A 127,918-nucleotide genomic window follows, 5' to 3' on the forward strand; every position below is an offset into this window, starting at 1 on the left:
GGGCCTCTCACCTGTGAGAGCTGAGGGTGGGCGCGCATCCCGAGGCCGCCCCCCGCCCAGCCCCGGCCTCCAGTCGGCCGCAGACGGGCGGCGGCCGCGGCCCCACTGCGCGGGCAAGCAGACCGAGGCCCGGCCCGGCCCCGCCGCCTTCCCCGCCCCCGGCGCGCCCCTCCCCGGCCGCCGCGTCTGCGGCTCGGCCGCACAGCGCCCGGCTCGGGGTTCCGGCGGCAGCACCTGGGCCGCGGCTGGCGTCCGGCGGGGGCACGCTGCCCGCCCCCCTCCGCGATGAGCTCGGCGGGCGCAGCGGACTCCCTGCCCGCGGGGTAAGTGCGCGGCGGGGGCGGCCCCGGGGGGGGGGTGGGCGCGGGGCCAGGCCTCCCCCGCGCCTCCGGCCCGCACTGCGGCTCCCAGCCCTGCCCCCCGGGCCCGGGCCCGGCGCCCCGCCCGGCCTCCGGGAGTCGCCGCCGCCGCCGGGGAGTGGGGAGGGGGCTGCGGACGCTCGCGTGAGGGGAGTAGAGGCTCCGGGGATCCTGGGGCGGTCACTCCCCTCTGGGTCCCAACTTTATCACGGAGCTGTAGTAACGGCCACGTCAGAGCCGCCTTCCTCCCCTCGTGGCGTTTACACCTGTGGTGGGCTCTGTTATTTCACCTCCGTTACAGTTGAGGAAACTGAGGCATAGCTCTTAAGGGACTTGCCTTCCGTTACCCAGAAGGTGAGCGGTGGGCCTGGGATTTGAACCCAGCTCTCTCTGATGCCAGAGCCCCCACCTGGGTGCCATACTGCCTAATCTTCGGGGATATCTGAAGGAGTTAAAAGGCTGAGATATGAATCAGCTGTGCCCATTGGGCGCAGCAGGAACTGGGGTAGTAAAGGTGGGTGTTGTCGCTTCCAATATGGCTCTTCTGCTCTTCCCCGCCCCACCGAGGAACCCTGTAGAGTCCCTACACTGCCCCTGTAGCAGTGACAGCTGCTAGCTGCTGGGACACCTGGAGCAGCTGGCCCTTTCCTGGGCGCATGTGAGTGGGGGGCGACTCCTGAGGGCCCTGCTGGGAAGTTGCTGGGTGGAGATCTGGCTCAGGTGAGCTGGGAGGTGTGTCCGCCCTACCTGGAGCCTCACCACCAGGGACAATATTTGCCAAGGGCCTCAGGGCTAACATGTGAACACGGAGGCGAGGGGGGCTGGTGCCAGCCTCAGCTGGAGGCCTCCACAGCACGTGTGTGTGCATCCTGGGTGAAGGCTTAGAAGTTGGGTCACTGAGGGACACTCTGGCCTGGGGGACGGTTGCCTGATGAGTTTTGCCCTGACCATGTTTGTTGTATGATTTGGGCCACATCCTTTATCCTCCCCAGACTTCTGGTCCCTCCTTTGGAAAATACAGGGAGGCCAGGCCTGGCTGCTCCCTTCCTGCTCTGAGTTGAAGTATGTAAATCCGGAGTCTGGTTAGGTCCCTTCTGCCCAGCCCTGACTAAGCACCACCCTAGTGTGCCCAGAAAAGAAGCTTCCACGAGAGAAGGCAGGCATGGAACCGGGCACTATCAAAGAATCCTGAACTGCCCAGGCTAGAAGCCACATCCATCCCTCTTCCTTGCACGCTCATATCCCTGCCCGAGTCCACTCTACAACCGCAGGCTCCTCTGGCGCCTCCATGGGCCTCTAGGGCAGCAAGCTCTGTCTTCTAGCACTGGTGGATCTTCCTCATACTGAACCATACCTGCCCCCACTGCATGCCCTCCAGGTCGCCCTTTTCTTTGAGGCCACACAGGTCCATCTGCCCCCATCCCTGGTCAGTGCCATCCTGGTGGGGTCTGAGCAGAGCAGAGGCAATCCAGTTCCACCTTCACCAAAGATACTCAGTCACTCAGCAAACCCTCCCAAGGCCTGCTTTGAGCCCAGCCCAGTATATGAGGGTCAGTGGTAAACAAACCAAACTTTAAATTTCCACCACTTTGGAAATTATGAAATATTTTAAGCCTTCAGGAAAAATATAGCAAATAATAAAATGAACTCCATGCCCTTGCCACCTAGCTTTTTCAGATGTTAACATTGTGCCCACTTATTTCATATTCTTCTTGTTAAGAAAAAATTATAGCAGAGAAGCCTCTGTGGACCCTCCCCTCTTCCCCCTCCAGAGATAATTGCTGTCCTGAATTTTGGTTTTGTCATTTGCACTTTAATTTTTTAAAATTTGAGTATAGCTGACACACAACGTTACATTAGTTTCAGGTGTATAGCGTAGTGATTCAACTTCTCCGTATTATGCTGTGCATACCACACTGTAGTTACCATCTGTCATCCTACAACACTGTTACAGTATCACTGGTTTTGTCATTCGCTGTTTTTATTCCTTCACTGAGTGTAAGTCTAAGAAAACGTAGCTTGTTCTGACTTTAAAATTTTTATATAAATGGAGTTATCCAGCATGAGTCATTCTGTGGCTTGCTTTTTCTCACTGAGCTTCAGGTTTCTGAGATGTAGTCTTCTTGATCCTTGCAGCTCTGGTCCCCACTTTCCCTGATGTGTGATATTCCACCCAACGTAGAGTCCCCCATTTCTTTGTTTATCAGCCTTCTTGATGGACTTTGAGGTGGTTCCCAGGGTCTTGCTATTCAAACAGTAAATATTCTCATAAGGTCGTCTTTTGCGCATATGTGAGTTCTCTTCTCGGTTGCCCCACAGGAGTGGAATTGCTGGGTCAGAGGATAGGTACACTCAATGTTTTAAAGTTATTTAGTTTTCTTATAAAAGTGGTGTTGCTGCAGACATGATGGAAACACATTCTCATAGAAGAACAAGTAACAATGGCTAACATTTCCCAAGTACTTTTACTGTCTCAGTCATTCTTCTCAACAACCCTAGGAGGTGGGAGCAGCCATTCTCATTTTATTAATGAGGACACTGAGGCTCATAGAGGTTAAAGAACCTTCCCAAGTTTTTCTGATGAACAATTGCCGAGCTGCAGTTTGAGACCAGGGTTTTCTGCTTTAAAAACCCTTGAAGGTGCCACTGCATGAGGCCATGTCACATTGCTCCATGTCACATAATATTCACTTTATTCACAGCTAAGGGGGGTGCTCTGGAAGGAGATACAACCACATGTGCAATTTAGAGAGGTTACTTTGGGATAAGTCCCCATGGACAGATCCCCTCCCCGCCCCACACCGCTGACAGAGTTCCTCTTGAATGGTGAAGCAGGGAGGAAAAGCCAGCTCTGGCTCCAGTCTGCTCCCTGAGTGACTTCCTTGCATTGCCTCTACTGCCCTAGTGGGGACAGAGAGGTCCCCCTGCTCCACCCAGCTGTGTGCACCAGGTGTCAGGGTAGCAGCTTCCAGGTGGACTGAAGCGGGGAAGGGCGGGGGGGAAGGTGAGGGTGCGGTGACTCCAGGCCGCCTGACAGCTCCCTTCTCACTCCAGCCTCAAGCCTCTCTCCCCTACGATGCTACAGCTCGTGGCATTGGTCACCAGCCCTACTCCATGCTGCATCCAGCTCAGTGGCAGCCCAGTGTCTCGGGTTCTCCTTTCCACAGTGGAAAGTCCACCTTCAACCCCTCAGGAGCTCAGTAATGTATTAACCTGGGCTGGCAAGGTGGCCTGGAGCAGAAAGGTGAAGACGCAGGACGGCCTGCGGGGAAGTGGGGACCTGAGTCACAGCCAGCGGAGGAGAAAGGTTTGGCAAGGTTGCTTTTTTTTGGGAAAGTATTTCTATCTTTTCCCTAGGTTCCTATCTTTATTGCCTTTATCTCCTTATCGGTCAAATGCAGATAAGCAGGCCTGCCCCTGGACTGGTGGGAGGATTGAGTGAAGTAAGGCAGGCATCAGTTTAGAACTTGAAGTGATATTCTCATGGTGGTGAAGGGGTGGTTATGAATGCCGTCATAAGTCAAATGGGGCCAATGTCTCCCACCTTCCTGAGCTCCCTAGACAGCCAGGACATCCCCGCCGTACCCCTCCACTTAGCAGGCCTTCCAGAGCCTATCTTGGCACCTCGCCCCTACAGCTTGTGCCTCTTTGTCACTATGGTATCATGACTCTAGCTCCTTGCTCGCCTTTTTTCCCTCTTGGACTTCTTTCTCCATCTTGTCCTCAGTTCAGTGCCATCTTTTCCGGAAATCTTCCTCAAGTGCCCCCATCTCCACCTGTGGGCCCCCTTAGCCTTCAGTGATCCCCATGATTGCAGCCTTGATGGTTCTGGCTGTCCCTGCTTCTGCCTGCATCTGTCACTTCTGTAGACTGTGAACTCTTCAAGGGCAGGGCCGGGTCTGGGCCAGAACCAGAGATTAGTGTGTATTGTGGGAAGAAAGAAGGAGGAAATCAGCCCCAGGGCCACCCCAAAGCAGCTCCCAGTCTGGAGAGGTCACCTCAGACCCACCTTACTACAGTTAAGCAGAAGAGGTTCTGGGGCTGTCAAGGGAGGTAATGCACCTCTGTGCTATGTATCATCTGTCTTTCTCTCCACATAGAGCAAGGAGGCAGAACGTCTTTCCTGATGGGAGGCAGAGGTGGTGGTGGGGTGTATGCAGAAATGGGAGGTAGGCTCTTGGCTCTGGAGTTGTTTAGAGATGGTCATAAGCCAGGACAATGGGCTTGACTTCCTGGGGCTGAGCTGGTGGGTAGGCACTGGCTCAGGCAGAAACTTGATTAGAACCCGTGCTTGGGCATGTGATCTTGGCCTGGTCACCTCTCCTCTGTGCCTCATCTATAGTGGGGATAATAATCCTACTTCACAGGCTTCGTGAGGGCTCAAGGAGAGAAGGCCAGTTAAACACCCAGGGCTGTAGGTGCTCACTGCCTCTTCACTGATTCATCTAACAGAATGGGCAGACTGAACACCAGTCACTAGGCTAAGCCCTGGGCACAAAGGAAGACACTGTCTCATGAAGAGAGGGACAGAGGCTGCTTTTGGTGGGGCCTTTTCGGTCATAGAAAGAAACTTCGTCTTTATCCTAAGAGTAATAGGAAGCCAGTGAAGGATTTCAAATTCAGAAGTGACATGGTCCAACAGATAACTTTGGCTATTGTGAGAAGGATGGGTTAGAGGGAATAATGCTTCGAACATTCTCCCTTATAAAAACTACCTAAAGGCTGCATGGGTTACTCCAAACATCCTTTAAAATACATTCCTGAGCTCCCACAGAAGTAACAGAAATCCTCTCAAGCCAAGAATAAAAAGGAAGCTGAGATCAAGCTGAGATGAAGCCTCAGCAGTGTGAGGGTGTTGACAAATTCCAGAAATCCAGGACCTTGAGTTTTAATGACCACTCCAGGGATGATAAGTAAGGACCTGGGCCTACCCAGTGACAGTGTGAGGAGTTGAAACCTAGCCTCCCTACCACCACCACATGAATCTGGGACCTTCAAAGGGCTACCCCCTCAGCAAATAGAGTCGTTGACCAGAAAGAAATATCCACTCTCCCACAAAAAGGGAGATGACAGGTCTGGTGGAGGAAATTATAAATATGAATCTGCTCTCACACAAATTTTGGGCTTGAAGACACACTCCCTTTGTGGTCCTGGAAATACTAACCCAAAAAAGTAACTTAAATATCATCGGATGGTTGCACCCCAGGGAATCTGGCCAAAGTCAGTGAAAATCCTCTCTGGAGGAATAGATCTTTCTCCTAAGATCCCTTTGGGATCAGATGAATAGGAGCTCATGGTAAAATTACAAAACACACAAGGAAACAAGTCATTGTGAGCAGTAGACACTCAAATCAAGAAACAACAGAATTTGTTTCCCTGAGAGTCTAAGATGCTGGAATTATGAGATCTAGAATGTAAATATTTTAAAAACATGTAAAGAAATCAAAGATGGACTTGAAACAGTAAGCAGGGAACAAAATACCGCCCAAAACGACCAAGCAGATTTGAAAAGAAAGCAAGTGGAATTTCTGGAAACGTGAAAGATAATCATTGAAATTAAAAACTCAGGAAAAGTAGATCAGACACACCTCAAGAGAATTAGTAAAATGGAAGATCTGAAGAAATTACTCAGAATCTCACAGAGTCAAAGAGACTGGCAAGGAAGAGCTTTAAGAGACTTGAAATCCTGAGCAAAATGGTCTGAGAGAGAGAGAGAGAAAGAGAGAGAGAGGAGGGGTAGGAGGGGCAAGAGTGGAAGGGGCAGTCTTCCGTCAGACCTGGGTGGAGTGCACCAGGGCTGGATTCAGGAGGCAGAAGTGGCAGAGCTCAGGGAGGGGGTAGATGGCGGAGGCTCAGGAGAGGTATGTATCAGGGCTGACTATCAGATTTCTGGCTTGAGAAATTGGATAGAAGGGTATCATTTATGAAGATGGCAAAGACTGGGGGAAAACAGCTTTGGGAGAAGGAAGAAGAGTTCACTTTTGAACAGGACACGTTTCGATTTGCCGGGACAATCTGCTGCTGCACCAAGGAGGAGAAATTAGAGCTGGGTCCGAAGGTACGTGTAGACATTTACCTGGTGGAAAGGGACTCTCTCTCAACTAACCTGTGGGGGAAAGGATCTCCTTTCAGTGAGGTCATCAAGGCTCCTTGTGGAACCTTCTCTCAAAAGAGACTCCTTGAGAAGAGACATCCTCAAGACCATCCTCAAGATAGGACTTTTGGGATCTCCTAGTTCAATCTCTCATTTTTCAGATGAGGAAGCTGAGACCCGGGAAGGTCAAGGATTTGTTCTCCTAATCTGAGACTCCTTGTTCAATCATTTTTTTTTTCATTCATTTAACAGATACTTATCAAAAGCCCACTTTGTAACAGATACTAGATGCTGGGATACAGCAGTGAAAAAAACAAGGATTCCTGCCCTCGGGAAGCTTACTTTTAGTGGAGGAAGACAGACAATAAGCACAAAATAAGTAAAAATAAAATAAACAAATAAAAGTGTATGTGTGAGGGTGATAAAAGCTATAGAGGAGTGTGAAGACTAGAAGACTAGAAGAGAGTCCGGCCCACTGAAATGCCGTTGGGAAGGTGACCCTTGAGGATAAAGGGCCCTGGACAGGGCTTACAGGTCTGCCGCACACTATAGCCCATTGTGACAGTGTTTTTGGGGTTCTAGAGTGCAGGCCTGAGGAAGGCAGGAGAAGTCCTGGAGAAGGAGGAGGAGGAAAAGGACTGAAGTGGGATTTAGTGGGTGGGCTGTGCCCCCCTGGGGGGCAGAAAAGCCCAATGGGTCAGAAGGGCCATAAAGACTCCCTTTACCCTTATGAGGGGTAAGATAAATTTGTTCCCGAGGCTTCCTTGCCTTCCATCCTCTGTTCCTCCCCAACCCCCTCCACCAGATCTCAGATGACACCCCCATTCTGCTCTTCTCCCACTTTTAGGAACACTTAGAGGTGGGTCCAAATTGTCTTTGTCCCAGTACAGAGCGCGCAGCCTGGAAGAGCTTGTGACAGGCACCCAAGACCCACAGGGAGGTCACATGGGCCCCGTGGGGCTTGGTTCCAGCCCAAAGGGGGGTTGAGGTCTCCTGGTCACTTTTGTGTCTCTCCCAACAGGACTTCTGTGAGCAGCCTCCATGAGGCCCTGGACCAGTGCATGATTGCCCTGGACCTCTTCCTCACCAACCAGTTCTCAGAAGCACTCAGCTACCTCAAGCCCAGGTGAGGCTTAAGCCTAGGTTGGGGGTGGGGGCCCGGGGTGTGTGTGTGTGTGTGTGTGCCCGCGCACATGTACGTGCACGCACACATCCGTGCCCAGGCATGAACACACTCAAGAGCCCATGTGTAGTATAGGGATGGGGGTGTCTGGTCATGGAGAACCAGAGGTCTTATGTAAGAGGAATCCTGTGTAACTGACTGCCTTCAGCCTTCTGGGTCACCATGACCCCCCGAGAGTCCCATAAAAATAGGGGCTCAGGCTCCCCATTGTACAGCCCTGAGCAGTCAGGCCCTCCCCAAGGTCATTGTGACTTTCTTCCTTTTAGGTTCTTGTGGCCTCTTCCGCTTTGATTTCTTGTTCCCGCTGAATCCACTGGGGGTTTCTCCCCTGTCAGCTCTAACACAGCTGCTTTTCCTCATTTTTCCCCAGAGCACTAAAGATTTGAGTTGCCTTTACTCAAGTCCTTTAGGGTAATGTTGGTTAATCATTTAGCCATTTGTTCCAGTATTTACTGCCTTCTTTCTAAATAATATGCTTATACTGCTCTTCCTTTGTCAGTTTTTTCAGTTTTTTTTTTTTAAGTTTTTATTTGTTAGAGCGAGCACGCGCACAAGCAGGGGTAGTGGCAGGCAGAGGGAGAAGCAGGCTCCCCACTGAGCAAGGAGCCCGACGCTGGACTTGATCCCAGGACCCTGGGATCAGGACCTAAGCCAAAGGCAGACACTTAACCCACTGAGCCACCCAAGCGTCCCTTTTTTCAGTTTTTTAAAGACAAATTAAGATAGAATTAATAGACCATAATATTCTTTTTTTTTTAACCTTTTACTTTTCAACATCTATTGGTAGACAAGAATTTAGCTTTCTTTTTTTTTTTTTTTAAGATTTTATTTATTTATTCGACAGAGAGACAGCCAGCGAGAGAGGGAATACAAGCAGGGGGAGTGGGAGAGGAAGAAGCAGGCTCATAGCAGAGGAGCCTGATGTGGGGCTCGATCCCGGAACGCCGGGATCACGCCCTGAGCCGAAGGCAGACGCTTAACCGCTGTGCCACCCAGGCGCCCCAAGAATTTAGCTTTCTTATACCCCTGCCTTACCTCCCTTCCCTCATCCTCCTCTCATCATTGTATCACATTATCTGGCTAAATCAGTAATGTTTACATTATTATAATTAGGTAACTGATGCTCATTGTAGACACAAGCCATACATTGTAAGATTACATTTCCTTTCTGGAGTTAATAATTGTCTTGTCTTTTCATTTGCCTAATTTGCCATACGTTTATCCTGAACTCTTTATAAGCTTTTCCCTGGAAACCTGTCTGCTGGAAGACAGATGTGTCTACTGGCCACGTCCCAGCTGTCTCCTGGAACTCCCTTTGCTTCTCTCTGGTTTCCTTGACCTGGCTTTTTCTCTGGTATCCTCCCCCATTTTACCACAGCGTGTCCTCCAGAAACTTTCCTAGGAAGGAGTTGCATGAATATAATCCGCGCCCCCCCCCCTCAGAATTTTGAAGGCATTGCATCCCTGTTTTCTAGCATCTGCTGTAGCCACAGGAACCCTTATTTCTTCTAGCTTTGCGTGTGATCATTTTTTCTTCTCCAGAAATGTTTAGAATCTTCTCTTTTGTTCTTGCAAATCTGAAATTTCACGACGATGTGCTGAAACGTACGTCTTTTTATTTGGTATTTTTTATTTGGAGACTGCCTTTCAGTTCTGGGACCTTCTCTAGCATGACGGCTCCATGTTCAGTCTCCCTTCCTCAGGCTTTCTGTAAGTCAAACACTGGACCTCCTGGACCAGTCCTCTTCTAAGCCTCCTGTCTACCCTCCAATTTTGCATTTCTTTCCCCCCCCCCTCTTATTTGGGGGAGATTTCCTCAACCTTATCATTAAATCCTTCTATTGAGTTAGAAGAGATCCTTCTATTTTCTTTTTTTCTGTGATCATATAATTAATATCCTTGTAGTTATTGTTCTCTGAATGTTCTTTTTTTCCCTAAAACATCTTATCCTTGGTTTATGGATGTACTCTGTTCTTTATATCTAAATTTGAAATATGAGAGTCCTTAGGATATGGCCTGGCATATAGTAAGCACTCTAGTAAATATTTGTTGTTATCACAGAATATTGTCTCTCTCTTAAACACTTTTTTTCCCCTATGTAATCTTGGCTTTCTCCAAGCTCTCTTTTTCTGTGTAATGGGGGAATCTCCTGGTGCGGGCTTTTCTCAAGTGCCTCCTGGCCCCTGGTTGTCTGGTCATATTTAAGAGCTAGTTCTTGGCCTTGTAATTGGTGGGATTGGTTTTTGGATGTGGGGGGAGATGGGCAAGGAAGATGGCGGGGAGGAGCCTGCTTAGGGACAGGTAATGACCAGAAGGGAAGCATCTGGCTGCTTGGCCTTGTAATTGGTGAGATTGGTTTTTGGATGACTCGGCCCCCGATGTCAGCTTCTCCAGAGAAGAATCCTCTGTTCCTCAGCATGGTCAGAGAACCTCTGGCTGCCTGAATTCTGGGATTGGGCTAGGGGTGAGGGGCCAGGAGGCTAATCATGTCTGGTGCCTACTTGCCTAAACCCTTCTTTTTAGCTCTAGGTTGTGGTTGTCCTCTGCCTCATCTGGTTCCCTCAAGTTCCCCAGGAAAGCAAATGCTGAGGCAGGGGGACTGCTTTCCCCAAGTTCCCAAGCCTGACCTGTTCAGTTTCTCCTGTCGGGGCCGGTGGCCCAGCTTCTGGAGGATGGCGTGGATTTCAGCATGTGATGGTCATGAGTCTTATAATGATCCCTCCGCAGCAGTCCCCACACCTCCTCCCCCATCTGAGGGCGTCTGGGCTTGAGGTGGGGCAGAGGCAGGTCTGCGCAAGAGGGTAGCCGCTATGTGAGGTAGGCCAAGCTCCATCCTGATGCATCCCTGCACATGTAGGTGCCCCTCCCAGTAGTTTTGGAAGACTCCCCAGTTCCACTTCCCTTCTGGTCATTACCTGTCCCTACGCAGGCTCCTCCCTGCCACCTCCCCCCACACCTTTCACACCCTCTCCCCATAGCCCCCTTGTGTGGGGGGGCTGCCTCACCCTCCCTCACCTCAAGAGGGCACTCTCTCAGAAGTCCCACAACTCAGGCCCCACAACTCTGGCCCCAGGGAGGAAATGCTTGCCCTGAGCCAAGGAGGCACTATGGGGAGAGACCAGTCTCTTCATGAGGCTAGCTTTTAATATCATACTTAAGGAAGTGAAGCTGCCCCTTATCTTAGCCCCTGCCCCATTCAAAGAGTCTTTCCTTTCTTTTTCAGTTTAAGAGAGTTCTGTCCAAACAGTAGATGTCATTAGCACACTCCCACCCACATCCCCATTTTGACAACCAAAAAATGTTTTAAGAAATTGCCAGATGCTGGGGGACAACTGGGGGGGGGGTGTGGGACAGGAAAATTATCTCCCCATCTTTATTAAGAACCACTGTTCTAGGGGAAATAATTCCTGCTTAAAAATGGCCTCCCCTCCCCATTTACAGCCATCGAAGCTTCAAAAGATGTTGGGGTCCAGTTTCATTCACTGTTCCTCATTGTGCATGCAGTGTCTCATTTAATTGTTCTGCATACTTTGCCCTCAGGGAATAACGAGCTCATCAAGCTCTGCGCCTCATCCCCTAGCCTGGGCATTTGTTTTCTGTGTTTGTCACTTCTTTGAGTAGCTTCTAGTTTAGTTTGCTTAGCTGTTGGTAGAGGAGGGAAGGGCTGGAGGCCACTAGGCTTAGCTGACCTCCACATGACTGGAGTCCCAGGTCCCAACACCCTGCTCTTCTGATGGCTCTTCCGGTGCCCTCCCCAACTTGACAGCTGGTCTGGGCCTAGAAGGTAGGACCCCAGTGGGCATGATGTCCCAGAGCTGGGTTTTACTCAGAGGTGAGGGGACTCTTACTCTCAGGGGTCAAGAGTCTATAAGCAAACAAGAACTTGCGTATTGTGAACTAAACTTGGGGTGTCCAGGTTTGGGGAGTTGCCCTCCCTCTGTGCAGGCATACCACACTGCACTCCACAGATACTGCATTTGTTACAAATCGAAGGTTTGTGGCAACCTGCATCAAGCAAGCCTGTCGGCACCATTTTTCCAATAGCATTTACTCAGTTTGTGTCTCTGCGTCACATTTTGGTAATCTTTGCTGCATTTCAGACTTTCCCGTTATGATTATATTTGTTATGGGTCTCTGTGATCAGTGATTTTGATGTTACTGTTGTAATTGTTTTGGGCCACCACCACGTAAGACAGTGAACTTCATTGATAAATGTTGTGTGCATTCTGACTGGTCCACTCACCAGCCATTCCCCCCTCTCTCTCCTCCTTGGGCCTCGCTATTCCCTGAAAGACAACAATATTGAAATTAGGGCAGTTAATAACCCTACTGTGGCCCCTGAGTGTTCAAGTAAGAGGAAGAGCTGCACATCTCTCCCTTTAAATCAAAAGCTAGGAATGACTAAGCTCAGTGAGGAAGGCATGTCGAAAGCCAAGATAGACTGAAAGCTAGGACTCTTATACCAAACAGCCAAGTTGTGACTGCAAAGGAAAAGTTCTGGAAGGAAATTAAGAGTACTACTCCAGTGAAGACATGAATGATCAGAAAGTAAAACAGCCTTACTGCTGACATGGAAATAGTTTGAGTGGTCTGGGTGGAAGATCAGGTCAGCCACAACATTCCCTTAAACTAAAAACTATCCAGAACAAGGCCCTAGCTCTCCTCCATTCTGTGAAGGCGGAGACAGGTGAGGAGGCCGCAGAAGGAAAGTTGGAAGCAGCAGAGGTGGGTTGGTGAGGTTTAGGGAAAGAAGCCATCTCCATAACACAGAAGCAGAAGGCGAAGCGGCCAGTGCTGGTGTAGACGCTGCAGCAGGTGATCTAGAAGCTCTGACTCAGATCATTTGTGAGGGTGGCTACGCTCAACAACGGATTTCCAGTGTAGACAGAACAGCCTTCTACTGGAAGAAGATGCTGTCTAGGACTTCCGTAGCTACAGAGGAGAAGTCAGTGCCCGGCTTCAAAGCCTCAAAGGTAGGCTGACTCTTGTTAGGAGCTAATGCAAGCTGCTGACTTCCAGTTGAAGTCGGTGCTCCTTTAGCATTCTGAAAATCCTGGGGCTCTTAAGAATTACGCTAAATTGGGGCATCTGGGTGGCTCAGATGGTTAAGTGTCTGCCTTCGGCTCAGGTCATGCTCTCCAGGTCCTGGGATCGAGTCCTGTTTCAGGCTCCCAGCTCAGGGGGGAATCTGCTTCTCTCTCTTCCTCTGCCTCTCCCCCTGCTGTGCTCTCCCTCTCTTTGTCAAATAAATAAATAAAATCTAAAAAAAAAAAAATTACACTAAATCTATTCTTCCTGTGTTAAGTTGAACAACAAAACATGTCTGTTTACAACATGGCTCACTGAATATTTTAAGCCCACTGTTGAGACCTCAGAAAAAAATTTCCTTTCAAAATACTGCTCACTGACAATGCACTTGGTCACCCAGGAGCTCTGATGGAGATGGACAACGAGATGAATGTTGTTTTCATGCCTGCTAACACGGCATCCATACCGTGCCGCATGGTTCAAGGAGTCATTTCAAATTCCAACTCCTATCACTTAAGAATCTATTTCATAAGGGCTATAGCTGCCATCGAGAGTGATTCCTCTGATGGATCCGGGCAAAGTAAATTGAAAAACTCTAAAAAGTATTCACCATGCTAGACACCAGTAAGAACTCTGTGATTCATGGGAAGAAGTCAAAGTATCAACATGAGCAGGAGTTTGGAAGAAATTGATTCCAACCCTCATGGATGACTTTGAGGGGTTCAAGACTTCGGGGAGGAAGGGACTGCAGATGGGGGTGGAAGGAGCAAGAGAACTAGAAGTGGAGTCTGCAGGTGGGACTGCATGGCCGTCATCTCAGGATAAAACTTGAGCGGGTAGGAGTTGTATCTAATGGGTGAGCAAGGAAGGTGGTTCCTTTTCTTTTTTTAAAGATTTCATTAATTTATTTGAGAGAGAGCACATGAGAGGGAGAGCATGTGAGAGAGAGAGCATGAGCAGGGAGGAGCGGCAGAGGGAGAGGGAGAAGCAGACCCCCGCTTGAGCAGGGAGCCCAACAATGGGCTCAGTCCCAGGACCCCAGGATTCTGACCTGAGCTGAAGGCAGATGCTTAACTGACTGAGCCACCCAGGCACCCAAAGAAGATGGTTTCTTGAGATGGAATCCACTCCGGGTGAAGATGTTGTGAAGATTGTTGAAACGACAACGAAGAGTTTGCAATATTTCATGAACTTAGTTGATGAGGCAGCGGCAGAATTTGAGAAGTTTGACTCCAATTTTGGAAGAAGTTCTGTCAAACAGCATCACGTGCTACAGAGAAATCGTTTGTGAGAGCAAGAGTCCATCCGTGCAGCAAACTTCATTGTTGTCTTGTGTCAAGAAATTGCCACAGCTAACCCATCCTCCTGCAACCGCCACCCTGATCAGTCAGAAGCCATGGACATCGAGGCAAGATCCTTCACCAGCAAAAATATTACAGCTCACTGAAATGTCACATGACGGTTAGCATTTTGTAGCAATAAAGTATTTTTTAATTAAGGTATGTATTTTTTTAGACATAATGCTGTTACTCTGGACATAATGCTATTGCAGACTTAATTAAACTTCTGTGTGCATAGGGAAGCCAAAAATTCATTTGACCTGCTTCATTGCAATATGGACTTTATTGCAGTGTTCTGGAACCAAACCTGCAATATCTCCCATGTATGCCTGTACCACAAGTCTCAGTCCAGAACACAGTCGAGGGGCTCCCAGTGGTGGGCTGGGGAGAGCCAGGATTCCCAGCCGCAGGTGCACGTTCTGGCATTGGGCCTCAAACTAGAAATTCCACTTTGCCTGCCAGCTGCCCAGGCAGGGCTGTCCCTCCTGGGCCCAGCACCAGACTGGGTGGGTGGGGCTGAGTCTCCAGCCTCACGGGTGTGCGGAGAGGGTAGAGGGGGAGGGGCTTGATAACTGGAGAAGACTGGAGTGGGAGGGGATTATCTGGGGGGCAGGGAGTAGGTCTGAGTACTGCCAGGGAAACATCTCCTGAAGGAGAGAGTTTCTATCCAGTGACCCTTGACCCTGGCAGACACAGAAGGACTCACATTTATTGAGCATCGGCGATGTGGCCCTGGCCCGGGTGTGCTCTTTAAGCCTCCCGGAGTCCTAGGTGAGAAGGATTATTGTATCCATGTTACAGAGGAGAACCTTGAGGTTCAGAGAGCTTTAAGATTCACCAGGATCACACAGCTGGTCACTGGCAAAGCCAAGATTTCAACCTGTGTTTCAGGGACTCTGTAGCCTGAGTTCTGTCCCCACTTCAGGCTGTGGCCTCCTTTCCACAAGCCACTGCCCTCAGATTAAGCATTTCTAGCGAAGACCTGCGAGGTATCCTGACAGCTGCAGGGGCTGGTGAGGGGTGGATCACCCTTAGATTTCCTTTAAAAACCGCTGACTGACTCCCCAGGATAATATCACGGGGGGGGGGGGGTGTCACCAGGAAGTTAAAAAGCACTTAATTTACAAAGCGTTTTTGATTTTACAGAGAGTTTTATGAATGAGAAAGGCATGAAAATGGGTAAAGTCACATGATTTTACAATAGAACAGTCTATAAACCTTAGTCATCTCTTTCCCCTGAAGTTCCCAGCAGAAGCCCGGCACTGATAATGAAGGGATGTAGCGAAGGGAGTGAAAATTGCCGTAGCACCTACTGTGTGCAAGCAAGAGTAATCCCCCGCCAGTCCCACAGGAACCTGGACGGGCCAGCGTTATTGTCCCCATTTTGCAGAAGTGTAAATCAAGGCCCAGACATATTGCGACTTCCCTAAGTGCATAGGGGGACCTACATTTTTCTTGTCCCTCCTTGCCTGCTTCTCTTTGCGTTTGTTAGACTAAATGCCATTCCCCCACCCCCCACCATATACTTTTCAGTTGAGAGGTCTGGGCCGTGGAGAAGCAGGATGGAAGGAGCAAAAGTTCCTGAGACTGGCTCACTAGGCCCTGTCGCACTGGTGCTGAGGACAGAGATGCGTTCCACACAAGCTCTGTCCTTGAGGTGCCCACAGTTAAGTCTGAGGAGAGAGCTAAGCCTCTGCTGATACAAATTCAGTATGACCTATGCCTTGTTATAGACACATGCTCCTGAGGAGGGAGACCCGATGCCCATGGCCTTGGAGGCAGTTGAGGCCCTTGACAGATGAATCGGGGTGTGGGGGTGGGGAAAGGGCATTTCAGGTTGAGCGAACAGCATGTGCAAATGCCAAGAGGAGGGAAAGTGTAGGAATTTCTTGAGAGCACTCGTGTCTCAATGTGGCAAGGGGTATGGTCTTGAATGTGACCAGATCTTGGGGCAGAAGGGCCAGAGGGCTGGGCTGGAGAGGCGGGCAGGACCTGTGTTGTGTGGAGCCTTGGGCGCAAGCGTTATCCCATAGGACTTGAAAGCCACGGGAGGACTTCAGCAGATAGGGGCGTGGTCAGATGATGGGATAGGGAGAGGCAGGAGGGTATGCGGCCAGTGAGGCCCAGGGAACAAGGATGGGGCAAACCCCAGGGATAGGGCGGGGAAGGGGAGCTTGAGGGGAGAAGGGATTTGGGCTGTGCTCTGGGAGGTGGGGCAGAAGGCGAGAGGCAGGCCCTGGGCACTAGGGGCATGGCCTCAGGCCAACCTGTTGCTAAAGCCCTTCTTGAGTCCTCCCCACAGCCTTGCTGCTGCCATCCCTGCAGAATGGATGAGAAACTGAGGCTCAGAGTTGGAAAATCACTTGGTGCCACGCAGCAGGAAGGAGAGGAGCTGGGGTCTGAGGCCTTTTGTGCAGCAATGGAACGGTCAGACCTTGGAAGAGTCTCTTGCCCTCCCTGGATCCATTTCCCCACCATGCTGGCTCGGAGAGGTCATGGTGGTGATCAGCACAGGCCGGCTACCTCTGCAGTTCCGGGAGTTGGTGCTCTCATGTCCCTTCTCTCTGGCAGAACCAAGGAGAGCATGTACCACTCGCTGACGTATGCCACCATCCTGGAGATGCAGGCCATGATGACTTTTGACCCTCAGGACATCCTGCTGGCTGGCAACATGATGAAGGAGGCACAGACGCTGTGTCAGAGGTCAGGGCCTTGGGGCGGGCAGGGATGAGGGGTGTTGAGGGCCATCCTTCTGCTACCTTGGCCTATCCCAATGCCTAAAATGCCACTATTAATGATGCTCCTTTTGGCTAAGAAGATGTGTCCCCAAGCCCTGTCAGCTCTGCTCAGGAGCTTTGTTGTCTGAGCCAGTCTCTAAGCAACTTCAGGGGCCAGGCCTAATTTCATGGAGACGAATTCTGGCTCTGTCACGTAATAACTCTTTGATCTTGGGCAAGTCTCTCTCTGGACTCAACTTTCTTCATATGGAAAATAGGTATAAAGATAGGGTCGTTGTGGGAACTGAATGAAGTTACTGGTCACAGGACTTGGGGCGTAATTTGTATTTGGTACACATACACTGCTTGAATGGATGAATGAATGAATGAAACCTCAGTGTTTGTACACAGGTAGTATTGTCTTTCACTGGGCACACACTCATGCTTGCCCTAGGCCAGCTGCTGTGCTGGGCACGGGTCACCCAGGGAACGTCAGACCTGGCCCCCCGACACCCGAACTGGCTGGTCTGGGAGAAGCGCGGATGGTGACCTCCCAGCGTGCTGCAGGGAAGCTCCAGGGGCTGTGGGGGTCTTGCCAAAGGAGTAGGAAAGGTTTCCTGGAGGAGGTGATGCTGGAGCTGGGTCCTGAAGGGTGACGAGGAACCGGCTGGGGCTGAAGAAGGAGGGGAGGAGCTCCAAGTAGGGGTTACAACAGAAGCAAGGGTGTGAGGAAGCCTGGACTCAAGAGAGTTGCCAGTTCGGTGTGGGTGGAGTCCCATGGGAAGGGTGGCAGATGCGTCTGAGCCCACCCGGGCCCCTTGCTCACCCTCACTGAATGACTTGAGGTCCCTCTTTCCTCTTCAGGCACCGGAAGAAGTCCTCTGTGACAGATTCCTTTAGTAGCCTGGTGCACCGCCCCACGATGGACCAGTTCACGGAAGGTGTGGCATCTGAATGTTCGTCCTCTCAACCCTGCTGACCCCAGGCCACCCTGTTCCAGGCCCAGGGAGGGGTGGGAAGGGGCACTTAACCTCCCAGTTTCACCAAAGGGGCTGGGCCCTGGCCTAGGTGCTGGGGCACAGATGGGTCAGACCTGGGGCCTTTGGAGAAGTTGCTCTCAGGTTGGGGGGTGGGATTGGGGAGGGGGCTCACTTACCTGATGGCATGACCTGCTGTGGACCCAGAAGTTGGGGAAAGAAAACGCTATCACGAGGTCCATGCACTTTGCTCCTCGGGCCAGGATGGGCTTAGAACTGTGTGTGCAATTGGGTTTTCTGGCCTGATGACCACAGTGATATCCTGTGTCCCAGAGGGGAATGTGGTTTTGGAGGCTGGCCCACTAGGATGAGACAGCCGAAAGCGGGGGAAGGGATGGTCTGGGCTGCCAGGGCCTGTGTGCCGTGACCACCTGTGGCAGGTCTGGCGGTAGCAGGGGCCAGCTGTGAGCAGTGGGGGGCTCTTCTATGCAGGAGCAAATGGCCTTCCCCACCCTCAAGAGCCCTTGAAGTTTCCAGCACAAAAGAATGAATATGACAATGCCACTCCCTCCTCCATGGCTCCAGAGCTCCCTGATGCCCACAGGGCCAAGTCTGCAGTCCTCCAGCAGCGTTCAAGGCCCTTTGCAACCAGACCGCTGCCCCTCATCTTCACCTGTCCCCTAAGTCTCTCCCTACCTCACCCCATTTCAACCTTCTGTGCTTGGCGGTCCCCAGAGTTTTTGGTTCTCCCAGGCCTCTGCCTTGGAAGCTCTTCCTGCCTCATCCTTCCATTTCCTTTCAACTCAGGTGGCCAGACTCGAATGTCCTTTCTTCTGAAGTCTCCCCTGACTCCCTGGGCTTCTCCTTCCCTTATTCCTACAGCCTGTGGGCTTCCCTGGATCAGGATCTTCTTTGTCCACTCAGCCCAGCACTTTCTCCTGGCCGGGCACTGCAGGGGGTTGGCGCACAGCACCTGCCCTGCTGCTTGGAGAACAAGAGAAGGGCCTGCTGACACTCTGGCTGGTGGGCTGGGGGAACCAGGTGGAAGGCAGGTGCGGGGAATGTGAGCTAATTCTGGACCATGGTGAAAGCTGTGAAGGAGCCGGACCCCTGCCTCCATGGGGGGAGGAGAAAGGTGCTGACTCGGGCTCCCTTTGCCTTCTGGGAAGTAGGGTGGGGAGGATTTGGCCCATGCTACCTGCCAAGAGTTCCAGAAGGCCTCAGGGCTTTCGTTTTCTCCCTACAGAGGAAATCCATGCTGAGGTCTGCTATGCAGAGTGTCTGCTGCAGAGAGCAGCTCTGACCTTCCTGCAGGTAGGAACCCTCTCCTTGTGCAAACGGCCTGGGGATTTCGGATCAGTCACCATCTCCAAGCCAGAAGTGGCTATAGCAGCCACAGCCAGCCTCCCTGTGGTTCAGGAGAGGACTGAGGCTCGGTGACCCCAGCACTCCCAGCCCCAGCCAGGCTCACTGGCTGCGGTGATGGGCTTTCCCCCTCTCCACACCGAGCACACGTGTTCCCACCCACTACTAGGATGTGCTTCCACCTCATGACTGCTGTTTTCCTCCTAAGGGCCGTGTGGGGAGACAGGCATTCGCACAAAGCCTGCTTTACGCTTGATTCATTCAACAACCAAGTTTGAATGGATTAAACTTGATTCTATGACATACCAGGCTTTGTATGAACATTAGAGCTATGTGGTTTTATAGATCTTACACCCAAAGCATGGTTGTTTTTATATAAATTTACATATACTATTAAATCTTCACCTCACAGGCCTGCAAAGGGGAGGATTAGAGGGGAGGAGCCGCTTTCACAGGGTCATCTGATTAGCAACTGGCAGAGCTGGGATTTGAACACAGGTCTCGTCAGCTTGGAGCCTGTGCTCCTCACCACACAGTGGTAATTATGAGAGCCATCACCTCATGACTTCACCAGAAAGCCTGGGTTATAACATATAATCATCATGCGAATGTGGGGATTGGGGTAGAGAGGCACATATGAATTTTATTATTGGGGTACTATTTATTTTTGTTAGCTATTGTTCTTTTTGTACCTCAGGTAATTAGAATGAGATTAATCCTAATTCCTCATTTAGATGACTGTTAATAATTTCATTGTGAGTGGCCTTTTATTTATTTGTGTATTCTGTTACACATGATAGATAAACGCCCATGAGCTCCCCCACCCAACCAGAGAACAGAACACAGCAAGTCTCCTGGCCCTCTGGGCTCCTCCCCACGGTGTCCCCTGCCTCCCCTCATGGGGAAACCACTGCCTAGTGTTTTGTGTATCATCTCCCACCTTATTTTTTAAAAATAGTTTTCTCAGCTTCCTATTCGTGTCTGAGCAGCATATTGTTCTGTTTTAGTTGGCTTCACGCTTCTTAAGCCCGCAAGCTGGGGGGGACTTGCTTCCTTTACCCAGCCTTATGTGGCTGTATAATATTCCCTTCTATGCATATAGCTGTCTGTTTGTCCATTCTGCTGCTGAAAGGCATTTGGGTTGTTTCTGGTTCCTGGCTGCTATAAACACCGGTGCTGTGAATATTCTTGAAGGTGACTTGCGCAGCCCCGCAGCCCACGTTCGTCCATTTCTCTTGGGCATACCCCCGGGAATGGAACTACAGGTGGGCCGTAGGTACTGGTGCTTTAAATTACAAATGTGGTAAATAGCTACTTGTTGCGAAAGACAGAAAAATGCAAAAAAAAAAAAAAAAAGCATCCGTCTGGCTCTTCCTCCACCTGGAGGAGGCACTATCAAGCATGGGGAGTGCCTTCTCCAGGCCCTTCTGCAGGCACTTAGCATATGTAACTGTGAGGCTGTGGTTGAGCCCTGGGCATTTTGGAGGTCTTGTTTGGCAAGGAAATTCTCAAGTCCCAGGGTTAGGGAGGCCTGATTTGGCTAAGCTCTGACCCCATTCCCTAGGACTCCTTATAGAGCTGGGCCCAAGGCCGGGCAGGTTGGGCCCAGAGACTTGTGTGATCCCTCTCAAGCCTGCGGCCCCCCACCTAGGCCTGGCTCTTAGCATCTCTCCCTCCTGCAGGATGAGAACATGGTGAGCTTCATCAAGGGCGGCATCAAAGTTCGAAACAGCTACCAGACCTACAAGTGAGTGGGGCTGGGGGCGCCTGGGTCCACAGCGTCTATGACCCTGTGCCCCTCAGGCTGCTTTGTGGGAGGCAGAGAGCACTTGCTGGAGGCAGGAAGCCTAGAATGCCATGTGACCTCAGGCAGATGTCTGTACCCTCAGGACCTCAGATTTCCAGGATATTATTCCCCTGGTTTTTTGGGGCATATCTATTCCCCGAGTCTATGCCTCACCCGGAGCAGGGGAAAATCAGACAGGATCTGGACACACAGCTTGGTGTGGTAGGGGCTCGGAGGCAGACACAGGGACTTTCATTTTGAGAACAACAGCAGAACCCCTACACATCTGTTAAGGCCCAATCCAAATGCCACTTTCTGCACGGAGACTTCGTTGGACCCTCCGGTACACACTCACACCCTCCTGAGGGCCAGATCATTTCCATGCCATCTCAGCACTGGGCCAGCCATTGGCCTTGTTTAATGGATGAAAGAAATAAGACTCAGTCCAAACACTTCTACTCAACATGGCACCACAGTTCTTAAATACAATTCTAAAATCAAAAAAGCTTTGAAAGCCCAGTTTCTTCCCTTGAGTTTGGCATTAAAACTCATTTTCCATTAAAAGTTGACTTGAATTGACTTGAGACCATCTAACGTGACTGTTTTTTTTAACAATAATATTTTTTTGTTAGTCACCATACAGTACATCCCTAGTTTTTGATATAAAGTTCCATGATTCATTACTTGCGTATAACGTGACTGCTTCCCCACAGAGACAGTGCGAGTTCGATTTCAAGGTACTGCTGGGATATAATACACATACGGGCACTGCATGACTTTGTCGGTCCATGCTGGAATTGTGTTCTGCCCCCTCCCGTCTCTTCACCAGCTGCCAGAGTGGTGTTTCCAAAGCACAAACCTTACCAGGTCACCCTCTACCAATTCCTGATGCTCCTCTTTCTCTTAGAATAAAGTCCCAGGTCATGCTGAGTCATTCCTGGGAGCTCTTCCTGCCATGCGAACAGTATCTTCCACCTCACTCTGCCTCAGACATTTGGGCCTTCCCTCAGTTCTTCAAACATGCCAAGCTCAGGCCTACTTCGGGACTTTTGGACATGGTGTCTCTCTGCTGGGAACACCCTCTTTCTGTGCCAGGCCAACCCTCCCCATCCCTAGGGTTTCAGCTCAAATGTCAGCTTCTCAGAGAGACCTTCCCTGAACCCCAGACTCGATCAGGCCCCGGGAGTCTTCTCCTTTGAGGCCCTCCTTACCCTCACAGTGACTTGATGGGGGTCTGTTCCCTAGAGTGGGAGAACTGTGAGGGCAGCCACTTGGTGGCTTTGCTTCTAGCTGTCCTCCAGTGCCTGGCACAGAGAGGCCTCAGTCAGTGTTTGCTGATTGAAAGCCTTCAAGGTGCTCATGGCCTGGGAAGGAGGTGGGCACATCTTTAAAGCCTCTGTCCTGCCCCAGGTGGGCTGGGATATGGACTCTGTTTGATTGATGACCAGGAAAAAGAAGGTTGGATTTCAACCAAGAGGCCCCACGTAGACTTCCTGAAGGAGGAGGGGGTGTTGGAGTTAGCCCAGTGGCTCTTCACTGGGACATTTGGCAATATTTGGAGACATTTTGGTTGTGACAACCTTGGGGGATGCTGCTAAACATCTTATAATACAGACAGCCCCCCACCTCCACTTGAATGGAGAATGTATCCAGCCTAAAATGTCAGTAGTGCTAAGGTTGAGAAACTGTTCTAGAGAGAATGCAGAGGATATGCAAATGCCTAGACACTGGACAAGGCAGGTGTGCTGAGGCTGACAAGGCTGACATTCTGGGGCAAGGAGTATGTTATTATGGAGATGGGGTTAGAAGTTCCTCAAATATCAGCTCTCTGGATTGCCAGAACTGTTATCAATCTACCACCAGGGAGTTCTGAGAACAGCTGGGAGTGGGGGGCAACCTTAGTCCCAGCTGGAATGGGACCTCGCGCCCACTATGTGCCTGAAACAAGACTTTGTCTCTCTCTACAGGGAGCTGGACAGCCTTGTGCAGTCGTCACAATACTGCAAGGGAGAGAACCACAGGCACTTTGAAGGAGGTGTGAAGCTCGGTGTGGGAGCCTTCAACCTGGTGAGTGGGAGTGCCCTACACCTGCTCTCTGCTGGCCTGTGGTGCTGGGCCCCATGCTGGCCCGGGGACCTAGCAATAAAGCAGACTTGTTGCCAGCCTAGGATGCTCAGAGCTGGGCTGGGGTGGGGGTGGGTGCTGGCACTGGCTTCAGAGTCCCTCTGTGCATTTCTTCCCAAGTCAGGTTGAAAGCTTGAAATGCACCATGACGGCAGTAGTTATAGCACCAGAAAAAGACAAACACAATAAATCAGGGCCTTTTCTACCTTGGAGAGCTGATGGTTAAATATTGACCAGTAGCAGGGAGGGAGAAAGGCCTGGAAGCAGTGGGCAACGCACAGGAACAGAAAGCCAAGACCCCTGGGGGTGGCTGGGGAAGGTTTCATAGAGTGGGGAATATTTAAGCTGAATCTTGAAGGATCTGTAGGTGGGAAGGGTATTCAAGGCAGAAGGAACAGTGGAGCTAGGTGGGGTGGCCCTAAAGCCTATTCTTGGGAGGAGGGGCTGCTCATCAACAAATTAGACTCCCGGCCCTGGGTGTCCAGAGACCTATCCAATAGTGCATGTGTGGCAGGGTGTGGCTCTCTCCCCTCTAAGCAAAGCCTGTTCCAAGAGCAGGCCTTGGGGCGGGGGTCCCTGCCCCACCCTGGGTTCCAGTTTCCTTGTGAGTAAAATGGGAACAGTGATCCGGGCCCATGTGCTAAGAAGTTCAAATGGCAGAGTTCATCAGATGGTTTGGCAGGTTATAGCCAGGCTGTCCTGGGTTTGAGAACTGGCTCCCCCTCTGATGAGCTGTGGGGCCATAGACATGTCCTGTCATCTGTGCCTCGGTTTTTCCATCTGTCAAAAGGGGCAGTGATCTTTTTTGGCAGGTGTGTTCTGAGGATGAAATGCAATGACAGAGCTGCTGGTGCGGAGCAGGGATTCAGTGTGACAGCAGCAGCTGTCGTGCGCAGGCCCTGTTATGTGCTTTACATGTGTTAGTTGGGTCCATCTTCACAGTACCCCAGGAGGTAGGGGCTATTACTGTTCCCAGATGAGGAAACTGAGGCATAGAGAGGCTGACCCAGTGGGCACGGCGAGATCGGATTTAGACACAGTTTGCTCCTAGTTGTCTCACTGAAGTGCTTCTCTATCTGGGGAAGTTGGCTTTCTGAGAAACCTTGGGCCTCCTTGTGGGCATTCTGGAGCTAGGTCCTGCTCCCCAGGATTACCCGCAGGACTCTGGGGGTGTGGGGAATAGGAGGGACAGCTCCCAGCCCTCCACTGACCACCTGCCTCTGTTCCTGCAGACGCTGTCCATGCTTCCTACCAGGATCCTGCGGCTGCTGGAGTTTGTGGGGTTTTCAGGAAACAAGGTAACCACCTGCCTCCTGGGACTCCTGACTGGCTCAGCCAGACAGGGTGGGGCTGAGGGGCTGCAGGCCCTGTGTGCCAGTCCTGGCACAGCCCCCCTCAGTGTGTGGCCCTGGACAAGGCCCAAGCCTCCCTGAGCCTCAGTCTGCTCTCCAGTCAAATGGGGCCAGTGATCCCTGCCCAGCCCCACACAAGATGAAGAGGCTATAGGGTAAGGACAGGTGTGAAGGGCAGCTTCATGCAGTGGCCTGGAGTCATGTTCTCTGAGCCTTGCAAGTGTCCGGAACCTGGTCCTCCTCCCTTTGGCAGACCTTGAGCAAGTTCTTTCCCTCAGGACCATTTTCTTGTCTGGGAGATGCCTAAGAGATGCACTACCGTGCGTCAGGCCTTGAGGGCAGAAACCAGAGGACACAAACACCCAGAGACTTTGCTAAAGGCAGGAATCTGAGTACTAGGTAGCAAATTGGGGAGAGCTCCCTGGTGGAGGAGGCCCCTCATGATAAAAGGAACAGTGGCCTAGGAGTCAGGAATCCTGGGGCAGTTCAGCCTCATCTCCTCCTCCTCTGGGCCTTTTTGGGTAAAACAAGGGGCTTTTTGTTTTAGACTGATCAGTATTTCTCAAGCTTGAACTTTCTCTGGCCTTTCCTGATACTTGCCACGTTTGCAGACCTCTATATTATTATTTATGTATTATTTTTCCCAAAAGTGGCTCATATTTTTTTACTTAAGTTTATCTAAAGGAAACACTACTACCTAGAAAACCCATGTTATTTGGCGCGATAACGTCATCGTAACCGTAGATACCACGAGCAGCAAGCGACCTTGCGAAAGCAGGCTGTTTGACGCACCGAGGCTGTTTTCCTGTGGCAAGAGGTGTTCAGCGTGACAGTGGTGTTGAACACACACCAGCACAGGACTGAGGCTTTCTCCTGGACACCATCAGGGCAGACAGAGGACTGAGAAGGGAAGACCCTCACTTGTGCCTCATGTCTGTCTGGAGACCTGTCCGTGGCCCGGGTCCGGGGAAACACCAGCTAGAGGCTCCGAAAGTCCCCTTTAGTTTTGTTTTCTTAAGAAGGCCCTTGAGTCCTGAGAAGGATTTCAGGACGATAACAGGAGGGAAGAACATGAGAAAGGCCAGGAGGTGGGATGGTGTGGCCTGCCTGGCTAGGAGGAGAGGGTGGCAAAGTCAAAGAGGGAGAGCCCTCAGACACCAGCTCTGGCCTTGTCTTTATCCTGAAGGCAAGGAAGCTCTGGAGTGTTTGAGGCAGAGGTGAGGTAGGTCAGATTTGTAGATTAGAAAGAACAAGAATACCCTGGAGGACAGACAGGGGCAGAGACTGCAGGCAGGGATACAAGTGGAGTCTGGCCTCTCCTCCTCCCCAGCCAAGCTCTAGAGCCTTCTCCTCCAGGAAGCCTTCCCAGACTGCAGTCCTCGTGGTCCCATCTGTGCTCTGAGCCTGTGGTTAGGATTATCTGCCTCAAGTGGAGTCTGGCCTCTCCTCCTCTCCGACCAGACTCGGGGCTGCTCAGGGCCTCAGTGCTCACCATGGGGGCCAGCAGGTGAATAAAGGCAGGAATGGGGACAGGGCTGTGGAGGAAGTGGTGGACACCAGGACCCAAGCCTCGACCCTGGCCTTGGCAGCAGTGTCGTCTGCCCCCAGGAAGGTGGCTGAGGCACCAAGAGGGGCGGCCTGGCTCAGGGTGGCCCAGCCAGGGAGCCGCTGACCTGGCCGGCAGGGTTCCAGACGTGGCGTCCAGAGCTCTCCTGGCCCTGCTCCAGCAGCACAGCCCTCACAGCTGTCCCCCCACCCCCCGGGTCTGGCCTCAGCCTATTGGTCTCTTTCTCCCAGGACTACGGGCTGCTGCAGCTGGAGGAGGGCGCATCGGGGCACAGCTTCCGCGCTGTGCTCTGTGTCATGCTGCTGCTCTGCTACCACACCTTCCTCACCTTTGTGCTCGGTAGGAGCGCCCTCTGGGCGACAGCTGGGGCATCTGGGGTTTGGCTCTAAGGGCAGGGGGCTAGAGGGCAAGGAGCTGCGACCCTGCTTGCCCACAGGACCGGGGGGTGGGCGCTGAAACTGGAATCAGCAGAGCTGCGCCAGCTGTCTTGGGGCCTGGCCTGCTGACCACTCACCTCCTCAGAGTGTGACCTGGCTCCAGCCTCAGTTTTCTCATATGTGAAATGGGGATGGTCATGCCTACCCAGTAGAGGGTGTGAGGACACTGTAGGCAGGCCCTTGGGGGTCTGGGTACCACCCTGGTGGGCAGGGCTCTTGGTTACTGAGCCTTGTGGTGCGCCGGGCTGATATCAGCACCATCTTATTTAACCCTCACATCACTCTGGAGGTAGAAGAATTATTATTATCCCCATTTCACAGAGAGGGAAGAAGAGGCCCCAAGAAGCCCCTGGTAGATTGCTGGGGGGATTCCAAGAGCCAGTGGTGGTGATACGTGTTGTCGCCTCACCTCCTTCAGGTACCGGGAATGTCAACATCGAGGAAGCAGAGAAACTCTTGAAGCCCTACCTGAAGCGATATCCTAAGGTGAGCCCCCCTTCCTGATGGAACACCCCCAGCCCATGTGCCCTGTGCGCCCACACAGACCCACATGCGTGTCATTGCAGGGTGCCATCTTCCTGTTCTTCGCAGGGCGGATTGAAGCCATTAAGGGCAATGTTGACACAGTGAGTAATGGGGGTCCGAGCCAGTGCTGGTGACCCCTTGCAGTCCCCAGACCGGTGGGCAGACTGGGAGGAGGGCTCCAAGAGAGAACCAACAAGAGACCAGGGGCAGGGAGAAGCCATTCGGAATGGAGCAGTCTGGGAAGATGAGGGAGGAGGTGGCGTTTGCGGTGAGTAAGATCTGACAGGAAGGTGCAGGACTGCCGTATTCCTGCACAGGGACGTCCCTCAGACACAGGGTTGGGGGGGCGGTTTGTAAGCCCCACTTGTTCAGGGCATGGTGACAGGCACTGTGAATGGAGCAGCGGTGCCAGGCTGTGACGTGGGCACCTTGATGACCTGGTGAAGGAGTCTGAACTCCATAGATGGGAGGGAGCCATCGAAGGGGTTCGAGAGGGGAGGTTACACGGGTCTGGCAGAATCCCCAGGAGGGACTGTACAATATAGAGTTCTGGGGTCTCCAGCTGGCCTTGGCTGTGATTCCTCAAGCAGCAAGACAGATGCCCTGGGTCCAGGTCCTTTCATGGGAGCTACTGGAAACTTTGGAGTTTGCTCTGAGGCAAAGACATTGTATCACTTTCATATTAATACTTTCCATTGCCTCCTATCCTTTCATTATAGCTCGATCCCATCCTTTCATTTTGTGCCGAAAGACTAGAGTCCCAGGGAGGGGCAGTCACTGGGCCCAAGGTCGTCCTATAATATGTAAGTGAGGCTTAGTGGGTAGAACCAGGCCTGGAGCCCAGAACTCCCATCTCCCCAGCGCTGCTGCCTGCCCTCCCTCCCTGAGCCTGGCAGAGGGCTGGCCCACTGTGCGCTGGAGGAAGCTGGGCCTGCTATGGAGTGGGGCAGGGTGGTGGGGCCATGAGGCTGACAGCAGGTGCCCGCCGCAGGCCATCCAGCGGTTCGAGGAGTGCTGTGAGGCCCAGCAGCACTGGAAGCAGTTCCACCACATGTGCTACTGGGAGCTGATGTGGTGCTTCACCTACAAGGGCCAGTGGAAGATGGCCTACTTCTATGCCGACCTGCTCAGCAAGGAGAACTCCTGGTCCAAGGTGGGCTGACACTAGGTGCTGGGGCCAATGGGGGACCAGGCCAACCCAGCCTGGCTGTGAACCCCCAGACCCAGGGCCAAACCCTTAACTGAAAACAGATGTCTCAGCTGGCATTTAAATAGAACCATAAGTTCTAAGAGTACTCAGGGTTGGTGGGAACTAAAGACCGTGAGGAGCAGATAAAGTTTAGAACTACAGTGGCAGTCAAGATTTTTAGTCACAAAGGACAGAAGCACGGCTCAACTGTCCCGGTGAATGCTGTCTGAGAGAACATTCTGTTATGGTGGAGGTAGCCCCCAGCTACAGCAGCTCATTGAGCACCTGCACTGTGTTAGTGCAACTGGGAAACTGGGTGCTTTCAAATTTTATTTAATTTTAATTCAAATTTAAAAAGTCACATGGGGTTAGTGGCCACTGTATATGGACTATGCAGGTGGAAAACACAAAAGACTCTTTGGTTCATAGAACTGAAAATTCTAGGCACAACTGATTTCAGGTAGGGCTGGATCCAGGAATTCAAATCATGTCATCTGGGCTTGGCATTTTTCCATCTGTGGCTGTGCTCTGCTCTATGACATCTTTGCTGTGCGGGCGGGTTTTCTCCATGTGACAGGGTGGCCATGGATTGCCTGCCCCTAACTCACATCTTCCCTTTGGTTTCAACCACAGTCTCATAGTTGAGGCTCACTGGTCTGGCGTAGATCACGTCAGTGCTTGGAAACAGGGGTGGGAAGATTCCTCATGGATCAAGAGTAGGAGAGGGGTGTTCTCCAGAAAAAAAAATGAGGTGATGTCCCCAGAAGAAGTGTTGGTTGGTGGGGGGAGGCATTAAAGAGATGCCATGAAAGCAAAATAAAGCACAGCAGAAGCCCACAATAGGTGAAAATTTATAACATTATGGTAAGTGGTAAAATAAGTATTAGCCATTATCAGGGAACCTTGATCTAAAGTGACCCAGAAGCCTTCCTGTGGAGGGAGGCAGGCAGCCGTGTTCACAAACACAGGGAACAAGAGGCCTGGGGTGGCTGCGCAGCTGCTGGGAGGAGCAGAGGGAGGGCCAGGCCTCCTAGGTGTCAGGAAGTCTGGCTGTGAGTCAGCGCCATCTCCAGCTCACTGTGTGACTTTGAGGTGGTCAGCGCCCCCCCCCACCCCCCGCAATGCTTTCCTCAGAAGTTTCCTGTGAAAGTGGGGGTTGTAGCACCTCGAATTCTGAGGCCTCATTCATTGCTGATCTGCAGCACTTGGCCACCAGAATCCCCCAACTTCCAGCTCTAGGGACTTCGCGTGTGGCCATTACTGTAGGCGTCAGCCCCTCCGCTCAGCATCCCTCTCTGCCTGGACTGTGCCAAGTCGTGCGCGTGGAGCCCTCACATTTCCCCCGGTGCTTGCAGCTGAGATGGCCACACACAAAGTGGTGACAGCGGTGTGCTGAGCGCCGTAGCGGGGGGAATCTAAGGGGAGCTCAGAGGCAGCCCTGAGCAGCCCAGCCAGGAGGACAGAGGAGGAGTATTTGGGGGCAGAGTGGGGGAAGCGGAAGGGTACTCCAGGCGAGGAGAACAGCTAGGACAGAGGCTCAGGAGCTGGCGTGCTGCCGAAAAGTTGTGTGTCAGCAGGTCAAGGGCCTTGTGGGTGGGAGTGCAAGGGTACTGCGGAGGGGTCTTCCCCCTAAGTTCCTCGCTGTAAGCTTCTTGAAGACACGGACTGTCTGCACAGAGCCTGGTAGAGTAATCCAGCAAAATAAATGTGTGGAATCATTGGACAATCAGATAAGCCTGAGGAGACAGGACTCCCACCCAGGGAGGTGGCTCTTTTCCATCAGTGTGGCCCCACAGCATTGCCTGACAACTTGGATGTCTATGGGTCTCAGAACCCTAGGTCACTGCATCCATCCTAACTTCTGGGGACTCAATGAGGGGAAGTTGTTTGGGGCAGTGGAGGGGTAGGAGAAGGCTCTTAGGGAGGCCAGCGGATAAGCCTGGTGAGGAGGGACAGTAGCATCCCAGGCAGAGGGGATGGCACAAGTGAAGGCCTGGGAGTTTAAGGACTGATGGGGGAGAAATGGCAAAAGAGGAGTCAGAAAAGTAGGTCACAAAGCGCCTTGAGTGGCTGTTTGGGCTTTAGTTTGACAGTGGGGGAGCCCCTGATGTTTGCGGCTTAGATCTGTGCTCTAAGAAATCCCTCCTGCAGTTGCTGGGCATGCCATGGGCCAGGTCCTGAGGACATCCAACAGTGAACAAACCAAAGACCTCCCATCTCGAGGCTTATATTCTAGTGGGAAGAGGGATAAGAAACACACGAATAGGGGTACCGTGTAATATAATGTCAGGCTGGTATATGCAGTAGAGAAAAATCAGGCAAGGCCCATCTGAGAAGACACCAGAAGGAAGTGTGGGAGCAAGCCATATGGATATCTTAATGAAGACTGTTCCAGGCAAAGGGCACTGAAGATGCGAGAGTGGGGGAGGGGGACGCTGAGTGCATCTGATGTATTCTGGGAACAGCCCAGAGGCCAGTGTGGCTAGAGTGATATGAGAGAGGGGGAAACACCAGAGGCGAAGTTGGAGAGGAAACTGGGGGAGGAAGCAGGGTAGGGGGTTATAGTACATTACAGGGAGTCTGGATTTTATCCCAAGCATGATGGGATATCAAGATTTCAAAGAGGAACTGATATGACCTGACTTAAAAAGATCAGAGTGTGGGTGCCTGGGTGGCTCAGTGTGTTAAACATCCGACTCTTGATTTCAGCTCAGGATCATGATCTCAGGGTCATGGGATTGAGCCCCACATCAGGGTCCGCACTCAGCACGGAGTCTTTTGTCCTCCTCCCTCTGCCCCTTCCCCACTCGCGCTCACTCTCTGTTAAATAAAATCATTAAATAAATTTAAAAAACAGATAGGTAGTGGTGTAGAAATGGCTTGCAGGCACAGGGATGGGAGCAAGGAGATGGGTTAGGAGACCATATTGACAAGGGTAGTAGAAAGACATCCTGGAGGGGACACGAGATGGAGGCTGGTGCAGTGAGTGAGAGCAAGACCAGTGGGATTCCAGAGCTATATGGGAGGTAAGATCATGAGGACTTGCTGACTCAGTGCCAGGCAGAGAGGGAGAAAGTAAGGATGACACCAGGAGGTTAAAGACAGAATGAGGAACAGGTTTCAGAGGGGGGAGATTCCTCCCACTACCCCTGTGAAGACCAGCTTTTCCTCATTTTGTGAAGGGTAGACAGAGTGTGGAGGGCAGAGTGGACCTGGGAGTAGCCCTGAGCTTCAGCCTGAGAGGGGCTCCCAGGTGGAGGCTGCTTTCTGCCTTCTCCTGAGATTTGACTCCACGTGTCCCGCTCCCTTTCCTTCTCCACCCCCTGTACTTCCTTGTGAGCCTCTGGCAGGTACTTCCTCCACAGCCCCTGGTGGCAGGAGCTGAGGTTCAAGGCTCGGCCACTGGAGGGCAGGACAGAGCCAGCTTTCTCGAGCGTTGGACTCCTGGGGAAGGGGAGCAGCTATGAGGGATGTACCTTGGGGTGGGGCCGGGGGTCTCTGCACCGTCACTGTCAGGGTTGGCTGTAGACCCAGTGGGCAAGGCCCTGGAAGCACACAAACCTGGGGTCACTTCCAGCTCTGCCCCCAGAAGCTCTGCAGTCCCTGGAAGCAGAGGCAAAGTACAGATTCCTTTCTGGCATTATCTTTGGGATCAAGTGAAGTGAGGTAGGTACGGTGCCCGGCGCACAAGAAGGCAGTTATACGCAGGGACCCTGACTCACTCTTCTGCCCTCACACCTGTTTTTATGCATTCCATACTTTATGCTACCTATTTGTCGCCTCCTTACCACACATCTCAGCCCCTCCCTGGCTTTGCTCAGGCTGTTCCCCTTGTCTGGAAGGGTCCTTTCTCAGGTCTCTGAATCTTCCCATTGGCTCTCAAGGATTCAGTCTGAAGGAATTGCTTTCCGGGAGCCCTTACTGCCCTCTGTGTGTCCATCCTCACCTCCGCACTGCCCTGCACAAACACCTGCTGTTTGAGTCCTTCCCTTCGCTGCCTCAGAGGAGGGAGGGCAGCAGCTTTGATGTGGGCCTCTCCTGGACTTAGCTCCCAGCTCAAGTCCTCAAGGGGCTTCGGCTTCCTCCCTCAGTATCTCCCCTGGGGCTTGGCTACGGGGCTGGCCCTGCGAGGTCTGAATGAGGGACCTGGAGGACAGGCTGCTTACCTCTGACTCTTGCTCTGCCTTGCACAGGCCACCTACATCTACATGAAGGCCGCCTACCTCAGCATGTTTGGAAAGGAGGATTACAAGCCGTTCGGGGATGATGAAGTGGAGTTGTTTAGGTGGGTCCGGGGCCTCAGCCACATCTGCCCACAGCCACCCTGTGAGCTGTGGGCAGCAGGGAGGGAGGTGGCCGGCTTAACTCCTCTGGCTCTGAGCTCCCTGTCCCTCCCCCAGGATCACCCCATGTGCCTCATTCCCTTGCATCACCACCACCTCCTGCTGCTGCTTGTTCCAGCCCTTTGAATCTGTTCAGAGGGCTTTTTTTTTTTCCCCTCAAGAAAGTGGTTTTGTCAACATCCTTTCCACTGAGCCTCTTCTGGTCAGTGGGATAGATGTGGACACTGAGGTTCATAGAGGTCCTTTCTGCTGAGTTAGACTGCTATCCTCAGAGAAGCACAGTAAAGAACCAAAATGTGGCAATCAAACAGGATCAAATCCAGCCTCTGCTGTTTCTTAGCTATGTCACTGTGAACTATTTCAGCAGCTATAAAATGGGAATAACCACTTCTGCCTTGTAGGGTTGTTTTTGAATCAAATAGAGACCATATTGAAGAGCCTGGGGTAGGGCCTGGAGCCACTAAATCACGGCTGTTTTTATTATGATCTGTGCTGCTGTTTGTCTTCTGCCAAGGGTCTAGAGCAGGGCTCAGCCTCAGCGGGCTAAGGATGGAGCCTCAGGCCTTCTTCAGGTTATGGGTGAGGGCTGACCCCAATTTGCAGACCTGGGAGTTGTGGTACCCTGAGCTTCCCGCTAACTGCTGTCACAATAGTAGGGTGTTTATCCTTTACCAAGTGCCTCCACTTCTCCATCTCATAGCTCTTCCAGAAAGCCTGGGAGGGTAAGTATCTATGGGGGAGGAAGGATCATTTTCCCTCTGCAGTTTTAAGTTCTCGGCTAGAGACGGGCTAAGATACTCACCCCGCCCCCATAATAAAAGATTAACAGGAGAAAAATAAACTGGAGTTTAATAACATGTATACCTCCTGTATACATGGGAGAGACCCAGGAAAACTGAGTAACTGAAATGGCCCAAGCCAGCACTTTAAATACCATCCCAAGCTAAAGATAAAAGATGTCCGGGGGTGGGGAGCCAGTTTTGGGGGGTTTTCAGGCAAAGCACAGTACAGGAGGGTAAGGTGGCTCTGCAGATTTAAGTCTCTGCTTTCTCCTTTAAGAGTTTCCAGGGCTTGTCATCCTCTTCCAGGTACAGAGAAGCAGCCCTTAAAAATGGGAGATCTCGCTTATAAATATAATTATCTCTTACAAAAGAGCAGCTGCTACTAGGTTTTCAGAGCTTTTCCGGTATCTGCTGCTTCTTCATCGGCCTAAAATAATCCTTATGCCAAAGAGACATATTTTGGGGTGACAAATTCTGCTCCCCTTCATATCACTATGTCCAATTCAGAGATGAGAAAACTGGGGCCCAGAGAGGTTCCACAGTGAATAAACAAGGGAGGTGTTTGGCAGGGAACCTCACAACTAGACCCAGCTGGATGGCTCAGGCCTGAGGGTCACAGCCACGCCCAGTGACTGTGGCAGAAATCGGAGGGTGGGATGGAGCTGGGTGGGTGAGGCCCCAGATGTGGAGGCTTGCCTGCTGCACACATGTCACTTTGCCCTTGGAAACAGCTAAGGAGGCCACAGCGCGCGTGGCCAGTTAATGAAAGGTTTGAGCCGTGTGGTTGTGGGCAGGTTCTTCCCTTTCTCTGGGTGTTAATCTCCCCTGTGAAACTGGGGTCAGACTTCTGCTAGGCCTTCTGGAAATGAGGCCTAAGAGTGGAAGCAAGACAAGTAGCAAAGCAGGCCTGGGGCCTTTGCTGACATTCTCATCTCTGCCAGCTGGTGTGGAGGAGGCCTCTTACCTAGCCTCAGGAAGTGGTTGGGTTTGAGGGCAGCGCCTGTGATAAGACCACAGCCACAGGCTTTGAGTCCAACACAGTCCCTCATATACGCTGGGGGAACTGAGGCCCAGAGAGGAGCCAAGCAGAGGCTGCGGGGGGGGGGGGGGAGGGCTGGAGATCTCAGTCCTCTCTAGCTTTTTCTTCCCATCATCTCTTTCACAGAGCGGTACCTGGTCTGAAGCTCAAGATTGCTGGGAAATCTCTACCTACAGAGAAGTTTGCCATCCGGAAGTCCAGACGCTACCTCTCTCCCAAACCAATCTCGTTGCCAATCCCTGCTCTGGTGGGTAGGAGGGTCTAGACTGTCCCTGTACTTGTTTGGGATTGTGGGGATTAGCTGAAAGCCAGAGATACTGCTCTGGCCAGAAGGAAGTGGATGGGGGACAAAGATCTTCATGCCTCAGGGCCCTGGAAAGGATTTCACAGTTTACCTGGGACTGTGAGGGCAGCACACAAATGGCCTGAGCCAGCCCCTGCCTGAGAAAGTACTGGTCTGATGGGGGCAGGGAGACAAGTGAGCAGGCTTCAGATGCCTTGTGGTGAAAGAGCAAGCCCACACCTCTGTGCCGAGGCAAGGGCATCACTCAGCTGTTTGTGTTCCCACCCATTTGTTTCAGTCTTGTCACATGATTATAATTGTTCACACTGTTCCCCTCATTGGACCAAGCTTTTCTGAAGCCTAGGACCATGTAATATTCAACTCTGTAGTAACAATAGCTGACAATGCTTTTGGGCACTGGCTGTGTTCTTTACACCCATTGACTCATTTGATCCTCACAACAACCCTGAGTAGATGGTGGTGGTATGCCCATTATACAGATGAGGATAATAAGGCCTAGTAGTTAAGTAGAAAGATAAAATATCTAATAAATAGGTAAGATATAAGTAGAAAGGTAAAATAACTTGTCCAGGTCACACGCTAGTGAGTTGAAGTTAGAATTTAAACCTAGAATGGATCCAGAACCTAGATTCTGAACCACTGTTATGATGCTAATTCCACTCCTGATTTGAGCAGGCATCAGAGAAGTTTCCAGTTTGTTAAGTGTCTTTGTTATTCAAATACTAAGGCAGCCAGAAAAGTGGAAAGGGAACTGCTTTTTTCTGGTCCTGGCTCCACCATTCACTAACAATGTGACCTTGGATAGGGCTCCCCTTCCCTTAAAAGTAAAATTAGGAATGATATACACCTTGCCCATTTCATACAACAGTAATGAGAACTACCTGGTAAACTGTGTTATGAGTCAAAAACTGAATATCAATATAGAACTTACTATGTATCCTAGATTATTTCTAAACACATTTAGAAGCTGTTTATAGTTTATTTTTTTTAAAGATTTTATTTATTCGACAGAGATAGAGACAGCCAGCGAGAGAGGGAACACAAGCAGGGGGAGTGGGAGAGGAAGAAGCAGGCTCCTAGCGGAGGAGCCTGATGTGGGGCTCGATCCCATAACGCTGGGATCACGCCCTGAGCCGAAGGCAGACGCTTAACCGCTGAGCCACCCAGGCGCCCCTAGAAGCTGTTTATAGTTTAAAACGTAGAATAAAACTGTTATATGGGGGGTAATGGACAGGAAGGGCAAGAAGTGACTGTACCAGAAATTTAGGAGAGAATTTCCCAAACTATAATCTGCAAAATGCTATTTATGCCTAAAATAGTTTGTTATTAAATATATTTGGGAAAGACTGGCCTAAACAAAGTTTATACACTGTGGACCTTTTGAAGCCTTTATATAATAATATGTATGGTAAGTCTCCAAGAATAAGCTTGAAGATGATTTTTCCCCCTAACTTATCTGGCCCATACCTCTTTTTTTAAAGAAACATTTGCTAACTTGGGACCATATAAACCATTTGAGGAATACTGGTTCTAAACTTAAATTCCCTCCTTAGCCCATAATAGTAAGAACCAAAACAATAAGATCTTTTTAGAACTTTTTGTATACAAATCAGTTTCACATCTATTACCTGGTTTCCTAGTATAGGAAATGCTAATAGAATTACTATAAATGAACATTTATTTCAGTATTCTGAGATTCCTGGCAGTCAAAGGAAAGAAAGGAATCAGGATGTGTTGCATAGTTTTCATGACGGAAACTCAAGCCAAGTGCCTTGGGAGAAGAGAGACAGGGTGACAATCTTAAGAGCTATTGGAAATCCTGAAGTGCTTAAGTAAATACAGTTCCTCCAATATGGGAGATCCTGCCCGACAGAGCAGGGAGGAGGACTTCCTGGAGAATGTGGTCACAGCCTGGTCCTCAAAGTATGGGGGAAGAGTTTGGACACAGAAAGGTTGGGAGAGAAGAGCATGATAACACCCAGGGAAGCCATGAGCAGAAGAGTAGTTAAAAACTATGTGCAGCTGTGAGTAGAACAGCTAGGATATGGCTTAAATCCACATTGGTGTGAGGTGAAATCCCAATTATCAGTGATGAGACTCCCTGCCATGACCCCTGCAAGCCCACAGCTTCATAGGCTGGGCTGAGATTTGTCATAAAAGATTACAGCTAGAAGGCCCTGTAGTGATCCTCTTGATCTGAGCTGCCCATTTCACAGCTGGGGAAACTGAGGCTCCCTGGGGAGGAGACCCTTGGATTGACTTGCTCCCCTGCCCTCAGGAAATGATGTACATTTGGAATGGCTACGCTGTGATTGGGAAGCAGCCGGAACTCACGGACGGGATACTTGGGATTATCACCAAGGCTGAAGAGATGCTGGAAAAGGGCCCAGGTGACTAACCCCGGCCCTTGAACCTGCCAGGCTGAGTCAGATCCCAGGTCTTCACAGTTAAAGGTTTCCTCTACTAAAAATGTCCCTCCTTACATCTCTGGTTAACAGTTCTTTCCCTTTCTAAGACTGAACTTCAATGGCAGCTTCTCCAAGCTGTCCCTTGTTCCCCAGTTGGGTCAAGGCCTCCTCTGTGCTCCCACAGCCCCTGGGGCTTCCTTCAGTCAATCCTGATCTCACTACATTGTCGCTGTCTCAGTATCTGTCTTTCCTTCCCAGATGTGAGCTTCCTGAGGACAGTGACTGTGTGGGTCACCTTTGTCCCCAGGGCCCAGCAGACTAGGGTCTCCATGAGTAACTGTTGCAGAAATAAACAAGCCTGTCTTTTTCCCTCACTCCCCTATTCTTAGAGAATGAGTACTCAGTGGATGATGAGTGCTTGGTGAAGTTGCTGAAAGGCCTCTGTCTGAAATACCTGGGCCGTGTCCAGGAAGCTGAGGAGAATTTTAGGAGCATCTCTTTCAAGTAAGTGCCTCTGTGGCTGCTCCCACTCCAGGTGGCCTACTGCTGGGCCCGTCTCCTGGGTAGAATTGGCAGAGGGGTCTCCTTCCTCACATGCACTCCAGTGCTTGACCCTAGCCTACCTCCCAATTCACTACACTTGTACTAGTGTCTGTTCTATGCCAGGATCCTTGCTGGGCACAGATCATTCAGACCTCATTCCCCGGGGCCACCGGATTGCCCAACTACAGGAGTCCACCCACACTGAAGTTTCAGGTGAATGGTGCCTGCTAGAGTTTGTAATTCAACTCTGCCCTTGAGGAGCACAAATGTTACAGACAGACAGCTACAGGCACCTCAATCTGGTATGATCAGGGCTGTGTTAGAAGAAAGCAGAGAGGAGAGCAGGTGCCCTGAGGAGGGACCTAAACGTAATGCAAGAAAAGCTTTCCAGGGATGCCGTTTTAACTGGGAAGTTTATCAGGCAGAGAAAAGCAAGCAGGAGTTCTACGTGGAGTAGGTAGGTATAGCGTGTGCAAATGCCTGGACACAGGAAAAACACCTAAGATTGGGGTGACAGTGATTAGGTCCTTCCCTACCTGGGTGAAGTTATAGAGGGAAAGGCTTATAGATGAGATAAGGGAGACTAGATTGAGAAGGGCCTGGATGTTTTGCTTATAATGCTGAACTCTATCCTGTAGACAGAAAAGATCAGGAAGGATACTGAGCAGGGCAGATTGGCATTTTTAAAAGAGTATCGCTGGGGCAGCATGGACGGTGGGTCAGAAGGGCCAGCCTGGAGACAGATTTCCTAATTTAGTAAACCACTTAACCTGGACAAAGGGGGTTGGGGACAGAGGTGGGCATGGTCTAAGGACACGGCCTGAGCCATAAGTTGTCAGGGAATTGGGGCCCTAGGTGTAGAGGACTGGAAGACTATCTACTGTGGATCATAAGCCTTTCTACGGTTATGTAGTAGGAACCTTCCCCAACTAGGATTCATTATCAGGAAACCCCATGTGAGGGCATGGATTAGATCCTCCCACTTGGGGAAGGCTCAGGAAGAGTCTGAAGGATATCTCAAGGGCAGAGCCTGTAAGCCATGTCCTCCTCTGTCCCACAGTGAAAAGAAGATTAAATATGACCACTACTTGATCCCAAACGCCCTGCTGGAGCTGGCCCTACTGTTTATGGAGCAAGGCAGAAATGAAGAGGCTGTCAAACTCTTGGAAACTGCCAAGTAAGGCGTGGTTAAGCATTGGTCTGTCCTTTGTTTCCTGAGCTCAGGAGCTTCACCTGGCTGGGGCAGAGGAGCACAGGTATCAGGGAGGGAGGGTGCTGGTAAGGGCATTATAGCAGTCCAGAGGCTGGACCTGTGTCCCTGGGAACTCAGTTCTCACCTGCTATGGGGACGCTTCTTCAATTTGCCTGTGAGGATTGGAGTCCCAGAAGTAGGGAGTGAACTACCCAGGGTCACAACACAAGCCAACTGCTGGGCTGGTAGGTCTCCTGCCTTCCAGCCCCATGTAGTTCTTAAAATCATTCCCTCAAGCTTGGGGACTCAAGAGGAGTTAAGAGTGGTTCCAGAGGGTACAATACCAGGGTGAGGGGCTACTCATCCTTTCTGTTATTCTCTACTGGAGAAGGCCCAACTCTTTCATTGGACAGAGACAGGGATGTAAGCTCTGAAAACCTTCCTTGGCCTGGTAGTCTCCTACAGTTCAGATCGAAGGAAAAGCACTTCCTAGAGCAGCCCTGTATGTCTGATTCTCTGGTCTTTTCCAGGCAAAACTACAAGAATTACTCCATGGAGTCAAGGACACATTTTAGAATCCAGGCAGCCATACTCCAAGCCAGGTCTTCCCTAGAGAATGGCAACAGATCCATGGTCTCATCTGTATCCTTGTAATTTCATGCAGCACTCCCAGACTGGAAGACAGAGACAGCTGGACAGAGCTACTGGAAACATTTCAAAAAGTTCCCCTCCCCCTGCCCTGCCTTTGGGGTCCACTGGTACTCCAGTGGGATGGTTATGACATAGGTATCCATGCAGAAGGGAAGCCGGCATTTTCACCAGTGTGGCCAAGGGCCTTTACCAAGGACAGAGCAGGTGGAGCTCTCTGCCTGCCTTATCATACATACGGGTACTTGTTTTTCACTGTGATGTTTAAAGAGAATGTATGAACAGTTTACATTTTCCTTAGAAATATATTAATGGGATCACAGTTGGCTTTAAAAAAAAAAAAAAGACCACCTGTACATCTTTGTTTTAACCCATACTGATCTGGAGGTAAATCTATATACGATGCTTTCAAAATTCAGCAATGTCTCAGCTTCCAGGGCCAGAAGGACCATAAAAGCTTCTGAGGGCATAGAGGTTGCACACTGACACCCACTACATTACTACTTACACTTCATTTTCACTCCCTTAGTAACTTTCCAATTTAAAACAAAATCAAATGAAAATTATTTCACTAAAAAGACATGTGAGTCTATCTGTAGAAAAAAAAAAAAAATCAATCTTCACCAGTAAGGAATGGGAGTTGCTGAGAGAAGGGGAGCTGTGTGGCCCTTTCTGTGCCAAAGCCAAGAAGTTTGTGGGGGGAGGTTCTCAGACACCAGTCTGCATCCTCACTGTATGCCAAACTGAAACTGGGAATAATTTACGAAACAACTCTTCTGTACTTCACTACGAGGTACATTTATTTACTGACAGCATTTTTCTTAGAATGGTTATTCCTGGCCTGTCATGTATGTTTTAGATTTTTCAGTTAAGAGAAAAGAGTTACATAAGTAATAAAACTTATAACACTTAAGAGATCATGCAACATCTATTTCAGTGAAGTATGTGTTGCTTGAATTCTTGAGCAAGGCAGAAAGTCTGGACCTTCAGAAGCCATATGGCCCAGGTATGTTTTATTTAGACAACATGATGCCTTAAATGTTTTTAAAATAAGTTAACATTTAAAAATGGGGAGATTTCACAAATAAATCTGGTTTCTGGTCTCTTATTTTAAAACGAAAATCCAATCTGGCAACATTAGGCTCATCCCTATAAGACAACAAGGCAACCATCAGTTGGAGCTGAGTAGAGGCTGCTCTAAACACTTATTACCCTTCCGTTCCCTAAAAGCATCTCAATTTTCAAACTCTGGGACTGTTACAGTGAGAACTCAAGTTCAGTGACCAGACACCAAGCTTTACCATTCACAAGCTAATGACAGCATACTTCAACTTAACCATTTCCCTGGAGGAAAAAACCATGTACGCAGTAAAAATGTTCATCTGTGAAATGTGACTCCTCAAATACATGATTGCAATTTCCGTGAGGGAAGAACCACAGACAACTTCTCTAATCTTCCAGCATTGCTGGATTTTTAGCAAACACTTCTGAACATCTGCCAGGCACTGGGTCGATTAATCTATTAACATCGTCAACTAGCCTTCTGTGACTAATACTGAATGAAGTCATAGTTTTAAGGAAATTCTCATTAGGAAAACAAAGCAGAAAACCCTCTTTCAGGATCCTCTTTTACACTTAGTGCCTATCAGAGCAGAAATGCTATGAAAAAAAATCTCATTTTGTTAGAACTAGACACAATAATGCTCTCCACCAAGAGCAAGCCCTCTGCAAGCTTGCTCTCCAAAGCCTGAATTCTGAGACTAGCCTGTTTCTAGGTGGTTGGGCAGGGCAGGGTGCGAGGAATGACTAGAACAGGCTGCTGAATGAGGGTGGCCTTCTGTGGGTCCCACATACTATAACACTAACACCTACTGCTATATAAAAAACCAGCACATTGGTCACGGGATACCAAGCACAGCTCGCAAAATTGTGGTTAACAAAAAACTTTTCTTTAAACATTCATTTTAGGCACTTTTATTTTTAAATTTAGCGAGGATGGTTTCCTTGTCAATGTTATTACTGATTTCCTGCTGGGCTTCATTAATTAGCCAATGTCACCTTACCTCTGCTGCCACGGCTACAGTCTGGCAGGTAAGAGAAATCAGTGGATTTTGGTCTCCTTTATCCCACCCGCAGCTTGAGAGAGTCTATTAAAAATATGTTTGTGAAGTAGGATGAAAATGTCAGGTGTCTAACACCATATCCTTGTGTAGAAGCTTTGAAGGTGAAAATTCTGTCCTGGGCTGCTGCTTCTGTCTTATCTGAGCCATTTCTGTTTGTTAATTCTCTAATAGTACAGTGCTTTCCAGCACATACGCACTGGAGAGGCAACTATCAGGTGGAGAACTCTGGCCTAGAAGTAAGGAGACCTGAATTCTAGTCCCTGCTTTGTTACTAATTTTCAGAGTGACCTTGGGAAAGTCATGGACCCTCAAAAAATTAGTAATTTGCACTAGATTAAGGTTCTTTCCTTCTGTCAATGGTTCTGATTCTGACTCTTGTCAAGTATATTTTTCAATTTTCATATCCAAAGTGAGACGAGATATATACCCCCCTACCTTTTGCCAAAGCCTTGTATCCCTAAAGCAACTCAACCAGAAATGATAGGCTTTCTCAATCAAAGGCCTCTATAGTATCCCAGCACACTTGGAGAGCAAATAATCTTCATTTGGGGAAAGTCAAAGTCCAACACACAAAGGAACTCCACCGTTAGTAAGTAGCAACTGTGTAACATGATCTAAACATGCCCTTGGCAATGGAAAGTCTACCTCTGCCTCTCACTGGTCACAGGCCTTTGGACTTGGAGGGTGGCTGCCAGCAGTCCGCTGGTCCCTATCAGCTCTCCCATGTGTTGGCAGCATTCCCTATTCCTTATCTCTCAAGTCAATGGGAGTGTTTCCAAGACAGCTTTCGTCATTCACAGTAAAAAGTCATAACCTGCAAAAGCCAGGACCCTAAAAGGCCAGTGCCAACACAAGACTTGGCTGAGGCCCACGTGGAAGAGTTCCAGCAACTGAAGAACGGCACCAGGAGGTTTTCAGAAAGCCTCCACCTGCTGAGTGCTAGCATCATGAAGAAAAAAATCAGAGAGACTTTTCTCTGGAGATACTCCCAAGTTTATTCCTTCTAAGATGATGAGGACTAGACAGTCTTTTTCTTTGCTTCAAATTTAAAGCCTAACAAGCCTTTCAACAACTGCTACCTTACGTCTTCAGCACCATCATACGAATTCACTAATAAACGAGAGGTGCCTGGATTCTGAAAACCAAACAAAAGTGGGAACTTCCCATACACACACACCTCAGATGCAGCTTTCCAAGGTTGGAAACACCTTTTTCCTTCCGTTAGCACAGCTCTTTTGAAATCTAGTGCAAAAGTTCATCACTGCCCAACAGGTTAAGTCCGCAAACAGGGAACCTCATTTGGGAGCCTGAAAAATCAATTTCTAAATGAGGAACGTATGAATTGCTTCAAGTATATAAAGCCAACTGTTAAATGACAAAATATAATAGAGCCCTTCCTTTGGGAAGAGAGTTACTAATGGGCGCTAAGGACTTCTAAAAGTCGACGTTCTAGTTTTTAATCTGACACATCACAGCTAACACCTCACAAATAACTGGATTGGGTTTTATTTTTCTTCACATCATTAGCAAATCATTCAGAACACCAGATACCATATGCTCTGGGTGGAAAAATAATAGCTAATACTAAGTGCTCACTATTTACCTGTTGCTAGTCTAAGCACTTCACATGTATGTAATTCTCATAATCACCCTATTACAGATGAGAAAACTGAGACACAGGTTATTAAATAACTTATCTAATAGCACACAGCTATTACGCAGCAGAAAGATTTAAAGCCAGGCAGCCAAATTCTAAAGCCCATGCTTTGCTGAACTGCTGGTCAAACTGTAAAATTCAGTTTAAAGTTGGCTCTGACTTATATTAACCTCTGGGCCACTACTGAGGATGGAAAAGGTACTGGCTAATAGCTCAAACACCAGAAATCCTTGGCTTGGAACACATGGAGCATTTTGTCTGTGTGGCATCGTTCTGGAATTGGCAGAATGCAGCCTATTTCAATACCTCTAGAATGGACAGTGCTGGAGGCGAATCTCAATATCTTTTCGATAGCATAATCCAGGCTTCCCAATTCAAACAATGTCTAAGACTTGCTTTTGGATCCTAAATGACAGGGTGAACTATTATGAGGCCTCCAAGAAAAGCTGGGCTCATTACTTTTGTAAAGCCAACCAAAGCTTACAAGCATTCAGAGTTCACCACTAGGACCAGACTCTTGAGGCAAACCCGCAGTTACCTTTTCCAACTTCTTTTTCTCAGGGACAAGAAATCTGGAGCCTAGAAGCACTGACGTTATAGAAGGGGCCCGAACCATACACGTGCTGCTCCTCCTTTGATCACAATCAATCTGAGATGCTTAAAGTCTATACCTTATTGATAATGGTGCTTTATTCATACGCAGAGAAAAAAACTTTCTGTGGAGGCATCCAATGACTAAGTCTTCCAGTGGACAGTAACTTTTCTCCAGAAAAAAAAAATGTAAAGGACAGTTAGTCTCTTATAAAGTTCCCTTGAAAACTTTCTGAAAACAGTAAATGGTTTTAGTCTGTCAGCAACATTAATCAGATGGATCCAGCTGTTGTCCTGAGCTAATGCCCATTGCCCAGGGCGATAAAGCAGACAAGAACAATGTGGACAACATGTAAATAAATCCAAATCCCTTTGTACAGTTTCGCTGAAGGTCCTAACAAAAATATTATGGATCAGGAAATGGGTTGTAAAGGGACTTGTGGATTTTCCATTTCCTTGCTAAAGAACAAGGAAATAGCCAAAGGTAAAATGGATAAGCGAAGTCTGGATACTCGTATCTGGACAATCAACCTCTGAATAATCAATGAGCACCCAATCGTGCTGTTTTTTTTTTTTTTAACTACTACTATATAATTTATAAAAGGACTGGGTAGAATCAAGTGGGCTAATCTTTTTTTTGTGGGATGTTTTTAGACCCACAGGCTCTCAGAAAACAAATTACAAAGTATATTTTAAGTTAATATTGCCAAAATACATGTGCCTAACCCAGTTATTAACATCTGTATGTCATTTTAATATAAACCTTAAAGTGTTGTAATGTTACTCCTAGGAGCTTTATTAAAAGGGGTTCTTTTTCTCTAGTAAAAATACTTTATGTGCAGAGCTAATAAATAGCCTAGTTAACTTTCCTAAATACATAAAATTAACTTACTGTATCTTTCAAACCACTTAGAAAAGGTACTATTTTAAGATGTTTATATTATACAATCAAACATTTACAGTTACTCCATTAAATCCTTATGTTTCACTTGAATTACCACACATGAAAGCCATAAATCTGAATTGTGAGCATTAAACCACTGCCTAACCATAGGCAAATACATGTTTTCACCTACAGAACTGAGAAAAAAAAATTTTCAGAGACCATTTTTAATGGCTCTCAGAAAAATTTCATCTAATAGTAGTAGGTCACACAGTAACTATATCCAATGCAACAATGAAAATTTAATAGTTGGGCATTTTTACTCTACACCTTTTTTATTTAACAAGCATTTATTAATAAGAACCTATGTTTTGTGTACATCTTTAAGGAGAAAAATGTATTTAAAGAGATGAATGGGTAGATCCAATCTTAAATAGGCAGGATAGCCTATACTTATGGATTCATTTCTGAAGTGAACAAGAACATAGCCCTCATGGGGGCACCTGGGTGGTTCAACCGTTAAGCATCTGCCTTCGGCTCAGGTCATGATCCCAGCATCCTGGGATCGAGTCCTGCATCGGGCTCCCTGCTTGGCGGGACGCCTGCTTCTCCCTCTTTCACTCCCCTTGCTTGTGGTCCCTCTCTCGCTGTCTGTCAAATAAATAAATAAAATCTTAAAAAAAAAAAACATAGCCTTCATGAATAGAAGAGGCATAAAATTGATGGAAATGAGACCTCAATGGCCAAATATTTAGGAACTGAGACTTGGAAGAAATTAGAGGAATTCAACTAAGTCCCCAAAGGGTTAATATAACACAGTCAGGAAAAGACAGTTCAGGACGCTGATGGCTCTTATGCCCATACTTCCCATGATGGAGACATCCTGAACGGCCTGTGTCTTAGGGAAGTGTAGTTGAGTGTAAGATTAGAGCAGGGGAGCTGCATAGAGGGTACAGAAGGAAGGATTATAAACTATCTTCTCTGACCTTCTCCCATCCAGAAAAGAGTAGATGATCTGTACATTCAGTGAGTAAATTTAAAAGTACTTGAGGAGATACTAACCAATCCAACTTTTCTCATGTCCACTAATTTCAAAATTAAAGGCTTACAAAATTAGTTGAGGTTACAGTGGCTTCAAGTGTAATCAGTTGGCACTGAGAAACTGACTGCTACGCATTGCCTTTAAGCAGAGGTAACCACCAAACTGCCTACATTTCTGAATCATTCTGAAGAAACTTACCTCGTTTACTGTTTACCATTTCAGTCTCAGAAGTACAGGCAGGTCTGCTTTTGACTCTTGTCATTCCTTTTTTAAAATGCATGCTTCCTTATGACGAAGCTCTGTATGCAAAGAATGTTAACACAATGCTCACTGTATTCTGTAAAATCATGTTGGCTTATATTACATAGGGGACACCAACAGTAGGGGGAATCTTCTCCTGGTTTAAGAAAGTCCTATGAAGAACACTCAGAGCATTGAAAAGGTTTTTGTGAATCAAAGTATTTCAACTTGCTGGGTTTACACTTAAAAGATTCTTTTACTTTTTCATGGTCAGGCTTTTCAGATATTTCAGATCCTATAGCCAACCTTGAACACATCTTGCCCAAATCTAAAAGTTGCACCTATTATTTGGCTTCAGAAAATGTGAAGCTATTAAAGCTTCTAAATTTATGATTAGATAGTATTAAATGCCACACCATAAAAAACCTTCCCAAAAAGTTTATAGACCTAGAGATTAAATTTATACAGTTTTAAATTTATACACCATTTTAAAGAAAGGATTAGATAATTTGGGGAATATTCTTACGTAATCAACTCTTAACTGTAGCCCTTAACAACTGTATTATAACTTTATTTAACTTAGTTAAAAGCCAAAACTCATAGTTCTTAACATGGTATATGGAAATCAAAATTAAAGAATACAAAGTACCTTAAAAAAAAAATTTCAGCTCAATACTAGTTCCTTCAATATTATTGCCAAACTTCTGTGAAAGAAGCCTTGCAATAAAGAAAGACTAACAGCAACATTAGATGATTTTTTTTTAAATTTCACTTACCAATTTTAACAAACTAGAAAAAAAGGAAAGTCTGATTGTAATACTTGATGACACAGACATCATGTTTAAGTAGAAAACACAAGGATAAAAAAAGTAATATCACTGAAAATATTGCACAACTTCAGGTTTTCCTCCAAATTTGCTTTATGTAATTGGGTGGATATAAATTAATGAACAAGAACTTAAGCAAGATACATGTAACAATTTAACAGAACCTGATAATCTAATTTTCAATTTTTCTCAAATTCATCTTTAAGTATTTCCATCATGGGGCTCATAGGAAAATTAACCAACATATGGATACTACAGTCCAGCATCAAATCTTTCAGAAGTATTTGTGACATACTGAATTCCTCTACAATGCAATTATGAAGAACCCTCAAGATACTCGTGTTTCGTATGTAGAAAAGTGTTAGAGTCAAATACTCAACTCAATATAAAATAAGAAACATTTCTGATGTTAGAGATTAAGATTGCTTCTCCTTCTGCTAATGAATGATTCTTAGCTGTAATATCACTGAGCTGAACAAATAAGTCACCTTTGAGTACATAAGGAAAAATAAACACATGCTAAATGGATAAAACATTACAAACTACATCTTTACTAGACCATCTCTACCTCTAACACTTCAGAAGCTTAGAGATTCAGAGTGCTCTTACATTAACTGCAAGGAAAAGGTAAAGGAGACATTCCCTCTTTGAGATCACAACTATGAAGTCATGTGGTTATACAAATTCTGCATTTGTGTGCAAAACATGAAGTATGTTTCTCTTAATTCTCCCTGCTTAGACTTGTCAGTCAGCCAGCAGGACTTTCCTTTCCAAGAAACAGAGACTGAGATGTGTTTTATATAACTTCAATAACCTCAGCACTACAATAATAAGAGATGCAGTATCCTTTTGCTATGGTTCAAGACAATAAGGGAAGAAGGTCACAAGAATAAATCAAAACTGTTACAACTGAGCAACTTTTCTCAGTTTCACCATGGTGCCACTTTCATTTTACATAAGCATGGTGGCATAATTCAAGCTCAATAAATCAGAAATCTTAATATTTAAAATTTACCTTGACTTTTAATTATTACCATATTAACAACCAAAATAATTAGATAAAACACACAGGAGAGGGTAATAGTAAACCTCACTTTACTACAGTTGGTTTCTTGACATTAACTCAATTTTTATAGAAAAGGGATAGTGCATCTCAGTTTGCTTACAAGCTAGGAGATCACTTTGAATTCTGCATTTCCTAACTGCAAACAGATATAGCACTTATAACAGGTTATAAATAAACTGGTTTTCAAGCATAGAGCCAGCCCCAACGATAATAATACACTATTTAAAAAGACCTAAGGCAATGGATTCCATTTCCAATGGAAAAAAAGAACTGTGCAAACAAGCTTAAAACTACTTTTTTTGTGCCAGTGTTATAAAATGTAGCTTTTAATAAAACCTTGACCCAAATGCCAGCAACTTCAGAAAAGAATTTGGGTGGGGGGAAAAAGAGTTATTTCATTTAGGAAAAACATCCACTATCTTTTTCCTAATCTTCAACACACACAATTTAAACATATACAGCTGCTGTAACACTTTACACAATTCCTATGTACTGGAGCATAACAAGATCTAAATACAATTATATTTTTAAACACTGGGTCAAGGCTTTACATAAAAATACCATCCTACTTTTCCCCCTAAGTTTCTAAAATATCACGTATTTTTTTCCCCAACATCTGCAGCCATTCAGGAATTTTTAGGAAACTTTTGTGCATGATCTTAATTCCTAATCCCTGGCTCTTTGGGCTCAGTGACAAAAGATCAAAACCACCAAAAATGATGGTTCACTTGAAGTCAGACCAGAGACCCTGGCTCAATTAGTCTCGTAGGACGAAAGCAGTGCTGCATCAACTGGCTCCATGCAAGAGGGGCACGTGAAGGATCTCATCAACCAGTCATCTATACAGTCCAGGTGATAGATGTGCATGCACGGCAGAAATCGAATCGGGTCCCCATAAACAAAGTCCATCATACAGATAACACACCTGTTGGGGGCGAGGGAGAGAAATCAGAAAGCATTTTTAGAGAAGTGATCTTATCCCATTTCAATCCTATTACAAAGACCATGTTAATCTGAACAGATGAAAATGGCTCGCCTGTCATCCTACTACCAAAGCATGCAAACTGATTTTTTTCCTAATGAGCATTAATCCACCGACAATCTTATTTTGATCCCCTGGAAATTTGTGGGAGTTTGAGAACTATCAACTGAGCAAAGAGAAATGGACCACATGGGTATCAGGTCCATTCCTAGAACTGCACTTGCAAAACAGCTACATATTATAGAAGATAACCAAAGAAGAATGTGATGCTTCAGGTAAGAAGCCATCAGATTAACTTTGTTTATGTGAACTCAGTTTTTAGTGTAAGCCCAGGAGTAAGACAGTTTTCATTTTAATAACTGTATGTTTAAAAACCACCACTAATTTCAGCCTACTTACTGGGCTGCTGCAGCTAAAGATCTCTTTATTAACTCTAGTTTCAAGTTCACTGAATTATGCAGGTTTAAGAAGCAACCGAATGCCATAATATTTCAGAAGTCAGTATTCAGGACAAGTTATTATTTTGAGTATTGGCACTAAATGGTGCTGTGGCTCAAACAGCCAATCATCAACATAGTAAATGAGATTATGTCTTTGTTGGCAAGACCATTCTCAACCTAAAAGGAGAATGTCTTCATTAGCAATTCTCAGACGATAATGAGCTCTTAGGACAAAAACTTCCCAGAAGTAAAATTTGATATTCAACTCCTCAGGCTTAATAAAATTATTCTTCAAATTAAAAACAGGTTTAAGATTTTCCTCATCACTAAAACTCCTTAACAATTTTAATGGCTGCATAATCTACCAGAGTATTCCTATACCACAATCTACTTAACTATAGTTCTACTCTAAATAAAACCATGGTGAATATCTTCGTGTATAAAGCGCCAAGAGTTGGAGTGAGATATACATTTTAGGATAGATCTCTGTCTCAAAGGTGTTGACTAGAGAAGGTCCTTGACATATTGCCAAGTTGCTTTCCCAGCTGACAAGGCCACCTGCACACTTGTGCAGGTGAATCCTTGTTAACTGACATCAACTGCCATCCAAATGGACACAGACAACATATAAAATGGTAAAAATTCACAGCACTTCTTAGCTACTTTTTTGTAATGAAAATTCTTAATTGCTGTTATCTCAACATTCTCTTGCATGAACTGATTATATTAAATACCCAACTTCTAAAATGCAGGAGAATATTTTTCAAAAGCAAATCTCTGGAGACAGACCTTTGAAGCATGTATAAATTTATTAAAACTTACTCCCGGATCTTTTTTTCTGATCCATCCCTTCCAGGGTCATAAACTCCTTTAGGCAGATGTTGTATAAGGCCTATTCTTTGAGCTATCCTAATTTGTTCCTCTTCAGTCAGCTGAGTTGCTAGGCGAGTCTGACTAGGTGTTGGATGGTAGACCGGAACTGGAACTTGTTCCTAAATTTTAAAAAACAGAGAAAATGATTATTTTTTAAACATCTGTTTTCTGGGGGTTATGTTTTCCTTGTTTCTTCTTTTTTTGGCTTAGTGGGTGGGAGGGGACGTTGGAGAGGTAGGTTGGGCTGGTGTGCAGTAATATGGGACTGTTTTATTCTGCCTTAACTTTAGCATACGTGACCAAGTTTTAAAGGATAAAAACAGGGGCGCCTGGGTGGCTCAGTCGGTTTAAGAGTCTGCTTTCGGCTCAGGTCATGATCCCAGGATCCTGGGATCAAGCCCTGCATTGGGCTCCCTGCTCAGAGGGGAAACTGCTTCCCCCTCTCCCTCTGTCCCCCACTCATGCTTGCTCTCTCAAATAAATAAAAATCTTAAAAATAAATAAAAGATAAAAACACAATCTTCACTGAAAAACTCACATGGTATGTTGTGTGAAGTATTTCCACATGAAGGCCATGTATCCAATATATTGTTCCTGATATACAAATATGGTAATTTATCGATTTGTATATCAGGAACAATACATAATAATTAACAAAATGGTTTGTATTCAATATTCTCCATAGGCTGTATTCTGTATTCACTGGAGCTTTGTAGTCTCAGTACACCATTATTTACATTAAAACTGGTCATCATAGACTCTTAACTGTGACCTTTTCCCATATAGACAACAACCTTAACCTGGGTATTATCACAATAAACTTTTTGTAAAATTCCTTTTAAGCTTTTGGATACATATTTGGATATGACAACTGAGCCAAATGAGGCCACCCTTCCTCCCAAATGGAAAACATAAGTTTTTAGGGAATGTAAATAACCTCCATAATCATCCAGAACATCAATTAAAGCTGCTTTGAACTAATGGCTTTTGTGTTCAAAAATAACTGAGAGTACCCGTAATGAGAAACTTTATAAGGGCTCAAGTATAAATATCCTTTCCAAAGAGAAATTTTAGGGGAAAGTCTCATGTATAAATTAGGCTCAGATACTGAATATTTAATTCAAGGAAAATAAGACTTCTCCATCAGGTCTCCTAACATACCACTATGTCCCTTTAAACTAGTCTTATTCGTAAACACTCCTTTTTTGACAGTTTATCAAAGGCAGAATATTAGACTTTAAATATTCCTATATAAATATATAATGGGCTACTACTCAGCCATCAAAAAACTGAAATCTTGCCATTTGCAACAACATGGATGGAACTAGAGTGTATTATGCTAAGTGAAATAAGACAATCAGAGAAAGAATTATATGCTCTCACTCATATGTGGAATTTAAGAAACAAAGCAAGAGTGATGAGCACTGGGTGTTGTTATATACAACTAATGAATCGCTGAACACTACAAAAACTAATGATGTACTGTATGTTGGCTAACTGAACATAATAAAAAAATAAATTTTGATATTTAAAAAAAAGAAACAAAACTGAGGATCATAGGGGAAGGGAGAGGAAAAAACAAGACAAAATCAGAGAGGGAGACAAACCGTAAGAGACTTAATCATTGGGAAAAAACTGAGGGCTGCTGGTGAGGAGGGGGGCAAAGGGATGGGGTAACTAGGTGATGAACATTAAGGAGGGCATGTGATGTAATGAGCACTGGGTATTATATAAGACTGGTGGATCACTGAACTCTACCTCTGAAACTAATAATATACTATGTTAATTAACTGAATTTAAATAAAATAAATACCCCCAAAAAAGGACTTTAAATATTCCTTTTCTGAGATTTAGAACAAATGTTTAATTAAAAATCTCAAAACCCAGTAAACCTTTATCAAATAATCAAGAGTATATCTTCTGGTACAAATAAAATGCCAGTAGTTAAGTCTCATGTTTTCTGAACTTCCAACATCAATAATGGTCACCTAAGTACTTTCATACTTCTATCTCATTATGTGAATGCTTATCAGAACTATATGGTACATCTAAATAAATACTCATTTAGTGCATATTACATGGAAAGGTGACACCATATTATTAAAAAAGTATGGCTCTTGGACCAGGATAAACTTGGCTCAAGTCAAGTCTCTACCACTTAACAGAGTAATCTTGTTTAAGTTATTTAACCCATCCGGGATTAGATTCTACCTTATAGGGATGGCTATAAGACTTAAATGAGGAATAGTCAACCCTGAAGTGGCAGGAAGTTAAATAAGTGTAGGTATTATAACCATTAATATTGCATTCAAAGAGGTATTATCTACTGTTGCAGGCAAACTAGCTGTTTCCTCTAAATTCCATGCTTTTCCATCTTACTGCCTTTGTCCTTGCTTTTCCTCCTACCTTTCCCTGCAGTCCACCACTGGTCCAAATTATACCTTATCCAGCAGGTTGCTGACATGAAATGAAGCTTTCCCCAATCCTCTTCTCTACCACCCAATACTGACAGTCTCTAGCCTCGGCTTAATTACATAGGTGTTGTCTATAACCTATACAAGAAACAGGAATATTATACAGAATACAGTGAAACTTCAGTTAACCCATGCAGTCAAATGAAAAAAAGACTGTCAATTCTTCTAGCTTTCCCAGAAAAGGTTAAGTACCAAACTGACTGTATTTCTCTAGTACAACTTGAAAGCTTTCTTTTAGCCCTGTGTATCTATAGCACTATCAGCACAGGCAATTTTTGCTTTTAGACAGTTTTGTTTTTTTTTTTAAAGATTTTATTTATTTATTCGACAGAGATAGAGACAGCCAGCGAGAGAGGGAACACAAGCAGGGGGAGTGGGAGAGGAAGAAGCAGGCTCTTAGTGGAGGAGCCTGATGTGGGGCTCGATCCCATAACGCCGGGATCACGCCCTGAGCCGAAGGCAGATGCTTAACCGCTGTGCCACCCAGGCGCCCCTTTAGACAGTTTTTTTAAATGCATATTTTCTTTTAAAAGAGCTTTGTACATAAAAAAATTCAGTTTGTAGCTCCAATTCAGAATCTGTTACATGCAACATGTATATTAAAACCCTAGTTTATGCACTAGAAAAATAACTGTTCAGCAGGCTTTATAGTACATATAAGAGTTATATGACCCTTTGGTCATTAATGATCATATATATGACTGTTCCATCTTTGATTTAAATACCTCTTCAAGGTTTTTAACCTAGTAAACTTTCAATGTAGAAAAGTTTCATGGTTAAGTCAAAAAACTGCAACTTACTAGCTGCTAAGACCCTGTACACATGGCACCTGGCTGGTTCAGCCGGTAGAGCATGTGGCTCTTGATCTTGGGTGGTGAGTTCAAGCCCCATGTTGAACCTACTCTAAATTAAATAAAATATTTAAAAAGACTCTCGCCATGTTTTTTTAACCTCTCTGAGCCTGTTTCTTCATGTGTAAAGTACAGGACCACTGTAAGAATAAAATGGGAAGTGTAAGTGTTGTCCCTGGTACAAGATACACATAAAAAAAGCTCATTAGGGGCGCTTGGGTGGCACAGCGGTTAAGCATCTGCCTTCGGCTCAGGGCGTGATCCCGGCATTATGGGATCGAGCCCCACATCAGGCTCTTCCGCTATGAGCCTGCTTCTTCCTCTCCCACTTCCCCTGCTTGTGTTCCCTCTCTCGCTGGCTGTCTCTATCTCTGTCAAATAAATAAATAAAATCTTTAAAAAAAAAAAAAAAAAAAGCTCATTAAGGGGTGCCTGGGTGGTCCAGTCGGTTAAGTGTCTAACTCTTGATTTTGGCTCAGGTCATGATCTCAGGGTTATGAGACTCTGCTTGTCCCTCTCCCTCTACTCCCCCATCCCTCATCATACTCTCTCTCTCAAAATCTTAAAAACAACAAAAAAAAGCTCATTAAATAAATGTTAGCTATTATTGCAGTTCTACTATTATATGACCATGGAACAACATCCCAATATTTAAGAAATGGATTGAATTTATAATTTTACATGTTAATTATACCTCAACCAAGCTGAAATTGAAACAAAATTTAGTTTTTTAAAAAAAAATAAGAAATGGATTGTACTATGCAGAGGTAGGTATAAGTTTTAAAAAATGAATCTTAGAATTCATCCAAGACCAACTCTCTCATTTTATAGGCCTAAGCCTGCCTACAGTCCATGTGTATTTACTGACGATATCACAATCAGAACTTAGGTCTCCCTTTTAAGTCAGTAATTTCTACTATAACATTCCTGGTTGCCAGATAGCAAGGAGACTCTGCAAGTTAAATGATTTGGCTTGTGTCCATTTACATTACTTTGAAGAACAGTACACTGAAATGACATTTTAAGAAAGCCACAAAATAAGGTGTATCTCATAAATGGTTCTATAAAGGTTTTTCATCTGTGATAAAAGTTTTATAATTTCAGTAACTGCTAGAATTTAAGAATTTCAAAGAATATCAAATCCATCTTAAATTGCCCCCATAAAACAGACTCTATAACCAATAGAAAAATAAACTCCAAAGTCTAATCATTACTTCCTGTCTGTCCTTTGACTGAAACTCCTGAGGGCTACTTCAGGTAGTTCTTATTAAGGTTGAGAGGTCAAATTCTGCTGCTACTAGTTTCTCCTTACGCTGACTTTGGATTTCTGTTCTCTGGTATCACTTTCTTAAACTACCTGGTTTAAAAAGGTAACATGGCCTACTAATCCAATGGGCTTTTTGAGCAACAGAACTATCTTGTTCATAGTAATCTTATTTATAATTACAATATTTATAACTGAGCTACTATAGTGGAATGGGGCTGGAATGGAATGTGACCTAGGAGGGATGAGGATCCCCCTTCCACCCCTCTACCTAGGGCATGTTTGCAGAATCACAGAAATCAATGGAACACAGTTTTGAAAACACTGCTATCCAAGAATATGGGATTTTTAATCTAAAAAATTAAAAGACTGGAGTCTGTTACTTACTATGATCACTGTTAATCTTTAGTAGTCTCTTAGTATCTTTGAATAAAGATAATACCACTTTAGAGGGTGATGATGCAATCATAAGATAACAACAAAGAGCATCATAAATGTTGACATTTCTAAGTTATTCCAACCATTTGTTTTCTCCCCATCAATGACTCTGGTTTGCAGACTTTAAGCTAACAGCTATTGTCCCTGGCTCTCTGGCTTATCCCAGAATACAAACTCTTTGACCTCTGTTATGACCCCTGCCAGGTCAGAGTTTTTCAACCCTCAGATTACCATTTCCAGGCTAGGCTACCCTCCTGATTCTCAGTCCTGCTGATCAGTCTTTGGCACAAGATGACACATGAAGTCACACTGGAAAAACTGCTATAAGACTATGGCTAATAAGGGTCTCCAAAATCCTTGAACATATCTACTACAAACAAAAAGGAATTAAGTTTTAAATTGTTTTAGAAGTAATCATCTCCAAGCATGTACTTGAAGAGGCTACATTTCCTTGGTCTTCTGGTTCATATGTGTACAGAGAAGAAAGAACAGAAAAGGGAAAGCTCTACTTTATGAAGAAATATAATATTAAAAATAAAAACCTTATCTTTTAATTACACATATTACAGGTGTATTTTGTATGTTTTGTTAAACCAAAGAACCCTCTAAGCACCACCAAGATATTTAAAATGATTCAACATTCTAATTTCAATTTACATACAAATTTTTCAGAAAACCATAGAGGGAAGAAAACGACTAAGAATTGCTGATATTTTAAAGATGGATATGGCCTCACCGTTCTTAACACATACACCTAATTTTAATTTCCATCATACTTGTGAAAATGGCTTGTTTTATGAGTTACTGTTTACAGACTAGAGATCCAATGGTATTTTCTAGATGGCAAAATGGAATCTTACTTCTAATGTCAGCTAGAAGACACTGAATGGAAGACAAGACATGGATATAAAAACAACAATATAAAAGATTAAGATTCTGGGACGGTTCTCACCATTCCCTAATTGATGGCTCACTGTACCTAAATACTGTGTAAACAATAAGATTTATGCTGAACACCTGCTTCCCTCCTGGGAGTCTGGAATTTTGGTATGTCCTAGGCAGTGGGTGCCTACTCAGTATTTTGCCCCCCCCGCAGTAGACAACCCTTCATACATACTGGCACAATTCAATGCTAAGGAAATTAAGTGTATCCTGTGTGACTCATTTATGAGAGGGTTCTTGGAAGCCTGTGCCTGTTTCCTATGGACTCGTGCACCTTTTTTCCTTTGCTGATTTTGATTTGTATTCTTTTGCCATAATAAATCAGAGCTATGATTACAACTATATGCTAAGTGCTGTGAATCCTCCTATGAAATCGAACAATCTAGATAACGTTCAGAGTGATGGATAGTTCCCACATTGACTCCTTTGTTTTCAGTTTATTTGGCCATGTTCATTAGAAATTCTTCATTTGTGGGGGGAAAAAAAATTCTCCTTTGTGAAAAAGGTATGTTTTAACAATGGTGGTCACACAGTATTTGTGATTTATTCCTTTTCTCAAATTTCAAAAGATCCCTGAAGGAACTATTATTTTGAACATTACTTAGCAGACAGAAAAACACTTTTGAGATACAGATGTTGTTTTGGGCTGAACTGTGTCCCCTAAAATTCCTATGTTGAAGTCCTAATTCCCAGTATCTCAGAATGTGACTGGATTTGGAATCACGAATGCAACTGATTTTGTCCTGGCCTCTTCTCCTGTCATACGCCCTTCACCTAATAACTATGTCTGTGCTGACAACAAAAATTACCACTTCAATATGATTCACAAATTTATATTCCAGTCTAAATTTCCTTTTTAAATTCCAGGCTCTACTTGACAGTTCCAACTCATATGTCCTCAAAGTGCCTCAAACTCAACATGTCCAAAAATGAACCTTCTCCAAAATCTGGTCCTCTTCTGGACACATCCTTGGCACCCCCCTCCCCCTTACTCTTCCATATGCAATACATCACCAAGTGCTAGTGAGTTAATTTTCTACTGAACAACTGACAGGATCTGCTTATTTCTTTTCATATTTATTGCCAGTACTCTAGTTGAAGCTCCCATTTTGTCCCTGGTATACAGTATTAGCCAGCAAAATCTCAATTTATTCTCTATCCAGAAGTTAGAGCACTCCTCTCGAAATAGATTCGACTCTATTCGATCCCCTCCTCACAGATACCTAAAACCCCTTCATTCAATAGCTTCCCACTGCTCTTAGGACGGACCAAAGTCCTTAATAAGACTTCCAAAGCCCTGAATAGTCTGGTTACCTACCTGTCCTCCTCATCTAACAACTTCACTGCTTTCTAGCCCCTGGTTTTCCTTCAGCTCCTTTTTTAGAGCCATGATCTCTCCTATATAGGAAGTCACAGTGTCTGCCGTAGGCTGCATGAAACACTCTCCTCCATCACCACTCTGCTTAAACAATGCCTTTTATCCTTCAGAGCTCAATTCAACTTCTACCATCTCAGAAACCTTTCCTAGTTAACCATTCTCCTCTATAACAGGTTTTTATACACCAAGAAACTTTTCTTCACAGCATCTGTCATAGTTGTAATTTTACATTTAGTAATAACTTGCATGTTTGTCTTCCCCACCAGACTGTAAGATCCACAATAAGAATTTGTTTTGCTTCACACTGAACCAGATGAGTAAAGGGTCTATTAAAAATCTTACCTACTAACAGCTAAAAACAATCACCCATTAATTTACTCTCGTTTTTTTTTTATTCGTGTTTCTTTACATTTCCTGGAACCCCTAGCCAATTGTTAAATGCTTAATAAAGTTAGTGTACATGCCATAATATTGGGGTTATACAGTTGTTTTTGTTTTGCTAAGTATATTCTATAAGAATGATAATAGTACCTACTTTCACCACTCCCCCAAATGTGAACTCTAAGTAAGATTTTGAATACCTATTGAAAATGTTCACAAATTAATCATTTCCAATGTACAAGGACACTTACTACAAAAATACTATGAATCAGTTTATGAAAACCTAAATCACTAAACTGCTAATTAACATAAATGCTGGAGCCTTCAAGGGTGGTTCACTTGGCTGCCCTCACCTGTCTAAGATATAATTCATGAGGTATTCTGTGCTTATGCTAAAAAGGTGTGTGATTATCTGCATGATTATTTGATTATATTTCCTCATCACTAGACTATAAGCTTGATAAAGGCAGGGACTGTCTATTTTGCTTACCAATGTATACTATTTACTTAACAGTATCTGGTACATCATAGGATTTTGATAAACATTACTGGACAACTGAATGATTTGTAACAAAGCACTCATGTTCTGTAACCCATGGCATATATTCACCAGGATTCTGTAAACATGCCATGAAAAAATTGCTAATGATTTGGATTAAACAAAGAACCAAAAAGAAAACTCAAAGTAAATTATAATCAACATTCCTTCTCCAAGTGACAATACCTAGTTTGTTGCCTCTTTCAAATTTCTACCTACCTATCTCATAGGAAATTCAATACATCCAAAAACCAAATTATCTCTTTCTACTTCTACAATCCTTCTCAAACTCAGAATTTATATGCCTACTATAGGTTAATGATAGAGAAGTAGTACAGTGGAAAGAACACAGACATCTCAACTCGGGCACTTACCAGGTATGCAACCCTAGGCAAGTTACTCAGTAACTCTAGGCCTAAAGTTCCCCCTCAGAAAAATCAACAGAATATCTTAAGAGCGTTGTAAGGAATAACTAAGAAAATGTAAGTAAAGTACCCACTAACATAGGGACTCAATGTTTGGGCCTTCCTAAAATGACATCACCATCCCTTCCTGATTCCTCTGACTTGCCATCCTTCCCTTTATCTCCATCATCTAATTTAATGTCTTATAATCTTAATTACAACTTCCTCAATATTGATAGGAGACATATGTACTCGCCCTGTGAATTTAAATTTTGAGAAAGGGGGAATTCATAAGAGAAACAAATATATTTCAAATAAATGTAAACATCATCTTTCTCCTTAATGCTTTAATTCTTCATATCTTCATGCAAAAAACCAAAAACAAAATGAGAAGCTAAAAAAAAAAAAAAAGCATTTGCAATAAAGAAAAAGAATGAAAATTAAAGTGTGTTAGGAAAAGAAATGCAGCATCACCGGAAGGGGTAGAACAGAAAAGGGACAAAGGATTACAAAATATGCTGCGGTAGAGTAAAGAGAAAAGACAGGGTCAGTCATATAAAAAAGCAAGGTCTGACCTTCTGATGAGAAAACTCTGAAGCACCCCAGTGGTGTGTTAATATATAATGAAGCATCTATAAAATGACAAATGCTGTGAAAAATACAATGGGCCCTAATCCTAGGGAGTGTACAAGCCAAGAAAGACAGAAACATATCAAAGTGTAAACATGTCTATTTGAAAGGCAGCGCGTTAAAAGTTGGACCCAATTTAGGGAATATGATACGATTTTCAGAAACTGAAACAATGCAGTGGGTAAGTGCCTAAATAATGTGCTGAGGCTGGAAATAGTACAAGTCTGGTTTGTGGTAAAGGAAAAATAAAGTCACTGCTAAAGAATGCAGCTTGTCACCAAAAGCTGTATCCTTTCCTCCAGTAGGAAGTAAGAGTCAGCTCTTCTGATTTTCTCCTTACAGCCTCACAAGCTGCTGCTGGCACCACCCCCTCCCCAGCTGCAGTCTCCTACTGGGAATGTTTTCTCTGAATTTGCCAGACTGAAATTCAAGGCCATAAAATGGAGGATTTGGAATGGACAGTCTCAATGCATATTCTAACTCTGATGTTCAGTGAATCATGACCCAAAAAACCCCAAACCAAACAACCAACCAGCCAAAAAACCAAAATTCTCAAAGATTAGCATTAAAGCAATTCCTAAATCATAAAAGTTAACAATTATACATACAGAGGGGAAAAGAGACAACATTCCATCTATGATGCTGACAAATGATACGTCATATTTATTGAGAAATTATACAAACTAGAGTGATCTGCATGGAAGAAAAACACTGCTTCCATGGAGGTGGTTTGGCATTTGCTTGTTTATTATTTTTTTAAAGATTTACTTTTTTAAAAACGATCTTATTTATTTGAGAGGGAAAGGGAAAGGGAGAAGCAGACTCCCCACTGAGCACAGAGCCCCAGAGAGGCTTGATGCCAGGACCTGAGATCATGACCTGAGTTGAAGTCAGATGCTTAACCCACCGAGCCACCCAGGCGCCCGTTAGAGAGAGGGAGAAAATCTCAAGCAGACTCTCTTGCTGAGCATGGAGCCTGAAGCAGGGCTCAATCCCACAACCCTGAGATCATGACCTGAGTCGAAATCAAGAATCAACACTCAACCAGCTGAGCCACCCAGGCGCCCCATGTTTGCTTTTTTTTTTTTTTAATGAAAAGTTTGACTTCTTTCCACTACATAAATATTCACGGAGAACTTATAATACCCTAATTGGGGGAGGGTTGGTAGGCATTATCACCACAGGCACTCTGCATTAGCAAGTCATTAGATAAGCTTATTTATTCATCTAAAGCTCAAGATAACTGAAATCGAGGTCACATTTTGAGCCCAGGCATCAATTAAAGTATTTCTTGAACACCCAACTACATTTCAGATGCTATTTCACGTAAAGGAGATACAGTAACCAGGTAAGGTCTCTGTCCGTCCTTCTGAAACCTAAATCCCTTATAGTAGGGAAATCCAGAGACAGTAAACAAGTGAAGATAGCTACCTCACCCACAGCTCCATACTGTCTTTCAATTGCCCATAACCGGGCAACTTCTGGGACAGGCATACATTCCAAAGGCCTCACAGGCTAGCCAACATTTGACAACTTACACCTCCTGACTGGTGAAAAGAAGGTGAACCAATCAGATTCTTTTCTTAGAATTGGAAAACTCAAATGAACTGACCTGAAAGGTCATCAAGCAGCAAATAAGAGGTATGTAAAAACTGGGGTTATGAGAAGACATATGGTATTAAAATGCTGAGTGAAACAGACATTAGTAGAGCCCACACATAAAAAAAACTCTGAAACCCCTGGGTAAAAGAAATGGGAGAGTGGTTGCCTTGATTCCTTAACAGCTTTCTGCTTCTAATCATGTGTATCATTAAAATACAGCATCTTTCCTCCAAGTTAATTCTGTCTAAAATAAGAGTTTTGTAAGCACCACCACCATTTGCTTTCCTAAATTAGGGGTACCTTTTTCTTCTCATCAAGCAAACTGGTTTCCAGAGGGGAAATGGCACCCAGTTATTGACAAAGAATTTTTACAAGCGGGGCAGATCTCCAGTGTAGTTGTGGGCCAAGAGCTATTTCTCTGACTTAGTGCATGAGTTATTGTTGGAACCACTGCTTTGCTACAACCAAAAAATAATAGAATTTCTCATATAAGCATACTATCTTTGAATTTTATCAGTTCAATGAATAATACACATTTCAATAACTGTCCTTTCTAAATGGAAGATACAATTGTAAGACTTCTATTTGAAAGCTAAGAGTAATATGCCCAAGAATTCTTTGCAAAACCAACAGAGGCAGAATATGCATAGCCTTTATTAAGGAGTTAAAAAATGAGAGCTTAAAAAAATGGTATTAATTCCAAAAAGAATAAGTCTGTAGCAACCAAAGTTGGCTTTGGAACTCAGGAAGTCTGGTATTGCATTTACTACACTAAGTTCTCTAACAGATACCCTCACCCTTCTTTTTTTTAAAGGTTATTTCTTGAAGGACCAGGGCTAACATCACCAATAAAAATTAATTTCCTCCAAAGATTGCTAAACTTCAGTTGTAAGAATGTTGCAAAATTCTTTAAAAGGTGTATTTCATGGACTCGAAGTTTTTGAGGCTATATGGAAGGACCAGTCCATTAAATGTACACATCGATTAAAATACACACTCTGATTTCAAAAAGCATTGAGAAGTTTTATTTATTTTTTAAGTTTAAGTAATCTCTATACCCATCGTGGGGCTTAAACTACAATTCCAAAATCAAGAGCCACACCCTCCTCCAATTAAGCCAGCCGGGCGCCCCAAAAAAGCATCCAAAAGTTTTTAAAAGTACATCCTAGCATTGCAGAAATACAGTACCACTATAAGGTAAAAGGCCTACATTTAATATAACACTTACTGAACTATAAATCACACAACAGAACTCATTTAAAGTATAAAATTCAATGGCTTTAGTATGTTCACAGAGTTATGTGACCATCATCACAATTTCAGAACATTTTCATCATCCCCAAATGAGACCCTGTCTCAGCTGTCATTCACCATTTTTCCCCAAATTCCCCAGCCCTAGGCAACCACTAACCTGTCTTCTGTCTCTATTTTGCCAACTCTAGGCATTTCATATAAATGAAATCATACTAATGTGGTCTTTGGAGGCCTAAAACTTAGCATGTTTTCAAAATTTACCCAAGTTGTACCATGTATCAGAACTTAATTCCTTTTTATTGCTGAGTAATATTTCATTCCATGTACATACCACCAGTTGTATGTGTTTAACCATTTACTGGCATCTGGATTGTTTCCACTTTTTAGCTATTATGAATATACTGCTATGAGCATTTGTGTGCAACTTTCTGTGTGGATAGACTTTCACGTTTCTTGGGTATACACCTAGGAGTATTGATGGGTCACATGACAACAATCTTCAACCTTTTGAGGAACTGCCAAATTCTTTTCCAAAGTACTTATACTTATACTGGAATTCGACCACCAGCAGTGTCTGAGTTCCAATTTCTCTACATCATTACCAAATCTTGTTTTCCTTTTTTTTTTTTTTAAAAGATTTTATTTGACAGAGACAGCCAGCGAGAGAGGGAACACAAGCAGGGGCAGTGGGAGAGGAAGAAGCATGCTCCTACCGGAGGAGCCTGACGTGGGGCTTGATCCCAGAACGCTGGGATCACGCCCTGAGTCAAAGGCAGACACTTAACGACTGCACCACCCAGGCGCCTCTTGTTTTCATTTTATTGATTATTATTATAGCCACCCTAGGGGTTTGATTTGTACTTCCTGACAGGGAATGATATTAAGCATCTTTTCATGTGCTGATTCTCCATTTGTATTTCTTCTTAGGAGAAATGCCTATTCAGATTCCTTACCCTTTTTGAAATTGGGTTTTGTCTTTGAGTTGTATGAGTTCTTTACAGACTCTGGACATCAGTCCCTTAGCAAATAAACGATTTGCAAATATTTTCTTGCATTCTGTGGGTTGTCTTTTCATTTTCCTGATGGTATCCTCTGAAGCACAAGTTTTAAATTCTGATGATGTTCATCTTATGTCTGTTTGGGTCACTGGTGCTTCTTGGTACCACATCTAAGAAGGCTTTACTTAAACCAAGGTCATGAAGACTTACTTCTATATTTTCTAAAAGTTGTGAGATTTAGCTCTTACGTCTAGGTCCAGAACAACTGAGTTAATATTTGTATACCGTGTGAGAAAGTGGTCCAACTACATTGTATGTGGACATGCAGGTGTCCCAGCACCATTTGTTTAAAGTTGAAAAGGCCTACATTTTAATGTGAGATTTTTCCTAGAAGCCTAGTGAAATATTTTGGGATGCAGGTGAAAGGAGTAAGAAACTTACAAGACCAGGGTGTCTTAAGATGTCTAAAATTAGTCTGACCAAACAGATTTTCTACATCCTCTAGTCGTATCAGTTGCTGTAGCTTCTACATAGGTGGTTCCTGCTTTCTAATGCATTATTCAATACCATATCCCTAACACTTGCCTTCTAATTGTTCATGTGTTTCATGTAATATATCCTAACACAGGAAACAAGAAAAATTATAGCTGTCTTATAATGATCCTCTTTAGACACAGATACAGAGAATGCCCTGGATCTCAATGTTGAGATTCTATGAAATACCAAGTGTCAGCACCTAAAAGTCTGGAAGTGGAAAATCAGGTTTAATCTTTAGATTGATCTCTTTCTTTCTCAAGTAAATAAAATCTTGAAAAAAAAAAAAAGACGTGGTATGTATATACAATGGAATACTACTCAGCCATCAAACAAAATGAAATCTTGCCCTTTGCGATGACATGGATGGAACTAGAGGGTATTATGCTAAGTAAGTGAAATAAGTCAAAGACAGTTATCATATGATCTCACTGACACGTGGAATTTAAGAAAACAGAGGATCATAGGGGAAGAGAGAAAAAAATAAAACAAGACAAAACCAGAGAGGGAGACAAACTATAAGAGACTCATTCATAGGGAACAAACTGAGGGCTGCTGGGGGGGGGGGGGAGGCAAGTGGGGGGATGGGGTAACTGGGTGATAGACATTAAGGAGGGCACAGGATATAAGAGCACTGGGTATTATATAAGACTGATGAATCACTGACCTCTACCTCTGAAACCAACAATACATTATATGTTAATTAACTGAATTTAAATTTAAATAAATAACAAATTTTTAAAAATAAAAAAAAATACAGGGGTGCCTGGCTGGTTCAGTCAGGGGAACATGCAACTCTTGATCTTGGGGACATAAGTTCAAGCCCCACGTTGGGTGTAGGGTTTATTTAAATAAATTTTTAAAAACTTTAAAAAAATCCTATTTTTACACTGAAAAGAAAATGAAAGCAAAATAGACACAGCTCACGATGTATATTTAATTCTGCTAAAAATATGCCTTCTACACAGTGGAGTCTAATTTCATTTTTTAAAATGGAGGTCCATTCACACAGCATAAAATTAACCAACTGAAAAGAGAACAATTCTGTGACCTTTAGTACATTAACACTGCTGTGCATCCACTACCTCTATCTACTTCAAAAATACCGTAATCACTCCAAATAAAACTGTACACATAGGTAGTAGCACCCATTCCCCCTTCTCCCCAGCCTCTGGCCACCATCTGCTTCTATGGACTTGCCTATTCTGTGTATTTCATATAAATGGAATCACAGAATACGTGACCTTTTTGTGTCTGGCTTCTTTAACTTAGCATAATGTGTTCAAGGTTCATCTGCATTGTAGCCATGTATTAACTCCATTTTATTAAGATATAAATAGTGAATCAGTCAAATATATATATTTGCTAGTTCCTTGTACATAGGGTATGAAGATTACCTAAACAATATTTGGTTTCAACAATGCATCTTGGGATGCAAAGGTATAGCAATCAGTGGAAATTAACTTTGTTTTTTACACTTAAAATATATAACTACAAAAGAAAAAGGATTGTTAACAAACTTCAAAGATATTTTTCAAGTTCACAAACCACTCTTGGTTTAGAATTATGTAATGAAATCCAATGACAGAATGTGCTGTGTACCATAAGTCAGGAAAATTTGGTTCAGTCTGGTGTTACAAAAGAGCTGTGTAACCTTCTCGCATCCATTCAAATCTCCAAAAGTAGAGGACATCAAATGTTCTTAAATATTTGGCCTTTATATTAAATTGCAGGCACTGAGGAATCAAGCAAGAGGTATAACCTAAAGGCTATATTTTGACAGTGGTAGACAAGATATATTGAAGAAGGCAATGAAAGAAGGTAGAACAGACATCTGACCTAACAGACCAGAGGTTGTTCATCTGAGGTCCAGCATTCATGGGAGTAAATACATTCCTTGAAACTGCATGCAAAATTCTGTGCATCTTTCTACAAAGAGATTTGTGGCTTATAGTTTCTCAAGAATTATTAAACAAAGAAAGGGTTAAGAAACACACAGCTTAAGATGGTTGCCACAGAAAGAGACAAACCATTTGAAGGAATATGAGGGAAAAAAATTCAAATAATGGGGTAAGGGAAGTCTTGATTTTTAAGAACACCCAGGAAGCCCTCTCAAACAACTAACCAAGTTCCTTCTACTTCAACCCTCCTCTAGCACCATACCTATGACTTTGTACTGTCTTATGTTTTTATCTTACCCTTTATATCCAGTGTGAGTGACATCACAGATACCCTGAAGTTGTTGAAAAAATTATAACTGCTTTAAAGGTGTCTTCAGTCACTCCTCAAATAAATAATAACATAGGCTTAATCAATGTTTCTATTTCAGATTAAAATTACAAGTCTAGAACTGAAAACCAGTAGAAAACTGAAATGTTTTGCAAATTAGGCAGTAATGTCTTATAGTTCCTAAACACAAAAAACAGTTCTTGCCCTCTAGATGGGCTAGATCCATTTAACGTTGAATGGAGAGTTCTGATTTGAAGCTACCAAAAGGAGTCCTAATACTTTATCAAAAGGTAACTTCTGGGGGCGCCTGGGTGGCATAGCGGTTAGGCGTCTGCCTTCGGCTCAGGGCGTGATCCCGGCGATCTGGGATCGAGCCCCACATCGGGCTCTTCTGCTGTGAGCCTGCTTCTTCCTCTCCCACTCCCCCTGCTTGTGTTCCCTCTCTCGCTGGCTGTCTCTATCTCTGTTGAATAAATAAATTAAAAAAATCTTAAAAAAAAAAAAAAAAAAGGTAACTTCTGAAAGTGACTTTCAACTGACAAAACATGTAGTTTCAGAAATTTTCCTGGCTGTTGTCTCCAACTCTAGTCCAGTGACTCCTCACCTCCATGACCGGATCAGATTTCTCTGAATTCATTTGCTCGTTTGACCAAATACAAATCTCCACACATCACCTCTTTAACCCTAAATATTCTATTTCTATTTGCTGGCCCCAAAACAGACAACCTCATTCTGCACTCAAATCAATTCAGGCCCCTGAGATGTCCTAGAGTCAAATTTACACCCCTGACGACGTGTGTACCTATCTCCAGTTAGTCTTCCCATCTTGTTAAAATAGAGGTGCTATCAAAAGTACAACCACCACCTAAATGTCCACCAAATAGGGAACTGGTTAAATACAGTAAAACATTACATACAATCAATACAATTCAGCCCTAGGGAAGAATAAAGCTTTTCATATGCTGACAGAGATGGAAAAAAGCAAGGTGAAGAATTGTGTGTAGTGGGCTTTTTGTTTAGTAAAGGGGTCAGGAAGGACCCCTTTCTGTATCTGCTTGCACGTGTATAAAATCTCTTAAATCCACAAAAACAAACATTAGTTGCCTATGTGATACAGAACTGAGTTGTTACAAAACAGAAATAAGATATTTCACCTGTACTCTATCAGAATGACTACATGAATGGATCACTTAATAATTATTAAAACATAATTTTAATAATAAAAACATAATTGTTTTCTTTTATGTAGGCCAATTCTTCTATCTTTATGTGGATTCTATCTGCTTCCACCTTCTCAGAAAACTTAGTGTAGGTTTTTGATGCTTTCCCTATTCAACCTTTCTTTTCACTAGATCCTTCCCATCAGCTTACAAATATGATCAATTTCTCATTAAAACAAACTCATCCACCTTCAATTCCACATTCCATTATTGCCCTATTCCTATACCCCTTCACAACAAGTCTTCTCCCAATACATCCTGTTCTTGCTCTTTCTATACCCTGATATCCTGGATACATTCTTTTCATATAATCCATTACTAAATTGCTTTTGTTTCTTAAATAACAACACTATTCATTTGTAACTCTTCATCTCTATTGACAACACCCTACCCAATAATATCAGCACACACAGGGGCTTCCTAGTCTTCCCTTGTCTACTAACCCTTCCTGTTTTTCTCAGAGATCTTTCAAATGCAAATCTAATTTACATAATCATCTCACCCATAACCCCATTTAAAACCCTTTAGTGGCTAGCTTTCCACTGCTCTAGGATAAAGTCCAAAATCCTTAATAAAGATAATAAATGTAAAGGACCTGGCACCAAGCAGCTCAGACTACATCCAGAGTGCAAGCGTGTACCCACCTCTCTAAAATGCTGCTTTATGGACAGACCAAGTTTGAATTCCTAAAAGATCTTGTTTGAGATGCTGGACATACAAAATATTTTAATGTATTTCAGAATCTTATCTTTTTGGCTTTACATCTTAGAATGTTTTCTAAACACTCATACTGTGAGTTGTAAAATCAGTTTTCGAGATCAAAGGACTCTTCAGAAAATGAATAAAATATACAGAATATATGCAAGGGTTAATACTGTCTTATGAACTTGTTTCTGTTTTTATAAAGAGGCATGGTGTGAAATGTACTTTTTATTGAGGTGCCAAGAAATGTTGGAAAGCCCATATTCTTGGCTATTTTTTGAAATTATGATGCTGCCATGTTCCTTGTGATATAAAAGTTTTTCATCTATGACTTAAGAAATTATACTTCAATTTTCAATAGATTTCAGAATTTCAGCCATTTTACAATGGCCTCATTTCATATGTGAGGTCTGACAATTTACCTAATAGTGTTGCAACAAAATTTAACCGAATTCCTGTACCACACACCTATCAGTACTCTGTGGCTCAAACCCCAAAGGCTTTGTGGTTTCTGGCGGCAGTGATATGAGCTCATGACCTGCAACTAGAGACTGCCCCTCAGGGATTCCTAACCGTCTTTGTGGCACAGAAACCTTTGCCAATCTGGTGAAAGTTATGGACCACATCTCAGACAGTGTTTTTGAATAAATACATAAGACCACCAAGGAAATCAGTTATCTTAAAATGCAGTTCTATCCATGACCTTATAGGGATCTGTAGATCGAAGGGTAAGTATTCATCAGTTTAAAGATTACACTAAGCTTAAGAATTTAGAGCTTATAAAAAGTCATAGCTAATTAAAGCATGTTTTAAGGGATAAATAAAAAGCATTTTGAGAATACAATCTAGGGAAAGAAAATTCCAGATAAAGGCAACAGTAGGGGAGAAGGGAGAGGCATATGTGAAAAATGAAACACTGATAAGCTTACCTCAATATTTAAGGTTTCTTCCTTTTTTCTACTCACATGCATGGAATTCATGCTAAAATTGATTTACTTAAGCAAACTTGAGCCAAGGAAATTTTAAAAATAAATTTTTTAAAAAGGTGCCACGTATCCAAATCCCAAAATACTTTATTCACAAATAAAAATGCTGCTTAGGTACTGCATTTGAGATCTTTCTATTGGGAGGTTTTAGGAAATATTATGACAAGCTTGATCATCTGGTTTTCCAACATGCAGAATGAGAGGCACAGCAAGGGCAGACGCATTAACAGCAGATGAACCATCTGACAGTGGGAAAAGAAAATGAGGGAAAATGATAAAAAGCAGGTGCAAGAATTAAAATTAGAATAGGTTTCACTCAATAACAAATAGTCCTACGTAATTCAAGACTCTGGAGACACCCCTCTATTATATAGAATTCCAGAATATAATAAACTAATCTTTCTAGTAATTTTGAATCAATAAAATGAGATGAAAGTCTGCTCAGAAGTCAATATTTTCACAAGTCAATATTTCAGTGATTTATGGGGAAGGAGTGACAATGAAAAGGGAGGGTTGTAAAGTTTGAAAAAAGACCCCGTTGAGAGTTAGTCTCAGTAAGACACCGTTACTATCTTTGGTAAGTATAGTGGAACAAAAAAATGTTGATGAAAATGCTAAAAATGTATAATGTATTTTAGAAGGTTTTCTACCCTAAACTTATCCAAAATAAATCCCTGTTTAAACTGATAAATATCACTTAAATACAATTGCAATTATATCTTCTACAATTGGATCCATTACACTCCCCCATGTGATTTTACTACCCCATCTCCTTTTTTACTTTTTTAGAGACCTGTTTTCTGCACCTCCTTGCTTCTCCATTATCCTGAATGGACTACTTAGTTCCTACAACTTCAGAGCCCACTTTGCTCCAAATCTACTTCTATTACTCCCAAATTTAAAAAATACCACAATAAAAACCAGGATACTAGTGACTAGTGGAGATAACACTAAATAAAACACATCCACACTACACTGCAATTAGCCTTAATAGACAGGAGCTAGTGCCTTAATACCAAATGATGATGAATATGCCATTTCTTATACTGATTTGATTGAGGAAGGGTAGACGGGAAGAGGAATCACCAATTGACAGAAAAGACATGTAAACACCAAAACACTTTGCTACCTTCAATCTTGCACTGAGTTGGCAGGGCTGCTTATCCTCAAATGACAATATAGATGTTAAGCACAGGGGTATTTTTGCCCATTTAGCAGAACACTGTTGTGCTGTATGAAACCTACCTTTATATGATTTACGGAATATTTTTACAAGACTCACTTCATTATAAAGGAGTCTGATCACTTAAGTTATCACTGTTAAAGCCACTTCATTCCAGCATCCCATTCTCCCAACAGATTAACTCTACTAGAAATGGACTCCATGTTCCCATGACTGCCTTTGAGCCAAATCTGGTGTTACCACATTTTCATTCTTCCAGTATTCCTTTGCCATGTTGTACAATTACCTCTACTGTCTAAAATTCAAATCTCACAGCTCCCTGGCTCTGCCACTAAGGCTGTTTCTTCATCTAGATGATGGGAATATTCACTTTCATATAATTATTATGAAAATTAAGAATTTCTAGTTTCTGGTCTGGCATGTAAGAAGCTTACAAACTACCAATCCACTCTAACAAGAAAAAAGTTGAACAAACTGAAAAATGAACAAATCTTCTTTCATCTGTCACAGAAGTGAGGTCACAGGGCAAACTGCTGACCCCAAAATTGGGAGAAATGGACAAGTGGATACCGAAAACCAAAACTTACAGAGCAGAAACCCATGAGCAAAACCACTGCTGGGGTAGGAAAACCTGAACTGTAACTGACGGACTGCTGGAGGTTCAGTGTGGACAAGTCTGAGTTAAGAACTCTAGGGGTGCCCCCACTTCTATCTTCGAGAGCTCTACCAGGTCCTCACAGTAAATATCAAGAGAAAAATCCCCTCACGTTTCTAACAGGGGGAAGGAAAAGGAGGCCTGCACTCAGGAGAAACTTTTGCTAGAGGAAACATGTAGGTTTTATCAGAGCCGAACCTATCTGAACAAATGGAAATACTCATATCCAACTGGCTCTTGCCTACCACATGAAGGGAAATATGCAACCTCATCTCGCTCTTGCCATCCTGTCCCACCTCAGGTTGAGGGGGATGACACTGAGAAGCACTGTGAACTGCAAACTAAAACAAATGAAACATACTACTATACACCTATTAGAATGGGGAAATCCAAAACACTGACAATATCAAATGTGGAGCAACAGGAAGTCTTACTCATCGCTGGTGGGAATATAATGTGGCAGAGCCACTATTAAGACAATTTGGCAGTTTCCTAAAAAACTAAACAAACTCATGATATTCAATCCAGCAACTGTGTTCCACGGTATTTACCTGAAGGAGGTGAAAACTTATGTCTACCCAAAAACCTACACATGGATGTTCAGGGCAGCTTTATTCCTAAGTGCCCAAATTTGGAAGCAACCAAGATGTCTTTTAGTAGATTTTCAAAAGGATAAATTGTGGTATATCAAGACAAGAGAATACTATTCAGTGCCAAAAAGAAATGAGCTATCACACCACGGGTAGACGTGGAGGAACCTTAACTGCATATTACTAAATGAAAGAAGACAATCTGTAAAGGCTGCGTGCTGTAGGAGTCCAACTATATGACATACTGGAAAAGGCAAAGCTACGGTGACACTAAACGGATCAGTAGCTGCCAGGGGTTAGGAGGAGGGAAGGAGCAATAGGTAAAGCACAGAGGATTTTTAGGCCAGGGAAACTACTCTGAATGATGCTGTAAGGGTAGATCTATCTCATTATACCTTTATTCAAACTCAGTGTACACAGAGAGTGAACCCTAATATAAACTATGGACAATAATGATGTTTCAATGTAGGTTCATTTAAAACAACAAAAAAAAGTTCAAGTGTTCACATCAAAATCCCAACTGGCTTATTTACAGAAATTGACAGCTGATCCTAAAAGTCATATGGAATTAAAAGGGACTAAAAATAACCAAACCAATGTTGAGTAAGAACAAAGCTGGAAAATTCCCATTTCTGATTTCAAACCTTATTACAGAATTAGTGTAGTACTAGCATTAAGGATAGACATAATAATCAATGGAACATAACTGAAGAGTCCAGAAATAAACCCTTGCATTTATGGATGACTGATTTTGGGCAGGAATGCCAAGACAATGGGGGAAGAATACTCTTTTCAACAAATGGTGCTGTAACAATAGAATAGCCACTTGCCAAAGAATAAATCTGGGCCTTCCTTACATAAAAATTAACTCAAAATGGATCTATACCTAAAATGTGAGAACCAGAAATAAAACATGAGTAAATATTTGTGACTGTGGGTCAGGCAAAACTTTTAGACACAACATCAAAAACTCAAATGACAAAAGAAAAAATAAACTGGATTTCATAAAATAACTTTTGTGCTTCAAATAACACCACAGAAAAAGTGAAAAAACAACCCACAAAAGGGGAGAAAACGTTTGCAAGTCATATCTTACAAGGGACTAGAATACATAAAGAACTCTTGCAACTCAATAAAGACAACCCAATTAAAAATAGGTAAAGGATTTGAACACCTCTCCAAAGAAGATATACAAATGGCCAACAAGCACATGAAAAGATGCTCAATATTATTAGCCATTAGGGAAATGCAATCAAAGCCACAATGAGATACCACTTTATAGCCACTAAGATGGCTATAATAAAGACAGACAATAAGTTTTGGCAACCATGTGCAGATATTACAACTCTTATGCACTGCTGAGAGTATAAAATGGTTAATTGAAGTGCTTTGGAAATGGTTTGGTAGTTCCTCAAAAGTTTAAACATGGAATTACATGACATGGCAATTCCACTGGTAGGTGTATAAAAAAGAGAAATGAAAACACAGCCATATAAAAACTTGTACACAAATATTCATAGCAGTGTTCTAACAACCAAAAAGCAGAAACCCAAATGTTCATTAACTGAACAATGTGGTAGATTCATACAATGGAATACTTCACAATAAAAAGGAATGACGTCCTAATACATGCTACAACATAGATGAATCCTGAAAACATGCTAAGTGAAAGAAGCCAGTCACAAAAGACCACATACTAGTATGCACATCGGTATGCATTCCTCATGGGGGAAATGCAAGTTAAAACCACAGTGAAAGACTTCCACACACTTATCAAAATGTCTAAAATAAAATAGACTGGTAATACCAAGTGTTAGTATAGATGTAGAGCAAACAGAATTCTCATACATAGCGGATAGGAATATAAGTTGATGGAACCACTTTGGAAAACTATTTGTCAATTTATTTTGAAATGCATCAGCAAGTAAGATTGGGTGATAAGAGATGGATAGGTGTGAAACAAATACGGCAAAGTGTATAGAATCTAAGTTGTAGGAGTATGGGTGTTCAAACAATTCTGTCAATTTCTCTTTATTTTTAAAAATTTCTGTAATGTTGTGGGAAAAACAATGTACCCAAAATAAGTAGTATGTACATTATGTACATAAAAAGAATGGTCACAGCAGATTTATATGGCCAAACGCTAACAGAACCCAAATGTATATCAATAGTAGAATGGATTGGGGAAAAAAACATGTAAAAATGTATATTTACACAATTGAATACTGTACAGCAATGAAAAATATAGAATACTGCTACATAAAGACAACATAAATGAATTTCACAATGTTGAATGAACTATTCCATTTAAGTTCAAAACAAGGCAAAACAAATACGTGGTGATAAGAGGTCAGAATAGTGGTTATCTTTGGGGAAGGGGTATTGACTGTTGGAGGACGTATGAGGGAGACTTTGGGGGTTGGAAATACACCATATCTTGATGGTGATTACAATATGTAAAAGTTCACGGGGCTATATAGTTAAGATACTGTTAGTTATACTATTAAAGATATACTCTTCATTGTACATAATCAGTAAGGTTTATTTACACACACACATTATTATACTATAATGTACAAGATTATACAACTTTCTCGAAATTCATGTTCATCACCTACTGATTACTCTTGGCTCTAAGTTTCCCCACTCATAGTTTAATCATGGCAGCTGTATTGCTTTTATTCCTACTGATGTTCATGTAAGACTTCACTTAAAGTGTTCAGAAGCTAAAAAGTAAATCTGTGATTCACTGCCCTGTCACAATTTAATTTCAACTTCAAAAATCTACAGCAATTTAATAATTATATACTGTTTCATACCAAACTAATAAACACTTCAGGTATATACATTAATCTCATCCCCTTACCTAAAATGGTAGCTCCTTAGGGGAAAAGGGCTCATTTTCCTTTACCCCTGGTGCCTAACAAACTTTCTGACTGATAGAAGAAACTGGTTATGGAGCGTCCTGGTTTCTATCCTTAAAGACTTACTTACTCAGTTTATGATAAACTGCTTTTTTTCCCCACAAATAAGAATTAAACTGTTATACAAAATTACATGTAATTTTAACTAGTTGTGTCAGCTATAAAAGTCTCACTCTTCTTAAAGACATTCGGTTTCGTAAGAATTCAGAAAATTTTCAATAAAGAAATATATCTGGAGGATTGCTTTCTTCATTCCCACACTTTTATATTCCTTAGTTAATTTACTGTATGCTTTCCGGATTAAGTAACAAGATAATTACTCAACTGGCCTCTGGGAGCACACTCTAGGTTGGCTATTTAATTAAAAAGATAGGTATATGTGCATTAATATTCAATTGAAATCAAAAGTATTCTTGATCAGTTAAAATAAGGAACTCTTATAAAAAGCAACATATCATAAAGCCAAACTGAATATCAAAATCAAAAGGTCAGGCAGATTATCCAAGAGCAGAATATATTTAGTTCTCCCTTATCACTTAACTTTTCAATTCCATGCAGCAATCTCTTTTGCCATTAAAAACACACACTCTGGGGCGCCTGGGTGGCGCAGTTGTTAAGCGTCTGCCTTCGGCTCAGGGAGTGATCCCGGTGTTCTGGGATTGAGCCCCACATCAGGCTCCTCTGCTGGGAGCCTGCTTCTTCCTCTCCCACTCCCCATGCTTGTGTTCCCTCTCTCGCTGGCTGTCTCTCTCTCTGTCAAATAAGTAAATAAAAATCTTAAAAAAAAAAAAAAAAGAAAAAAAACACACACTCTGGCTGTCTGTTAGCCAGCTTTTCCTTAGAGCTTTCACTCACATTTCCACTTGAGCCCTCAGTATCTCCACCACTTCGTTTATATCACAACTGCAAAAGTCCTGAATTCTGAGCATACTACTATCATAAATATTTACTATATTCAGTATTAAAAGTTACTGGTAAGGAATCAACTTCTATAAATTTGTTACAGCCTATTTAATAACCTATTTGAATACAGAACAGAAATACGTATCCCTAACTCTTTGCTTGAAGGAAGGTTATACACAGAAGATAATTATATTCAGAAATGACTCCAGGCAAGATGACAAATATACCACCTAATTTTAATTATATTTACAATTATCCTTTCATTCCCCTCTTCATTTATAGAATTTAATTTGGCTAAGACACAGTAAAGACAGAAGACAAAAGAGAAAAAGTGGCACAAGTTGAAGAAAAATGTCAGGGAGAACCTACGCTGGTCATTCTCTGACAGTTTTTCTATGTAGAAGCCAAATAAGATTAAGATCTTTAAAAAAAAGAATTTCATTCTACCTAAAGTATTAAGATTAATAGATCGAAATTTTACAATAAAATACGGAGATTTACTAAACCATTTTAAAGAAGTCAACTTCTCAGATCTTATGCACCAAGTAACTCATTACCCCTATCTTCTCAAGTTACCCTATAATTAGCTCCAGAATTAAACACTGACACACAGACCGTCCTAGTCTTAAAAGTACATACATTCTTAATGGCAAAGAATCAGCTTAATTAAAGGACATCCAGAATGGGTTTCAGGCATAAATAAAACTCCTGCAACGATGGTGACAAACAAGCAAATATCTTTAAAAAAAAAAAAAAAAAAAAAAAAAAAAAAGACCAAGGCAAGCTGAACTACATAGAACACAAACAAAACTCAAAAGAAAAAGCTCACGTACTTTATAAATAAGAAGTAACAGAACAAAAATGAATAGATAAAATAATGTGGGAGAGAAAAGGAGAATTCTTTATGGTATAAAGGCCAAAGCACAGCATTCTGGGACTATTTATATAGAAGAACCACCATAAAATTTCACTCTTACAGAAAAATGCAGTGAACTGATTTTCACATTGATTCAAGTATTTGAATGTCTGCTATGTGAAAAGCGGTTCTAGCAATGCAAAGCTGAATCATCAGAGTTGGAGTCCAACAGAGGAGATATGACATTGTTATAAATAATTAAAATCAAACAGGAAGGGTAAAGTGTCCTAAAAATGGTAAACAAAGTGCTAAAGGAGTTCAGATTAAAATGTTATTCAAATTAGGGGAAATCAGAAATGGATTCAGGGCATATAAGCTGAACCTTGAAACTCTGAACTTACACTGGGAACAATTAAGGAAGAGAATTCTGAGCAATGGGAACAGAAGAGCAAAGGCAGAGGCTGGAAAGCAGAAGGCATATATAGAATATAGCAAACTGTTCAATTTGACTAAAGTATAAGTTGTATACACGGCTACAAAAACCTGGAAAAGTATATAAGGAGCCAAATCATGACTCTGACTGCTAATACAGAGATCTTCAGTAATAAGTCATGCTGAATCATTAAGGATTAAGAGGCAAGGGATCTGATCTGGAGAGATTTATCTAGCACTGAGGAATGAAATGAATGGGGAAAGAGAGGAGACATCAATTAAGGTTTCCCTGAGAGGTAATGAGGACCTCGATCATGGTAATAACAGCATAAGAGGGAGAAGGCACAGTTCTAAGTTAGGTACTAGATATATACCATGTGTAGGATGCCATTACACTCAGATTTTTAAAATCTTTACACATCACTCTCATTTTTTTAGAAGATTCATTTATTTATTTATGAGAGAGAAAGAATGCACACCCAAGAGTGGGGGGGGGGCAAAGGGAGAGAATCTCAAGCAGACTCCCCATCAAGCTCATAGTCTGTAGTGGGGCTCGGTCTCACCATCCTGAGATCATGACCTGAGCAGAGTTTGACGCTCAAGTGACTGAGCCACCCAAGAGCCCCCACCCACATCCTTTTCATTTTTAAAGAAACTGTAATCCAGAAAAATAATCATTGTTAAAACACTAAGAGCTAATTAATCATGAAATATATGATTTCCAGATAAATTTACAAACAAAAATCTAACAAAAATGGTCAGGGGAGGCTTTATTAGAGAGGTTGGACCCGATCTGCACCTTAATGAAAAGACATAACTTTAAGAGGGGAGGGATAAAATTTCACACAAAGGTAACTTTAAGTTAAATAATTTAATAAGATGAAGATATGTGAAATACAGAGAGAAGTAATTTCCACCAAAAAAGTAGAGAAAATGTAATACATAAAAAAATCTTCAAATACCTGAATTTTTCATATTTTTATCAGAAAAACAAGGCATTAATACATTATTACAGCTTTAAATAGTTAAAAATAAGTATTTTTATTATATTCTACATTTAAAGAGGAGGGTTACTTTTAATGAGCTCTATAGGAAATTGAGGTGTTTTTTTTTAAAGAATCTTAAAGCTTTATTCAGTCACAATTTGAAATATCCAAAATGTTTTGTTATTTATGAAAGAAGTTCCTCAAAACAACATAATCTGATAAACTCTCTTCATATTTTTCATGTGACAACGGGGATTTGAACTCAGATCCACCTGAGTTCAGAATCAGAACTACACTTGCACTCAATGCTGTATTAACAACTTATTTTGATTTTAAAATCCCAAATGAATTAATCACAAAGTATAGGACAGGAGGAAGAGATCAGTAAATCTCAAACTATTTAACTACTGCAAAATTGAGATACCAATCTTTGTATTTATATAAATATATACACAGTACTCAAAAATACTATACAGTAATTTGTTCAATGAATATTAAGCTCTTTTTAACAAAGTGCTACTCTTGAATTAGCATATGACAAAGGGGGGGGTCTTAGAGTGACAGTATCCCACTCAGGTACTTCAACCCGTTCACATATTTCTTTCAGCACTGGGCTACCAGCTGGCCTTTCCTCTTACGGACCTTCATCCTCCAGCCTTTCATGGTTTCGCTTCCCTCTCGCAACCCTTCTAAGACTGCCCTTGATGGGCAGACTTCCCTTGTATTCTTTTTAAACATTCAAAAAGGACAGAGTAGAGGGTATGCCCGATTTGTTTTTACCTCATAATTCAAGAAAAGCTCTAACCTCTTCCCTCCCATTTCTTTAAGGACAAGGATTCAAGTGCTTTCTCATAAAATATTTTGTTACAGACTATATACAGAGTTAAAAAAAAAAAAACCCTAAATTATTTTATAATTATTTTAAACCAATTCCTATATTTAATATTACTGAAATTTGATTTTTAGGATTGATTCCTTAAAAATGATCCATAAATAAAGGAAAGAAGGCACTAGGAAGATGCATAGTTCTTACATTAAATTGCACTGACCTCAAATATATTAATTCATTTAAAAGAAATCCATTCATTCGACCAATAACAGTGTCTAATGTGTGCCAGGTACTGTTCAACAATTAAAAAAACTCCTTTCCTCAAGGAGCTTAGCCCTACTGGGAGAAGACAGATAACAAGCAATAAACATAATAAGTAAAGACAGTGTGTTAGAAAGTGATAAATGCTATGGGGGAAAAAATAGAACAGGGTAAGGGAGAATTCAAGGGTGTTAGGGCAGGCTGTAATTTTAAATAGGTTGTTCAGAAAGGGTTTATGAAAGTGTCAATTATTTGAGCAGACTTGAAGGAGGTAAGGGAGTCAGCCATGGTAATACCTGGGGAAGAGCACTCCAGGCGTAAAAACAACCAGGGCAAAGGTCCTGGAGTAACCTAGGAACAAGCAGGCCAGAGAGGCTAAAGGGACACCAGCAGGGGGAAGAGTAGTAAGAGTCCCGTCGAGAGGTTATGTGTGGGGGTATATAGATTATGCAGGGTATATGGGACACTAAGGAATTTGGCTTTTACTGTTAATGAAAAGAGGATCCACAAAGGTTGGGCCAAGTGACACAATCTGTTTTACCAGAATGACTGCTGGGTTAAGAACAGACTATAGGGAAGGCAAGGGTGAATAGTGAGACCAGTTAGAAGGATACTAAGGAAACACAGGAAAGAAACTTTATATACTTTATATACTATAAACTTTAACCATAATGGCTCAGCGTTTACTTTTTAAGTATAAATTAAAACAAATCTGTCAGATCCTGCTACCAGGAAATAACTGGAACTTAGAAGTTTACTATATAGGGCTCTTGACATATATGTACACCATGCAACACAAAAACAAAGGACATCTTTTAACTACCTGCTACAGAAAAATACTAAGTGTGTTCCTTTATAATCAGCTATTCCCTTTATGAAATTTTTAAAAATCCTATTGCAGTGGAGGCTATTCTTTAAAGAAATAAACTATTATTCCTGTAGCTCTTTTAATTATATACTATTTTTGTTTTTTTGGGTTTTTTTAAAGATTTTATTTATTCACTTGACAGAGATAGAGACAGCCAGCGAGAGAGGGAACACAAGCAGGGGGAGTGGGAGAGGAAGAAGCAGGCTCCCAGTGGAAGAGCCTGACATGGGGCTCGATCCCAGAACGTCGGGATCACGCCCTGAGCCGAAGGCAGATGCCCAACGACTGAGCCACCCAGGCGCCCCTATATACTATTTTTGAAGAAAAAAAATGCCACTTCTGTCCACTGAAAATATAAATCATTTCCCTTGGACTGGTGTTTTTCAGATCATTTAAATTAACCATTCCAAAAAATCTTATTTTCTTTGGGAGGGGACAAAGCTTTTTCTTTTCATGCTCCCATTTTTAAAGTTTTCTTTCAATTGATACCAAATTTGCATATCAGTATCTGGGTCATTCACTTCAGGAAAGGGCAACCACAAAAACTCCCACTGTCACAAATAACATGTTTCAAAAAAATTTTCCTTCATGATACCAAAAAACTTCTCATCATCATCTAGTCCTCCTGGAAAAAGCAAATACAATTTCCAGAAATCCCACTGAAGTTATCCATAATACTGTATTATCATAAGGATAAGAGAAAAAGGGCAGTTAAGTCACGACATTCAATTTGCCTGGAAAGGGATTATAGAGCATGGAAGGAGATTCTGAAATAAAAATCATACCTCTAAAAAAATTTGTTCATGATACTGAAATAAGCATATTGTCCTATAGTATTTGAGGGAAACGAAGCATGAAATATAAACAATTTACTTGCTGCAAAGACTCAGAAAGATGAAAGACTTCCCTGTGACAATTTCTGGAAGAAACAGGTGTGTAAACTTAAAACACATGGTATTGAATTCAAATTCATTAATTCATTCAACATTTAAGTGCTTCTTAAGTGCCAGTAATTTCACGAAGCATTGAGAAAACAGTCCTTGTTCTCAAGAGCTTATAGTCTTCACTTATCCCACAACTTACCAAGTATTTATAATGAGCCAGATGCTGGGGATATAACAGCATAACAGGTGACCATACCTGCAAGCAGCTTACACTGGGGGAAGAGGGAATGCCTTAATGATGAAACATACATTTAACAAAACAAGGATATCAACACCCAAGTGTTGTTATGTGCTGCTTATGGAAGTGGGGGGGGGGGGATGGTACACAAACAACTGAGTGATGGATTCAGAGGGAGGGAGGAGAATACAGAGACTTGGGAGAGAGCCGAGTCCTTAAAGAGGATTAGATGTTCACCTGGCCGACCTTGGGGGAAGGGATCCTAGCAGAGGGAGCAACTAGAGCAAAGACAGAGAGATGTGAACACACTCGTCTATTTTGTGGGCCTGGGATACAGAATGTAAAAGATAAATCATGGAGGCTTCTATATGCCACAATTAAGACTGGACTTTATTGGTATATGAAAGGACCCTGAGGGTTTTATTCAGAAAACCAGCATATGTGATCAGGTTTTTCTGGTTTACAAAGGAATGAGAAAAGAATAACACTAGATAATGATGTCACCACATGAAACAACAAAGGAGACTGCCCTGTTAGAAAACTAACCTCCCTTCAGGAAAAAAATTAAGCCACTTAACTATCCAAGCCCCTCTGGGAAAAAAGTTTTTAACCAGTATCATTGAAAATTGAAAAGCAGAGGAAAGGTTTTTATACATATTATGGATTATAACATCTACATATCTGTTTTGAGTTCAAGACGTCTTAGCTCTTCATTAGTTGTGTAAACATATATGGGACTGATGACTGCAGTATAAAAAGCAATGAAACTGTTTAGGAGCAAGTCTTTGATACAAAGGGAGAACCACGAGTACAGAAGGTATTTAAGTCAGGTTTAAAGGTTTCCAAAGTTAAAGATACTCAAGTTTTACTGAATCAGCGCGTTTAAAAGGTGTGTCATGGGGTGGAGCAAAAGGAGGAGGGATTAAAATTTATATATATACATATAATATATATATATGCATATACACACGTAACTCTTGATGTCGCTGGGATTAAAATCACCACTTGAAGATCTTTTCTCATGTAGGAGAAATGAACATCTACCAGATCCAATTAACATAAACACACAAGGGTACAGGGAGAGGAGGGAGGGATGAGAGCATGATGATCACACATGACAATATAAATGGGGTGGGGGACAACCACCTATCCAGAACCCATAATCCAGTTGGCGGTGCGATGAGGAAATCATCCCCAAACCTCACAGCTCAGACTCCACGATTTAGGCATAAAGGCAGAAAAATGTCATTCCCAAATTCCACAAGCGAACCACCAGTCACTGGCCAAGGGGATATGATCACGTACTCGGATCCCAGAACTCAAGGACAGAGAATACCATCCCCACACCATTCTTGAGGGGAGGTAAAGGATCCCCCAATTCTAGGAGTGGGGAGCAATCACCCTCAGTCCCTGCCCTAAGGGGGTCGATGCCCCCGAGGCCAGGGGCAGTGACAGCCCCGAAACCCCCTCGGCCCGGAGCTGCCACTACTCCTCGCACCCCCCTCCCCAACACACACCCTCCCCTACCTGATATGGCGGCGGCGGCTCCTGATCCGGCTCCGTCCCCTCGCCAAAACTAGCCCGGTCAGACTGAGACTCGTGAAGCAGGGAGATGTCATCCGAAGTGGGGGATTTGAGGCAGTTCCCCATCTTCCGGGGCTAGGATGTGTGATCTGGGGGAGGAAGAAAGCAGTGGCGGGGTCGTTCGCACGCTCCGCGGTCAGCCTCGGTCAGCGAGGTGGGGTCGGACGGCAGGCCAGGACTCAGGCGGCGGCGACTCCCCCGCCCCCCGGCGCCGCGGAAGGGCCGCTCATGCCAGCCCCCGGACTTGGGGGCTCAAGGCTGGGCCGCGGGCTCGGCTGGGGTCGCGGCGGTTGCCTCCTGCGAGGCGGCAATGGGGGGGGGGGCGGGGAGACGAAGCACTTCCCCACCCCGCCCCCCCGCGGGGCGGCGGCGGCCACGGAGCTGCTGGGCCTAATCCAGGTCAGGAGGGGGGGGCGCGGCCGTCGCGGCTGCCTCAGCTGCTGCCTCAGCTGCTGCTGCCCCTGCCGACGCCGGAGCCGCGGCCGCGGGCCTCATCCTACTCCGCCTCAAAGCGGCGGCGGCGGCCAGAACGAGGCCAGCTGCGGTCCTGCGTCACGCCGCCGTGCGTGCTCTGGTCCCGCCCCCGGCGCCGGGAACCTTGGGCGGCTCCGGCTGCGCGGCCGCGCCCCCCTCCCCGCCTCCGGCAGCTGTTCCTGGGGCTGAGTCAGTTTCTGCTTCTCTGACAGTTGGCACGGTACCTGACTCAGAAATCTCTCTCCAGTCTCCCGTGCCTCCCCACTTCCACTTCTCCCTCCCCGCTTGTCTTGCTCTTACCTGCGCACCGTTCTGACAGTAGTCTCACCGCCTTCTGCCAAGTGATCTATTTATAAACTCTTATCTGAATGTGTCACTCCCGTTGTTAAAATGTTAAATGGCTCTTCCCCTTTATCCTTTCAGAATAAAGTCCAAGCTCACTAATGAACCAATCCACTACTTGCACAGTTGAATAATCTTTTTGAAACCTCCGCCATTTAAAACCTTCAATGGCTTCCCAAAACTGTTAGGACTGTTGTGACTAAGTATTCTTAAATGGTTTACTAATCTGACTACTTCTGCCATCTCATTAGCAGCACTGTCCCCTCAAATATTCTAAACTCCAGGCTGTCTAAATAAAGTACTTTTGGTTATCTTAGAAGACTGCTCCCAGTGGCCTTTACCCATATTGTTTTTCTGACCTAAACTCACTTCTCCTTCACTCCAGACCTACCTCCCATCAGGCTAATCGTTATTCCTAGTAGTCCTTCCTAAACTCAACTTCCTTTCCCCTAACCCTCCAGTCTGGGTTAGTCGCCTTCTCTGTGCTCTTAGTTCCTGAGCTTTTCTCTGTCACAACCTGATCAGGCTGAATCATCTGTCCCTCCTCTGTGCACGGCCTGACACATTGCCTAAGATAGAGTAGGATCTCTTTGTTGAATGAACAAAGAGCCCAAGAAGCAACGTGTGCAAAGGAAGGAAAGAAGAAAGATGAGAATGCTCCCAGAAGACAAGAAGTGGGTCTTGACTCCCTTTCTTTTATTCACCATTTACTGATTATTTTCTCCCCTCACAAGACCCTATGCTCGGCACTAGGAAAACTGGTTTACCACATCTGGCTTGTCTCTGATGGAGCCCAGAGTCCAGCTGGGAAACCAAGTAAATAGATGAGTTCCTCTTCTCCCCCCTCCCCCACCAAAGGTTTTTAGAGAGCCCTACGGAGAGTGATTAGACCATTTGGGTGAGGATCGGAAAAGATTCTTAGGGGTAGGACTTGGTTAAACTGGTATGGGCACGAGTACTCTAACTTTGGAGTCCCTATTCTACAAAATTACTTACTTAAATGAACTCATATCCCATATTAAATATAGCCCTTTTGCTGCCTTCTCTCTTTCTCAAGACTTACCTTTGTTCCCGTTAATAGCTACCACCTAAATATGGGATCCCTAATACCATACAACCTCAAGAATCATTACTTTTTTTGTTAAAGATTTTATTTATTTATTTGACAGAGACAGCCAGCGAGAGAGAGAACACAAGCAGGCGGAGTGGGAGAGGAAGAAGCAGGCTTCTAGCGGAGGAGCCTGATGTGGGGCTCAATCCCAGAACCCGGGATCACACCCTGAGCCGAAGGCAGATGCTTAACAACTGCGCCACCCAGGCGTCCCCCAAGAATCATTACTTAATTCTCTAGCTTGACAAGTAAAATCATTGGATTCCTGGGAGAAAAATTTCAGACATTTTCCTCTTTTCCCCCAACTGCCATTTTCCTTGAACTCTTACAACAGCTTCTTAATGAAGCCTTTGCTCCTGCACCGTCAATCCATTCTCCACACTACTGCCATGAAAAATGTGACCAGAGAGCATTTATAGACTTGTGGTTCAGAAATTTAGCATGGCATGAAGGCCTTGAACCTTTTGGTCCCATCTTTATGTCCCATATGACTCCAACTCCAACCAGGCATCCTACACTCCAGCCATCTTCACACTACTTGCTATGCCCTCAATTTTCACGATGCTTTTCCACCTGTGACCTTTTGCCATGCTGTTTCCTTCTGTTGAATTCCAGCCATCTTTTAAGACCCTCCTTAAAAACCACTTTCTTCATGTAGTGTCCTTTATTTCACTTTGTTGGAACATATGTAACAATAGAAAATAAATGGGATCTATTATTGTGTTATATATAACTACGTATTATATATGAATATTTTAACACAATTTTAAATATGTAGACATAACTGGCATTTACTAGTCTGAGCCAGACATGTAAGAGCCCAGAAACGTGTATATTGGTATTCCCGTTTTGCAAGAATAGAAACATGGATTCACATGGCTATTCAGGCCTAAAGCCAGAATTTGAATCATATACCAGTTGCCTTTGTTAGGTGAGAAAGAACTACAACTTTTTTCATCCTGGTATTTCTCAGTTTATAAAAACAAGGGAATAGGGGAAGATATCTTGAATGGCTTTGGCATCCACATGTAAAGAAGTAGCTATTCAATGATCTTTCTTCCTAACTCAGCTTTAGAAAGGAGCTCTAGTAAAGTGCTCTATAGACTAGAGTATGACCTAATCACAAAACATAATTTAAAATCAAAAATAGTAATAATCAGGACTATTGCAGTGACAAAGACTCCTTGACCCAACTCTAGTCAAGCTCCTCTAAAGTCCTCAAGGCCCTAAACTTGAGTTCTGTCCTTGGGCTACTTATTCCAGTTTTAGCAAAAATCTATCTGAGTCAGTTTAACCCCACCTTTGTATCTGACAACCTTAGCCAGGCTTCAGCAAAAATCCTATCAAGGAGATTTAGCCAGAATTCCTCTTAGCCCTGATGTTTCTTTCCTCTTAGTAATTTTCTATCCACTGATCCCACCCTGTTCCTTGCCCATAAATCCGTACTTGTCCTTTTTGTATTCAGAATAGTGTCCAGTTCTATAGTGAGGCTCCTGAATAAAATTTGCCTTCACTACTTTATCTTCTGTCTGGCTCTGGTTTTATCTGACAGCAAATCTAATGCAGAAAAAGTATCTTCTATTGAGCTAGATTTATTAAAAAATAGATTTATTTTTTAGACAAGTTTTAGGTTCATACCAAAATTAAGTAGAAAGATTTGAGTACAAACACTTACTACATACTACCTGCCATCACACATGCATAACCTCCCCCATTATCAACATCCTGCACCAGAGTGGTACGTTTGTTACAGCTGATGAGTTTACAATGACCCATGACTAACGCACAAAATCCTTGCTTATGTTAGGGTTCACTCTTGCTGTTGTACATTCTATGGGTTTGGACCAATTTATAATGATGTATATCTACCATTATAGCATCATACAGAATAGTTTCACTGACCTAAAAGTCTATGCTCCACCTACTCATCCTCTCTTGCCCCTAGAAATCACTGATTCTTTACTGTCTCCACAGTTTCACCTTTTCCAAAATGTCATATATTTGGAACCATACAGCATGGAACCTTTTCAGATTGTCTTCTTTCACTTAGTAATGTAGCATTAAGGTTCTTCCATGTCTGTTCATGACTTGATAACTCATTTCTTTTTAGCACTAAATAATATTGCACTCTCTGAATGTCCCATAGTTTACACTGAAGGACATCTTAGTTGTTTCCAAGTTTTGGCAATTTTGAATTAAGCTGCTATAAACATCCACACACAGGGTTTTCTTTTCCAATTTTTTTACTGTGGTAAAATACACTTAACATAAAATTTACCACCTTAACCATTTTTTTAAAGTAGGCTCCACACCCATCATGGAGCCAGCGTGGGCTTGAATCCACAACCATGAGATCAAGACCTTAGCTGATATCAAGATTGGATGCCTAACTGACTAAGCCATGCAGGCATCCCTCACCTTAGCCATTTTCAAGTGTACAGTTCAGTGGAATTAAATACATTCATAATATTGTGCAACCATCACCACCATCCATCTCCAGATCTTTATTCATCTTGTAAAACCAAAACTATCCATTAAACGATAGCTCCCATTCTCCTCTCTTTCCAGCCACTAGCAACCACCATTCTACTTTCTGTCTCTATAATTTTTGACTAAGTATCTCACAGTATTTGTCCTACGTGACTGGCTTCAAGTTTCATCCATATTATATCACATTACAGAATTTCCTCCCTCTTTAAGGCTGAATAATATTCCATTGTATGTGTTTACCACACTTTGCTTATCCATTCATCCACTGATAGGCACAGGTTTCTTCCACGTTTTAGCTATTATGAATCATGCTGCTATGAACATGGGCATACAAATATCTCTTTGAGACCCTGATTTTAATTCTTTAGTCATATACCCATAAGTGGAACTGCTGGATCACATGGTAATTCTATGTTTAATTTTCTGAGGAACTGCGACACTGTTTTCCATAATAGCTGTTCCATTTTACATTCCCACAAAAATGTGTCTGCAAGTTTTTTGTGTAGACATAAGTTTTCAACTAATTCTGGCAAATACCAAAGAGCAAAATTGCTGGATTGTATGTTAAGAATATGTTTAGTTTTGCAAGAAACTACCAAGTTGTCTTCCAAAGTGGCTGTACCATTTTGCATCTCCTCCAACAATGAAAGAGAGCTCCTGTTTCTCTACATCCTCCCCAAAATTTGTCGTCAGTATTCTGGGTTTTGGCCATACTAATAAGTGTATAGTGGTAACTCATTGTTGTTTAATTCCATTTACCTGAAATTTTCCTTTCATATGCTTTTTTGCCATCTGTATATTTTAATTGGTGAGGTTTCCATTTTTTTTAAAAGAGGGTTGTTCATATTGTTGTTGAGTTTTAAGAACTCTTTATATATCTTAGAGAATAGTCCTTTATCAGATATGTCTTTTGCAACATTTCCTTCAAGACTATGTCTTGTCTTTTCATCCTCTTGATACTGTCTTTCATACAGCAGAAATTTTTAAATTTAATGAAATTCAGCTTATCTATTTTCTTTCATGTATTGTGCCATGCATTGTATCTAAAAAGTCATTGCAAACCTTAATGTCGTGTAGATTTTCTTCTATGCTGTCTTCTAGGGGTTTTATATATTTGCATTTTACATTTAGATTTAATCCATTCTGAGTTAATTTTTGTGAAGAGTGTAAGGTTTGTGTCTAGATTCATTTTTTTGCGCATGGGTGTGTAGCCATTCTAGTACATTTGTTGAAAAGACTCTCTTTACTCCATTGTATTACTTGCCTTTGCTCCTTCGTTAAAGATCTATTGACTATATTTGTGTGGGACTATCTGTGCTCTCCATGATGTTCAACTGATTATTCGTCCGTTCTTTTGCCAACACCATACTGTCTCGATTATTATAGCCTTGGAGTAAGCCTTGAAGTAGGGTAGCATCAGTCCTCCAACTTTGCTCTTCTTCAATAATCTGTTGGTTATTCTGAATCTTTTGCCTCTCCATAAAAATGGAGAATCAGTGTTGATATCCATAAAATAACTTGTTGGGATTTTGTTTGAGATTGCATTGAATCTATAGATCAAGTTGGAAAGAACTGACATCTTAAAAATATTGAGTATCTTATGGACTATCTCTCCATTTATTTAGTTCTTATTTGATTTCATTCATCAGAATTTTGTAATTTTCCTCAAATAGGTCTTGCACATATTTTGTGAGCTTTATACGTAAGTATTTCATTTTGGGGAGTTGCTAATGTAAATGGTATTTCAATTTGACTTTCAAATTCCCCATTTGTTGCTGGTATATAGGAAAGCAATTGACTTTTGTGTATTAGTCTGGTGTCCTGTAATCTTGCTATAGTCACTTATTAGTTCCAAGAGTTCTCTGGTACATTCTTTTGGATTTTTTTTACATAAATGATCATGTCGTCTATGAACAAAGTCAGACTTATTTCTTCCATCTCAGTCTGTATATCTTTGATTCCTTTTCTCGTTTTATTGCATTATCTAGGACTTCTGGTATGATATTAAAAAGCAGTGGTGAGAGGAGCTATCCTTACATTATTCCTTATTTTAGTGAAAAGCTTTTAATTTCTCACCATTTAGTATGATGCTAGCTGTAGGTTTTTTTTGTAGATAGTCTTTGTCAATCTGAGGAAATTTCCCTCTATTCCTAGTTTACTGAGAGTATCATGTATGAGTGTTGAATTTTGTCAAATGCTTTTTTTGCACCTATTGATATGATCATGGGATTTTTTTCATTAGCCTGTTGATGTGCTGAAGTGCATTAATTGATTTTCAGTTGTTGACCAGCCTTGCATACCTGGGGAAAATCTCACTTGGTATATAATTTTTTTCATACACTGTTAGATTCTATTTGCTAACTCTTTTAAACTAACTTTTGAGGATTTTTTTGCATCTATGTTCATGAGAAATATTGGTCAGGGGTTTTCTTTTCTGGTAATCTCTGTCTGGTTTTGGTGTTATATTAGGGTAATGCTTGCCTCATAAAATGGGTTAGGAAGTATTCTCTCTGCTCTATGTTCTGAAAGAAATTGTGGAGAATTGGCATAATTTCTTCCTTAAATGTTTGGTAGATTTCACCAGGGTACCTACCTGGGCCTGGTGCTTTCTGTTTTGGAACATTATTAATTGTTGATTCAATTTCTTTAATTAGGTTTATTCATATTGTCTAATTCTTCTAGTGTGAGTTTTGGCAGATTGAATCTTTCAAGGAATTGGTCAATTTCACCTATGCTATCAAATTCGTGGCCATGGAATTGTTCATAGTATTACTTTACTATTCTGTTAATGTCCATGGGATCTGTAATGGTGTCCTTTCTTTCATTTCTAACGTTAGCAATTTGTGTCCTTTCCCTTTGTAATTTAGTTAGCCTGGCTAGAGGCTTATTGATTTTTTTGATCTTTTCAAAGAAACAGCTTTTGGTTTAATTGATTTTCTCTATTGATTTCCTGTTTTCAAATTCATAGATTTCTGCTCTAATTTTTATTATTCATTTTCTTCTGCTTACTTTGAATTTAATACGCTCTTCTTTTTCTAGTTTCCTAGAATGGAAGCTTAGGTGACTGATTTTAGATCTTTCTTCTTTTTTAAAGTAGGCATTCAATGCTATAAATTTCCATCTAAGCACTGCTTTTGCTGCATCCTAAAAATTTTGTTAAGTCTTCTTTTCATTTTCATTTAGTTCAAAATATTGTTTAATTTCTCTTGAGATTTCTTCTTTGACCCATGTGTTAGTTAGAAGTATGTTGTTTAATCACTAAATATTTTGGGATTTTCTAGCTATCTTTCTGTTATTGATTTCTAGTTTACTTCTGTTGTGGTCTAGAGCAGACATTGTATGATTTCTATTCTTTTAAATTCGATAAGGCATGTTTTATAGCCCAGAATGTGGTCTATCTTGGTAAATGTTTCATGTGAGTTTGAGAAGAATGTATATTCTGGTGTTGTTGGATAAAGTAGTCTATAGATATCCATTATACCCAGTTAATTGATGGTGCCATTGAGTTCAGCTATATCCTTACAGATTTCAAGCCTGCTGTATTTGTCCATTTATGATAGAGTAAAACCAGATATTAAAGAGATATTGCAAAAATAAAAGATGTTATTTATGCTAACATATAAGGGGCTTAATATTGTTATTTTTAAATGAATTAAATATTTTTTTATATTTCTCAGTTTTCTTTGTTTTTAAGATTTTATTTATTTATTGGAGAGAGAGTGAGAGAAAGAGAGAGCATGGGCAGAGGGAGAGGGAGAAGCAGGGTCCTTTTTGAGCAGAGAGTCTGACATAGGGCTTGATTCCAGGATCCTAGGATCATGACCTGAGCCGAAGGCAGATGCTTTTACCCACTGAGCCACCCAGATGCCCCTCAGTTCTATTTTCTAATATGATATATATTGATAGATATAATTTATATAAACGAAAGCTCATTGGAGTCCTCAATAAATTTTAAGAGCACATAGGGGTCCTAAGACAAAAAGTTTGAGAATTGCTAGTCTAAAGTCTTCCCACTCAAATGTGATCCATAGATCACCACTACCTGATTCACGTAGGAGCTTATTAGAAATGCAATGTCTCAGGCCCTACCTAAGACTGAGTAAATGAGAATGTATGTTTTACCATGACCCTCAGATTTATATGCACATTAAAGTTTAAGGGAAACTTGGCCTAGGAAGGTTAAAAATTCTTCTTGACACGTGAGCTTTGTAGGATGGCTAGGAGCAGCTGGGGAGGACTGAAGACAAGAACTCAAGCAGAAGGGAGAGCTTGGATGAAGGCATAGTAGACAGAAATGTCATGACACATTGGGAAACTGCAAATAGAACATATCTAGATTTTTGTAATTTTTTTTTCCAATTTTTTTTTATTGTGGTAAAATACACATAAAATTTACCATCTTAACCATTTTTAAGTGTACACTTCAGTGGTATTAAACACATTCACATTGTTTTGCAGCCATCACCACAATCCATCCTCATAACTCTATTCGTCTTGTAAAATCAAAACTCTATACCTATTAAACAATAACTCTTCACTTATTGCTGTACACAAGTGTTCCAGTTTCTCTTCATCATTGCCAATACTCGTTTTCTGTTTTCCTGACAATAGCCATCCTAATAAGTGTTAGGTGATATCTCATTATAGCTCTGATTTGCATTTCCTGAATGATCAGTGATGCTAAGTATCTTTTCATGTGCTTATTGGCCATTCCTTTTCTTTGAAGAAAGGTCTATTCAAGTCTTCTGCCTACTTTTCAATCAGATTGTTTTGGGTTTTTTTGTTGAGTTTCAGGAGTTCTCTATATATTCTGATTATTAATCCCTTATCATCAGCTGTATGATTTGCAAGTATTTTCTCCCATTCTGTAGTTTTCCTTTTATGCTGTTGATAGTGTCTTCTGATGCAAAAAATTTTTAATTTTCATGAAGTCCTATTTGTTTTTTCTTTTGTTACATGTAATTAATGTCATAACTAAGATATCATTGCTAGTCCAATGTTGTGAAGTTCTATCCCATGTTTTCTTTCAAGAGTTTTACTAACTTAGGTCTTTGATCCATTTTGAGTTAGCTGCTTTTTTTTTTTTAATACGATGTTAGCTAAAGGTCCAAATTCATTATTTTGCTTATGTATATCCATTTTTCCCAATACCATTTCTTGAAAAGACTGTCCTTTCCCATTGAATGGTCTAGGCACCCTTGTCAAAAATCATTTGATCATATTATGTGCGACTTTATTTCTGGGATCTCTATTCTAGTCCATTGGTCTATATGTCTGTCTTTATATCAGTACCACACTGTTTTAATTTTTGTAGATTTACAGTAAGTTTGGGAATCAGGAAGTGTGAGTTCTCTAGCTCTTTTTCAAGATTGTTTTGGCTATTTGGGGTCCCTTGTGATTTCATATGAATTTTAAAATGGCTTTTTCTATTTCTATAAAAAACTGTAGTTGGGATTTTTGTAGGGTTTGCATTGACTCTGTAGATTGCTTTGGGTAATAAGGACATTTTAACAATACAAAATCTTCCATTCCATGAACATCATTGTTTCCATTTATTTATTTCTTCTTTAATTTCTTTAGCAATGTTTTATAAGGTTCATGTACTAGTCTTTCATCTCCCTGGTTAATTCCTAAGTATTTTATTCTTTTTGATGCTATTGTAAAAAAATTGTTTTTGTAATTTCCTTTTCAAATTGTTCATTGTTAATGCAGTTGACCCCTGAAGAGCACAGGTTTTAGGACTGCCAACCCCATGCAGTTGAAAATGCATATATAACTTTGACTCCCCACAAATTTAACTACTAATAGCCTACTGACCAGAAGGCTTACCAATAAAACAGTCAACACATATTTTTGTATGTTATATGTATTGTATACTGTATTTTTACAATAAAGTAACTAGAGAAAACAAAATATTATTAAGAAAATCATAAGCATGAGAAAATAAATATTGATAGTACCGTACTATAAAAAAATCTATGTATAAATGGACCCATTCAGTTCAAACCCATGTTGTTCAAGGGTCAACTGTATATAAAAATGCAACGGATTTTTGTGTTGACTTTGTTTCCTACTACTTTGCTGAGTTTATTAATTAGTTGTAATAGGGTTTTGTGTGTGTGTGTGTGTGTGTGTGTAATCTTTAGTGTTTTCTACATATAAGATTATATCATCTGCAAATAGAAATAATTTTACTTCATCTTTTCCAATTTGGATGTCTTTCTTTTTTCTGCCTAATTGCTCTGGTTAGATCTTCCAGTTCTATGTTGAATAGAAGTGGTGAAAGTGGGCATCCTTACCTTTTCCTGATTTTAAAGGAAAAGCTTTCAGTCTTTTACCATTGAATATGATATTTGCTGTGGGTTTTTCATACATGGCTTTTATTATGTTGAGGTCATTTCCTACTATTCCTAGTTTTCAGAATGTTTTTATCATGAAAGTTTGTTGAATTTTTTCAAATGCTTTTTCTGTATCAGTTGAGATGATCAGTGGGTTTTTTTCCTTCATTCTGTTAATATGATATACTACATTGATTGCTTTTTGCAAATTGAAAAATCCTCACATTCTAGGGATAAATTGCACCTGATCGTGGTGCATAATCCTTTTATATGAGGCTGAATTTGGTTTGCTGGTACTTTGTAAAGGATTTTTACATCAATGTTCATAAGGCATATTAGCCTACAATTTTCTTGTAATGTCTTTTTCTGGTTTAGGTATCAGGGTAATGCTGGCCTTACAGAATGAGTTAGGAATTCTTACCTCCTCTTCAATTTTTTGTAAAAGTTTGAGAATGATTGGCATTAGTTCTTTAATGTTTGATAGAATTCACCAGTGAAGCCATCAGGCAGGCCCAGGGCTTGCTTTCTAGGAAGATTTTTCATTTTGAGTTCAATCTCCTTACTAGTTATAGGTCTATTCAGATTCTCTGTTTCTTCATGATTTAGTCTTGGTAGTTTTTTTTTCCTAGTAATTTGTCCATTTCATCTAGATTATTCAACTTGTTGATATACACTTGCTAATAATACTTTCATAATCTTCGTTTTTTTCTGTAGAATCAGTAGTTATGTTGCCACTTCCACTTCTGATTTTAGTAATTTGAGTCTTCTCTCTTTTTCCTTAGTCATCTAGTGAGAGTTTTGTCAATTTTGTTGATCTTCTGGTTTCATTGAAACTTCTGGTTTCATTGATTTTTTTTATTGTTTTTGTATTCGCTATTTCATTTATCTGTGGTCTATATTATTTCCTTTTTTCTGTTAGTTTTGGGTTTCATCTGTTCCTCTTTTTCTAGTTCCTTAAATTGTAAGGTTAGGTTGTTGATTTTAGATATTTCTTGTTTTTTAATGTGTTTATAGCTATAAATTTCCCCCTTAACACGGCTTTTGCTGAGTCCCATAACTCTTAATATGTTGTGTTTTTGTTTGTCATTCATCTCAGTATTTCCTAATTTCCTTTGTGATTTCTTCTTTAAACTATTGTTTGTTTAAAAATATATTGTTCACGGGCACCTGGGTGGCGCAGTCGTTAAGCGTCTGCCTTCGGCTCAGGGCGTGATCCCAGCGTTCTGGGATTGAGCCCCACATCGGGCTTGGGAGCCTGCTTCTTCCTCTCCCACTCCCCCTGCTTGTGTTCCCTCTCTCGCTGGCTGTCTCTGTCAAATAAATAAACAAAATCTTTAAATAAATAAATAAATAAATAAATAAATGTATATTGTTTAATAGATACAATTTTGTGAACTTTCCAATTTTCTTTGTTTTTTATTTCTAATTTCATCCCATAGAAGACACTTTGCATAGTATTTATATATATGTGTGTGTGTGTGTTTACATATATATATATATTCCTATATATAGGAATATATATATATATTAAAGATTTTATTTATTTATTTGAGAGAGAGACAGAGTGAGAGAAAGCACAAGCAGGGTGACGGGCAAAGGGAGAAGCAGACTCCTTGCTGAGCAGGGAGCCCGATGTGGGACTCAATCCTGGGACTCTGGGATCGTGACCTGATTTGAAGGCAGACACTTAACCGACTGAGCCACCCAGGTGCCCAATATTTATATTTTAAAATCTACTGAGACTTAATTGTGGCCTAATATATAGTCTACCCTAAAAAAATGTCCCATTTGCACTTAAGAAGAATGTGTATGCTGTTGTTGTTGGGTAAAGTGTTTTGTATATGTTTGTTAGAAGATGGAGTTGGTTTATTGTATTAAGTCCTTTATTTTCTTACTTATCCTTCTGTCTGTTATTTCCTTCCTTATCATCTTCTAGAATGGTTGTCCTATTCATTATTATGAGTAGGGTATTGAAGTCTTCAACCATGTTGTAGAATTGTCTATTTTTCCCTTCAATTCTGTCAGGGGAAAAGAGAGAAATGAATAAGCGGCAATAAAGGGGCACCAACCCTTTAAATTCCCTGGAAGTCACTAGTTGGAGGGGGAGGAGCTTGCAACAACTGGAAGGTGCAACAATAATGGCTGCCCACTTCTTTCTCTGTACCCCTGTGATCAGAAGCAGCAAACAGCAACCAGAGCACAGATCCACAATATTTGGAGGACAGGGTCCTTTTTGCTCACCCTGGCTTGCACAAGCTGTGGTCAAGCTGCTCCAGGTACTTGTGCACAGCAGCCTGCCACTGGGGGTGGAGGATGGATAGCTGCTACTGTGCTGAATTGAAATTGATTTAAATTCACCACAATTTATCTTCTAAGTCTTCCCCTGGAAGTTGTGAGCAAGGCAACAATAGACTCTAGACTTCCAAATACATAGTTATATGAGGCAGATTCTGTTATGCAGTCGTTGTCTACGTGGGGAGACAGAATCTTGGCACTTCTTACTTTGCCATCTTTCCAGAATCCTTTCTTGATAACATTTTGCCCTCTAAAAAATAAATTATGGTGATTACAATATCTTTACATTAAAAACCAGGAGCTGGGGCACCTGGGTGGCGCAGTTGTTAAGCATCTGCCTTCGGCTCAGGGCATGATCCTGGCGTTCTGGGATCGAGCCCCTCCTCCGCTAGGAGCCTGCTTCTTCCTCTCCCACTCCCCCTGCTTGTGTTCCCTCTCCCACTGGCTGTCTCTGTCAAATGAATAAATAAAATCTTAAAAAAAAAACAACAACAACCAGGAGCTAATATATATATTTACTGAAAAACAATCTCAGAAACAGTGATCTAAATATTTGATCATAAGAAAATGATTAAATAATCATATACTCACTTCAAAAGGTATTCTCTAAAATTGTCATTCTCTACAACATTGTTCTCTAGTCCCTTGCCTTTGTTTTTCTTTATAGCACTTGATATTTTACTATGTATGTATTGTTCGTTGTATGTATCTGTCACTAGAATTAAGTCCATGGGGTAAAGTCTTTGTCATTTTCACTACTGAATCCTCAGCATCTAAAATAGAGCCTAGCAAATTATAGGAACTATGTAAATATTTGTTGAGTATATGCATAATTGAAGAATTTAAAGTTCTTTGGAAATACCATTTAGTAAAAAATACAGAAAATGAAATGTTTTCTCTCATTAAAGCAATGAAAAAATGACATACATGTTGACAGAGTTTGGAATTTAGGAACTTGTATACAATGGTCACCAAGGTAATGTGGAGAAATGGAAATGATATTCTGATAGGAAACAAGGTTGTAGACAATGTTTCCTCTCTCTCTTTCCCTTTATTCCTGGTATTAGTGTTTCAAAATGGTTTGTGGTATGGAAAAAAAAAACTTTAAAAATTCTTTTCCTGAGGCAGGTGAAAGTATGGATAGAATATTATACTTGCCAAACTTATTCCTGACAAATGGAGCTATATATTCCAGAGTGGGAAAGAATAGTCCTTGGAGATTTCAGAGAGGAAAATAAGCACAGAGGAGGAGGATGATTGCTTAGTGTTTGAATAGTAAGTCACATGATACATTAGAATCAAGGGATGTGAGGAGAAGGAAATAGGAGCTAGCTTCTGTGGTCTGTGTCCACAGACTCTGTTCTGAATTTAACAATGGAACACCAATAATCAGGCAAGGCCAGAACATAGGGTTTCACATCTTGTACATGTCACAAAGGTGTTCAAGCCAGGAAATAAGTGGTAACTAAAATTCAGACCTTACTCTACTTTCTGAGCTACTGAAACCTGGTGTAGGATTGTATCTGCCCAGAAGATATCTTTTTTTCTAATTTTCACAAAGGCATCACAGAGGATAGGTGGTGGAATGGGCCACTGACTTAGTGTACTGGAGTCTGATGCCAAGTAAAATAACCTCTCAGTTGTACCACATCAATCTCTACTTTAAACAGGCAGTAGGGTCAGGCTCAATGTGTAGTTTTCAAATAACCACATGAAAAGACATGTGATTAGTATTCATCACATACAGTCTGTTACCCAGACTTGCACACATGCTGAAATAAGTTTATATGCTGGAAGGAAATATAGAACACTAAATGACCTACTTTCTTCTAAGCCTACTGCCATGATTTAATGAAGAAATGGGGGTGGGAGGCTTACATATGGGAACATAGAAAGAAAAGCTTTGGAGTCACAACTCTTGGACTCATCAACTGGAAAAACATTAAGTTGAAGTCTCCAATCACTTTCTCCTTATATCTCTCTGCCTGCCTTAGGAAAAGACGTTAAATAATTTGAGTGGTTTGCATTTCTCACATCCTCTACAACGACCATGTGAACTCAATGTTTCCCAAACATACCATGCTCTCTCACCCTGCCTCCCCTTGGCTCATGACTAGAAAGTCTTTCATTGTCTCCTCAGCAAATTCTCTTCAGCTTTAAAACTCAGCTCTAAGGTCATTTCTTTAGGAAGCCCTCCTGGTACACCCTCTTACTCAGTGCAGATATTTCCTCCCTCTTTTGTGTTTCTCCAGCATTTGGCATACTTCTCTATTAGCAAGTAGCATGATCTGTGACTTTACTAGACTGTGGGCTATCCCAGAATAGAGTTTATATATATTTTTTATGTTTATGTCCAGTCTTAGCATCTAACATATTACCTAGCAGACAGGGCTATTCCAGAAATGTTTGTTGAATCATGAATGAATGAATGAATGAATGAATATTATAAGGACACATGCATGCACCTGAGGCAGAAGATCTGGGTTCAATTCTTGGCTTTACTGTTAACTTTCTTTCAGATAAAATATGGCCACAAATACTTTGATGCTCCTCCTATTAAGAGATGGTGTCTATGTCCTTTCTACCTAAATTTGAGTAGAGACTCTGGTACTGTTTTAACTAATAAAATATGGCAGAAATGACACTGCTGGTTTCCAAGCCTTGGAACTTAAAAAAACAGAAGTATTCATTTCCTATCCCTTGGAACATTGCCCCTTGGAGCACTTGGGTGTCAGGTAAGATGTTTGACATCCTTCTGGAGGTACCTCATGGACAGGCTTTGAGACGACATGGAGAGAGAAGGGTCTGACTGATCCCAGCTTCTGTGTAAGGGAGATGGGCTTAGCTGAATCCAGTCTTACAGCTGTCCCTGCCAATGCTTCAGTCATGTGAGTGAAGCTATCTAGGATCATCCAGACTAGCCAAACTGCCAGCTGAATACCATCCACTGACCCCATTTAACTCCATGTGGAGAAGAAGAATCAATTGGTCATCCAAGCTTATGCCAAATATTAACTCACAAAATTAAGATACATAATGATTTTTTAAAAAAAGGTATTAAGTCCAACAACTGATAACCAGAACAGAAGCTGATACCTGGAGATGGAGTACTTCTATAACACAAAACCCAAGACACTGGATATTGACTTTGAGAGTAGGCAATGGGTGGAGACTTGAAGGGACTTGAGGAATCTGTTAATGAAATTTGGAATGGGCTGGAGAAGACTGTTGGTGAAGACTGGCAGAACAGTCAAGAAATTGTGTTTGGAAGCTGGAGGAAAGTTTGGCAAATGGTCATTTATGATAACATGTAAAATAGAAAGATACCTAATGAACTTGAGGATCTGACTGGGGATTTCCAGGCAGAAATTACAAAGCATTGACTAACTTTTTCTAGCTATCTATGATAAAATATGAGAAGAGAGAGGTAAACTAAAGAAGAGTCCAGGATAGTATTTCTAGCCAATTTCCAGCACAAGGATCTTAAAGGAATAAATGGTCTCGTTACAAGTCAAATCCAAAGTGCTGCCAACAAAATAAGGTCACAGGGTAAAAACAAATCAAGGGTGCAACTGTAAAATCTTTTCTTTTTTTAAAAGATTTTATGTATTTATCTTACAGAGAGAGAGCACAAGGAGGGGGAGAGGCGGAGGGAAAGCGAGAAGCAGGCTCCCTGCTGAGCAGAGAGCCCAAGGCACGACTTAATCCCAGGACCCTGGAATCATGCCTTGAACTGAAGGCAGACACTTAACTGATTGAGCCACCCAGGCGTCCCTGTAAAAGCTTTTGTTAAGACCTCAGAAAGATTCAAGGCTGCATCTTATAGATCCTTTACAAACTATTCCTAGAGGTAAAAAAATTATTTCTAAGCATCTTAACGCTGTGCCTCATTGACCTTCAATGTTAAACAGTAGGTTTTCTGAGGGTCTTAAGTGTGTCATTCCACAACAGCTTCACAGAGCACCCAAGGTCAAGAAAGGCTCTCTGAAAGAGATTTGTGGGTGTGTTTTCTGGATAATGGAGTAGAGTATACTTTGATACACAGGAAACTCCCTGAATTTTCAAAGGATTACATTAGCTTGGCCTGAAACTGACAGAGACATCACAAAATGAAAAGAGGTCTTTGGACTCCCAGTCTGCTGTGGCAGAGAGCAGGCTGAGAAAACTACTCAACTACAAAAATGGACTTGTTGTTATGGAAAAAAGAGGGATGACTCAGAGGGCAAAACCAAAAGTCACAGACACTCTTATTCCCAGGGAGCAGAACCAGGCCTTAATGAAGGAACTGGCAACACACGCCTGGCTAGATTTCAGAATTGCTATACACCAGTGACTGCTATGTGCTTCCATTCCTCTCCCCCCCCCCCCACTCTCTTTTTTACTGGAGTATCCATTGCAGTTATTTTATGCCTGTCACCATTGTAGTTGGGTGTATCAGGGGAAGATGACTTATCTCTTTAGTTCAGAGATCTTCAGGTTGAAAGTAATTGCTCAAGAAGCTACAGCTGAGGAATTACAGCTGAGGCGCTTCATCCACACCTGGAACTTATTCAGATAATGAGCTCATGGACCTTAATCCTGGGTCTGATGCTATAATGGGCTGTTTTGAGGGGCGGGTCCTTTGAGGAGGTGAATGCATTTTGCATGTGGGAAGAATATAAATAATTTGTGGTCAGAGGACTGACGGTGACAGTTTAAAGATGGCTGTAAATTCTTTGATCCTCTTACCATTGTCAAGTGTTATGTCTCCTCCTCCAGAGTCTGGGTGGGCTTTAGATTGTTTTGAGCAATAGAATACTGTAGAAATGACACTGTGCTAGTTTCCAAGCCCAACTCTTAAGAGATTGTTAACTTCCACTTCCTGTCTCTAGGCAACATTTTCTCTTTGAGCCCTGAGCCTCCATGTACCCTGCTGGAGAGATCACATTGAGACTGTCTGTCGGGTAAGAGGGGCCCAAATGAAGCCAGCTTTCTAGCCATTTCTGCCAAACCTTGAAGCATGTAAGTGAAGCCAAATGAATACCTTTTGAGCGACCTCAGTTGACTCCATGTGGAGACTTCATGTGGAGCAAAAGAAGCACCTAACCTAGTCCTGATTGGATTCCCGTTCACAATTGTAGGAAATAATGAAATGGTTATTGATCTAAGCCACCAAACTTTGGGATAGTTTGTTACACAACAGTAGATAACTGAGATTTCCATTACTTTGGGTCAATCTTTTCTCTCTAGAACTACTTCTTCAGCCTGGGCAATGTTGGGCTCGGTTAGGTGAACTCAAAGGGCCTTAAAGGTTCTGATTTTCAGTTCTGATGCAGTTAAAGGTGGTTGGACTATTCCAGATGGCATTTAGACACTTGTTAAATGACCAGAGGAATATAGACTATATATAATTAGGTAGTCAATAAGTTTTTAAATGAGCTTTGAAGGATGAAAAAGAACTGAGTAAGTAGAAGTAAAGGAAGGACACCAGACAGAATGAACAGCATGTGCAAAAACTCAAAAACCTGGACAGCTTAGGAAATTGCAAGCATTTCAGAATTGTTGAAGTAGCAAGTACAAGGGAGAACGGGGGAGATGAAGCTGGAAAGATAGACAGGGCCAGATGGTAAAGAGACTTACGTGCCTGGCCACTTGTCTTAGGCTTTATCTGCAGACCCTGGGAGAACTTGAAAGGAAAATTATCACTGAATCCTCAGTAAGATAAAAATATTATCCCTCTTTTCATAGATATAGAAACTAAGGTTTTGTTACCTGTCCAAGATTACATAATTAGTAGGTAGCTGATCCAGGATTGGAATCCATGTCTAATAGCTCTGAAACTACATTTTCAAAGACTTCAGAAGGGAATATAACTTTATTTTTTTTAAATCATTTTGAACATTTTCTTTGAAATTGAATAAATTAGGAGAGATGAGACAGTAAATGTCATAAGCAATATAAACTGCTTATGATTAACTTTCCTTGGGAGAAATAGAAGAAATGATTAATTTCCCTTGGAGAAATGAGTAAAGCCTCTCAGAAAGGAGGACATATTATTTATGTATTTATTTATTTTTCTTTTTTTAAAGATTTTATTTATTTATTTATTTATTTATTTATTTATTTATTTATTTTGAGGGAGAGAGAGAGAGATAGGGAGGAGGAGAAGAAAGAATCTCAAGCAGGCCCCATGCTGAGCATGGAGCCAAACTTGGGGGTCCCTCTCATGCTGGTGAGATCATGACCTGAGCTGAAATCAAGAGTTGGTCGCTTAACTGCCTGAGCCACCCAAGCACCATTCATTCATTCATTTGTTTATTTATCATTTATTGTTATTTTAAAGCAGAGCTAACATTCATTGAGCTCTAACTATATGCCTGGCATTGTTCTGTTTCCCGCGTATTATCTTATTTATGTCTCACAACAACCCTGTGAAGTAGGTACTATTACTTTCTACTATTATTTTTAAAGCAAAGAGAGTTTAGGTGATTTACTCAAGTCTCAAATTTTGTAAGCCTGGATTGGATCCTGGTGTACCAGAATCATGCTTTTAATCATCAGCAGGAACATTTAACCTGGGTTTTAAGATAGGGAGAAGATTTGTGGGCCAAAGGTCATTTAAGAGAGGAAAAGCAAATGCAGATGCTTGATGCAAATGTTTGCTGGTATGAAAGTTCCCTGTGTTCTAAGAATAACATTTCAGGGAAGCTGAAATTTAGAGAAAGAACACTCTGTGTGTGTAGTAGGAAGTGGTGGGAGAATGAAAGAAGAACAGTAGGTGAGGGTGCTAGAAATATAGTCTGGGGCCAGGTAGTGGAAGACCTGGGATGCTAGAAAGGACTTGATCCTCTAGGTTATGGGGAAAAGCATTGAAGTTGCTTTTCTTTTCTTTTTTTCTTTCCTTTTTTTTCTTTCTTTTTTCTTTTTTTATTTTTTTAATCAAAGGAGTACCACAATTAGGTCTAGGTCTATATTTTAGAATGGACAATCTGGTTGCAAGGGGAAATGGATTGAATAGAAGAGACTGGAGGCATAGGGAAAGTAGTCAGGACTCATTTGTAATGTCTGACATTGAGGCCTGAGCTAGGATGGTGGTAATGGGGTTGGGGGAAAGAGAAATGAGCAATATGAGCTAGTACTTGTTTTCATAGCTAATAGCTAGTTCCTAATGGGCATAATTTTGAAAGTTGATTAAATGTGGCCTGTGTTTTGCTTGGAGAGACTTGGATAAATCGCTTATTTTCCTAATTTGAAAAGTTAGGAACTCTGCCTACAATTCAGTGGTCCACACAGGGCAGGCAAATCAAACACACTAAGGCCATTAAAGGACACACATATAAGAAGAGTTTGAATACTTTGGTGTTTTCCTGGCCTTCCCATTTATAGCTATTTGCATCATTTCTACCTCAAACACAGGACCCCAGCTGCATTTTAGCAGGCATATTCCCAAATTTTAAAATGTCCAAGAAGACCACAAAACTTGACCCGACCCAAATAAAACGGAACAAAGGCTGAGGCAAATCCTGCATTCTGCACATCCTGCCTTAACAAACACGACAAAGGAAACTTGCTGACACCTCCAACCCTTTTCACATCAATTCCATTTGCCTGGAAAGCCCTCCCTTCCATTATCCTCCTCTATGATGGGCTCAGACCCACCTCTCCCAAGGCAAAGCCAAATACGCATTTCTCTCTGCTCCTCTAGTACCCTCCATATTTCTCTATGATAGCACTTGTCATCTGTTTAATAGCTATGTGATTTCCTATCTTTCTCTCTTACCTGTACTGTGAACTGTTTAAGGGTACCGATTTAATTTTGTTCATTTATTTATCTCCAGTGTCAGGCAAGACACCTAACACATAAATAAATGCTTGTTAAATAACTGGTAGTCAGTACATGAACACATGATAAAAATCTTCAGTTAAAGAAATTCAAATGAAAATGAAATACCATCAAAAATTATTTTAAAACTTAAAAAGTAATCAAAATAATGCATTCACATTGTTTATAAAGTCAAAAAATACTATCAGACTTATGGTGAAAAACTGTGATCTCCAGCTCCTCCTATCCTTAACCTCAAGCCTCCTCCCCAAACTCTTTTGCCTATTTCTTCTGGTATTTACTCCATTAAAAGATAATATGCTTATACTGATTTTTTTTGGTTTATCAACTTTAGACATTATCTTTTGAATTCCTATTGTGAAAAGTGAGGGGTCAGCCCTCTCTCATCACTCTAGGCGCCTATTTCCTCTAATGTATGTATGTAAAATAAAATCTTTGACTAAATCAAAATTCACTCTGAATTGTTGTAAGTATATTTACTGCCAAGCTAAGCACTATACTACAGTTACATTTCCTTTCTTGTACACTTTTTTTTTTTACTGGAGATATTAATCATTTTATCTTTTCCTGTTCTTTGTTCTCTATGTCACTATTTTCTACATTATCAAATATGTGAGATAATTTATCTGTTCCATTTATTTTCCTGAAGATACACATCCTGGAGCCCTCCATTCTCCTATTCCAATCTTCAAACATGCTAAACAGTTTCCACCCTAGCATTCTTCTTTACTGTCATAACAGAGAATTCTCTTTGCCACTCTCCTGTGGTAGATGTACTTTTTTTTTTTTTTTTTTTTTTTTTTTTTTTACCAGTCCCATGTTTCTCTCTCTTTTTCTCCCTCATTTTGGTGGCACATATCTTATCGATAGCTTCCTGAAAAAGAGGTATGGGAAATAATTTTTTTTGGAGACTGGTTTCAATATGCCTCAATTTTACCTTCTGGCTTGACTGGCAGTTCTCTGCATATAGAATTCTAGCTTGGAAGTTAATTTTGACACAGAACTTTTAAGGCATTGCTACTTTCTTTTCTAGTTTCCATTATTTGTTGAGATACTTCATGTCCTTTGGGTTCTCTCTCTATACTTTGTAGGATACCATTATTTTCCCCTGGTAGCATAAGCATATTTTATCTCCTGGTATCCTGAAATTTCTTAAGGTTGTACACTGACACTTTTTTTTAAATTTATTGTGCTCAGCCTTTAATATATCTTTCAAATGGAAAACGTGTTCTTCAAATTCTGGGAATTTTTTCTTGTGTTCTTTAATAATTTCTTCTTCTTTATCTCTTTACTTTCTCTTTTTGAAACTTACATTGCTTGGATTGTGGATCTCCTGAATTGATCTTCCAGTTTTCTTCTCTCTTCTATTGTTGAGCTATTTGTCTTCCTGTTTGGTTTTTGGGGGGAGATTTCTTCCATTTTAATTTCCAACTCTTCTATTGATTTTTAAAGTTTTCTGCTTTCATGTTTTTAATTTTCACGAGTTCTTAATCTCTCTTTATACCTTTTTTCTTTTCTTTTTTTTTTTTTTAAGATTTTATTTATTTATTTATTTGACAGAGATAGAGACAGCCAGCGAGAGAGGGAACACAAGCAGGGGGAGCGGGAGAGGAAGAAGCAGGCTCATAGCAGAAGAGCCTGATGTGGGGCTCGATCCCATAACGCCGGGATCACGCCCTGAGCCGAAGGCAGGCGCTTAACCGCTGTGCCACCCAGGCGCCCCTATGCCTTTTTTTTCTTAAGAAAATATCCTACTCTTATTTCATGAATGCAATATCTATTCTTTCTAAGTACATTGATGATCATATAAATTTTTTCTTCAGCTCCCTTGTTTGTCTGTTTTCTTTTGAGTTCCATTTCTTGATTTTTTGGGGGCGGCTTCCCCCATTTTGGAGGCTTTCTTCAAATATTTGGTGAAATTTTGCAGCCCTTTATATTTAGTAGTGAGGTACTAAAACCTGAAGTGGAAGCTCTGTGTGAGTAGATGGGATTGTCAACTGGTGGCTTTGCTGTAGGGTAATAGGGAGGTTACCTGACCACTTTGCTGGATATCTCAAAATATCAGTATCTGTAGTTCTTTTTTCTGAAGCTGGTCCGTTTCTCCAGATTCTCCCCTTGAACAGCAGAGGCAGGTATGGCTGCCTGGCTATCCAAGTACTCTAAACTGAGTAGGACTAGGGGCAAAGTTCTCACCACTCAGTGAGTGTACATTCACTTAATTCCCCTGTTTTCTGTTGGCACTTCTCGCCCCCTGCTAAGTGCCTAATTTCTCTGGGCTTTAGCCTCACGGGTGCAATTTTTCCATAGATCAAATCTCTGGTCTCCTTCCAGGATAGGGAGATATACTAGCCTGGTTGGATGAGCTGGGGGAAGAAACCTGAAAGTCTAAGTTCTCTCTACACAGACATTCAACCAATATCCACACCTCATTCCTGCTTTCCACAATACCTTGTGCCTCAAATCACTGAGCCTTTCTCAAATGGCAGTACAACGTAGTCATTAAGGAAATGGAGTTTGAACCCAGATAGCCTGGGCTTGAAATTTGGCTATGCGACCTTGGACAAATTATTTGACCTCATGCTTCAGTTTCCTCAATTGTAAAATGGTGAAAATAATAGTACCGACCTCAAAGGATGTTGTGAAGATTAAATGAGTTTATGTATGTAAAATGCTTAGAATAATGCCTGATATCTACTAAGATATATAATAATATAATATTATTCTTATCCTTATTCGTTTCTGTAGCTTCCAACTGGAATCCCCCCTCAGCATATACTTCAGCTTTCTCAACTATACTGATTTTCCGTCTTCTAAAAATTTGTCTATTGACAACTCCTCCTGCATTCTTTCCTCATGAATTGATAGCATTAAAATAAACATTTGTTCTCATTTTATTGATGGTTTTGGAAAAGAGGGAAGATAAGCACACATACAGATTAAAATATACACATATTATGTGTATAAAATATATATATTACATATAATATATATAGCATATTATATATTATTATATGTTATCATACTAGAACTAGTTCAATTGACCAAAATAAAAACACTAAATCATAATATGAATGTTGATAAGACTGTGCTGAAATAGGAAACTTTTGTTGTTATCAATATGAATTCATATAATTCCTTTAGAATATAGAAATCTACATTGAAACAAAAAAAAATTTTTTTGACCTGTAACTGGCTATCCAATGAAATTATTTAGAGGGAAAAATCAATAAACAAAATGTTATTCATTTTAATGAAAAATTAGAGGCAACAAAATTTTCAACAATCTTAGGTTGTTAAAATTTAGTACATGTCTTACACATCTAACACACAGTTGATAATATTATATAGTAATTATTTTCAAATATGACTTATATTAAAATTTAAATACTATAATATAACACTAAGTGCAAAGAAAAGGACACAAACATATGTTCACCTTGGGTAAGCAATGTAAACTTCATATGTTATAAAGAAAATATGCAAAAATAAAACCAATTGTTTTAGAGAGGTAGAATTAGGGAGGTTTTGTTTTTCTTTTCAAAAAATTACTTTTATGTTGTTATAAAAATGTTTTTATAATTAAAAAAAAACCTCAAGCCTAAAGCTGACAAAAAATCACAGTGATTGTGTCTAGCAGACCCCTTAGATGAAGAGGAAAACTAAACCATTCAGCCAAACATCTGAAAGTTTCAGAACAGCCAGGTCTTTGATGTTGGGTAGACTAAACAACCAGATGTTTGACTGAAGTTTTCCTTTTTCATCTGAAAAGCTGACATCATGTAACTATAGCCTGAGTGTATTACTAATGTCAGTCACCATAAAGTTCAATGAGTTGTTAACACAGTCCCATGCAGCTCTCTTGGCCTTCCTCATTTGGTACTCATAAATATCATCATCATTAGCTTGCTCTTTGTTTTAGGTGTTATATGACTCTTTGATTATTCTTCATTTTCTAAAGAATAAAGACTAACTTCCTTAACCCTTCCTAATGTGGCTCTAATTGCATCACTAATCCCATCTCTCATCATTTCACACCCTCACAAGGTCCATATTCTCTAGGTGTTGGAAATACAGTCCCTGATTTTTAAGATATTCATAGTGGTATTATCATTATTTTTGTTATTGTTGTTGACTAGAGAATATTAGTGTTATCATTCATTGAACTATTATGAGCCATAGTAATAGGGCTTAGGTACACTATTGAATTTAATCTTCACTATAACTTTTGTAGCATTATTATTTTCATTTTACCAATAGTGAAAGAGAAGTTAGAGAGATTAAGTATCTTGCCCAAAGTTATATAATCTTTAAGATAGCCAGGACCCAGTCTATTAAATTCCAAAGCCTATGCTCTTAATCACAACACCAGAGATACATGTCTACTAATAAATTTACTAAGGTATTATGGTGGCTGTGTAGAAGTATGGAGAGAATAAGGACTATAAAATGACAGAAAACAGGCAGAGGTTTAGTCCAATTACTATTTGTGCACCAAGTGAAGTGCCTACAATGTTCTGGGTCCCATCCCAAGTACTAGGCACACAGGGAACTCAAATATCATCTTTGCCCTGAAGGAGAAATAAGTCTGATAAGGGTGTCAGGCACCTAAAATTAGGTGGAAAGTGCAGGCGTTCCAGAAATGGAGCCCACAGGAGTGATGGCATCATATTTCCTCAGGGCTTGGCTGGGGTATAGGGTCTCAGGGTAAAAGTTCCAGGAAAAGGAGAAAGGGAATAGAGAAATCCTAGGTACTAAGTAACTCAAGAAGAGTACCCAGGGAGATCATTGTCTCCTCACAGAAAATATGAGGGATGAGGAAAGAGGAGAAACTGTTATCCATCTGAATCAAGAAAGCACCGAGACACATGACAGTCACAACTATTCAAGACAAAAATGAAAATTCATTTATTTTACTAGTTCGTATTCTGTGCCTCTGTTGGGCACCAGGGACTCAGATAAGAGTCAGACATAGTCTATCCCTGGTCATTGTGGTTGGCTCATTCTTTCTACAATTAAGTATGGAGAACCTGCTACATGCATTGCTCTTGGCATTGGGGATACAACAGTAAACAAAACAGACATATCTTCTGTTTTGGAGCTTACATTCTATTAGGGGGAGACAGGCAAATAAATTTGTAAAATATATAATAGTTTAGATGATGATAAGAGCCAGGAAGAAAAGTAAAGCAGGGAAGGGGGACAGGAAGTATCAGTAAGGTGTAGAAGTCAGGAAAGGCCCCTCTAGGAAGATGATTTTGAGCAAAGACCTTGCATTTTCACAAAAAGGAAAGCATTCCAGGTAGAGAGTAGAGAAAGTGCAAAGGCTGTGAGCCTATAATGTGGCTTGATGTGACCAGGAATAGCAAAGAGGCCTGGGCAGAGTAAGGATTATAAGAATTTTTGCTTTTATTCTGAGAAAGATGGTTAGCCATTGGAGGGTTTTTGAACCAAGGCATGATAATGATCTACTTTATGATTTCAGATTTTCATTCTGGTTGCAGTGTTGATAATAAAGTAAAAGAGGATAAGGGTGGAAGTAGGGAGACGAACTAGGAGGTTATTGCAATAAACCAGAGGAGAGATGATAGTGGCTAGCATCAGGAAGATAGCAGTAGAGATAGTAAGTGGTCTGAGTCTGGATATACTATGTTTTAAAGGTATACTTTTAAGTCTGATTATGGATCAGTTCAAGTGTGAAAGAGTGGAGTCAAAGATGACACCAAGGTTTTACCCTAAAGAAATGGAAGAATGGAATTTTAGTTTACTTTGATGAATAAGACTAAGAAGCAGGTTTTAGGGTAAAGCCAAGCTTTATATACATATTAAATATTCAGGTGGAGATGATGAATAGATAATTGAATATATGAATCTGGAGTTCAGGGGAGAGGTCCAGGCTAGAGATAAAAATTTGGGATTCATCAACTTATAGATACTTGAAGCCACATGAGGCAAATAAGGAAGTGAGTATACAGAAGAAAAAAGTCCAAGGACTGAGATCTGGGCATTTCAACATTTAGAGGTCAGGACATGAGAAACTAGAAAAGGAGGCTAGAAGGAATTATTAAAATTAGAAAGAACACCAGAAGAACGTAGTTTCTAGGAATGAAATGAAGGAAGTGTTTCTGGAAACATTTGCAGTAAATGGGAGCAAGAAATAGGGTTGGAGTTGGAAGGGAATATGAAGTCGGGAGAGGGTAATTTTTAAGATGGGAGCAATACTAGCATTTGTGTGTGTACTGATAGGAATGATCTAGTTCAGGGTTTCTCAGCTTTGACACTACTGATATTTTGGGCAGAATAATGTTTTGTTGGGGAGGGTCATGCTTTGCATTGTAAGATGTTTAGAAACATCCTGGCATTTTATCCACTAGATGATAGTGTCCTCCCCCTACCTCCCCAGTTGTGGTAACCATAAGGGTCTCCAGATATTGCTAAATGTTTCCTGGAAGGTAGAGGGAGAGGAGCAGACAAAATCACCTGTGATTGAGAACCAATGATTTAGTAGAAAAGAAAAATATTGGTGATGCAGGACAGAGAATGGGAGAATTTCTGAGGCAATATCCTTGAGTTAATGAAAAGAGATGGGATCTACTGTCCAAGAAGAGGGACTGGTCTGCTAGTTTCACAGACCGTGAATCTACATTAACAGAGAATACAGAAGGTATGGGCACAGATGCAGCTAGGGGGCGAGATTTGTTGGTAGGAACCTAAGGAAGTTCTCTTCTAGTTGCATTTGTTTTCTCAGTAAAATAAGCAGCAGAGTAAGCAGCCAAAAGCAAGCACATGAAAGGAGGTGCTGGAGGTTTTAGGAGATGAGAGATCTGATGGGAGATCATCTAGGAGAATGAAAGGCAAGTTGGACTAATGAAATGTATTGTGATTGCTGAGCAGCTTTACTATTCAGCAGTAAAGACCCATTAAGAGTAGAGTAAGACTAATTAATATTGTTGTGTGTTTTTTTCCAGTCATACTCAGTAGTCTTGGTGCACAGAATAAACTCAGAGTTGGATATAGGCAGAGTATTCTTACCAAAGCGTATCATGAAATGAAGGGTGGCCAGGGAGTTGAATATGAGCAAGGGAGTGGTTACAATGATTGACCATGACATTTAAGCTGGGTAGGAAGGGAAGCAAGGGCATGAAGGGGGGAAAGGGACAGTAAAAAAGTGGTAGCATCATCAGTGGACTATAAATCCCTATGGGACTGAAAGATTGTTGGAGTTGAAGTACTAAAGACAGTGAGTTGGAAATATAGGGGGTCAGGGTAAGGATAGGGTCTAGGATATGATCGTGGTAGTGAATTTCAGGGTAGCCTGGGAAATGGAGGCACAAAGACAGAGCCAAAGAGATGCAAAGAGCCACAGAATATCAGAGTCCAGGGGATGAGGAGGGACAACAAAACCTTATTGTAGTACACTACAGGTATTGACTCTGGCCCCTAGAATTTTCGGGCCTTTGTTACCTTCCCTCTCTCCCTTCCTAACCATATCCATATTTTTCTTTGGGAGCTACTCTTCCCTCCCTGTGTGATTGACTCCAACCCCAGCTCTAGAGGTAGCCTCTGACTGACAGAAACCAAGTAGAATAATCTTATGCCCCTTGACATGATGATTTGTTCTGGTAAATTAGGTGCAAATGAATCAAATTCGGCAGTCCTCTGGCTACAGAAGATAGTTCAGGGGTAGTGTAGTCAAGTTTGGGACTTTTACTCACTGGTTTTGAGAAACAATGCTCTCTATCCCTGCATGTAAACAAAACACCATATAATCTTTCTGCTAGATGCTGATTTGTGTCCGTGGGGGATGCCGGTCCAAGGATTACAAGCTACATACATAAGAGGTCAGAAATGAGACAACGGAGGAGAGCAATTGAGAAGCCCTGATTGAACTGCACTGAAGTCTGCCCAATTACTTGATTTTCAGTTACAATTGCTAATAAATCCTTTCATTAGTTAAGCTCATTTGAATTGTATCTTCTTGGGGTCCATAGTCTCTCATGGTTCATCTCCCTCTCTCTGATTTCTCCCCCTTCAGATTTCCCTCCTCTCCTCTATGGTCCTCTGTGCTATTACTTATATTCCACATATGAGTGAAACCATATGATAACTGTCTTTCTCTGCTTGACTTACTTCACCTAGCATAATCCCCTCCAGTTCCATCCATGTCGATGCAAATGGTGGGTATTCATCCTTTCTGATGGCTGAATAATATTCCATTGTGTATATGTACCACATCTTCTTTATCTATTCATCTGTTGAAGGGCATCTTGGCTCCTTCCACAGTTTGGCTATTGTGGACATTGCTGCTATGAACATCGGGGTGCATGTGAGGGTTTCAGAGGGGAGGGGGTGGAGGGATGGGGTAACGGGGCAATGGGTACTAAGGAAGGCATGTGTTGTGATGAGCACTGGGTGTTACACGCAACTAATGATTCATTGAACAATACCTCAAAAACTAATGATGTGGCTATACAGTGACTAACTGAACATAATAAAAATAATAAAAAAATAAATAGAATAATACAATAAAAATAATGAATTGGATTTTCTATTACTTGAAACTGAATGGTCCCAATTTGAAACACATATACAGAAGATCAGTATATTCATTAGTAACCTACATTATATTTTATATTAGCTGGTAATGAGCAATTCATACGTAACATAATATTTGTATCTTTAATTTCTTGGACACATAGATGACATACAGAATGTCTGGTTCTACACCAGACATCTGTCTACACTAATGGCTTGGGATGGGATACATAGATAAAACTCAGGAGAAGTGAACGGGGAGGGGGCAGTTTTTATCTTAAAGCTAATGGAGAGCCAGGGGAAGGGGTTAGGCAGGTTAAACAAACAAAAAGTAACAATTTCCATGGTTTTGAGGATAAGCCTTTTCAAAAAAGAAATTCTTTTTCCCTTTTTCTTTCAGTAAAATTCTTATTGACTTCAGAATCTACCGATGTATTCAATAGCTATTTATTAAGTGTTTACTATGTGCCAGTCACAGTTGTAGAAACATAGAATATAGCAGTGAACAAACCAGGAAAAATTCCTGCCATCACAGAGCTTAAGTCCTTTTCAGGCCAAACAGTATCCTTCCAATATGTCTGCCTGAATTCTCTCAATCATATTTATTATTTTTTTAAGATTGCATTTATTTATTTAGAGAGAGTAGGGGAGGGGGCAGAGGGAGAGGGAGATAGAGAATCTCAAGCAGACTCCACAATGAGCTGGGTCAGACACTTAACCAACTGAGTCACCTAGGCACCGCTTTCTCAATCATATTTAATATACCCTTCTGCTTTATGGCATGTTGTACCATTGTAATTAAACTTATGATCCACTTCAAGTTAGAGGTATTGCTTCAGAGGTCTCCTTCACTAGACCCAAGGGTTCTTGGGATCACGGTCTATGCTACTAATCTGTCTCCCAAGCACAGACCAGGTTCAGAACAAGTGCCACTAGGTATTTGCTGAGTGAGCGATTGACTCTGTCTACTGTCCTAAAAGGGCAAGACCACATGGTGCAGCTCTCACCAGGCATTCATTTGGAGTAGGTGGGAGCCAATCAGTCATGGACTTAGGTGATCTGGGAGTCATATAGAAATGACATTCCTAATGAGTGATTATTACTGATAAATGATAATAATAAAGTTCATTTGTTTGATTGTGGGCAGGATAGGAAATGAAAGTCTGGATAATTGTATTATGAAATTCAAACAGCTGTCCAGCTTAATGAATGTAAAAGGCTCTTTGATGAAGAAATGGAACATACCAATGAAAATGGTGACTGCAAGTATAAAAATATTTCTTTGGAGTCTGAGAAACAAACTGAGGGCTTCAGAGGGGAGGGGGGTGGGGGAATGGGATAGGCTGGTGATGGATAGTAAGGAGGGCATGTATTGCATGGTGCACTGGGTGTTATACGGATCTAATGAATCATCGAACTTTACATCAAAAACCAGGGATGTACTGTATGGTAAGTAACATAATATAATAAAAAAATATTATTAAAAATATTTCTTTGGTTAAAACTTAAACAACTCAAATGCTGGGTCACATATGCACTTAAGTATTTTAGAAATTATTATAACTTAGGGGCAAAGACCTCTGGTTCCTAAAAACAAAAAAGAATTACTGTAAAGATCCAGAGCATTTGTTTCTGCTGTATGTCAAATGGTTGCTGTTTTATTGCTACACAGTCAACAGAGGGAGCCCATGTTACAAAACCTTATATAATTTCCTTACTTTGTACATTGGTAGAAAGCCAATGAAGAAATAGAAAGGAATAGAAGAAGTAGAATAGAACAGTTAAGGTACAGGACAAATTTGGTTTTAAACTGTACTGGAAATCTAGAATCCCTTTTATGAAACTGAGTTTAAGGGATGATGTTAAGTTAAAGGTATTTCAATGTAGGGGACTTGTTTTTAAATCACTTTACATACTGTCAGGGTGATGCTTTATCTTTAAAGTACACAGTTATATTTCTCCTGCTTAAACCCCTCCTGTGGCATCTTCATCACTCATATGACAAATCCAACCTCATGGGGTTGTATTAAAGGAGATAATCAATAGCATAGTGCCTGGCACAGTAAACTGTCAGTAAATTCTGAGTATTATTTTTCACTACTGTGTCCTTTATTGTAGTGATCCTTTAGAGTAGATTGCTTTCCAAACTACCCCATTCCTACTACTCTCATCTGGGTAACTCCCTTCTTGTACTAGAGGCTTCAGGATCGCACAAGTTTTGCTACATTCACAGTCTGGATGCTCTTCTGTAGTGATATGTTCAAAAAAGGTTTCTCTCCAATGTGTCATATCATAGCCTCATATTTTCTGTTTTATTCAATTTCATTACAAAAACATTGCCCACAACCAACCATATTGACTTCACATTTATCTCTTTTAACCTTCACATCAGTGCTGCAAGATAAGCATTTTTACCTGAATCTTTCTTATTTGGAAACATAACCTTGGGGAAGATTAATGTGCCTAATGGTACACATTGAATAAGTGGCAGAGGTGGAATTCAAACCCAGAATGCCTGGCCTTAAATGGCCCTAATCTGCCCTCACCCTCATACAAACATCCTGAAAAAGCCCAGCAAACCTCCAATTCTAGAGCATATTCAGACAACTCCTGGCTCCCCCAGTTGAATCCTATTACCTCTGAATACCAATTTGAAATTTCTTTCTTTCTTTTTGTTTTAAGGGCAGCAGCAAAATGTTTTATTTAAAGGAATCTCATTGGTGATCCCTTTTTAAATTACCTTTGTTTATTTTTTATTATTATTATGTTCAGTTAGCCAGCATCATTAGAAATTTCTAAGAGAAAAAGAATTTGACTCAACTTGGACCAGGTGTGAATTCTGATCCATTCTGCTGTGGTCAAAAGATGCTGAGGGTGGGGTCACCTAGTATAGGCATGGTCACCTAATCCCTACAGCAAGGGTTGCAGCTGGAGGACAGCGCTTTCAAAGAAAGCGCAAAGGGCTTGGCAGTCACATAGAAACACATTTACTCTATCTGCATTCCTCCTCATTTGAGTAGGGGACTTTTTAAAATCTCCCTTTCCAGGTAAGTCCTCACTGCAGCATCATACCAGGAGAAACTAGAACAGTATAATTCAAGTCTCCATCTCCCAACCCCTGCCAAACTCCTGCCCTCCTCACCTCCCCAAATGCACAGCAGGGATAGTCCTGGAAGTTCTCACCTGAGGCAAAGGAGAATGCCAAAATGAAAGGGGCATCTCCTTCAGTCTTTGTGACTGAGGACAGTGACTGATTTCTGGGTCAATAAAGATCTTAGGAGATTCAACAGTAGCTGATTCTTCTCTGTTTGAGTTTGTCACTATTGTCCCTTTCTTCCCTGGGTCCCAGCAGCAGGTTTTTGTGTAAGATTCTGAAAACCTGACATGTTACATAATTCAAACTTCTCCAGTTCCAAGACACTATTTTTAACATTCTGAAAAATGAAAAATTTCTCTTAAAAGTTGTTGAATAAAGAAAAAAGGATTATTAGTGTTTTTGAAAAGTATTCAAAATAGAAAATTAAGGGGAGCTTGGGTGACTCAGTTGGTTAAGCATCTGACTCTTGGTTTCAGTTCACATCATGATCTGAGGGTGTGGGATCAGGCCCCAAGTCAGGGTCTGCACTCAGTGGGGAGTCGGCTTGGGAGTCTCTCTCTCCCTCTACCCCTGCCCCTGTCCCATCCCCACACTCGTGCACTATCTCTCTAAAAATAAATACATGAATCATTTTTTAAAAATAGAAAATCAATGTGGCAGTTTTCTAACACATATGCCTTTCTTGCACTAATGTAGACACCCACCTCTTTGAAGACCAGCTATGGAAGTTTCAATGATGCCAAGAAATATAGGACTAAATAAATCAAAAGGTTATAAAAGCATATGGAATTTTTAAATAGCTAAATGCTTTTTGGACAAATCAAAGAGTGCTTTGATCTAAATCTTTTGTTTCCTTCCCACCCCTAAGGAAGATTGACAGTTTCTTTGATTAAAATAACAGTCTGAAGTGGTTTTTTAAAAAATTTTTAAAGATTTTATTTCTTTATTTGAGAGAGTGAGAGCACGAGCAAGGGCGCGGGGCAGAGGGAGAGGGAAAAGCAGACTCTCCACTGAGCAGGGAGCCTGATGTGGGACTCAATCCCAGGACCCTGGGATCATGACCTGAGCTGAAGGCAGACATTTAACTGACTGAGCCACTCAGGCACTCTGAAGTGTTTTTTTTTTTTTTAAAGATTTTATTTATTTATTTGACAGAGAGAGACAGCCAGTGAGAGAGGGAACACAGGCAGGGGAGTGGGAGAGGAAGAAGCAGGCTCCCAGCATAGGAGCCTGATGTGGGGCTCGATCCCACAACGCCAGGATCACGCCCTGAGCCGAAGGCAGACGCCCAACGAATGCGCCACCCAGGCGCCCCCTCTGAAGTGTTTTTTAAAGAATGTTTTTAAGGTTTTGGGTTTTTTAAAAAAGATTTTACTTATTTATTTGAGAAAGAGAGAGAGCAAGAGAGAGCGCACAAGCAGTGGGAAGGGAGAAGCAAGCTCTCCACTGAGCAGGGAGCCTGATATAGGGCTCAATCCCAGGACTCTGGAATCATGACCTGAGCTGAAGGCAGATGCTTAACCAACTGAGCTACCCAGGCACCCCAAGATTTTGTTTTCTGTTATTTTCAATATTCGCAAAAGTCTTAAAGTCTACCTTTCTTTCCCAATATGGCAAAATAAAGATTGATTTTTGACTTGTCTTATAAATAGAATTTAATAATGTATATTCTAATTAAAATCTAAAATGTTATTAGAATAAAAACAATCCCTAAACGCTAACTCAAAAAGTATTTTCCTTTTCTTCCTATTCCCTTTAAGTCTTTATATGCTGTGTTTGTATAAGGATAAACCTGGGGAATACAAATGTTGTGTTTTACTTCTTTCCTTTAATGACAACAGCAACAAAATAGTGCTTTCTTTTTCAACATTTATTTGCTTGTGCATTATCATTATAAATATTATTTCTATGTCTCCTAGGTATTGCAATCATTCTCATGCTCTTTCATCTGGAAGCATTTTGTTGTGTATTATTTGATGTGTATTAATTAAAATTACTATTATTTTAACATTCATTTGTTCATTATTATTCATATTTATCTGAGTGAAGATAACATCTACATCCCACAGAGTCATGCCAAAATCAACCCAATGAGCATCTAAAAAATAATACACATTTCCAGTTCCAACTGGTAAGCACTTTAAATAATACTACTATTACTTTAATAAATGAATACTATGATTTCTCTTTAGAAAATAATGTCTCAGGAAACAAATGTTTCATCAAAAAAAATTAACAAATTAAATGAAAACTTTTTAGGAAGAAAGAGGTAAAGATACAATTGAATTCTATTTTAATGGCAGATGGGAAGAGGGAATTTGAATTTCTTAAATAATTTCACAGAAATGTTACAAAATATTTTAATTTCATTCAACAAATTACTGCTCCTTCACCTTCTTCAAAAAAAATAAATAAATAAAGGTAGGCTTGAGCAAAAATTGATGGTACTCAAAATTACCCTTTAAAATGCCAAATCAGAGGGGCGCCTGGGTGGCGCAGTTGTTAAGCATCTGCCTTCGGCTCAGGGCATGATCCCAGCATTCTGGGATCGAGCCCCACATCAGGCTCCTCTGCCAGGAGCCTGCTTCTTCCTCTCCCACTCCCCCTGCTTGTGTTCCCTCTTTCACTGGCTGTCTCTGTCAAACAAATAAATAAAATCTTAAAAATAAAAATAAAAATAAATAAAATGCCAAATCAGAGAGGAGGGGGGCCAAGAAGGCTGAATAAGAGGACCCTAAACTCACCCATCCCATGGATACAACTAGATACACTCACATCAGTGTAAATAATCCATAAAATGACCTGAAGACTGACAGAACAAACTCTACAACTAAAGGTAGTGAAGAAGCCACATCGAAGAGGGTAGGAAGGGCAAAGACTCAGTGGGGAGTGTAATGGATGGGGAACAAAATGGACCTATAGATGGGAGGGAGCTGTAATGAGGAGAAGGAAGAGAAACAAATGATCACACCAAGAAGAGGGGAAGACAAATCTCCAAAACATCTGGCTTTGAAAATTAGAGGGGTGGGAGCACCTGGGTGGCTCAGTCAGTTAAGTGTCTGACTCTTGGTTTCAGCTCAGGTTATGATCTCATGGGTTGTGAGATTGAGCTCTACATTGGGCTCTGCACTCAGCAAAGAATCTGCTTGAGAATCTCTCTCTCTGTCCCTCCTGCTACTCTCCCTCTCTATTCCTCTCTCAGAAGAATAAATAAATCTTAAAAAAGAAAGAAAGAAAGAAAGAAAGAAAGAAAGAAAGAAAAAGAAAAAGAAAAAGAAAATTAGAGGGGTCAAATTCCATGAGTGCTTACATTAGGGAGACCTAAAGCTTGGAATTTTAAAAATAAGAGGGCTCAGCTCCAGGAGATCCCAGAGGGTGAAAGGAAGCTGAGTCCCTGCCCTTAAAGAAATAGCATGACAAACTGCCCTCAGAGATACAGCATAGAAGTAGCAGATTGAAAACCACCTGGGGCACATGGGAGGTAGAGTTATTTACACACTTCAGAGCTCAGCCTGAGGGGCAGAGATCCCAGAGGGACTTCCCCAGGAACAGGCACCATTTTCCTCCCCTAACCCCTAGCATAAACACACAGCCACCTGCAGGGACCAGCAAAGTGCCAACATTCACTACCTAACTTTCTTACAACAAACCCCTCCCCTCCCCTCCCCAACACCTCCCCTCCACCCTATGCTAGAGCGGATCTACCCTTTCCAGTCACATTTGCTTCGATCCAGGTGCTGTAGGTCCCCTCCCTCAGAAGACCAGAGTAAACCTTGCCAAGGCTGCATTTCCAAGGTCAGTCGGCCCTGTGGAAGACTGAGGCCCACCTTGTTAAAATTGTGTGCTCCATCCACCCAGCCCTGGTCCCAGGGGCTGCAGCAAGTCTCATTTCAAAAGTAGACCTGAGTGTACCTTGTTAAAATGGCACATCCCACCCTACCTGCAGAGCAAACACTGCCCCCACCAGGCAAAAACAGCCTCTACAGATGACAGGACTGAAGAAAAAAGTGGCCAGGATTCAACGGCAGGGCACATGAAACACATAGAGGAGATACCCTGAAGAACCAGGTCCTGGTGAACAGGGAACACTACACTGCAGGGCACTACAGGACCTCTTCATAAGGCCATGACTTTCAACAGCAAGAGATGTACCTGACTTTCCTAAAACACAGAAAAAGACACAGAGTTAGACAAAATGAGGAGACAGAGGAATATGTACCAAATGAAAGAAGAGGACCAAACCACAGCAAGAGACCTAAGTGAAATGGATATAAGTAATATGCCTGATAAATAAAGTAATGCTCATAAAGATACTCACTGGACTTGAGTTCAAGGCTCATGTAGGGCTCCACACAGTGTGGAGCCCACTTTAAAAATTTAAAATAAAAAAAAGATACTCGCTGGACTTGAGAAAAGAGTGGAGGACATCAGTGAGACCCTTAACAAAGAGAAAAACAAAAAAGAAACATAGATGAAGAATGGAATAAATGAAATTTAAAATATATGGAATAAATAGCAGGCTAGAAGAAGCAGAGGAATGAATTAGTGACCTGGAGTACAGAGTAATGGAAAGTAATCAAGCTGAGCACATGAGAGGAAAAAAAATATGCAAAATGAGAATAGATCTAGGGAACTCAGTTAATCTACCAATCATAATAACATTAGTATTACAGGAATCCCAGAAGGAAAGAAGAGAGAAAAGGGGGCCAAAAATTTATTTGCAGAAATAATGGTTGAAAATTTCTTTACTCTGGGGAAGGTAACAGATAACCAGATCCAGGAAGCACACAGAGGCCCCAAAAAAATCAACCCAAGGTGGGTAATTAAAATGGCAGAAAGTAATTAAAATGGCAGAAAGTAGTGATAAACAGCAGCGAGAGAAAAGAGGACAGTTACAAATAAGGGAAACCCCACGTGGCTATCAGCAGATTTTTCAGGAGAAACTTTGCAGGCCAGAAGGAAAGGGCATGATATATTAAGTGCTGAAGGGAAAAAAAAAATCTGTAGCCAAGAATACTCTATCCAGAAAGGCTGTCATTTAGAATAGAAGGAGAGATAAAGAGTTTCGCAGATGAACAAAAGTTAAAGGAGTTCACGACCACTACACCAGCCCCACAAGAAATGTTCAAGGGAACTCTTTGAGTGGAAAGGAAAGACCATAAGTAAGGGGAAAAAGTAGGAAGCACAAAAGTGGTAAAAATAAATATATTTGTAAAAAATCATTCAAGGGATTCCCACAAAAAAAGGATGTAAAGTATGACCCATATACCTAAAATTTGGCAAGGAGAGGGGTAAAGAATGGGCTCAAACTTAAGTGACCATGACCATCAACTTAATATAGACTATCATATGGAAAAGATATTATACACAACCTAATGGTAACCACAAATCAAAAACCAGTATTAGATATGCAAAAAATAGAGAGAAAGGAATTCAAATTTATCACTAAAGAAAACCAGCAAACCGTGAAAGAAAGCAAGAGGAGAAAGGATCAGTGAAGAACTAACCCCCCCAAACAAGTAACAAAATGGCCATAAAATGCTTATCAATAATTACTTTGAATATAAATTTTTTGGATTAAATGCTCCAATCAAATGACATAGGGTAAAAGAGTGGATTTAAAAAAATTAAACAAGATCCATCTATAGGTTCACTTCACACCTAAGGACACATGCAGGCTGAAAGTGAGGGGATGGAGAAATATTTATCATGCAAATGGATGTCAAAAGAAAGCAAGGGTAGCAGTACTTATATTGGACAAAATAGATTTTAAAACAAAGACTGTAACGAGACAAAGAAGGCCACTATATAACAATAAACAGGGTGATCCAACAAGAAGATATAACAATTGTAAATACACACCCAACATGGGAGCACCCAAACACGTAAAACAGTTAATAACAAGCATAAAGGAACTAATTGATAATAATACAATAATAGTAGGGGACTTCAACACTCCACTTACATCAAAGGACAGATTCAGCCAAATAGAAAATCAACAAGGAAAATGTGACTTTGACATATTGGATCAGATGGATCTAACAGTTATGTTCAGAACATTTCATCCTAAAGCAGAAGAAAACACATTCTTTTCAAGTGCATATGGAACGTTCTCCAGAATAGATCACATATTAAGACATAAAACAAATCTCAACAAATTCAAAAAGATCAAAGCCATACCATGCATCTTTTCTGACAACAATGCTGTGAAACTAGAAATCGACCACAAGAAAAAATCTGGAAAGAGCACAAATACATAAAGGCTAAATAACGTGTTACTAAACAATGAGTGGGTCAACCAAGAAATCAAAAGAAAAATTAAAATTAAAACACAACAGTACAAAATCTCTGGGATGCAGCAACGGCAGCTCTAAGAGGGAAGTTTAGAGCAATACAGGCCTACCTAATTTTTTTAGGAAACTCCATGTTGTTTTCCATAGTAGCTGCACCATTTTTCACTCTAACAGTGCACAAGTGTTCCAATTCCTCCACAACCTCACCGACATGTTATTTTTATATGTAACCAACATGCTATATAACCAACATGTTATTTTCTATGTTTTTTTATAGTAGCCATGCTAATGGGCGTGGAGTGATGTTTCGTTGTAGTTTTATTTGCATTTCTCTAATGATTAGTGATGTTGAGCATCATTTCATGCTTGTTGGCTATTTATATATCATCTTTGGAGAAATGTCTATTCAAGTTCTTTGTTCATTTTTTAATTGGCTTATTGTTTTGTTGTTGTTGTGTTGTAGAAGTTCTTTCTATAGTCTTGATATTAATCTCTTATCAGATATATGATTTGCAATTATTTGTTCCCATTCTGTGTGTAGCCTTTTCTCTCTGTTGACTGTGCCCTTTAATGCAAAGAACATTTTAAGTTTTATGTAGTCCTAGTTGTTTATTTTCACTTTTGTCACCTGTGTTTTTGGTGTCATGTCCAAAAAAATTATTGCCAAAGCCAATGTCACAAAGGTTTCTCCCAATGTTTTCTTCTAGGAGTTTTATAGTTTTAGGTCTTGTATTTAGGTCTCCATCCATTTTGATTTAACTTTTGTATATGATGTAAGGGAAGGGTCCAACTTCATTTTTCTTTTTTTTTTTTCTTTTTTTTTTTTTTTTGCGTCTAAGTATCCAGGTTTCCTGGCCACATTTGTCTAAGAGACTGTTCTATCCCCATTCAGTGGTCTTGACACCTTGTTGAAGATCATTTGTATAACCTTTAATCTTAAATGAATACATTATAAAACAGAGATTGAAAATTGTTCTAAAGAACTATTTAAAATTAGAGAAAGAAAAGAGTAACCCTAAAGAAAGTAGGAAGAAAAAAATAACAAAGAACGTACATTAATAAAATGGGAAACAAATGTCTGTAAGTAATACCAAACTGAAAGCTGGCTTTATGAAAAAAAAGTAATAAAATAAATGCTAGTGAAATTGCTTGGGCGTGGGGGGAAGCAAAGGCACAGATAAATAATAATAATAAAGGAGAAGAAACTATGTATATAGCAAAAATGAACATATTGTTAGTGAGCAACTACAAATAACTTTGTGCCAGTAAATATCAAAGCTTACACAAAATGGGAAATTTCTTAGAAAAGTAAAAGTCATCAGAATTAACTCAAGAAGAAATAGGAAACCTGGATAGTATTATAACCATTAAAGAAATTGAATCAGTAGTTTTAAAAAGTCTACTCACTCAAAGATGTCAGGTGAATTTTATGAAACCTTCTAGAGAAACAGATTATCCTGATGTTCTTGAGGTTAGAAACAGGATTCCTTAGCCAATTCTATTTATAGTTATTTCTATCCAGAAGCTTAAAGTAATTGAAAAAAAATATCAGAAAACTGAAAGTAGGTGTCTTGAAACTCATAACAATAAGTTTAAATGTTTTATTTACATCCAAACCAGAATTTAGTATAATTACTACTTTCCTGATTTTAATGGAAACAAGCTCATCGATATTTTCAAAACCTACTTTTAAAAAAATTTACCATTAGAAGTTTGTAAAAATATGTACATAGAGGTGCATATTTTTCCTTTCACCTCAGGCTTCACCATTTCAACATGGCACCGTAAAAACCTAACTCAAGAGCTTAAATAATTGGGCTATACCTTTGGCCAAAATGAATACTTTTCACATATTCAGCATGTTTTCCATACCTTTGCTTTTCTTCAAATGATTACATTATTTAGTTTTAGGATATAAAACAGGACATATACAGTTTCTTCTTACTTTGTAACTATCTTGTATGTAGAATATCATCTACTCAGTAACTTTTCAGAATATATTATAGATTACTTAGTTTGCTAGCTTGTACTCACATCAACCTATTAACAATTTACATTAACAATTTGTCTTTGGGTGCCTGGCTGGCTTAGTCGATAGAGCATGCGACTTGGTCTTGGGGTTGTTTGATCCCCATGCTGGGTATAGAGATTACTTAAAAAAATTTTTTGTCTCAACCCAAATGTCTGTAAACAGATGAGTTTATAAACAAAAATGTGGTATATGTACACGATGGAATACTATTCAGCAATGAAATGGAATGTAGTCCTGTTGTACACTCTAACACTAATGAACGCTGTAAATGTTAATTTAAGTGGAGAAAGCTAATCACAGAAGATCACATACTGTATGATTCCATTAACATAAAATGTCCAGAATAGGCAAACTTAGAGAGACAAAGGGGTACCTGGGTGGCTCAGTCAGCTAAGTGTGTCTGCCTTCAGCTCAGGTCATGATCCTAGGATCCTGGGATTGAGCCCTATGTGGGGCTCCCTGCTCAGCAAGGAGTCTGCTTCTCCTTCTCCCTCTTCCCTTGCTCCTACCACCCCCACTTGTGCTATCTCACATTCCCTGTCTCAAATAAGTAAATAAAATCATATATATATAATTATTTGCCTAGATCCAGTGATGGTAGGGGGAAAATGGGAGTGACTACTAATAGGTATGGGATTTCTTTTTAGGGTGATGAAAAAATTCTAAAATAGTTTATGGTTATGGTTGGAGAGTTGAGTTATACGTTTTAAGTGGGTGATTTATATGATATATGAATTATATACCCAGAAAGCTATTGTACATAAAACAAAAACAACCCATCCCCCATCAGTCCCTATTTCACTCAAAGTATACACAAACACAGATGCACCAATCCTAGTTGTTCAGGTCATGATTCACCACTTATTGGGAACCTTCCTTGACCTCCAGGCTGAGTTAGGGATTACTCAACAATCCCACATTCCTCCTTTCTGCTATCGCAGCACACTTCACATACTACATTTGTACTGATGCATGCATGCATCCCTGGGGATGGAGGAGGCAGACATAGTTGAGCTATAAGCATAGCACCGAAGGGCAAGATCAAAGCTAGAGGGTATTTGGGGTAAAAAGGAAAGAGAGTAGTCAATTCTAACTTGGTGGGTTGGGATGGGATTAAAGTGTAATGAGAAAGGCACCCTTGAGATGTTAAGGAATCAGTTGTATCTTGAAGGATGAATCAGACTTGGACAGGCAGACATGAAGCAAGGTTAGGAACATCACACTAGGAATCATGGAAGTGACTCAGGACCAGGAGTCAGAATCTTCATTGTGCCCTGTGTTAACACTTGGAAAGTCCCTGCTCCTTGCTGGGCCTCAGTTTCCTAGAAATTAAAGGGAGGTGTTTGACTAGATGGTATCTGATACTCTTGCTACTATGCTGAGCTCCTAGTGTCTTATGTTCCCCTATATTATTTCACTGATACAGCAAATATATGTTGACCACCCATTATACGGCACCGAGAATACAATGAGGGTACAACATAAGGCATTTTAATGCAGCTGGGGTGAGTGTCATCACGCTGCTATGAAAGTAACAAGGAGATGTACTCAACTGAGAAGGAAGAACACTCTTTCTGAGACTGTGGCATTTGAACAGAGATCTGCAGGATGAGGAGAGTGGGTGTGTCCCATCCCAGATAGAGGGTGATAGCACACAAAAAAGGCCAGGGTCAAAAGGGATGAGGCTCAGTTGAGGGGCTGAAAGGAGCCAAGAGACACAGCAGTAGAAGTAGGAATGGGGCTGGAATGTGAGTGGTAATCAGATCACCAAGAGCCTTGCAAGTCACAGAAAGAACTTTGATCTTTCTCTTAAGAGTAATGAGATATGGAAGCAACCTAAGTGTCCATTGATTGATGAATGGATAAAGTAGATGTGGTATATCATACAAATCAGTATTACTCAGCCATAAAAAAGAATGAAATCTTGGGGTTGCCTGGCTGGCTCAGTCACCAGAGCATCTGACTCTTCAAGGATCATGGTTCAAATCCCACATCAGGTGTAGAGATTGCTTTAAAAAAAAAATGAATGAAATTTTGCCATTTGCAACAACATGAATGTACCTAGCTGGTATATTGCTAAGTGAGGTAAATCAGAGAAAGATAAATACTGTATGACTTCACTTATATGTGAACAAACTTCCAGTTATAAAATAAATAACAGAGATCAAAAGTACAGCATAGGGAATATAGTTAATAATATGGTAATAACTTTGTATGGTGACAGATGGTAACTATACTCACCATGGTGAGCATTTTATAATGTTTATAATTATTGAATCACTATGTTGTACACCTGAAACTAACATACTTCAGTTAAAAATCTAAAAATGTTAAAAAAAAAAAGAGTAATGGATGGATAAACAAAAAGTAATGGATGATGTATACACACACACACACACACACACACACACACATATATATATATATATATATATATATATATATATATATATATATATATATATTAAATGGCATATTACTCACCCGTAAAAGGAATAAAGCACTGACCCATGCTATATTATGGATGAATCTTGAAATGTTACAAAATCTTGAAAACATTATGCTAAATGAAAGACCACATATTGTATTAAATGTCCAGCATATGCAAATCCATAGAGAATCCATGATATACTCTAAATTTGAAGTAGGGTGAAAAAAGTTTCAAAAAAAGAAGAGAAAAAATATCCAACTTTTTTGCATTGGTGTTAGTGAAGGAGAGTCATGTGGCATGGTGTTTGTAGTTTAAGGGTTTATAGGAAGTTGTTGGTGAGGAGACTTTCCCTTTAGAAAGCATCTTGTTTACAACACAATCCAGCCTCGGCCTCAGCCCTCAATAGTGGACAGGAGGTGATTCTTAATAGCTTCCTGGATAGACACATACTACAAGGTAACTCCTTTCACCATCCAGGAAAGACTACAAATGCAAATGCTACTATTTTATTTGATTCATAGGAGAATTTTTGTTATACTATGTTTCAAAATCTCCTGTTTGCTTAATTCAGTAAAAGTCCACTTTTGTTTTATTTTTGTTGGTCTAGCTTGTGTGTGTGTGTGTAAGAATGACACCAATGAAGAGAGAAGCATGTTGGTAAAATTCTAATAAAAAAATAGTGCTGCCAAGACTCTTTTGTGGTTTTGAATAGAAGAGCTAAAATATAAGAATCTACAATTTAATAATTATCTACCCTCTGACTTTAGGAACCCTGAGAATGAAACATAATTCTAAAAATTCAGGAGTTATAAAAATAATCAGCCTTAACACTCAAAAAGACATCTTTAGTAGATTCAAAGAAGGATATAAAATATTTTAATATCTGATATTACTATTTGAGGAGACATAAACAAGCTGGCAAGTTTAGATCTCAAGAATACTGGTTTCCTAAAATTTACTTTGTAACTTGGTTTGTTAAAGCACATGGTATCATTTATGGCTTAAATAATCTAAACTTATGAAAAGGGACAGGAAAACTGTGTGTATTCTTTAAAATCAAAACTTTCTATATCTTAAATTTTAAAAATTTCAGTTTTGACCTTGGGTATAGAAAATACTTTCAAGACTGTTCTATTATTTTCTTTCCAAAACACCTTTCTCTATTTAAAAATATTCGATGGCACCTACTTCCTGTAGAATCAAGCCCAAATCTTAGGTTGGCATTCAAAAAGTCTTCCACAATCTGGTTGTCTATTTTTTTAGTCTTATCTCCCATTATTCTGTCCCTTGCCAGACTCCTGCTCCTGCTACATTAGACTAGGATTTAATCCCAAAACAAGCTCCCTGCTGCACTTGGATGTGTAATGCTGACCTCACTGCCTAAGTAGCCCTTCTATGTCTCTGCCAAGCAAAATATTGGTTATAGATCAAGATCCAGCTCAGATTGCTTCTATCATAGTACAACAAGTTCTTAAATGATTTCCCTGCAGTCCATCTTGCATATCACCTCTAAGCCAATCTTATTAACAATTGTTTTTATCCTTTTATTATCAGCCAATGACTGGGAGTTCCAGTTCAAGATAGCAAACTAAACAATTATGTTATAGGGAAATTCTTCAGCATGTGACTCTTAAGAATGACATTCTCCTACATTATAATAAAATCTATCACACTCATGAAATTGAACATTGATATATTACTAATATACTTCATAGTCAAATTTCCCCAATTGTTCTGATAACATTCTTTATGGTGAGAGAGAGAGAGAGAGATCTAGTCTCCAATCAAGTATATCATGTTGCATTTAGTTGATGTTTCTTTAGCCTCATTTAATAAAGAACAATTCGCTAGCCCTTTATTGGTCTTTCAAGACATGGTTGTTTTTGAAGAATACAGGATAGTTGCATTGCCGAATATTCCTTAATTTAGGTTTATTTGACTGTTTTCTCATGATTAAATTTAGGTAACTTGGGGGGCACCTGGGTGGCTCAGTTGGTTAAGCATCTCCCTTTGGCTCAGGTCATGATCCCAAGGTCCTGGGATCAAGCCCCGCATTGAGCTCCCTGCTTATCAGGGAGCCTGTTTCTCCCTCTCCCTCTGCCACTTCCCCTACTTATGCTCTCTCTCTCTCTCAAATTAATAAGTAAAATCTTAAAAAAAAAAAGCCAACTTAGGTAATTTGGAGGGGGAGGACAGGAATATTGCATAGGAATTGTGTCCTTCTCAGTGCATCATAATGGGAGGCAAATAATGTCAATTGGTCCCATTTTTGGTGATATAAATTTGATCACTTGGTTTTTAGAAGTCTGCTCTTGTGAGGGATATCCCAGCCTGAAAGGCGCTCAGGTGGCTAAGTGGGGCAGAATCCTAGGTGGGACAGTGTGGTCTCAGGATCCTTGGGGTCACAGGAAGACTGGGGGTGCCTGAGTGTGGCAGAGTTCTTAGGCATCAGAGCAGGGAAGCGGCTGCAAGCGGTGAGCCCAGGAGTGGGCTTTCAGTTTGGGGTTAACATAAACCGTGAACTGGAACACAGTCAGGGGACTGGTCTCCAAGCAGGGTCCCAAAAAGCAGCAGAACTGGCAAGACCCCCCCTTTCTCACATGGAAGGAGTAGCAAA

General features: G+C 41.7%; 2 protein-coding genes across 2 annotated transcripts; one reads left to right on the forward strand and one right to left on the reverse strand.

Annotated features, from left to right (window-relative positions):
- Positions 1–205: 205 nt before the first annotated feature.
- On the forward strand, positions 206–39,854 carry TTC39A (tetratricopeptide repeat domain 39A). Its single transcript, XM_026498125.4, has 18 exons — positions 206–323; positions 7,475–7,579; positions 16,576–16,707; positions 17,586–17,662; positions 18,945–19,012; positions 20,746–20,810; positions 22,817–22,916; positions 24,206–24,271; positions 26,123–26,231; positions 26,748–26,815; positions 26,896–26,955; positions 27,846–28,007; positions 32,237–32,328; positions 34,334–34,454; positions 36,790–36,901; positions 37,309–37,423; positions 38,523–38,639; positions 39,185–39,854. The coding sequence occupies exons 1-18, from the start codon at positions 286–288 to the stop codon at positions 39,306–39,308; spliced, it is 1,731 nt and encodes a 576-aa protein (XP_026353910.1). The 5' UTR covers positions 206–285; the 3' UTR covers positions 39,309–39,854.
- A 6,886-nt stretch (positions 39,855–46,740) lies between these two features.
- RNF11 (ring finger protein 11) lies at positions 46,741–82,590 on the reverse strand. Its single transcript, XM_026498129.4, has 3 exons — positions 81,988–82,590; positions 49,976–50,145; positions 46,741–48,656 (listed from the first exon to the last, which is right to left on the reverse strand). Exons 1-3 carry the CDS (start codon positions 82,108–82,110, stop codon positions 48,485–48,487), a joined length of 465 nt encoding a protein of 154 aa, XP_026353914.1. The 5' UTR covers positions 82,111–82,590; the 3' UTR covers positions 46,741–48,484.
- Positions 82,591–127,918: the final 45,328 nt, after the last annotated feature.

Source organism: Ursus arctos, unplaced genomic scaffold (genome assembly GCF_023065955.2).
Source record: "Ursus arctos isolate Adak ecotype North America unplaced genomic scaffold, UrsArc2.0 scaffold_12, whole genome shotgun sequence".
In the NCBI taxonomy this organism is placed as follows: Eukaryota; Metazoa; Chordata; class Mammalia; order Carnivora; family Ursidae; genus Ursus; species Ursus arctos.

What these genes read in the sequence shown, in the direction of transcription:
- TTC39A (XM_026498125.4), top strand. Translation starts at nt 286, where the DNA reads ATGAGCTCGGCGGGCGCAGCGGACTCCCTGCCCGCGGG. An exon ending in GATGGACCAGTTCACGGAAG is followed by an intron (nt 17,663 to 18,944) that starts GTGTGGCATCTG and finishes TTCTCCCTACAG; the next exon opens with AGGAAATCCATGCTGAGGTC. An exon ending in AGGAGAACTCCTGGTCCAAG is followed by an intron (nt 28,008 to 32,236) that starts GTGGGCTGACAC and finishes TGCCTTGCACAG; the next exon opens with GCCACCTACATCTACATGAA.
- RNF11 (XM_026498129.4), bottom strand. Translation starts at nt 82,110, where the DNA reads ATGGGGAACTGCCTCAAATCCCCCACTTCGGATGACATCTCCCTGCTT. An exon ending in AGCCGCCGCCGCCATATCAG is followed by an intron (nt 50,146 to 81,987) that starts GTAGGGGAGGGT and finishes TTTAAAATTTAG; the next exon opens with GAACAAGTTCCAGTTCCGGT. An exon ending in TCAGAAAAAAAGATCCGGGA is followed by an intron (nt 48,657 to 49,975) that starts GTAAGTTTTAAT and finishes CGCCCCCAACAG; the next exon opens with GTGTGTTATCTGTATGATGG.